The sequence below is a fragment of the Chionomys nivalis genome, chromosome 3, assembly GCF_950005125.1.
Source record: "Chionomys nivalis chromosome 3, mChiNiv1.1, whole genome shotgun sequence".
In the NCBI taxonomy this organism is placed as follows: Eukaryota; Metazoa; Chordata; class Mammalia; order Rodentia; family Cricetidae; genus Chionomys; species Chionomys nivalis.
In genome coordinates, this window is record NC_080088.1 from 51,674,286 (window position 1) to 51,818,464 (window position 144,179).

Genomic DNA, 144,179 nt, shown 5'->3' on the forward strand with positions numbered 1-144,179 from the left:
AGAATCCCTTGGAAGACTCACAAAAACTGAAACTGCTGGGCCCTCCCACACGTCTCTCTTAGGCGGTTGGGCACAGCATAGGAATGGCATTTCTTGCAAACTCTCAGGGCTGCTGTTGATGTAGGTGCCACCTTGGGGTACCACACTCTCAGGTCACATGGTGCATCCAGCTGGCTTCCTATACCGCCGTGGTGCAGGCAGCTGTGATGGCTGGAGAGAGGGGAACATTTCAACTACTGCAGGAGCACCTGGCATGTGGGGCCATCAAGCCTGTGTTTCACTCAATACAGATAAAAAAGGTTAAAGAGACATGGAGCCACCAACCTTTCTCTGAATCCCAGATATGTAGGGAATCCTCAGGAAATATGGACCTAGTTCATTCCACTTTGCTTTCACAGTGGCTTCCTGACAAACCTGTGTGTCCTGGCCCACAGCCACTGGCCCAGACTAAGAGAGGGGCTCAATCTATCGGTTGAGTTACCCAAGAGAACTCACAGGTGAGTGATCTTTGTGAGGTGCTGGGTTTTGATAGTTTTTGCACAAGGGAACACAGCGGGGTAGAAGGGACACATCCAGAAAGCCTTGATATAAACAGGAAAGGGCGTCCTCTCCTGACTTTCCTGGCTGCTGATGGTGAAACATTCAGCAGAAACTGGAGATAGGACTATCAGTCCAAGATGTCAGCTACAAAGAACACTTGTGGTGGGTTGCGTGCCTGCGATCCTCATGGGCTCATAAATTTAAATACTTGGCTCCAAGTTAGTGGAACTGTTTGGGAAAGAATAGGAGATGTGGACTTTATTGGAGGAGGTGTGCCGCTGGGGGCGGGCTTTGAGGTTTCAATAGCCTATGCCATCCCCAGTTAATCACAACTCACCTGCCTCCTCCAATTCTCAGATCAGATTTAAGCACCCAGTTACTGTTCCAGAGCAACGCCTACCTGCCTGCTATCATGGCCCTCACCATGATGGCCGTGGATTAACCCCCTGAAACTGTAAGCTCCTGACAAACTCCTGTTATAAGTTGCCTTGGTCACTGTCTTAGGGTTTCTATTGCTGTGAAGAGACACCATGACCACGGCAGCTCTTAGAAAGGGAAACTTTTGATTGTGGTGACTAGCTTACAGTTCAGAGGTTTAGTCCATTATCTTCATGGTGGAAGGCAAGGCAGCAGGCAGGCAGACATGGTGCTGGAGAAGGAGCTGAGAGTTCTCACATCTTGACTCACAGGCATGAGGAACTGACCTGTCTCACTGGCCGTTGCTTGAGCATACATGAGACCTCAAAGCCCACCTCCACAGTGACACACTTCCTCCAACAAGACTACACACCTCCTCCAACAAGGTCACAGACCCTAACAGTGCCACTGTCTTTGGGGACCATTTTCTTACAAACCACCACATGGCATCTCTTCTCAAAAATAGGAAAGTAAGACAGCATCCATGCTGCTTGCCCTGGAGAACTTGACCCTCAGCTGTCTTTAAAGTCAGTGTCTTTTATATCTTCACCTTAGAAGAGGAGCGTTAGGAAACTATAGTTGCCATGGTTTGGCTCATTTGAGGATGTTTGTATGTAAAAAGAAGGAAGCAGGGAATTTTATTCATCTGGGGATATCTCTGAAGAGCAGGACTGTGGTTGAACACTGCATGAGACATCTGCCAGGAAAGATGACATGTTTATTTATATTCTTGTGCTTCCTCAGCAGGTCAGCTGGGGTTCCCTCTTCTGTTTCATCCTCTCTCCAGACCCAGCCTGAGGGAGCAGCAATCCTCAGGGTCTTGCTGATCGCCGTGGGGGAGGCACATTGCATGCTAGGCACCCAAAGCTTCTGTTCGGAAATAACACATTTTGCTAGCTATGACTAGCTACTGTGCAAATTCCTGTACACCTAGAATCTTAAGACTATGGCTTTAATTTGGAAATGGGTCTTTTGCAGTTGTATATGGTTAAGGGTTTTGAGGTGATAGCGAACTTAGAGTGAATTTAAAACCAGGGAGGTTATGGAGACAAAGGGCATGCGCAGGCGGAGGCAGAGACCGGAGTGATGCAGTTTGAGTCAGGGAAAGCTATGGATGCCAGTATCCTCTGTCAGGGGCTAGGAAGACTCAAGGGAGGGTTTCTCTCCAGGACTCAGGAGGACGAGGGCCCAGTCAACACCTGACTCTGAATGTCTGGCCTCCAGAAGTGGACACAATGATCTTTGATTGTAAATCTCTCATCTATGGTAATTTATTTTGCCAGCCATAGGAACCAGCACCCTTGCCAAAGTGAATCTGTGTCACCGCCAGTTCCTAAAGAGTGGCTGTGGGGTTGGTCCTGCCGGACTGACTGATGGCTAACTTCAAGCCCTTTCTCTCTACCCCTCTAGCCTGTGCCCTGGGCCAACAAAGATAACCTTGATGAAATTCACCTGTATCAACAAACCCCTTTACTTCTGGGTTCTGTTTGAGACTTGCCAGTAATGGGAGCTGGGAACAGAGAAAGAGGTCAGAGTCTTTCTTACAACCCTTTCTCTGCAAAGCCAGGCTGGCTCTGTTTGCTGTGAAGGTCATGGCTCTAGCCCCGTATGCCTTACCCGCAGTTTCTACATTTTCCCAGGTGTCTGATGACTGCGTCCCTGCATGGCAAGGGTGCAGCAACTGGTGTCTACCGAGGTGGCTTGCCTGTCTCCTTGGTGTTCTGTAACTCCACCCACAGCCTTGTCAACAGTCCCGTTATTCATATCTTAGTAATTTCATTGAAGCATGCCATCTGTTTTCTGCTGGGACACAGAAAACACACGAATGATGTCCGTCAGAGGTGACTGCGCATCTCCAGTGGACAGTGACAACCTTGCTGAGAAGTGGCACCACTGAAGCAGAAGAGGTAAAAAAACAGAATGGCAGGTGGCTAGATCCCCTGGATTTCACTCCTCGACAGGACAGGATCTCAGCTCTGGGACAGGATTCAAAGGCTGGCTGTGCCACTTACTAGTTGTGATAGGAAACTCTCAGAACTTCACTTTCTGTTCATGAGCAGTAGGTATGATTATGCTCTTCTGGGAAGAATGTTGTGAGAATTAATATGGGACATATATGAAAAAGAACCTATCTATAATGAGCAGAATAATGTTCCCCCAAAGACTTCTAAACCCAAATCCCCAGGAGTATATGATTGTGTTATCTGGTAAAGGAAAAGAGACTGTGTGGATGAGACGGCGCTTACAGATCTTACAAAATGAGGATTATCCTAGATTACCAAGTAGGCTCCATCCAATCATTTGAGGACTTAAAAGGAAAAGGAAGAAAGTAGGCTTAGAAATTAAAGACACAGGAAGAAGAGGGGAGACAGAGACGATATGAGACCCCAAGGAATCAGTGTGCAGTGTGAGTTCTGAGATGTTTAGAGATGGGAGAACTCCAGACTGCAGTAGACAAGGCAGCAGCGACCCTGATCCTACACATGCTGAAGCCTGTCTGCCACCTAGGTGAAGTTGGAAACAGATTGTCCTTTGGAGCCTCCAGAAGGGACAGTAGCCCAGTCAGGGCCTTGATTTCAGCCTTGTGAGACTCAAGCAGTGAGACCAGCTGAGTCCCTTGGATTTCTGTTCCATGGAACTTCCAGATAATGTGCGATTTTAGACCTTCACATTCATTACTCTTTGCTACGGCAATAAGGGACAAATAAATATTCTTGCATACATCAACTACAGGTATGTTATCCACCCTCAAAGTGTAGAGTTAGATACCAAGGGGCTTCTAGACCCCAAACACTACCAGTTTCCAGACTTGTGTGCTCTTTGATTTTAAAGTCTATTGGAAGGGGACTCTCTTGGGTGCTTTTATGCTTCTACAACTATGGGTTCCCTGCATGAATAGCAGCAGCAGCAGCAGGATGAGCAGAGGCAGGGACAAGAATCACGATACTGCATGGCCGAGGGAAAATCAAGCATCTGCTAGTGTCTGTCAAACAGAGGGAAGTGCACAGCAGATCAGATCACCACCTCTGTGGCAGGAGAGACCTCTCTCAGTCCTCTGGCCCTGTGTCGAAGGAGTTTCTGCTCCTCCTCGTTCTGCTTTTGAGAAGTGACCGGCATGCGAGTCAATAGAGTGGGCATCAGCTGGAGACCAAAAACCAACAAAAAGGAAGAGAAAGGGCTTCTGTGTCTTTGGAACCAGGACACTTCACTTTCCCTGCACTTGGATATCAGAACTCCATATCCACTTGCCTTCAGACATTAGCAAGGACACCAGAAATCCACCAAGTTTTCAGATCATCAGCTTTGTACTGCGAATTACATCATTGACTTCCCTTTGGGACGAATCATGCTATGAGCTTCATGATTCTTAGCTTGCAGAAGGTCTATTATGGGGCTTCCCAGCATCTACAATCACACAGTCAAATCCCTCAAATAAATTCCCCCATCTATCTGACCACCTATCCGTCCATCATCCCAGACAGCTATTTTTCTATCTACTTATCTATGCACCTACCTACACACACACACTCACACACACACACACACATTAGACTCTATGTATTCACAGTTCTGCATTCACACATTCAAGCAACGTTGTGTGGAAAATATTCGTAAAAAAATATTGTGATTTTGCAAATAGGTACAGATATTTTTTTCTCATTACTTTTCTAACGAATACAGGATAACATGCAATTTATAGTATTTGCATGTTACATGTTAAATTATTTACGTGTTACATATATTGTATTAGAGCATCTAGAGATGATAGAATAAGTTAAATGCAAATACATCATTTGTGTTGAGAAACCTGTTGCTGAGCAGTCAAGGAAACTGGATGTCTCAGCAGCCCCCATGTGGCACTGAAAGCCTGGAGGATTCCAGGAGGGCTTCTGGCCTTTAATCCATGTCAGAAGGTCAAAGACATGGGGTTCTGATGCATTGAAGGAGGAAAGCAGTAATAACAGTAGATGCACCCACCAGCAAGGAGCAAAAGCAGTCAGGCAAAGCACCCTTGTTTTTCCTGTGACCTGTCTATAACTGGGCGGTAGTCCAAAGGTGCTACCCACTCTACAGGAGGGTCCTCCCTCCCTAGTTATTCCTTCTTAAATACCCTCACAGATCTGCTCAGAGGTGTGTTTTTAGCTGATTCCAGATCCAGTTCAGATGAATAATCCTAAATAGTATATTTTCATATAATTCATACACACTCTCCATTTGTGATGTGAGCAATTCTAATAAAACTCTTTTTGGAATATATTTATTTTGTTGGTCTGTTCCTTTAGAGAACCTTGACTAGTATATCATTTTATATAAAGGACCCGAGAATTAGTAGTTTCTGAAATCCTGTAACCAATCTTTCACAAACTCCAAGTGATAAGTATACGACAGCCTATCAGGTCTGCCTTTCTGCATCGCCCTAGCTCATACAGAGATACAAAGGTACCCAGGATAAACTCCTCTGAGGTAATGTGGTGGAAGAAGAGACACACTTAGAGAAATAAATATCCTTTGACAAGGTGAACCAGAAGTCAGGGGACAAGTAATTGAATCTGTAAAGAAACTGTGAGTTAGGCTAAAGACAGTATAGGGTTAAGAAAGACTTCTTGAAGGTAATGTTTAATCTCAGCCTTGAAGGTTGGTTTGGAATCCATTGGGTGAGGAGAAAGGAGAACATCAGAAGAACACATGAGTAGAGGGAGCAGCCTGAATGGTACACAGGAACGAGAAAGTACAAGAGTGATCCAGTGTTGCTAACATAAATAAATGCCTGATCAGAGAGAAGAAGAAAACTGGAATGACATTGGCCAGGGTGTTAAAAATATACTCCCCCTCTGCAAAGACCAGATGGGATGTGGAGAAAGCTCAGTCACTAAAGTGCTTGTGAACATGAGGACCCAAGGTCAATCCCCAGAATCATCATGTGATATCTAATGTTGGTTGTCAACTTGACTACATCTGGAATCACCTGAAACTCAAGCAGCTGGGAATGCCCTCGGGCATTTTCTTGACAGCTACTGGTGTTAGAACCCACTCTTTCAGGATTCCAATACAGATAGAAGACCAGCATCCCTCTAGGACACACCTGGGACTCCAGCACCATGCCGACACTGATGGCACATCCAATCTCCTGGTCTAAACAACTACTAGCAGTTTGGCCTTTCTATTGGGACATTGTCATTGTTGGAATGCATGGATCATAGCTTATAAGCCCCTTTAATAAGTCATAATACATACACACACAACACAGTCAACACACACAGACATGGGAGGGCTTTGCAAATGTCATAGCTGGCAATGGAACCATGTGTGTGAGGCAAGAAGAACGTCTGGTTCAGTAGGACTCAGTAGCCAGTGTTGGTTCAAACTTTGAGAGTCTGACACTGGGCAGTTTATTTTATACATATTTAATTGTGGTACAATCCTGAAAAAAAGTTTCCTGCTACACAGTTCCATATGCATAATGGGGCATAATTACATCAAAACTCTTTTCAAAGAACATGCCACTTCTTCCATAAAGATGGGTTCTATAGATAGGATACATGTGTTATCTTGAGGATTTGGGGGAAGATCTAGTGTGGTTTCAGCCATACAGATAACGCAGAGGTCACTTAGGCTATTAGTCACCTCCGGGCCCTACAGATAGCACACGGGAATAGTGATGTTTTATTTATATCTTAATAAATAAGGCTTGTCTGAAGATCAGAAGGTAAAAATAAGTCACTAGAGGCCAGGAAGTGCTGTCACACACTTTTAATCCCAGGATTTGGGAGACAGAGACAGATGGATCTCTGTGAGTTCAAAGTCACCCTGGGCTACACAAGACCAGTGCAGAAACAGATCCAGGTGGTGGTGGCCAAAACCTTTAATTCCAGTACTACAGAGTCACACCTTTAATACCAGCACTAAAGGGGAATATAAAACGGAAGGAGACAGAGGCTCTGGCCTCTGTTTGCTGTTGCCCAACTTTGGTAGAGGTAAGACTTTTCTAGTAGCTTGGCTGTTTTGCTTTTCTGTTCTTCAGCTTGAGCCCCAATATCTTTGGGTTTTTAATCATTTGTGCTGCACAGGGGTCACCTAGGCTACAGACTAACTCCATTCTCAGTCTTCTGGGTGGAAAACAGATTATAGATTCCTTTGGAGAGACAACCCTGCTTGTGTAACATTCCAGATTTTTCTAGCCATTATCTGTGAGCTCAAGGATCTTTCTATGGTATCTTCTAATCCTCGCACTGAGGAGAAAGAGATGATTCCTGGAGTTCACTGATCAGTCAGTCTGGCCAACATAGCAAATTTCAGGCCAGACATGTTAAAAAATATAGCAGTCTTCATTTGAAAAAATAATCAGAATGTCTGGGAAGATGTTTCATCTATAAACTGTTTCTTTCCTAAACAGTTTCTGAGAAATGACATCCCAGGCTGTTTTATGATCTCTACACAAAGGCACAAACATATGCACTTGAATCCATACATGTATGAACATGCATCACCCACACATACATAAATAAATAATCAGCAGCATCAAGAACACAGTCAAGAACTGCAAAAATCTGATAAAATGTCACTCACGAGCCAGATGCAGGAACTCAGTGATGCTAAGAAGGTCTGATGTCAGATAGGTTTCAAGCTTAGTGCAAGAATTGGTTCACAGATATTTATGAACACTGCTTTATATTTTCAATGACCGTTCCTTGAGCAGTAATTGTGTGTCGGGCAATGAGACTGGCAGTGTGAATGACCCAAAGGCTCTCTCATTTTGTCTAGGAATGAGTTTGCACTAATCAAAAAGACAGCCACATAAACAGATCATCTCAGTGGTAACAACATGGAAACTAAGCGATGGCCATTTGACTTAGATGGCCTTCTCTTGGGTTATGGTCTTCTGTGAGATTGTAGTAGGTCCATTTGGGAAGAAAACTGCATCTTGCCCTACCAAAAGCACAGACCATGTCTTGCTAGGCACTCAAGAGTGGTCAGCTGGCTTTCAGGGGAACCTGAGATATAGCTATGTGTCTCTCTTGCCACTGTGTGCCTCACCTAAATGTAGCAAGAAATTTGTTACATGAAAGGCAACAAAAAGTATATGAATGTATCAATTTAAGATTTTAGACAGGGCCGGGGCAGATGTAATGCTGGGAGAAAAAGGAAGGGAGATGTGAGGTTAAGACAGGTGAGAGAAGAGGAACTAGTCATGAATTGAGAAAGAAGGCTGTGACTTTCCCACTGGCCTTGGGGTAGCTGGATTTCTGATCATAGCCCCTTCTCTGAGCTTGTAACCATGCTCCACATTCCTCGTCTACAAGGTCAGAAGTGATCTGTTGTGCACACAAAGGGAAAAGCACATGTCTGGAATTTAAAAGAAAGTGCAGGAAAGGGCCCAGGTTGGCTCTACAGGGAGCATCGGCAAGTGTAACTACAGGACACCTACCCATTGTGCCTCTTTTCCTGTTTCCTCATCTAAACTGGAAATGGCAACACCCTTTCCATGGCTTCTGTGAAGACTCCTTTAGTTCGGATAGTCAATGTGGGTTACCCATGTTCAAAATTTCTAATGTATACCATTCTTCTGTCCCATGCAGAGTTCAGAGTCTGGACAAATGCTTGGATTCATTGAAAGAGAACTCTCAAGGACTTTAGGTTCTGGAGTTGGAGTTTAAAGCTATTTCAGAGAGAAGCTATCAAATCTGAGCAAGCTGCTGTGGATTTTTTTTTTTCTAGGATAGCCCCCACCCATCTCAGATGCCTGAGAGGACAGTTATCACCCAGATGGCTCTGATCCACCTGATTTGAGTTCATTCCAATTTCTGCACACACACACACACACACACACAAAGATTTAAGCACATGGCCCCAGTAGCTCCTCGCATAGCACCAGAACATCACCGGATCTCCACCTCTGCAGGTTGGGCACAGTCCTTCCCAGTCACTCTTCAGCTCTACCCAGTTAGTTGCTTCCAGGGACAGCTGACAGCCTTTTTTAGCCAAGCAGCTGCTCTCTGATACATAGTGTCCCTCATGCTCAAAGTCTGGTGGGTGAGGATTGTTTTGTATCCCTATCAGCAGTGGGTAGACTAGAATCAACGGGTTTATTTGATAGCCTCAGGCTGTCCAGGCTGCCATTCAAATCTTTAGCATCATAACTCTAGCCCTCAAGTCACATCAACACATTTATTATACACTTAGTATATAATTTCCATTGCCTAGATCAGTGGAAAGATGGGAAGAATTTCTAGTTTTATGGAATTGCTAATGTGGAGAAAATATCTCTCTCTCTCTCTCTCTCTCTCTCTCTCACACACACACACACACACACACATACACACACACGGAAAAGTTGTATATTAAAGGATGTTGAGTGGTATTCTTTGAGCATAACAGCCATCATCTTCTTCAGAACAGCTGTGACTACTTACGACTCTCGAGGTAGGGTCGGTCTACTGACAGTGGAAGTTCCCTCGTGGAAGGAGGATGTGAGGAGGGCCATTGAACTTCCTTTGAGATTCCAGCTACCACTCCTACACCTCTCAGCCAACTCTAAGTAGGTGCTAGAGTGCACAGCCTATCCGAAGGTAACAGAAGAATGAGGAAGGCATTCATGCTGCCCTAAAAATTTCGGGTGCGGTTGCTTTGAGATCTTCCGTGCTGCTGGACCGGAAGTAATCCCTTACTGAAAGCTCAACCAACCTTTTGGTTCAAGACCGAGTTTGGTAGAATCCTCCTTTGGTTTGCTGTTGGTACTCTATCCTAGGGTGTCTCCCTATGAAAATATCATGAAATAAGAACACACACACTGTCACAGCATCAAAGACAGTCGCATTTTTTTTAAAAAAAATCCTGAATTGTATTACTGTCACAGTGGATATTTAGAAGATGGCTCGGACAGAAGATTTGAAGAAATGCAATAGTGTGATAGCCAATATCACCAGGGAGTGGGCAGACTGTGCGCCTCTTATTACTTAGATGTCAAAGAACTTTTGCTTCAGGGTGAAGGGTGTGGCTTAGAGCTACATTTGTTTTTTATTTCATCGTTCAAGAATTGAACCCAAACAGGAAAGAGGTCTAAACAAATTTGCGACACACTCCAGGATCTCAGTACCGTTGGTAGCGTCATGGATCCGTCTACTCACACTAGAGCCGGTCTGCCAGAATCCCTGTGTCCGTGCCCCCACCTCCACCCCATCCGCTGTGTTTTGCTCGTCACATTTTAAACTACTCATCACGCATGGAACTTGTTTGGCTAAGCCTGAACGGGGGCTGGAAACATTAGCCAACAAAGTAAAAAGAACGGACAAGGACTGCTTCCAGAACAAGTCAGGCCAGAGAGAGCCTAGGGCCAGGAAAAGCCAGAAGGAAGGAGCTCCTCAGGAGCCGGGCCCTGGTCACAGCCCCCGCCCCGGGGCGCCAGGGCTGCAGAAGAGGAGGCGGTGCCTTGGGAGGGAACGTAGTAAAAGCAGAAGCAGCGCCCACACCCGGAGAGGAGGAGGACTGGGGCTGGGAGGGCTCGGAGGTCCGGGTGAGCTGGCCACCGAGAGGGGACAGCCCGGCTGCACAAGGGCGCGTGCCGTGAGTCCGGGAGAGCGCGTGTGCCCCACGCTCCGTCTTCCAGGCCGGCCCAGGACACGAAGCCGGAAGAGAGCTGCCGAGTGGGGAGACTGAGCAGGGAGGAAATCCAAACTCGCCCAGCCCGGGAGCAGGCTAGGTCTCCGCCGGAGCCTGCCCAGAGCCTGGGTGTGAGCCTGGCGTCACGTCAACAAGCAGAGGCGGCCAGGCGGGGTGGAGTGCGCGTGCGCGGCTCCCTCGCTCGCGGGGCGTGGGAGCGGGCTCCGGGCGGCGGACACGCGCGCGCGCGCACCCGGGCAGCCTGGGCGGCCGTTCCAGCCTGTCACTGCTGCGGCGCTGCTCGCTGGTCGTTCCCCTGAAGACAGCGGAGGCGGTGGCGGCTCCAGACACCTGCGGCGGCGACCCCCCGGCGACGGCGCGGAGATGTGGCCCTTGGTGGCGGCGCTGTTGCTGGGCTCCTGCTGCTGCGGTGAGTGGCTCGGGGATCCCGGCGGCTCTCGGACTGGTGCTCAGCACCCGGGCGCCCCCGCAAGAGTGTGGATTGCACCCCCGTCGGTCAGGCGGCGCCCCGGAGAAGAGCGGAGAGGAGAGGAGAGGGTGGCGGGATGCGCGGGCCCTGCGCACCCCGAGCGCCCCCGTGGGAGGGCCCCGTGGGGCATCGGCGTCCCTGTCTGTCCCCCTTCCTCCGCTCTCCTTCCGTGGTCCCCTTTTCCCCCCCGGGGAAAGCGAGCTGAAGCTTCTCACTCTCCAGTGCGCACACGTAGGAAAGACTAGGAACAACCGCAACTGTCCAAGCCTGAACTGCAAAGAAAGCGAGGGGGGCAGCTGCCAGGAACCCCCTCCTCTTGTACCCTTCTCCCTTCTCGGTGCTTCCACGCAGCATTTGGGGCTGAAGGTCTGGAGTGGGAGGGCCGGGGCCTCTTGTGATGAAGTGCGCATTTTGTTGAAGTCGATCAGAAAGGCTTTTGCCCTACCGCGTTAGCACTGGAGCAGAGGAGACGCGTTGAATCTAAGTTTCATTTCCCAACCAGCATTTTTCAAAGATTTTTTTTCTGGCTGCGTATTTTGGTGGCTGTTGTTTTGAATCCTAAAAACAAGCTTCCTGGAAACACTTTTCTCCTGACACCCCCGCCGCCACCACCCTCACCCCCCCCCCCGCCAGCACTTTAATGTATTCCTTATTATAGATTAAAGTTTTTTCCCCCCTCCTTTGGGGAAACGTTTTTTTCTTTTTTCTTTTCTTTTGAATTTACTCAGATGTTGCCAGTGTTCTAAGGATAGTAATAACAAATCAAAACACACATGCAGCAGACTGCAGACTGGTCCTTAGATGCCAAAGATGCATCCTCCTCCCCATCTTCTGTAAAGTATTTTTGCTGTTTTTAAACGTGTATCTCCCTTGTAAAAGCTGAGTGAAGAATAGGCTTTTTTTTTTTTTTTTGGACCATATACTATCCGTCGAGCTTCGTATCCGTAGATTCCTCTGCGAACTTTTTTTGTAAGATTCAGAACAGGCTTGAAGCAAGGAAAACAGCAAATGTTAAATTTGACTTAGGGTGATGATAAATTAATTCAGCGTTAAACTGATGGTTAACCTCGGTGTGCCATTCATAAAGGCCCATGTCTGGGAACTGGTTCAAGATACCCTTATTCCCTTCTCCTCACTTTCTCCTCCCCAAGTGTCTTGCATGTTGTAGCTGATAATAATAAATATCCATGTTATCTAAATTGCTAGTAGTAGGTGTTTTCCGATCTCAGTCATCTTTACTATGCTTGTGGCCATTGCTATCATTATAACACTGTTTTCAAATACCTGTTGTATAATCAGAGAGCTTTCATAGTGAGCCAGGTATAAATTTGCAACAAAATGTTACTGATTCAGATGATGGAAGGTGAAGCTTGTTTGTCTGAAAAGTAAAAATATAAGCCATATACTGTGTTTTTTTAAGCCCTATTTTCAAGTAGATTTAAAAAAAAACAAAACTGTTAGAACGGTAGTTTTGGCAATAGGAATTGTGTTAGGCTTATGTTAGCAACAGTTATGATCACATTAATTAACGTTCATTTTGTCCAATGTTAATACATCTGAATCTACAAGAAGTGGCAAAATTCACGACTTGCACTGTTTTTTATTGTATTTGCTATTAACTAGCAAACAAACAAAAACCAAAACAAAACAGAAATCCAAACCCAGAGTACAGGCATTAGGCTTTTGAGTTGTTAGACATATGTAAATCAAGAAATGAATGTTTGTCAATGATAAATTGGACTTTTGTGTGTATAGCGTATATAGGTTGAAAAGAACACATATGAAAACATGCTAACAGTCTGAGAACACAGGCAGTTATCAAGGGCCCAAGAGAGCAGATTTAGAATCTAGAGCGAGTATGAAAGTGATTTCTAACGCTCATTTGTGCTGGGGTGGATCTTATTTTCAGTTTCATTTATAATGAAACGGGCAGCCAGGGGCCATGCCATTGTAATCCTTGCAGTTTCAGTGACCTCTGTGGTTAAAAGGGGAGTGTGTGGGGCTTTCTAACACCCCTCTCAGCCAATTAAAACCAAGTGCAGCCCTCTGTGATGGCTTACAAGATTTGGAATGAATGTCCCTACTCCTCCCCTGCATGTCCAATCACATTTCCTTTAAGAGCATAACAGTTTCCGGGTAATCACTAACTAGTAAATACAACCTTAAGTAAATAATGTCAGCCGTATATATGAACCAATAATTTCTGTGATGGTTGAATGATTTTTCTTTGTTCCAAGTGACTTTTAAAAGTCAGGCTTGCACTTGATTGAGTTAAAAATGTTTTATTATCTAAATATAGCAGTCATGTAGCTGCTCAGGTAAAAAATGTTTTCTTTTCTCTTGAAGAACATATTATTTTGAAGAGCAAGTTGGCATTTTAAAGGAATAAGTGCCTCTGTACACTCCCTGGTGTGTGGGGCTGCAGCACCAGGCTAGAGCAGCAGGCTGTGCCTTGCCTGCACCGTCTACACTGGGACCCTTCTCCTGTCACCTGAGTTTTGGCAGATAGCTTAACTTCATCGGTAAAGCTCTAATAAAAGTTTGGAAGACCTTTTTCTAAAGGCAAAAAAGAGATACCTACCCCTCCATTGATACATGTTCCAAATACAAAAATCACCACAATTCATGTTTTTATTTCAGCAATGTTCTTTTTGTGCTACCATGTATAGAGGACCATTTTACCTGCCTTTGAGGTTTTTCGTTTCATAGCATTTTAGATAAAATACAAAATTCTACAGTTTTGCAGCTTGTGTCTCAGTCTAATCTAATGCCTACTCGATGATAAACTTGCTTTCACTTTGCATCTGAGTGCAGTCACTCGTTGGGAAAACCAAAAGGATAACATTGTAGATTCAATTTTGCTAAAGTCACTGCAGTGCAAATGTGGTTCTTACTTCCCTAGACCAGTAGTTCTCAACCTTCCTAGTGCTGCAACCCTTCATATTGCAGCTCTTCATACTGGGGTGACGACCCCCAAACATAAGATTATTTTCGTTGCCACTTCACAACTGTAATTTTGCTGCTGCTGAGTTGTGATGCAAACATCTGATATGCAGGATATCTGATCGGTGCCGCCCCACAGAGGTCGCGACCCACTGGTTGAGAACCGCTGTCTTAGACTCCAGGTGTGGAGTTTCCCTCTTTGTGGTTACATGGGATTGAAATTTCAATGAGAGGCACCACCCTTCTTTGGATATTTCATTCCACATCTGTGGAGCATTGCATAAGATTTAGAGTCTGTTCAGCTAGATTGGGGGAGGGGGTAGGTTAAGTGAATTCATGGGCAAAAAAAAAAAATTTTAGTTTTCTCAGTTTTAGCAAGTGTGAGTTCATGCTGCATTCCACTACATTCTCCACCAGAGTCTTAGAGGCGTAGAGACACACTTCAAACTTGAGCGCATCTTACTCACTGTGTGGTTTATGGAAAGGAGAAAATGCTTATCTTTCAGTAGTACTTGGTCCATTTCAGGTCATGATAAGGTCAGACTTCAGGATGCTACTGACTTCAAACTGCCCCAACCCCTGTAATTCTAGATCTACTGGTTCTGTCCTTCTAAGGACACTTAAAGCCAGCGAACGGGGCGGGGTTGCTTCGAGTCAGACTGAATTAAGCTGTGGACTCTGCACTGGACCCCTGCCCTTTATCTTAGCATCTACCAAGAAAAGCTTGGACTCTATCCTTCTCCTGCCCTGACTTAATTTTAGTCTCAGACCCAGGTTGTTCCATGCAGAGGCTGATTCTAAGGGCAGAGCTGTAGGGCTCCATTCTGCCCGCCCATGTCTTTCATGGATGCTTCAGTGGCCTCAGCAGCCATTGGGGCTTTCCAACCCATTCATGAGCATCACTCCAAGGTCACAATTCACTACTTACTCCTCTGTGAGAAGTGGCAGGACGGTGTTCACCTCCAACACTGCTACGCCCAGCTTCATAAACTGCCTTCTTGCCCCCTCTTTCACCTAGCTCCAGAAGAAGCCCCATTCACTTTCCCAAGGGGATGGCAGCCTCTCTACCTCTCTTTCATATCCACCACCTTGGAGACCCAGTCCCAGAACTTATTGCTCTGTCTTATAATGTAGATCTTGCCCTTCCCATTGACTTCTTCCTCTTAGCTTGCAGCTGTTATCAAGGTTTACCTCATAATTAAAAGAAAACCGAAGCCTGAAAAGATCTAGAAACTCCTTCCCCTTGTCCTCACCTCGACACTTGTTGGACTTCTCTGCTTTCTGACCGAGAGGTTTATTTAAAGGCTCAAGACTGCAGCGTCTCATCACCTCCCAAGGCAGCTCCCACGTGGTCCCGTCCATTGACATCCTTACATGGAAAGCCGCTACTTTTGAGTCCTTGGTTTGCTTCTCCAGTGTTTGACATCTGGTTTAGCATCTCCTTTGTCCATGTGAACTCTAGCCCTGCCTGTAGTCTGCCATATTGGTGTGGTGGCTTGTTTTGCTTGCTTCTCCCACTTCTCTCACTTCTTTCTCTCCCTTGACTTATTCTCTTTGATTATCGTCTCCACGAATATTGATGTGCCCAACTTTTGTTCTCTGCTGTTTGCTCTACAAGCACCCTGTGTGGCCAGTCTTTTTTATGCCGGCGATTTCATCTGCCAACGATATTCCTGCTGATTCCCGAGTCTTTATAGCTCCGACCTTTCCTCTGAAATCCAAAGTCATAGACTGTAGATCTACTGAACATGACCACTTCACGGTACCGCTGGTACTTTTAATGCTTAGTCCGAAACCCTGAAAGGATAACTCCCCTAAATCTTCAGCCTCTTTTCCATGTGATTAATCTACAACCAGCTAGTTCCACAGACTATTTTAGTTTCCAATTTTCATTTTTCCTTTTTTATCTCCCTCACCTCCCACATCTGACTTCTGTTGATTTTGCCGCTTTGATTTTTAATGCCATTTTTAAGACCCTTTTTTCTACTTGTCATTTACCTGGACTGTTTCAGTTGGTTCTTAATAGGTCTCTCTTCTCCCCTTCCTGCCATTAATCCCCCTTTCATGCTACTGTCAAAAGTTATCTTTCTTAAAGTTAAAATAAACCTGAGTTGAACCGTCTCTTGTCAAGTCTAAACTCTTCAACATGACATTCAAGGAAGCCTTTGCAGGTTTTCTCAGCCGTCTTCCCAATCGCCTTTCCTAGAGCTCACCTGAATAATTTCCGGCTTTCAGTTATTTTTTCTTTTCTTTACATACTGTCTAGGTGGTTTAAGGAACATGTCCTTTCTTTTCCAACACATCTCTGCTCAAGCTTCAGCTGCAGCTTTGATGTCTCCTTGCTAAGGCCTTTCTTAAGCATATGCATGCGACTTTTTTTTGAGGAATTTTTCTATCCATATATGCAGCTGACTTGAAATTTTTATGTTACAACAGACAGCTTTGCAAATCCACAGACAGACTGGTAGAAGCACTGGGAATTCTCCTGACATATGAAAAGTAGGAATTCCTTTCCTGTGTAACTTGCAAACTTTCTTTCCTTCCTTTATTTTTTTTTTAATATTTGCTTCAAAGTCTGCATTCATAAGGAAAGTACTGAGTCATTTCTGGTGCTTGCAAAGCCCGTTAGGATACCAATGAAGTCATCTTCCTACCTTCTGAGAATAATAGAAAGATACATAAAACAGGGAGCAAAGGCCAGTAAGAAAGGACAACAGCAGTTGAGTGGCAGTTGATAACGAGCAGGGGGACAGAAATTGTCATCTCCACGGTGCTGTGACAAGAAGAGTGAAGTGGACAGACTGTAGCCACAGCTTTATTACATGGTTGCTAAGTGTGTGAAAGGTAACAATGAGAGTTTCTTGTTCCTCTTCTCATTAAAGCTCGGCACAATCTCTGTGGAGTAGATACTGCTACTGTTCACGTGTTGAAGAGGACACTGAGGTCTAAAAGTTAAACGATTCCTTAAGGTGCTACAACTATGATGAGGGATCTGGCCCCAAAGTGGATGTGCTCTTAACCACAGCACACACTTTATGGCCAAAGAAGGGTGTGGCCCTCCCAATGCTAGGAATCAGTATGTCCTAAGCGCTATTTATAAGAACATATTTTGCCTATTTGTGGATTTGCAGGAAGGTCATTATGATGGGAGATTTCTCTGGAAATGACAGTACAAGATATGAGGCCGGAAAGGATCTCAGAGAACCTTGTTTGTTTTCCATGCTAATGCACTTAGAATTTGGCTTGAGAACGAGGGTGGTGGGGTGTCACTGGGCAAAGGAGTACACATTTGCATTTAGAACAGTTATTTTGAGGACTGTGGAAAATGCATCGGCATTGGCATGGAACAGTATGGAAGATAGAGGCAGGGAGCCAGTTTGGAGGTCTGGCAGTGCTTCAAGGGATAAGGGTGAGGGTATAATTCACTCAGTCAAAAGACTTTGGGTTTAGAAACTATTGAATAGGTTATCTTAACAAGATTTCTCTGTGGCTAAATAAACAGAGAGGACTCCAACTTGATTTATGGGTCAAACTCTGATTGACTAGTAAATAACTGTAAAATATTTTAGGGAGATGAAGATTTGGAAATATAGTTATATAATTTGGGAACATTATTAATTTTTAATGGATTGTAGTAACTCTCACTGGCATGCCTAACAGACCATTGATTAAAATCTACAGTTTAGAAGAAAGGCAGGGTCTGGCTGAATAAGACAATGTGCTGATTGTTAAAACTATTGGAGTAAGGGAGGGATATTTGGCAAGAGGTTGCTTTCCATGAAACCCTTATGTCTTAGTTGCTATTCTATTGCTATGATGAGACACCATGACTAAGGCAGGTTATTTTAAAAAAGTGTTTAGTTGGAGCTTGCTTACAATTACAGGGGATGAATGCATGGCTGCCATGATGGGGAACATGATGGCAGTGTGCAGACATGGCTCTGGAGCAGTAGCTGAGAGCTTGCATATTGACATCAGGAGGTGGAGAGAGAGACTCAACCAGAATGGTTTGGGATTTTGAAACTTTAAAGCCCATCCCCAGGGACACATCTTCAATAAGGCCACACCTTCTAATCCTTCCCAAACAGTTCCACCAACTAGGGACCAAGCTTTCAAACATAGGAACCTATGGATCCATTCTCATTAAAACCATCACACATTAGGAGCATGAATGTGCCAAAGGCTAGATTTTAAAAGGTAGGGCAGGGTGGAGGAAATTTCTAATCAAAAGGATTGCTAGGGGTGGAGGAACAAAGTTAGAAAAGAAAATGAGGAGCTGCTCTCTGGCGCGAGTGTTATAGAGAAGTCAAGACAAAGTGAACTGTGTGAACTGGATTGTTCATATGATGTCATTGGTGATTTGATCAAGAGCTGTAGCGATGGTAGAGTAATAGGACCTAGAGTGGAGTCCTGTTGACACAGAGTCTGGGAGTGCACTGAGGTCAAGAAATGCCCAGAGATCGTTATCTTAGGATGCTGGGAAATAGAGGCGAGTGTGTGGGACTTTTTAAATTTGATGCATATACAATTATTAAAAGATGACTTAAAAAACAAACACTCCATAATGGAATTAGAGGGTCTGGAGACTGGCGGCTTGAGTCCTTTAGATGATAGACTATGAGAGACTAGAGTCGGCAATTGAAACAAGCTGAGTGAAGGAATTCATTTCTGGAAGGGAGGAAAAGAAGCCTATGGATAATCAGGGCTGCCGGTAGTCTATGCGGGCAGGATCCGGAGCTTCTGCCTTCCCAGGAAGACTCAATTTGAATTAGGGAGGGAGAGACTGCTGGAGAGGACAGGCTGAGAAGAGGCGAACTGTTTAGGAGTCATTAAAAGGGAATAAATTTTACAAGGAATGTCTGAAAACATGAGGGGCCCTGATGAGCAGTGTCTGTAGGACAGTCTCCTGTTCTCCAGTAGCAATGTAAATTTTCTTAGAAACCTGCTACACAGTTGATTTTCTGGCCTCCACAGCACTTAGGTCATACCAAAAGAGCCCCACTTGTGACCTTGTGTTGTATCACCTGCTTACATGTCCCATAATGAGGATTCTCAGCGCCTCAAGATACACACCACTTTTCTATTCCGTTGTCCACCCTGCCAGTGTTTCGTCCAGGTTATTCTTAACTACAGCATGTTGTTACAGCGCATCTACTGTACCATATGGACCAGACCTCGGCACTCCACAGCTGTGCTCGGGACCGGGTTGGGAAGTTTCTGTTGGTGCTGTGTTCATCGAAGTTGTGACATCTACTATTTTTGGCGTTTGATAAAAGCTAACCCTACCAGCTTATTTGATAATTTGCCTGTAACTCTGGCATCGTCCTTGGTTAAGTTTCCCTACTCTGTGGAATAGACTGCTACAGCATATCTTATATATGTAAATTTTCTTATGTTCATTATTCATGGTCATTGACCCCCTCTGGGTTAGCTAGTTTTTCCTCACTTTGCTATTCCATCGAGAGGCAATGGGCAAAAGATAAAAGCCCATATCAGATTAATGTTTTTAATAGCATGTTTGTACATAAAGAATCTGCATTTAACATCTGGAGGGATGTTATGGGCTACTCTTATTTACTAGTTATTAGTGTGAAGGTTGCCTTGGTTATCCAGGTCAAATTTACTTTTCCCTTCTATTGATAGCATTTATTCTGCATAAATTGCTTCAGCTATGAAATGTTTTTACTGCAAGAAGTAACACAATACACTTAGCACTCCGTGTGTTCCTTGAAATATATATAACAACTTACAAACTTGTAGGCTGTTCCCCAGCCACCTCGTTCTTACCTGGGGTCTTCTGGGGGAAGAAAATCCCACAGGATGCTGAGCCATTCACTGTGTCTTCTAGAGAAGAATAATTTTGAAATGACTCATATGAATATAATTTTTAAACTTTGAAATGATTCATGCTGTTATAAAATGGACATACATCAGAGTTTTAATTTTAATCCTTAAAGAACAAATCAGAAAGTAGACAAAATTACATTTGAAGGCAAATTGGTAGAGCAGACACATAGGCAAGCAAGAACGCTGGAACAATTTATTGATGGATATAAAATTGGTCAGTATCTTCAGTTTTTTTTTTATTTTGTTTTTTTAAAGTGATGTTGTTTGGAACTCTCTTCCATGAGGTATAAGTTGTTTATAAAACAAAATTTCTCTTGAAACAAATCTTGTTCATAACCGTCAATTCCAATAACTTACCCAGTTGTAGATACCCACGTTGAAGTCTGCAGAAGCAGAGCCCATCTAGAATCTGATGATTGCAGAAGTTCCGCTAGATAGTCCCCAGCACCCACTGACAAGACAGTCTGGGAACTTTCTATCCATTTCAGAATCTTCACAGGTTTATTCTGACACTTGCCTTTTTATGTCGTTGGGACCTCACCCTCCGCCCCAGTCTCTCGTCATTCAATATGGTTCCTTGTCCTCAATGGCTCTTTCTCCAGGGAAATAATCAAAATTCCAAGGGTGGAGAAAGCATAATTGGACAATGAGGTTTTGCCTAGGGCTTCCTAATATTCGGTGGCTAAGAGTCTAGAGAACTGGGAAAGGTGAGCTGTGGATGCCCCAAGGCTGCTTCCAGTGGCACATTGCCAGGAACACTCAGAAGACCCAGCTCATTACAGGAGATGCCACAGTGTCCAGTTTTACGCTATTGCCCTGTGTTCGTAGGGCGGACTGTTGCTTAGGGAGCATTTCTTAGAAGCCACACGTCATTTGCTCTGATCCTCCTTATTAAACCATGCTATAGAAAAATGAATTACTTAAGACTGCACTCCAGAGTGTGCCAGGCAGTCAGCTTGTGCTTGAGTTTTCTTGAACACAGTCCAGATTGTATTCCAGTATATGTCTTTATATTTAACTCAATGGGTATTTATTAATAATCACACTGTTACAATAACATCTTAAACCCCTGACTTTATTTCTAGTGTACACAGAAGGAGGAAGTATTAAAGATTAACAAAGTTAATGTTTTATATTCATTGGTACTATGGGTTTTGAAAGAAAAGTCAACAAGCTCCTTGGATAAGAGCTTTGATAAATGTCCATGTTATGAAATACAGCAGGAGTATCTCTGCATCTTGTTGTTTAAGTTAAATGGTGACCCTTCCATTTACTCTAGTCACTCAGGCACCGTGGCAAGGCTGCTGCTGGTGCCTTATGCCAGATAAGTTGAGAAGACCCGATGAGTATACTCTACTTGTTAGCAGCATCTGCTCCTGGTTTCTTCTTTCTGGGATTTTTGAGTAGTTTATGGTTTGTTGGAGGAAGAAATACCTGTAATCTACATTTCAAAATTGTTCTGTAGATTCAATGAAATGTCGGGGTAGGAAAATGCCATTCAATTGTGTGTAATCCTTTCTGAGACTTGCATACAAAATGTCTATTGCTCTCTCTTTTGCAGTGGGAAATAGCCACTGAGAACATTTTTTTTTCTCGTTAGTATTCTAAGACTTTCCATCTTCTTGGAAAGATAAGATTTGATTCATTCGAGTTGCTTTGTATATTAAAGTATAATAGAACTGGCTACCTTTTTTTTGGTTATGCAGCCTGAGTGTAGAGATAAATTTCATATCACTTTAGCAAGTTCCATGTAGAAGAAGTATATAGAAGTTGAGCCCAAATATAATACTTGGCTTTTTGTTCAGAATGTTCCCATAGTAAGGTCAGTATTTTCCTACATATATCAGTAAGCAGATATGATGGTTTCAGAGCTCTCAAAGCTTGAAAAGCTAGTTGCATTTTCCAACACAATTGGTGAATTTATCCCCAAGATGCATAGTGATGTATACTTTGTATTATTAAGATTGAATAAAGAAAACTTACAGTCTGTTAGCTGGTATACAAATAATTGTTGCTATTTTCACCTTGTTCTTATACTGCTTGTTTACATGAACAATTGAAGTATTTTTCTTTACCTTAAGGGTTTGTAGTACACCTAAGATGATATACCATAGATTATATATGAATAATATAAAACCGATTATAATGAAATATTTTTGCATCTGTTTTCCAGGTTCAGCTCAACTACTGTTTCGTAAAATCAAATCTGTAGAGTACACCAAGTGCAATGAAACTGTCGTCATCCCTTGCATCGTCCTTAATGTGGAGGCACAAAGCACCGAAGAAATGTACGTGAAGTGGAAGTTAAACAAAACATACATTTTCATCTATGACGGAAGTAAAAACAACTCTACCGTAGAGACCAACTTCAGCAGTGCGAAAATCTCAGTCTCAGACTTACTGAAAGGTGATGCCTCTTTGAAAATGGGTAGGACTCAGGCGGTCGTGGGAAACTACACGTGTGAAGTCACAGAATTATCCAGAGAAGGCAAGACAGTTATAGAGCTGAAACACCGTATGGGTAAGTGATGCAGTTTGCTTGTACGGAAACTTGCGTTGAGATGTCGTGGCCACTGTGGGAGTGCTTTGAGGGGGAAGTCACTATGAGAGAAGATTAGGGCATTTCTCAGGTGGGTGGGTTTGCCATCCCCTGGGAAAGCAAGCATGGCAGTCTTGGTTTTTTTCTCTTTGGCGTATACACACTCACCATCCTGCCCTCCCACTGCCTTATGAGGCAGCACAAAGACCCTTACCAGAGGCTGGGCGGTGCCAATGCCGTGGGGTGGAGCTTCTCAGTCCCAGTACTAGGAAGCAAATTAAGCTTCTTATAGATCACCTATTCCCAGTTCTGTTACGGCAGAAGAAAAGAGACTGAGTAAAAAAGTAGGACCTATCAAAAGGCCTCCTGTGTCCTGATGAAACTGACCCTCTTAGAAAAAGAGAGCGGTGGTGACCAGATGGCTTGGCTCATATCTATTAGCCCCGTCACTCAGGAGTAAGACCAGCCTCAGCTTTATAACAAGTTTGAGGCCAGCCTGGGCAACAGGAGACCTCTCTTCAAAAGCAACAGAAAGTGGGGGAGGAAAGAAGAAAAGTGAAGTAGAAATTCCTTTGAACCAAAAGAGAGCTGACCATTAATAAATTCTGACATACTGATTGGTGGCTTCCAGGAGTTTTGTCTTGCTTACTTCTGTCTTGCCTACTTTTGCTTTTCCTTCTCTTGAATGTTGTGTGGCTCCCCTTCTTGGTCATAGGACTTTTCTATTGAGGTAATATAATAGGCGGTTCTGTTTGTTGTCATCAAATGTACTTCACCTGAGTGTAGTGGCCCAAGACTGATCTTAGCACTAGAGAGACTAAGGAGGATCGCTGGAAATTAGGCAAGTCTGGACTATATAGTGAGTTTCAGACAGCACAGAGCTCTAGGGCATGACCCCACATTATCAAACCAAAATAAACTTTTGCAAAAAAAAAATGTACTTTTTAATTATTCAATTAATTTGTGTAGTTCCTCCTGGTTATTTCATCTTTTTGTGGTCTTATAGACTCCAACTCTAGCTACGGAGCAGACTGTTCTAACCACACTACCCCGGCAGGGGACGAGAAGGAGAAAGGAGGTTGCACATTAGGTAATCATGCTGATTCCCGAGGGCTTCTGTGGCCAACCTTGCTCCACTTGCCAGCACACTGGGGAAATGGGGATCCACCCTACCCGCATTGAATTCAGGCTTGGTGACAGAGCCATGAAAAGAGTCTCTTTTCATGAATGAGTTGGTGAGTTGTGGACAGCACCGCTGTTATCTGAAGTAAACACTTTGTTTTCTAGTTTCTGCTCTGCTGGCTGACTTTTTTTTTAAAAAATACATACAGAGAATCCTAACAGTTTTTAAAGAGTGCATCTTGAGCTCTATTTAAAGCACCAGATGTATAGCTGATCTCAGGGTTGATGGCACTTTGAGAACCAGCTCTGAGTGGGCTCAGGACGGCTGAATTAGGTCAGCTACTTTCCATCTGTTCCCGCTTTTAAAATGACAAAATGTCTGATAGCAGATTGGGAGGGGGAAGGTGGCTTGATGAAATATTCTGACATAGGATTAGAGATTACTCTAATCAGGCAGTCTGAGTTACCTTCTTCAGGACTCACTGTTCACCTGTGTCTTCCTGGAAGGTACTTCACTGAGACCAAGCTGCATATCTCTAAAACGAGGATGGAAATCTTATTTCCTTGGGATGTTTTTTCTGTGTGTTTTCATCAAATTTCCCTAGAAGTTTGCTGAGAAAGGAAGGAATGGCTTAGGAGCAAGAAGAATTTAAAAAAGGTCTTTCTGTCAGAATCTCACATATACTGTTCCTTTGTGATTGATGTTAATTTGGGTTAAAGAGCTCTCTCTTTAAATATCTGTCTTTCAGGACAGTCTAGTCAGTCTGCAGTGTGCACAGGAAGAGCTCATCCAATACCTAGTCGGAGGTTTTCTGAGAAAGTGGATAGGTTCATGGGAGTAAAAGGGCCAGACAGACATAGGAACAGTGACTTGCAAGGTAATGTGGGTCACTGAGAAGAAAATTGATAAAACCTCTGAGTTTGAGAGTGAAAAGGCTGGAAATGGAATGGAGGTGAGTAGGAAGGGCATCCCAGAGTCTGGGATGGAGACAGATTATTTTGTATGTAATTGTCTTATCCTGTCTTCAAATACCCACACAGACTAAGAGACAGGCTTTGTTTTGTGTCATAAGGCGAGAAAATTTTGTTGTAGGGAATGGAAAATTTTTTACTAGAAGCTTGAAGTTTCTGACTTTTTCACCCATTTAAAAATATTTGTGTATATATATTTAATAACTATATAGCATATAATATATAATATATATTTAATAGCTAGCATTGCATGAATCAGAGACAGAATTCTGTGTATCCCCAATTCAGTCTTCCCCAGTGTTTGTATCCTATGTAGCTGTGCCGTAGTATCAGAACCAGGAAGTCCACAGTTGTCCTGTGTACAGGAGGTTCTCTGTCGTTTTATTACACTTGGCTAACCACTATTGTGATTGCCATTTGAAGCTGGTCTATCAGCACAGCATCCCAAGGCTAACCCTTCAGTCACTCACCAGACTTTCAGGTACTCCTGACTATCAGGTGCTAATGTGCCATCTGTATCTGTGACTTCATCAATTCAATAAGAAATCATCAATGAAACAGTTAACAGATGATCTGCTAAGGTGTACCCACTCGGCATGGTGCCCTTGAGACAGTGGGCTTCTTGTATTTGATTGCGTTTGTTTGTTTGCTTGTTTGACAAAGTAACACATGTCCATGACACATATTAACCCAGTGGGTTTTTCACTAAAGGTGTATTCTGTGGAATTCTCATAGTCTGCTTACTCATTCACCTCTGCAAGATTGTGACCCTTTTCAGTTTGGGATTACCCATCCAGTGTTTGAGGAAACCAGGAACAGGTTTCCAGAGTTGGTGTTCATTACACTGTTGCCAGCTGTATGAGGGGCCCAATTTCTCTGCGTCTTTGCTGTGATCTGCTGCCACTGTTTGTCAGCCTTTCCCCTTTTTAAGAATCGTGGGGTATCTTACTTTTCAAATTATCATACAAGGTATTAAATAGCATCATGGCATTTTCAAAGTATGTTTTAATAGTCTCTCTTACCCCCTTGTATCCCTGCCCCTAATCCCATCCTTGTAACTCCCCCCCCCCCGCCCCGTCTCTGCCTTTTTCATGTCCCCGTGCCCTTTTACCTACTCCCTGTCTTTTCTGATCACCTGTTTTCATCATTTATGTCTTGATCTCTTTTGTAGCATTTAAGGCTTTACCCATGTGTATACGGGTATACCCTACCACACACACAAACCAGGCTAGGGTCTGCCTTTGAAATAGAACATGCGTGTTTTGTCTCTCCAGAACTATCGATTTTCCTGCAAGCTTCATTGTTTTATATTTTACAGCTGAATAAAATCCTATTGTGTGTATGTACCATGTTTTCATTATCTATTCATTTCTCATTTAGGCTGGTTCCATTTCCTTGCTATTGTGTGTAGTGTGGTACGAACATGAATGTACACGTGTCTCTGTGGTAGGATATGCAATCATTTGGATATATAGCTAAGAGTTATAGTTGGGTCATACAGTACTTCTTTGTTCAGATATTTTGAGAAATTTCCATGTTTATTTCCATAGTGGTCGTACTTGTTTGACCTCCCACCAGGAATGAATAAGGTTTCTTCTTTCTCTGCATCCATGTGACTATCTTTTGTGAGGTTGCTTGGTGATAGTATTTCTGACTAGGATGAGATGGTATCACAGTAGCTTTAATTTGCAATTCCCCGATGACTAAGGACATTGAACACTTAAAAAAATACCTGTTGCCGTTTGTGTTTCCTTTTTTGAGAACTGTTCATTTAATAGCCTATTTATTGATTGACAGGGTTTTTTTTAATCCTTTAGTTTTCCCTCTGTAAATTCTGATATGAGCCCCCTATTTGAATGTAGCTGTTAAAGATCTTCTCCCATTCTGCAGGCTGTCTGTTTCCTTGGCTGAGCTTCCCTTTGCTGTGCAGAAACTTCAGTTTTATGTAGTTCCTTTGTTGATTCTTGGAGATGGTCCTTGCACTATTAGAGGTCTGTTCAGAGGTTCTTACCTAACCATTTATCTTAAAATGTATTCCCTAAATTTTCCTCTAGCAGTTCCAGTGTTTTAGCTTTTAAATTAAGGTCTTTGATCCACTTTTATCCAGAAGGTTCTACAGGGAGATATCCAGTCTAGCTGTCACCGCTCTTTTGAATAGGCTGTCTTTTTTTTCCAGCTGCGTATTTTGACACCTTTGTTGGTTTCTTTGTTCTGTTCCACTGGTCTCCCTGTCTGGTGTGTTTGCTGTATTTGTCTGTGTCTCTGTAGTGTGATCTTAAGTCATAACCACAATACCTCCAGTCATGCTTCCCTCCTTAGGCTTGCTGTGGCTCTTTGTGCTCTTCTGTAGTTCCATGTGGACACTCACCTTGTTTTTTTTCTCTGTCTACTTCTTTGAAGAATAACATCAGATTTTGATGTGAGTTGCATCGAATCTGTAAATTACTTTTGATAATAGAGACATTTTCATGATACTAACTTCATCACACCAGGATCAATGGATGATCTTTCCATTGTCTAGCATTTTCTTTGGTGTCTTTTGTCGATATTTTGAAGTTTTCATTGTTGATATTTGTCACCCTGTTCACTCCTAACCATATTGAATGACAAAGTAACATATTTTTCCTAATTTCTTTCTCTGTGAGTTCATTGTGGGTATTTGTTAAGGCTACTGATTTTCATATATTTATCTTATATCTTATAACTTCACTAAAAGTGTTTATTAAATCCAAGGATTTCATGATAGATTGTGTATGGTCTTTCAAATGTAGCCTCGTGCCATGTGCGAACAGGGCTAGTTTGTCTTTTTCCCTTCCTGGTTTTACTCCTTTCATTTCTTTCTCCTGTCTTGCTGTTAAAGACAGGACCACATTGAATCAGAACAGTGAAGTGGGTGTCACTGTCTCCTTCTTGATTTTAGAGAAAATGCTCTCTGCTGTTGCCTGTTTACTGTAATGTTGGTCCTAGGTTTGATTATTTGCCACACATATATATATTCTTAATGTCTCCAGGACTTTTACCATGAAGGCGTGCTGAAGTTAGTGAGATATCTGCATCTTTTGAGGTGATTATATAATCGCTGTCCTAAAGTTTACTTATATGTTATGGACTTAATGATTTGTGGATGTTGACCCACCCCCTGCATCCATTGGATGAAGCTCACTTGGTCATGATGTAAGATCTTCTTAATGTGTTCTTAAGTTTAAGAGATTTCAATTTCAGAAATTTGAAGTTTTGTATGTAAGTTCCTCAGGGAATTTTCTCTAATTTTTTTCTTTCTTTTTTCATGTCTTTGATACCAACATAATAATGACTTTGTGGGATCGGTTTGATGGTGTTCCTTCCCTTTCTATTCTGTGGAACAAAATAGACTGTTGGAATGGATCTTCCTTGAAAATTTGAGAGAATTCAGCAGTGACTCCAGGTTATCCTAGACTTTTCTTTGTATGGGGAATTTGATTACAGCTTCAATCTCATTACTTGTAATGGGACTATTTAAATTACCTATATCGTCTGTCTTTTAATTTTGACAGATAATATGTATTTAGAAATTTATCTCTTTCTTTTAGATTTTTCTAGCTTTTTAGAGTATGTATTCTCAAAGCATTCTTTAATTATGTTCTGGATTTCACTGGAGTCTGTTTTAATATCTTTTTCCTATAGTTTGATTAATATGGGTCTTCTACCTCTTCATTTTTGCCAGTTTAGCTAGAAGTTTATCAATCTCACTAACTGTTTCAAAGAACCAAGACTTTGATTGACATTGGATATTCTTTTAATCCCTGAATCATTATTTCTTCCAAGTCTTTATTATTTTCTGCCATCTTTGAGTTTGGGGTTGTCCTCTTGCTTGTCTGGAGCCTTGAGGTGCATTGTTGTGTTGTTTATTTGAGATGCTTTTTGCTTTTTACCATAAGTGCTTATCACTGTATATGGCGTGGTCTTAGGGCTGATTCCCTTGTCTGTATCTGAAGGGTCTAGTAAATTGTGTTTTCATTTTCATTTGACTGTAGCAATTTCTAAATTTTCTCCCTGGCTTAAAAATGCATTGTCTTGTCTGACTATTTCTGTGGTTTCTCCTCCTGTTGATTACTACTTTTATTTCCTGGTGTTCTGATAAGAGACAAGGAATTATCACAGTTGTTGTTTAAGTTTGATTATGCAATCAGTTTTGGAAATAATTCATGTGTTGCTGAGAATGTGTATTTCTTTTCTGCTGAATAGAATAGTCTCTGTATATCTGTTAAATCTGAAATTTCTTTGCTTAGGTTTAGTTTGGAAGACCTGTCTAACTATGACAGTATGTATTAAAGTCTCCCACTGTTATTATGCCAGGAATTACATGGCCTTTTATGCCTTTCTAGTGTTTGGTTTGTAAAGTTGTGGGTTCTAGTTTTCAATACATAAATGTTTATAGTTGTTAGAAGTTCTTGATGGATTGTTCTCTTTATTAATATGTGTTTTTTCTTTATCACTTACGATTAGTCTTTGTTTGGAGTCTTCTTTATCATGTATGAGGATAGCTATGCTTGCTTGTATGAGGATAACTTGCTAATGGATCCTGCCTGCCTGGTAGTTTGTTCGTTCTCCATACTCTAATAATCAGTTTCTGAAGTTTTTTTTTTTTTTTATAACTGTGTGTGTGTGTGTGTGTGTGTGTTTCCCTCTCCAGATACAACAGATAGTAGTTCTTGGTTTTTAATCCATTTTGTTAGTCTGCTTCTTTTTATTAGTGAGTTAAGGTCATTTACAGTTAAAGTCATTACTGAAAGGAGTTTTCTGTTTCCTAAGATTTCTGTTAGGTGGTTTTCTGTAGTGCTCTATTCTTGGTGCTTCTTTTCCTTCCCCGTATTAGTGTTGTGAGTTAGCTGTGTTGCATGGAGTTAATTCTTTCCTTCCTCATCCTGTTCTTTTCCTTTCATAGAGCATGCATTGTCAGTGTTCTTTTAAAGGGAGGCTGCCTTTCAATTTCTCCCTATGTAGTCTTCCTTTAAGAATATTTAGCAGTACTGACTTCTTTGTCAGTAATCATCTTAGTTAGTGTTTGTCTTGAAATCTCTTTATCCGTCAATTTAAAAGATAAGTTTGCTGGGTATATGATTCTTGGTTCATAGTTATTTCTACAACTTGAAATCTATCATAAAATTTGCAGTTTTGACTATTGGGGTTTCTGAGAAAAGGTCTGAGGTTATTCCAATATCCCCATCGTTGGATGCTGGGTGGTCTTTTTCTCGTACCACTTTTAGTATTGTTTCATCACTCATACTTTTGGCATCTTGACTATGATGTATCATGGAGAAGCTGTTCTGGTCACATCTGCTTGGAATTCTACATGCCTCTTGGGTTTGGATATCTATTTCATTCTCTAGGTTTCACAAGGTTTCATCTATAAAACTTTTTATGTTAACCAAGCGGTGGTGGCACACACCTTTAATCCCACCACTCAGGAGATAGAGGCAGGAGGATCTTTACCTTTAATTTTGTTCTTATTTGTCCCCTTATTGTTCTCCTCTGATCTCAACCTCCTCTTGCTGGTCCATTTCTTTTCCATAGTTGGTCTCCATTTCTGCTTTCACGTCACATATATTTTATCATAACCTCATTTTCCTGCCTCTCCCTCCCTTTAGACCTGTTTCTCCCTTTTCATAGTCTTCTGTTTTCATGTTTTATATATACATATTTATTGTTTTCAAATATATATGATTTGTATAAAACAAAAGAATATGGTTTTTTTCACTTAACATAATGATCCCCAGTTCTATCTAATTTCCTACAGATGTCATAATTTTATTCTTCCTTACAGCTGATTAAAACTCCATTTTGTGTGTACAAACAAACAGACACACACACACACACGTTTATATCCATTGATGAACATGCAGGCTACTTCCTCAGCTTGGTTATTGTGAGTACACAAATCCTTCAGGTTTACTTAGGACTGGTATAGACAGATCTTATAGTAGTTCTACTTTTAGTTTTTAGAGAGACATATGGTTTTCATTCTGCCTGTGACAGCATTGTACTCCCTCACCGTGTATAAAGGCTCCATTTCCCTAATATCCTTACCAGCTTTATTGTTTGTTTTCCTAATGGTAGCCATTCTGCTAGAATGAGAAGGAATCTCGAAGCCAAGGATATTTAACATTTCTTCGAATGTTCTTGAATTTCTTTGTTGTTCTCCCTCTGAAAACTGTTGGGGTCAGAAGCTCATTTGCTAAGTGGTTGGTTTGGATGATTTGTTGATTGGGTGACTTCTCTTTCTGAGAACTCTCTGTTCAGTTCACTAGCCCATTTCTTGACTAGATGAATTGGGAACTTTGTAATGTTTAATTTTTGGAATTATTTATAGGTTCTAGGCGATAATTCCCTGTCCAGTATATATTTGCAAAAGATATTCTCCCATCTTGTAAGTTGTTTCTTTGTTCTTGGAGATGTTTTTGAGTGCAGGAAGAAGTTAATAAAATAAACCTTGGCATATAATATTATTTGGGGGAGAATATATGTTTGTTATTACAATGATACTTATTTTGTGACTTGGAGATTTAGGTATTAGAAATCATTTTTACTGTGTTGTGCTTTTTTTTGGAAATGTAAGCATAAATGAGAAATAGAAATTGTCCAGGATGTAATTGAATTCCACTCAGTAGAACATAGGGAATGGTGACTATTTGTTGCTTTGGAGCAAGGGGCCTGACTATCTGTAAACACTGTATGACATTCATGTGTTTCTAGGCCAGTGCCTCAGGACTTGAGTTTAGAGAGAGCTTTTTGTTTTGATTTTTTTCTTATATGTTGTCATCCCCCCACCCCCCCAAAAAAGAGAATCAGCTTACCTGGTCCTCAATATCTAATTTATTTATGTGTGTGTATATATATATATATATATATATATATATATATATATATATATATATTTGGTTTTTCGAGACAGGGTTTCTCTGTGGCTTTGGAGCCTGTCCTGGAACTAGCTCTTGTAGACCAGGCTGGTCTCGAACTCACAGAGATCCGCCTGCCTCTGCCTCCCAAGTGCTGGGATTAAAGACGTGCGCCACCACCACCCGGCTTAAAATATATATTTAATATATATACTAAACACATACTATTTATATATATTGTAATAGTGGGTTTCATTATGATGTTTTCAGTCATGTATATTCACCCCTATTATCCTTCCTATCATCCCACTTCCACTGATCTCCATGCTCCGTCCCGAGTAGCCTCCCATCCACGTTCATGTCCTTTTTTAGTATGTGTCTGTGATCCAATGACTTTTATTAGGATTGCTTATAGAAATATTAGTGATGGGTTATTTACAAGAGCAGGAACGACCTGCCAGTGACTACACTGTGCGATGTAGTGCACACCTGAGTGATGAAGTCTTGAATGAAGATGTGCTGTTGACCTTGTCACGGCCATATCAAGGTCCATAGCCTCAGACCCATAGGACAATGGCAAAGTCTTCCTCAACCCCTCGGGGAGGGGAGTTTGAAACTCACAGTAATGGCAAAGCCTTCATCTGGCCATGTGTGGATGCTGAAAGTGTGTGCAGAAAATGTCCACCATAGCTTTCGGTTCTTCCCCTGGTATATTACAGCCTGAAGAGTGTTCCCCTATGGAAACTGCTCCTAAGCAGATTAGCTAAACCTACCCCTTGTTTATCTGTATGTAATAGCGCAGATTCCTTGTTTCGTTGTGTGTAATATGCTTGCCTCCTTGTTTAGTTGTAGATAATATCCTTGCCTTCTTATTCAACTGCATAAAGCAAACATTCTGAGCTTCCAGAGTCCTGAGGTTTCTCCACCAGAGAGCCCATTTCACCCAACCCCAGCGTCTTTCTCTGTCTGTCTGTCTCCGTGTGTTTGTGTTTTCTTCATTCTCCTGGCACCCCAGTCAGGTCAAGTCCCTGAGGTCATGCAAGGATGTGACACAATACCACAGAAGAGTCTCTCCCCCAACTCCAGCAGCCGTTAACTACCTGCACATTGTCTGACGCTCCAAATCTTGTGCCGATCTTGTGCATGGAATCATAGCTGCTGTGAGTTCAATAGAACAATGGCCCTGTCGTGCATAGAAGACAGCTTGCCACAATACCAGGCCCTGTCCTCAGACTTGTACATTCCCTTTGTTCCCTCTTCAGTGCTAGTTTCTGAGCTTTGGAGATGGTGATACAGTGTCCCATTTACGGCTGAGCATTCAGTCACACACACTCGGAATCTTTGGTTCTCAAATTTTTACCAGAAAAAAATGAGGGTGCCATCTCCATCACAGGAATGTCAGAGTTAGAAGGAAGGTTTCTCCTTCATGAAGATTTGTTGGGCACTGACTGTGGGTCGGGTGTTGAGGTGAGCAATGTGGATTCCATGATGAGAAAGATGCTGCTCCAAAGTTATAGGAAGTGCTTGCAGGACAGGCAGCTAGAGTGGAGTGACCTCCCGCTTATCTGAGTGCATCCCAGATGCAATATTAATGTCACGTGCTGCGCTTTTCTCAGAACTCTTGGACAGAGATGTAGGTGTTATCTCTTCTCAGTATGGAAAACAAATGAGAGTCAAGTAATGTGTCCAAGGTCAATCACACGTCCAGGATTTTAACCTAGATTTCCCTGGTTTGAAAAATAGCATAATCCATGATTTCTATGAAAATATTATATAAATATGTAAATGGTAATACTTAAAATTAGTTATTAAAACTTCTATTATCAGTGGTATAGAAAAGTTAGAATAATTAATTTATTCTAAGGACTTAAGCTATTCAGATTTTGTGTTTAAAGATCAGCTTAACACTGTTGTCAATTCTCTTGTCATCATCCTGCTATAAACTCAGTTCTCAGTGATGCCATGAAGGTTCTGCAGGGTTCTTTTGTTAGCTTTGTGGTGCTGGATGGCAAATTGTCATCGGCTCTCAAACTTCAAGCCATACACATTTATTAGTTCTGATCATAATGTGACTATTGCCCTATGCTCAGTTATGACTAAAAGAAGATATTGACCACAGTATGTTTTCATTGGGATTTTGTGGTCCTGTTGCAAGCTCACATAATTGATGCAGAATTCAGCTCCTTGATGTAGGGTGAGACTGAGGTCCTGATTTTGCTGGGTGTCTCCCAGGAGGGTCTTCTCTCCACTCCTGCAGGTTCACCTAATCTTTGCAATGTGGCCCTGCTCATGTACAAAGCCAGGGAAAGGGACTCCTATCTTATTGAATCCTAGTATATAGAACTTATTTTTCCAGGAAGTGTCCAGGACCTTTTAAAGAATCCTTCGATTGGACCAATTTCTGGCCTTCAAAGACAACCTCACATTGTTAATGTCAACTGACTGGCATCTTAATTATATCAGCAAACTTCCTTTTCTAGTTATAATTGTCATAGGAAATCTAAGTACTCAGTCTTATATGCAGAGAGAAAGAGAGAATTGCATGGGCTAGTAAGTTGGGGAGTTGAGTTTGGTCAAATGGCTGGTGAATTGTAGATACGCCAGAAAAGCCATAATAATCTTGAAGCATCAAGTCAAGACTTAGCTTGAATTTAATATCATAAATTATATTAGGATCTTTTGCCCAAACTCGTTTTTCTATGTTTTGGAGGTTTGAAAAAATATATATGTATATTTATATATAATATTTTTTATTTCTTGAAATTATATCATTTCCCCTTCCCTTTACTTCCTCCAGCTCCTGCCATGTGTGCACCCCCACTGTCTCAAATTTAAGGCCTTTTTTATTTAGTTGTTACTGTGTGCGTGCGCATGCACACAGACACACTCACACACGCACTTCTAAATACACAAACACAAACTGATCGATCCATATAGTGTTATTTGTGTGTATATGATCTCAGGGTTGACCGATGGTATTGGATGACCAGTTGAGGAGCTCTTCTCCGGGGAAGACTGCTTCTCTCATCCACTTTCAGCATTCTCTAGTTACCAGTTCTTCATCTGCAGTTGAGGTTCCATGAGCTTTTCTATGAACTTTAACTTTGGGGTTAGCATGTCCAATGGTGGTGTCATTGTTTAGGCGGCCATGCTGATGAGACTTCATGGGTGTAGTCTCTTTATAGTTTCTATGAAACTCAGTCTCATAGAGAACTTCCTGTTTCTCTGGCTTTTAGAAATCTTTCCATACCCACTTTAGCAGTAATACGAGGCTTACTTGCAGGAATTGTGTTGTAGATGCATCTGTTGGGGCTAGGCATCCATCACACGACCTCTTGTTTTCTGCGTTTTGACTAGCTGTGATTTTCGTGGTGATCTCTGTTGCAAAGAAAAGTTTCTTTATTTGTGCATATAGGATAAATATTAGAGTGTTTTCAGAGTTTACACTAGTTTAGTAAAGTGGATTGTAGATTTACCGCAAGATCCAGGTCTCCTCTAGCCCAGTGTAGTTGGCTAGGTTTCCAGTACAGGCAGCATTTCCTCTTTCTGAGCTACATTTAAAGAGCTTTCACTTACCACCAAGGTCTACATGCCCCTATTGTACACCTAGGATTATTTGCCATGCTGGTTGTAGTGGTTCATGGATATCAAGGATCAGTTGCTTCCCTCCTTTGGAAGCTCACATGGCACCTTCTAGTACCATGGTAGTTATCCACAGGGTGGAGACCTCCAGGCCAGATCCAGCCCTGTGTCTGAAGTTCATAATGTCTTCATCAATAGGGTTTCACCTTCCACTTCTGGGAGGAAACCTCATACAACAGCGATAGCCCATAATGTTTCGGGGAGTTTCTTAAACAACTTTTACCAACAACTCAAACAGGGGATCCTTATGCCTGGTGTTGGTGGTTTTGATACATAGCCTATGGTCTTTGTGGAGAGCATTATCAGGCCAGGAGGGAAATTTCACTTTAAGTATATGTGTATGTATGCTGCAAATGTATTTGAAGAAGAGGAGCGGTCCCTTCACCACTTTAGCCAGGTCCTTTTTGCAGAAGTGGCACCTTGGGTGTCAGTAACAGTTAGATTGGAAGCAAGGGTTAAACACTTACCACACCTTCCTTAGTATCATTTCTGTCTTTTTAGTAATAAGTTCATCTTCCTGGGTGTCATCTTCCTGATGAGGAATGGGAGCCTGCGAGCATGAGGGGCGAGTTGTCAGTCAGGGCTTGGGCGGAATCAAAGTGAATGCCCTTGGAGTATCTTTCCCAATACTGAGATACTGTTCTTAGATCATTTTATGCTTAATTAATTTCCTTAATGCCATAGAAAGTCAGAGCTGAAATGGATCTTAGAGAAGTGCCTAGTCTTTCATTCCCCTTGGGGAGGAAGAGTTAATGGCACCTGACACTCCCGTAAATCAGTAGCTTAATGGACATCTAAGTGGGTTTATATAAAACATTGGAGGTTTTTGCCTGGCATTCTTTTGACAGGCTCTCCCTATATAGTTCAGGCTGGCCTTGAACTCATGATTCTCCTACCTCAACCTATTGAAGTGTACCACCACTATATCTGGCTCAATTGAGTCAGCTCCATTGATTTTTAAATGTCCAATTCAGTGACTCAGCATTTCTTAAGCATCAGAGTTTAGAGAAAGATGACACCTTCATGTCAGAGACAGGAGCTGGACTCCAGCAGAAATCCAGCGACAATCATTTTAAACAGAGGGTAGTAGGCATCCTCCCCAACACCCCCCCCATCCTTACCACCAGGGAACATGCTAACATTTTGGTGTGGTAATGAGGGCAAAGTATGTGAGGTTTGCATCAACCCCCAGGAGATTCTTGCATGTTCCGACTGAGACTCTTAGACCGTTCTCTTTTTTGCTGTGTATTGCTTTATTTCTGTCATTGAACTGTCCTCTTTCATTTCTCATTATTTCTTCATAGAATCTTCTAGTCCTTGAGTAGTCATTGACTGTCACAGCAGCTCATTCCCGATTCCTCTTGTGCCAGGCGGCCTGCTTGTGACCATTCCAGCTTGCTACCTAACTGCTTGGTGCACAGAGACACCTTACTTCCCAGGGATCTGCTGAGGTCACAGTTCAGGTCTTCCTTCAGTCCAGCTAGGACATGCTGTGCTGGGATTTCTCCCTTGCTGAGAGGGCTGTCACTGTTCTCCCAACTTTTTGTCTGTGGCTGAGTTCACTCAGTCATAGCTGATGTTGCTAGATCTGGTCACCTTCCTTTGGTCAGTTCTCTGTTTCGACTTCAAATGTGACAAGTGAAACTGAACCCAGGCTAGTGCTTGTCGGTCACATGGTTTGCTCTTATGCATCATTGAGGCTATGAACCTCTGACAAGTCAGCTTCCCTGTGATCCTGTACTCCATCCTGCAGGACTGAGAGACATTTTAATTTAGTGTGGGGTATGGAGATGGCTCAGCAGGGAAAGACACTGCGAGATCTGACTACATGAACCCAATCCCTGGGACACATGGTAGAAGGAAAGAATCCAATTCCGCAATAGGTTATTTCACACACACATGCACGTGAGCAGGGAATTGATTAATTAATTAATTACATTTGTAAGAAAATCGGGTTATTTTCACTTGCTGATTTGGAATATGTGTTATCTTCAACAGCAAATATGTTGACTCTACTGTGAGTACGATAGAACATTAGATTCTGAAACACTGAGATCTCCAAGATAGAATTTACAATTTTGTTACATTATGGAGATTAATATAAGCATTTCATCAGTATTTAGTTTGTAAGCTTAATGCAAGAAGCACATAACTGTCATTTTGAATGAAAGCCCATGAACTCCCACATTGACACCAAGGGCAGAAGGCCTACATGGGGTTGACCTCAGAAGAGTGTCAGTGCTTGGTTAGGACAGAAGCCAGGAGCAAAGGAGCCCTTTAGCTAGCGCGCATCACTGTGCAGGCAACTTTGAAATTCTTCCAGTGCGTGTACTTGGATTTGCTGTGAGAAAAACACGCAGATCTCTTACATACAATTCCAGTATATGAGATTATCAATGGCAGTTAGACATAACACTTTAAAACTTTTGAACGGGTCTTATTTGTAGTCTTAGTATGCACCTGAACAGCTTCCTTCATAACCTGAGGTCCCTCCTGTTTATACACAACAGTCCTTTGAAGTCTCTGCCTTGTGAGTTAAGGCTTCTCTTCGAGAGTCAGTTTGAGAAAAGGCCAAGGACACCTGTGTTTTTCTAAGTCAGCAGAAGGGCCTAGTAGTCCCCAGAGCTCCTTTACCTGGTCCCCCAGTCAGGCTTTACAAGAACATTTACTGCTCCTCAATGGTGATTTTGGCACCATGCACACACAGATATTCAGCAAGCAAACATACGATAACTGCACTTCACAGTTACTGAGCACGTGCCTTAAGCTGTTTACATATTTAATTATCATTAGTAGTAGACATCATCCAACAAATAAAGCCCATGTCATTCAAGCACAGAGGTGTTCAGCCACTGTCTGCCATCACATAGATTTGAGTCAGAGTTGACTTTCCCACGTGGTAGTGTGGCCAGATCCTCTTCTCCACTGCCACCTGCCCTTCTGCAGAGCCCAGGACAGGCGAGTGCAGTGAGGTGTGTCTAAGTCCAGAGCTGGGGGCCTCCTAAATAACATGTTGTGTTCTATGGGACCGGGTGACTAGATCAGTGGGTAAAGGCTTTGCGTCACACGCGATCCCCAGCACCCACACAGAAGGCCAGAGCACAGCACTTGAGACATGGAGTCGGCTCTGCCCCTGGAGCTCAGTGTCCACGACCCAGTCTAATGAGTGATCTCCAAGTTTGGGAGAGACCCTGACTCAGAGGAGATGGAAAACTGTTGAAGAAGGCAGCAGACGTTAGCCTTGGCTGCACACAATTGCACATATGAACTGTATTTTTCCTCTGTGCGTGCGTGTGTGTGTGTGTGTGTGTGTAAACCATGGCCCACATGTTTAATTGTTTCCATCTTCTACTAGAGTAACAAGGATGTATTTGAGAGCATTAGCAGTAAGTATGGTAAACACTAATTATGGTTTTTGTTTTCTTTCTCCACAGCATCATGGTTTTCTCCAAATGAAAAGATCCTCATTGTTATTTTCCCAATTTTGGCTATACTCCTTTTCTGGGGAAAGTTCGGTATTTTAAGTAAGTATTCAAATGGATTTTTTTCATGTATGCTTTAGTGATACTATGGTTATTTCTACGGCATTGCCCGTGGAATAGTCTATCTGACTAGCTTGCATTGGGAAATGTGTTAGTATGTATAAGAATAACCAGTTTATGTACAGTTTTGTTAAAGCATATACTGTCCCTATATTTTGCTACAGCTCAGATTTAAGTTTAAGGTGTTTGGTTGTAAGTTTTGAGACCTCTGTGGGAGGGAAGTGTAAAAATGTTAGTTATAATACCTTACATCCCGTGACACGGTTCTTTGCAAATGTTTTATTTGGTAAAGAGATGGTCATAGGCTACTTAAGTGTGAAGACAGATTGCTCTGCTCTGGGGCTCTGGGATGCTCTGCCCCATTTCTCCGGTGTAAGCTTGACTTCTGTAGACAAAGGCCTGTTTATGTGCATTGTACAGCTCTGCAGCCCCTGATGGGTGTTGTCCTCTGTGATCTTGCTTTGACAGTCATGTAACCAAACCTCTGAAGGCCAAACCTGATGCTGTGTCTGATTTGCCTCGATATAGGATTATTATCACAGGGTAAACTGCTAATCTACACTCACTAGTATCCACATACTATAGACATTCCACTAGGAATGTGCCAATCTCTCCTCAGTATTTCCATACCAATGCAGTAAGAGAGATCAACTACATTTGTGAAGTTCTGAGGTGACAGACTAAACTTTCACACTTGTTTATGACATAAGATCTACTCACCCTCTGAGCTTCCTGACATAGCCACTGAAGACCAGGGAACACCTCTTCTGCTGAGGAGAAAACGCTGCTCATTAAATTTGCCGTGCAGCCTTTAGAGAGGCACAGGCTAGTGATGCACTCCAGAGGACGCCTGCTGGGTCGTTCATGAAGTTCTTTCTCAGGAAGGAAGTTCTTTCCCAGGAAGGGCGAGGCTGTGTGTGTCCTCTGAGATGTGAAAACAAATGTGACCTGACAACGTTCCGGGGCTGTGTGTAAATGGAAAAGAGGAGAACAAGGAGACACCCAAGCCCTTTCCTCCAAACAGTGAGGTGCTGTTGGAAGTTATCTTAGACTTCCAGAAAGCCTCTTATTGTAAGGAAAGAACTGATACAGCCTCAGACCCTGCCCATAATTACTGGCATTAAGGAGAGCTTTTAGCCACATTGGCAGAGCCAGGCAGGCAGGACTGAGTCACGTGACTCAGGTAGGAAACAGTATTTAAGGATCAGACAGTGTTTTCACAACAGTGCTGTTGAATTTGGGTTGACAGAAGTTTCCTGGTTGTGATGTCATCATTAGCAACACCATTTTCAGTGGAATGGATCAGAAATGATTCCCTTTATGATCACCCATATTTGTACAGAAGAAAACAAATGATTTTTTTCCTGACTATGGAATGCATTAATAAAGAAGCTATTGAGAAAATAAGCCATCTGTTGGCTCTATCTCTAGAAGGCTAGAAGGAAGGATTGTTTCGTTTTTTGTTTGTGTTTGATTCTAGTAACCTTCCAGCTTCCCTTTCTGTTTTTTTGTTGTTGTTGTTGTTGTTTCTTTGTTTTCCTTCTATTAAAGGAGGCTGTAAATGTGCTCAACCAGCTTGTGTATTTGTGCATCCCCATGTCTTGATGTCTTCAGAGGGTTGCCATGGCTGTTTGTGCTCCTCTGTTACGGCTGGGTTATGTCCTATTCAACTTTGTCTTAATGGGAATCAGGAGATACTGTGAACCGGATGGAAGTATATGAGCTCTTGGGCGGCAGTGATATTTTAAGCCTACAGATAAACTCCACCACCGCGTGTTTCAGATCCACCCCCTCAATTACTGCTCCCACTGACGAGAATGTCCCCGTTCATCTCAGGGTCCCGACAGTGTTATAGTACAGTTCTAGAAACCTTCGCTAATTTGATATGTGAAAGAAAAACAATTATCAGTGTTGTATTAGTGAGCTTGGACATTCTTTTCAATGTTTTTATTATGCCAGTTGCATTTCAAAGAGTATATGTATGAACTTACTTTTAAGGGAAATACTTGATTTTGGTTCATCTTAAAGGAGGAGCCTGGGGGAGAGTAAGAGTGGGCAGTGGGCATGCGGAAGACAAACCTCTGTATTTGACTCAGCCAGACAGGCCTCACACTTCTAGTTGAGTTGTTATAGTAGCGGCTGAATATTTGTGGAACTCTTGCTCTGAGGAGTGACCACTCACTGTTGTAGGAGCTGCAGGCCTCTTCCCACAGCCCAGTTCCCGCCCGCCTGGCTAGCTTATGCCCCAAAATAATGACACACAAACTGTATTCATATAAACACTGCCTGGCCCATTATATCTAGCCTCTTCTGGCTAGCTCTCATATCTTGCCTTAACCCATATCTAATAATCTGTGTAGCACCAGTCTTACTGGGAAAGATTCAGCATGTCTGACCTGGCGGCTTGTTCCATCGCGTCTGCCCTGGAGAGGAGAGCTATCGAGTCTGAGCTCACTTCCTCTTCCTCCCAGCATTCTGTTCTGTTTACTCCACCCACCTAAAGGCTGGCCTATTAAATGGGCCAAGGCAGTTTCGTTATTAGCCAATGACCTTCCTCCATCATTTCCCCCTTTTCCAAGTGCTCTCCACCATTCATTTCCCACAGGGCCTCTGTCAGTGCCCTGACTGTTGTTGTTCCTATTTCGAAGAAAAGAGACAGGCAGTTTGTCCACAGTCACGCAGTGGTTTCTGGGTAATCCTGGTTTTGGACAGTGCTGTTAGCCACTAGATTGTCTGCCTGTTTTGAGTTTGTATGCCGGAAGGATGGATGCGTATCTAGTGTACCACTTTGACTTGTGCTACTATTAGTGCTAGAGCAGAATGTTGGGCTCATGTTGATTTCCCCCTGCCCAGACCTGCTGGTGGGATGTCTGGTGACTGCAGAGCGCTGAGCTAAAGGTTTGAGGTGTGGAAGTGAGTGTCCATGCCTGCTGGCTCTGAGGCCACCGCATGCCAGCCAGTGCAATCAATATGGTTGCTTGTCTTGTACTTCACCTGAGTCAGTCAATCAGTCAATCAGTCCCTTCCACCCTGTAAAAGGCTCCTTGGTTCTCACCTGCCGTCCCACCTGTGAGGTCGTGAATTAATGGTAACACAGACCCAAGAGATCTCTGTTCTGGTTTTTTGGTTCCTCTTAACTTTCCACCCTGGTCCGTACTCTACCACAGGACATGTCTCCCAGTGGTCTCTCTGGCACTGCATGCAAATCTGTTCTGCTGCGAGAAGAAACCCAATCTCTGAAGACAGGGTGGGACCTGAGACTTCTAAGCTGCAATAAACCCTTGCCTTCACAAGTTGCTTTTGGCCACAGTAGTAGAAACCTCAAGGCGGATCCCAACCTAGTCAGTTGTGTTGTTCACAGGCTCCTGGCTGATTTTCAGGGTTCTTCATGTGCATGGAGGTAACAAAAGTTCCTTCATACATTTAGTTGGCTGGTGGGTGCCCTCAGGTGCTGCTGCACACGGTGCTGTGGTTCTGCCAGGCTTGAGGCCCAGCTGTCTATAAAGATCTGGCTGTTGTCCTGGGTTCTTTGTACAGATATATCTGTTCTTTGTTTTCCTTTCCTTTAACCCTTGTCCTAGACAGCTGATCTTTTGCTTTGCACTCAGCTGCGTGACCATGAACCTGACCATGGAAGCTGAGCTCTGCAAAACAGTCTTGATAATAGGAAGGAAAATTACTATCATGCAATGGCCTTCAAAATATGTTGTCAAAACAAGCTGGCTTGGCGGCGCAGTCCTGTGATCCCAGCACTGCAGAGCAAGTACAGGCAAAGCAGAGCTACATGGCAAGAACCTCTCTTTGAAAATATAAAACTTTCCTAGTTTTTGGAACATGGAAATAATAGTAAAGTTAGTAATTACTTCATGGCGAATCAGACTATTAAAAAGTCGGTATTTAAAGTGTCATAGTAAGGTTTGAGTGACGCTTGGGAATAGAACAAGCAAATCATCAGGCTCCCTTCTTAGTTCATGTCAGCCGGCAACATTTTAATTCGTACGTTCAGTGAAACATCTCTGAGTTCTGTGCTGTATTTTTTATTTGATGTTTTTGTTGTCATTTCTTGTTTATTTGTTTGCTTACCAGAGTCCCATCCTCAGGGCCATTCTCATTGTTACGTGGCCCTTACTTTTTCGTTCATGTCCTAGAGTTCACCTTCCCTGAGCTGCTGGGCTGTCTCTTGGGCAGCCTCCATTGTGATAGTGTCACCATCGCCACAGTGGCTCTTCTGGAACTCCACTATGATCTGGATTTCACAGCCAGCATTCACACTTGTCATTTCCTGGCTCCTCCACATCTCTTGACCAGTTTCCGTTTGTGGTAATGCGTTATAGAGTGGCCTGTGGGTTTATCACTGGGAGACAGGGAGCTAGAACTACACAGTTGGCTGTCTGGGCATGAACTGAAGAAGCAGCAGGCGGTGACTGTGAGCAACAATCTCCAGTAGTTGTGGCATGATGATTCATATATATATATATATATATATATATATATATATATATATATACATTGTGATTTTTGGATTATAGATATAGCAGGAAGCATATTTTGGTTTCTACTCACATGTTGCATTTTGGTAATGAAACTTCCACCTGTGTTTGGAGGACTTGAGGTATATAGGTAAACCATGGAATCCATGCATGTCAGAACTGTGTAAAGTGAGGGCTTCTGGGATTTATTTCTGTGTATTCTAAGCATCTTCATTTCCTTTTCTTTCTCATCTCCATTTAAGATTCCCTCAAGGATATTTTGATTATTACTTAGTGGCATTTGGGCAAATGTTGCTATGAAGGTCATAGTTGGGAAATTCATAGAAAACTGTTGTCATCCACAAGAACCTTGAGGTCTCACTGAGTCCCTGGAGCCTAGATTAATAAAAGCAACAAGGCCTTGGAAGCACATGGAAAAGAAGTGATGATGGTACAGGGATTTTTCTCAGTGAATAGGAAAAATAATTCTGAAGAAATGAGGACAAGCACTACGTTCTATTCAAGCAAGAAAACAAAATATCATTCCGATAAATATTATTGCAGAAAGTCAGCCTTGACCTGGTCGGTGGCCCTAATCACAAATGCTAAGTGTAATTGTATTCAATAGTGTTGCACTTGAGCCTTTTCCTGTAGTGCTCCTATGATTCCCACGCCATGTTGTTCAATGGCTTTACTTGAAGAGCAATCAGACCAAACTTTGGCACAGCGTTTTACTCTTACAGGGGTGGAGGCACCAGTTCCTTTCTGGTGTCAAACACCAGACATCACTGCTCTTGAATATACTCTGGAATTCTGGAGCCTTCCATTGTACCAGAGTAATTTGTCATCAGTAGATGCCTGCTGGGCATTCCCCTCTGTTGTGCCCTATGGAGAGGGAGTGTGCTCTTTGGTGGTATTCATCTTGGTAAACTTACTTCCTCAGAGAGCATGGCTAGGACGTGGACTCTATAACAGTTATCTTCCGCACTCATAGCCAGTAAAACACTTTATACTTGGCAGTTGATTTTTCTCCAGCACCATTTCCACAAGGCCTTCATCTGTGCATGTGTGTTTTAAAAATCAAATTTTGCTTTGATTTTTAAAAGTTATCATATGTACTTTATCAGATTATGTTGAAAATAATATTGGTTTAGAGCCTAACAGATGCCAAAGGATTCTAAATTACTTTGCCAGAGTTATCAGAATAAAAACACTATAAAAATTGAATTGATGGTTTTATCTCCCTTTATCATTTACTCTTAATCTGATATCAATTCTATCTCGATAGTCTACCTTCTGTCTCTTCACTGTAGTCTTGTGGCTAGGGACTGTCTGAATGTCACGTCTGAGTAACGTGGGGTTTTTCTAGGTAGCATACAGTCTGTGTGGGCTTTTGTGGGTGTTCTGTATCTCATTTTTAGAGGATCATAAACGTTTAACATGATAGATTTTATGTTTCAGACCAAATTGGCCTGATTATTTTACGAGGTTTCATGAGCCACAACTCAGATGCCATCTTAATATGAGCTCTGTGTCAGTGGCAGAGACCAGAAAAACTGTGTCTGCTCATAACATTAGCTCCTCGTTCAGGACTCTGGAAGAGCATGCAGAGTCTCTGCTCACTGGAAGGTTTAGTACACAGGAAACTAAGACTAGGCTAGACCTCTACCTTCCATGGGTTGCTTGGGTTGGAGTCACTCAACTCTTGTCAAATAAAGCTATCCGCTATTTATTCCTTGATTTGGACTCTTAAAAGGGTATGTTGCAGAGTACACACATGGCAAAAATGTGTGAATAAGCCCATCTAACACTTGATAACCTGATAGAGGCAATAGTTTTATATTACGTATCACGTGAAATTATACAATATATATTTGAATTAGAAGAATACCTAATGTCATGCTTAATACTGTCACGTTGTACCAGACACTGTGGTGCACTCCTGCAATGCCAGCACTTGAGAAGCAGGGGCAGGAGGGATGTGGATTCAAGGCCATTGTAGGCTACATAGTGAGACTGCATCACAAAACAAAATCCTGCCATATGGTTTCCCCCATGCTTGGTTTTCCTGTATCCAGCAACAGTAAAGTTAGAAAGTTTTTGGTAAAACTGTAAATTCTGGGTGGTGCATGGCAGCACACACTACTCCCAGACCGGTCTGCAAAGGGAGTTCCAGACTATCCAGGCCTATATGGTGAGACTCTGTCTCCAAGAACAAAACAAAAGAATGTGTTTTATTTCTTATGTATTGTAAGTATTGCTTTCAGTATTTTAGCTGAGGGGAGTCTTTTAAAGCATTCTTGTTATTAAAATCATGTGGATTATTTTGCTAAGCTATAAAATTATACTACGAAGTTTGATAAAAATCCTGTTTTTAAAAATATATTAAATTAACCTGGGTGTAGTGGTGCAGTCCTTTAATCTTAGTACTCAGGAGGCAGAGACAGGTGGATCTTAGTGAATATAAGGCCAACTTGGTCTACGTAGAGAATTCCAGGACAGCCAGGGCTAAATAGTGAGACTCTGTCTCAAGAAAGGAAGGAAGGAAGGAAGGAAGGAAGGAAGGAAGGAAGGAAGGAAGGAAGGAAGGAAGGAAGGAAGGAAGGAAGGACGAATATCCTAAAATTATTTATTTTCATCCTAAGTGTTCTGGAAATTACTTGCATCCATGTTGTCTTTGTTGTGTTTAATGACTTGATAAATTGGGAAATTAAGGGTAAATCCACTTATTAAGGAACAAGAAGAAATCACCAGCAAAACAACCCTTGAAATTGTTGAGTTCTGTGGAATCTCATTGTCTCTGAGAACACTGATAACTGGGCCACCCAGATACCTTCTCTCCCTGCTGTGGGGCCTGGCTGAATGCAGCCATTGTGAGCAAAGAATGTGAGCCAGAAGAGATTCCCTCTGCATGTCTGCTCAGGAACACACAGATGTTCTTCCATTGCCTGGGATTACTTAAGACCCATTAATCTATTTGCTACAGTAGCTGTTTAAGAACAAAACAGGTAGCCTGGAAAATAGTAGCTCAACCAGCCACCAAGAACTGAGGCTACCTCCAACACGTAGATTGCTTTCGAGACCTTTTGATATAATATTTTGTGGTGTTTTATTTTTGTTGCTATTGTTGACTTTATTTCCCTTTCGGCAGCTCTGCCTGCTCAGCCTGAACAGGATGGAGTTTATGTGTTGTTCAAACTCTTATTTTTACTTTTAATGACTCTCTCTCTCTCGTGTTTTTTTTTTATTATTAAACCTGGAAATGTCTCTAATGAATGCTTGATTGATTGTGTGATACATTTGAAGCAGCTTTTATGTTCCGACTTTTGCAGACTTTTCATGCTCTATTTAGAGAGCAGCATATATGGGATTAAGTGGAAAATGAACCATATGCCTAGAGAAATATGTGTTTCTCCCTTTCTGAAATAAGTCTTTGTCTTTTGTGACCCAAACACTCGATTTCTTCCTAGCTGATAGTCGAGATTTGAAAGTAGGGAAGCGGTAAAAACTCCTCCTACTGAGGAGGCCAGGGTGGGACTGAACAGTCATTAGGTGAGCTCTAAGGCTGGATAGAGGTAACTAACCAAACCAAAGCCCGAGATCTTGCTACATGACACACTCTGCGTCCTAGGAGTGTCTGCTACTCAGCTTTGTGGTTCATCATTGTTTAGACCGCTGTCTCGTCCCGAAGTGACTAGAACTGAGGTTGTCATCAAAAGAGTGGGTAGGAGGTTGTCCTCGTTAACTTTAACTGTCAGCTGGACACACAGCCTAGAGACATCTGAGAAGGGACACTTGAAGGGTTGCCCAGATCAGATTGGCCTGTGGTGAATTGTCTTGACTGATAATTCATTCAGGAAGGCCCAGCCCACTCCGGGCAGCCCTATTCCCTGTACAGATAGGTGTTCCTGGGCTTTGGAAGAAATCTAGCCAAGCATGAGCCGGCAAGCAGTGTTTCTCCGTGGTTCCTGCTTGAGTTCCTGCCCTGAGGTTCCCCAGTGAAAGGCTGCTATCAGTAAGGTAAAATAAGCCCTTCCCTCTCCTAAGCCGTGTTTTTGGAAAGAGTGTTTTATCACCCCAGAAAATAAGCTAGAACATGAGAGCAATAAAAGTCTTCAGGTGTCTTCATGATAGATTTTTATTATGGTCATTAAGTACTTTTCCAATTTCGCTATGTTTAATCTGTTCATCATCTCAGTAGAAGAAAATTAAAAGCAAATACAACATTTAAAAATAATTCCCCACTGTATTAGCTACTCTTCTGTTGCTGTGATAAAATATCAAGACCAAAAGCAATTTAAAGAAGAGATGTTTATCTTGGCTTATGGTTCTAAAGGGAAAGTCCGCAATGGCAGAAATACATGGCAGCCATGAAGCAGAGAGATCCTATCTTCAGTGTCCAACGCAAGGCAGAGAGAGAGAGAACTGGAAATAGGGAGATAAATGCCCAAAGCCTGCTTTTAATGACCTGTTTCCTCCAACAAGGCTCCATGCCCTAAAAGTTCCATTACCTCCCGCAAACAGCACCACTAAGTGTTCAGATGTATGCGCTTACGGGAGGCATTTCTCATTCAAACCAGCACAAACCGCAGGATGCCAGCAAGCAGGACACCAGTGTGTAGATGGCAGCAGCACTGTGCCAGTCTCACCTCTTGGGGCTCTCTTCTCTTCAGCCTGATATCAGGTGGCCTTGAATGATCTCTCGATCTCTCTCTTTCTCTGTCTCTGTCTCTCTCTCTCTCCTCTCTCTCTCTCTCTCTCTCTCTCTCGTATCTATCTCTCTGGTGCAAAAATAATTTCAACATTAACCAAACAAAAAGGCCAAAAGAGATCAAAAGAAAATGTTGTGATGCTCTATCACAGCCTGTGGTCTCAGAGATGAACCTGCATCAGGACCAGTGATGTCTGCCATGAATCCTCTTGACCCTGGCATTTGTTTTTTCTTTCAGTATCTTAGTTGAAAATTTTAGGGATTTAATTCCATAGGGGTTTTACAAGGATGTGATTTGCTTAATGTTCTTTTATCTCCATTTTCAAGTTAAATGACCCCAACTTCTAGATGTCCTACTAAGTTTTAAAAATGTGTATTCATTTTCTCAGTGCTGCTCTTTAAGTTGTTATGTCTTATCAGCCTTGTGTGTCCTCTTCTGTGTTATTTGGATGATTTTGCTCCTCTGGGGACACTGAAAATATCTGAAAACACGTTTATGGATAACTAGGGAAGTGGGGAACCTTTACTGGCATCTAGTATGTGGGGTGCAGGGATTCTGCAATTTTCTTTGCACAGATCCAGTGCTAAGGGGAAAATGTGAAAAAGACTTAATGATGCTCCAATTTAGAAAGCCTATTATATGTAGTTTTATTGCATCAAGCACAGGGAATAAAATGTCACCTACACCTTCAGAATGCACATTTACATGGCCATAGCTTACAGAAACGCAGAGGGTAGGAGGTGACTTGATGAAGAGTTATGCTTCTGAGGCTACTCACATATGCGGAGTTTGGCAGTTTCCCTCACTCATGTATTACCAAAATGGCATCACTTGTGACTGACTTATGCAATTCTTTGTTATTCTTTCAAGCGCTTAAATATAAATCCACTCGAACGAATAAGAGAATCATTCTGCTGCTCGTCGCCGGGACGGTGCTCACTGTCATCGTCATTGTTGGAGCCATTCTTCTCATACCAGGTAGGCTGCGTGGGTACCGTGATCGGGGCTGTGGGACTGATGGGAGAGGCATCCCCAGGGGTCGTGTATTGGTTTACAGGGTCCTTGTGACCAATCATGGCAAATGATGTGGTCTCAAGCAATAGAAATTCTCTGGAGGACTTGAAGTCTCTCTCAAGGGCTGTAGTTCCCTCTGGAGAAGAACCCTTGCCATACCTCTTCTAGCTTTCCTGTTCACAGGCAGTGCTTGGAACTGCCCAGCTTGTAGAGCAGCCCCATAACTCCCTCTTCCTGCCTTGTGTCCACTGTGTCTGTGCGAGGTCCCTCTCCCTTCTCCTCTCTGCCCTGACACTCCTTGGGAAGTAGGTATTCAGGCACTCACTCAGTTCGGGTAAGGTCTTTCTTCGACATCCTTGACTTAGTAGCATATTGTTTTTACCATTCAGTATTTATTCTGCCACATGGGGTAGCACTCATAGTTTCTAGGACCAGAAAGGTGGAATACTTAACTAGGGCACCCATTAAATCCACTGGCTGTGGAAACGGGCATACACATAGGAGCCATGTCTTTCTGAAGTGGTCATTGCCACTGAGAGGTGGAAATACGAATGGGAAATTGTGGCAGGGGGCAGATGGGAAGAAAAGCAAAGGCTGGAATTCACCACGGCAGACCGCAGAACACCACTTCGTCTTTAGGGAGACTGAGGTACAGGCAGATCTTTAGAACACAGATCTGGCAGCCAGGTTTGCATCCAGGGCTGGTGAGGGCCTGAGGGGCTGATGAACTCAGAAGATGATGTGAAAGAGCAGGTGATTTGGCTTGGGGACAGGATGAATACTGAGAATGAATGGACGGTGGACGGCGCGGGCAAGTTCATCATCTGGAAGATTCACGGCAGCTAAAGAGTTAAAACCAAATAAAGGATTCAGCATGTTGAGATACAAATCCTTTAGCTTGGCCTTCAATTCAATTCAATTCAAAATAAGAATTACTTATTTTGTGCGAACTTGGAGAAAACATCGTTAATCCTTTTGCAGTGTATAAGGTAGCATTAAGATTAAAACATTTAGTAGAATAAGTATATAACTTCACACAGAAGTATATAAGAAAATATTTTAAATGTATTTATTTATAACAGGAGAAAACCCTGTAAAAAGTGCTTCTGGACTTGGCCTCATTGTCATCTCTATAGGAATATTAATACCGCTTCAGTACAATGTGTTTATGACAGGTGAGTATTTATTCTTACAGTCTTATTTTTGCCATTTCCCTTAAAAAGAAACCCAGTACTTCAGTGAAAATACTCTTGTGTGGTTTTAAAAGTTCAATAGAAATTGGTTTATTAGATTGTCCATTGTATGCTTAGTGACATTTCCTATACAGATTGATTTTCAGGTTGCTAGGTCTTCTCAACAATTATTTTATGAAAAGAAATTTTCTTGCATATTTGATGGAATTGTTGTCATCTTAAAGTGCGCTGTATAATTTTTAATGGTTATTTGCATATTCTAATTTTAGCTCTTTGTAGCTATAAGTCAGTATTCGAAGCATTCTTTTTCTTCTTTTACTAACCCTTTGCAATAAGAAGACAGGTTCTACCAGATGGGGCTATAAGTCACAGATTTTAGAAACACAGTTTCTTATTGTTGGTGACCCTGAAAGGTATGGCTATTCCAACTGTAATCAGTACAGCTTTTGTGCATTTTGGTTATATTTTTGTTATTGTTAAGAGCACTGAGTCTTAGGTCCTTAGGCTATATTTAAAGGTTAGTTAAGAAAGCACGATCTTACACACACACACACACACACGTTATCCCCAAAAGAGTTGTGTGCATGTGGATAAGCCATGCATAACAAGTCATTCAGACTCTACAGTTTATAAATGTAACAGCAACATTGTTTTGAGAATTTGGTAAAAACTGCCAGACCCTCTCAGATGACCGACAATATAAACTTGCAGAATTTGTGATTCTGGAGCTGGCACTCCTGTGGAAAGGTTAGCTGGAAAACGTGACATCCGATGAGGAACGGCAGTCCATCTTTGAGTGTGTCAAATGCCAGTAGGAGTAATTGCTTCTTCTGTGTTCTCGACACGTTCCTATTGTGTCCTTTTCCTCCCTCAGCGTTTGGAATGGCCTCTTTCACCATTGCCATATTGATCACTCAAGTGCTGGGCTACATCCTTGCTCTGGTTGGACTGTGTCTCTGCATCATGGGTGAGTCATATTCTTTTGTGTGTCTGGTTTCGTTTCAGTCAGGTTAGAGCTCTTCCTTTCTCTTTCCTTTTGTCATCGTCTTCGTCTTCTTTTTGAAACTGTATGGCCTTTTCTTATAACAATCGTGGATTCATAGAAAAGCCTAGGGAAAAGTACAGAGACTTAGCATATACCCCACCCTTTTCTATTCCCATCCACCCACAGCTTCCCTTAGCATTTCACACCCATACAGTGGGTGAACCAACATGGCATCCTTACCAACCCAAATTAACAGCTTGCATCATGGTTGGTTACTGGTGCTGCACAGGACGTTCTGTGGCTGTGACGGATGTGCAGTGACGCCTATGCCCATTGTGGTATCACATGGAATAATCCCCGTGTTCTGCTTGTTCATCTATCCCTCTCTCTAACCCCTGTCATCCCTGACCTTTTAACTTTCCACACAGCTTCTCATTTTTCAAAATGCCTTGGAGCTAGAGTTATACTGTGCGAAAAGCACAGATCGTGTCCACACACAGCCCAGAGATTACATTGTGCCTTCTCATGCAGGCTTCCTTCCTTTTTAACTATGTCTTAAGTTTCATCCATGTCTTTTTTTATAGCTTGATAGCTCATTAGTGCTGAAAAAAATACTGTTGCCATAATGTGTTTAGTATTTTGCATTCACCTACTGAGGGGCCATCCTGGTTCTTTTCCTCTTTTTGTGACAGACGCATAGAGCTACTGTAAACATCAATAAGCATGTGTTTGTGTGGATATAAATTTTCAGCTCTAGTTGGCTAAATACCAAGGGCTGGAATTTTTGCATTGTGTGATTAAGGTACAGCTAATTTTTGTAGCAAACTGGCAAACTCTGGTAACACCGTCAGGGAGCGGTGATTTTGTGACTTGGCCCATTTTTCAGCGTTTGGAGTTGTGAGCCATTCTTTTTCAACATCCCTCCCTCACACACACACACACACACACACACAAATATGCTCACACACCAGTGTAAATAGCGTTTCCCTTTTGCTAAAAGAACGTTGCCTGTATATGGCTTGTGGCATGACTGTTCTAATAGTCCAACTATAGTGCCCGTATCTGTGGGAGAACTTGTCAAGTAACCAGGTGTACTTGAGTGACACCTTGGCCTTTACACGCTGTTTTTCACTAATCTCGATATAACAGCACACTGTGTAAAAACGTTTTTTTAATAATGAAGCTATTTTACTGAGTTATTCATAAAGACATTCTTATACTGTATGCATGTAGGTAATGTTTTTACTAATCATTAGCACAGGAAATGCTATCTTTAAAGCTGGCATAGGCTGGGATATAGCTTAGTGGTAGCACTATTTGCCTAGTGTATAAAATCTACAGAGTCGGGAACCTAGATCCACCAAATCACCAAATACACACAAAAAAAAACCCTTTATATTATTAGTTATTATTGATTCTTTGAAGTTAAAATCTGTTTTCTTTATATGCATTTCTAACAAAATTTCATTTGTTTTACAGCTTGTGAGCCAGTGCACGGCCCCCTTTTGATTTCAGGTCTGGGTATCATAGCTCTAGCAGAACTGCTTGGCCTAGTTTATATGAAATTTGTTGGTGAGTTGATCTTACTTCTTGAGCCTCTGCAAAGATTTTCAGATATGTAACTTAGAAAGGTAGTTTAGTCGGTTCCTCCAGCTGAGAGTAGAAATCTACTGGTGTTTCCAAAAACGAGAAAACAGAATTGGAGAGACGGCAGTTAAAGAGGGAGAAGGCATGTGAGCTCACGCAGTTTGGATTGCAAATTGAGGAAAAGAATGGCTTTGTGTATTAGAAAGTATAGGCTTTATTTTTCTAAGCAGAAGACAGCTTTGAAGGTTTCATTTTAAATTGCTATAAAAGGTTCATTCCTTGTTCTAGGGTCCTCTTGTGGAGCTCTTTGTCCCTCCGCTCTTTGTGTAAGCTGCTTGTACGTACAGACAGCCCTAAGGAGACAGAAACTGAAAATTAAACGTGTCACCTCTGTAATTGAATGTGCAGTGACTTCCAGTGCACTACCCTAAGACACTTCTAGTGCAAAACTAGTATAGTAAAAGAGATCTCTAAATTCGAGATGTTTCGGCCTTTAAAATCATTTTTTTCGTTGGTTTTTTGTACTTGCTCTTGCCATTTGGTGTTTAACCTGCCAGTCTCAACTCTGTGGTTTCTGCATTTTTATTGTGGACGTGTGTACACAGAGACAGGTGTTTTTCATGGTGTCTGAACTAGAATGTGCCTTACCTAAGCCACACCTGTCCCAGGCCACCTGATCTATGATCTATGCTTCCTTAAAGGAAGCAGTTCAAACTCCTCACTGCATAACAAGAAAATCCAAAGTTAAAACTCATCAAAACAAATCAGTATTTTCAATGTGGTATCAGGTGGACATTTTCTGGAAATTAATACAAAAGTTAGTTATTATAGTCAATAAATTTTTCATACTATTTACCTAAGACTCAAAGAAATTTTGCCTTTAATTTTGAACTTCATTGCTTAACCTCTGATCATGAAAATTGATCTATTACATATATATATTCTTTTCTCTTTAGTTAGTGTTTTAATGTAGACAACTAAAATACTCTAAAGTCTACTTGCTTTTAGTTTTTATGTTGAGAAGTATTAGTTGTTGCTTACTGAATTTTCCTGACACTATGCCACATAAACCCATAAAACACAACTAAGACATTTGTAGCAGGCTGGCGCTCCGGAGCTGACTCTGACGCCTTGAATTCTGATGCATAGTCTATTTTTGTTAGTCTTCCAATCAGCCTGTGTCTGGACTTGAAGGCTGACAGTGCTGATTTGGTTGCTCCTGTGAATGCTAAGAACAGTATGTGACCTGCAGGATTCACTTACGGATGCAGTGGAATAGGTTTCTCTGCTGATGGTCAGCTCTCCGCTCTTCTTTCTCCCTCTCTATCTGGACCGCATCCTTGTTCCCAGGCTTCCATAACTGGTCATGAGTGATGCTCAGTATAGCTGCCCTGAGATTCGTGCCGCTGCTCCCACCTTTTCCCCATGGCCCATGTCCTCCTGGAGCCTGTAAAGCCACTCTAGTTGCTTATTGTTGTGGTAAAAATGAAATCAGAGCACCCAAAGATTCCTTCTTTGTGATGATTTACTAAATAAATACACTGTATGTAAGTTAGGAATTTCTTCCAGTTTTATTGACACTTTGAGACTATCCTAAATTAACTTTTTACATCAACTTGTTTGACCCCAGAGTGGAGAGAGACACCTTCGGTCAGTTGAAGGGCAAGAAGAAAAGGTACAGGATGGCCGCTTTCTAGATCCTGTGGTAGACTAGGACAATGAATGTTTTGCTTATGTGTTCTTGCTGCATAAATCTGAACATATGTAGCATTAAGGTTGCAAATTTGAGCATTTCTACCAGGATGTGAAAGTTGTGTTTCCAAAATAATTTCTGCTCATTGCAACACCATTGTAGAAATGGGTGACTTTTGATTTTAATGCAGTAAAATCCTTACTTTTTAAAAAAAAGCTCTCTTTCTAAAGGGAGTTAATATCCCTGTGAGAATGATAACATTTATATTTTTCATTATTTCTGAGTTTAAATTTGTAACCTTAATTGCAGTTTTAAGGGATGTGATTTTAACTTTTGCTTTCTATGGCAAATATAATTTTTGGATTATATTATATTTTTTTCTTATGAGAAGTATTTTAATTTTATGAAGTCAAAAAATTATAATAGCTTAATATGAGCACATAAGAAAGATGAAAAGGAACTAACTATACCCCCTACAGCAGAGCCTGGTTTTGTGTAGGGCGCCTGATGTCATTATTTTATGTGGCACAAGAGTTGTTTTTAAAGTCATTACCTTTTAGTGCAGTGTTTGAGCAGATACAAGCATTCTGGTTCAAATCAACTTGGTAGTGGTCAGAACCAGGCCAGGCACAACCTCTCGGGATTCTGAAATGATACAGAAACACACATATATTGTATGTATATTTATTAAGATACATTTTCTTGTTCATTGTGTACGAACTATATAAAAATCGCTAAAAAAAAATCGTTCCTGGGGAGTTGAAAGCCTGAAAATATATCAGTGGCATGTAGTCAGGTATTTCAGAGTGAGCAACATAGCAAGAATCATTGCAAGTATGGATTTTGATTTAAAAAAAAAAAGATGACTACCATTGCCCAGGCTCATGACACACGACAGCAACTGACCAGTCATCCCCATTCTCCTTCACATGGCTTATATCCCCACTGGAGAGAATTAAGTCAGGAAAAATTAACTCCCGTGCAGCTAATCCTATAAAGCCTGAGGACGTGACTGGCTAGTGTCCTTCATAGTGTATGGTGGTCTTGTAGTTCTGTTTCAGAATGAGCTGGGCAAGTCAGATTGGGCAGTGAGAACTTAGTAGCCATGTTGTGCTGCAAAGGACGGTGGAAGCACAGAAAAACTCTTCTTGGTATTACTTTTGGTGAACATATTTATGAGCTTGACTGTAACTTCAAAATAGTTTGCAGTATTCTTGGGGAGATGAAAAATCTCCTCTTTCCAATTAGAAAAATGTGACAGGTCAAAACATGAATAACCCCAAAATTCAATTTGGTGAACCAGTGAGTTTATTGGGGTTACTTTCAGGAGCAGGAATGAATGTCTCGAAACCAAAAAACCCCCCCAGCATGGGTGACAAACAGCCCATGAAAACTGAAACCCTACTCAGCCTCAGGCAGCATGGTGGGTTGGAGAGTCCTATGAGAGAGCTCAGTGGGTCTGAGCTGCTTCTTCCAGACGATGCTTCCTCCTGGTAGCTCGTCTGCTCTCAGCTTCTCTGAGAGTGACTCACTGCAGTCTTTACTGCTCATATAAGCATGCAGAGGGAGGCGCCTCATGAATCTGGCCAGTTTCATAAACTTCCAGAAGCAGTTTTGATTCTTTACTCCTCAGGATGGTGGAGGTTTTCATCTCAGAAAACTGCTAAGCAACAATCCTTCATATTACCAACCAGAAATGTAGATAGCACCTTTGCTTTATAAAGCGTAAATATAGGGGTTGGTACTTGTGCGTTGTAGATTCAGTGTCTTGATGGCCCTTCACAACGTTCTAACTCAGCTTAGTTTGCTGGGGCGGCTGCTTCCCTCTCTACCACTTAGAAATGAGGTTACCTTTTTGCTTGAATGTGAGGAATAAGCATTCCCCGAGGACCACCACAATGAGGGTCTTTCATTTAAAGCCACCCATGGCTCTCACAGAGACACAGGGCTCATGAGGGCAGGTGCATAGATGCTTTCATGGAGTAGGCTAGAATCTGGCTTCAGTATTGGCAGGACACAGCGCAGTTGCCCCATCCCATTGCTCTCAGCAGATAGCAGTGGGGGCTGCTCCTTTGTCCTTTACAGTCACTGGCACCCTGCCCTGCATTCTTCATTGTTAGCAGCTATCTTATCTTCACCATTTAAGGTCCCTGTTTTATTTTTCAAAATTTGATTTATGTTTCACTTTTAGTAGTCAGGCATGTGCATTACACAAAACTTAGAACTCAGCAGTAATTTATGGTATCCATTGCTCATGGTGAGTGAATTAAGTTGGAGCAGCTTGGGAAGAATCTCTACCGAGATATTTATATGGTTACCAGAGTTAAACACTGCGTGTGTGTGTGTGTGTGTGTGTGTGTGTGGAGTGTGTATGTAGTATGTGTGTGTGTGTGCGTGTGTGTGTGTAGCTTCTCTTCCTTTTTCTAAATAGTGAGCTTTAATTCAATGGTCCTTCTTAAATCAACAAACAAATTTCTTCTTGAGAATTGACAGTTACTCCAAAATCTTGCAGGTGCCAGTGACTTCTTTTTAAGAAACGGAAGTTTTAATTGATTTCATTCTCAAAGATATTTACTTACTGGTAGGAAAGATTCATTGCTATTTAGTCATCCTCAGGTCCGAATATTTTAGCATTATCATCTTAGCAGTACACACCAGCAAAAGCCAGGGAGTTATCTTTAGGATGCAGCCCGTTCCTCTCTGTCTTTAAGTAGTACTCTTTTATTTTATATGAGTACTATATTCACATCATTCCTGCCCTACCTCTCCTCCCTCCAGCTCTTCTGGTGCCCCTTCTCAAATTCATAGCCTTATATTCTTTAATTATTATTGTCACACACACACACATTCATGTAAATATAAATTTATAAACACAACCTACTGAATTCATTAAGTGTTGCTCATACATCTATGTGTTTATGACTGACTCCTTGGGATTCGATCATCTACCACAAGCCTTATCCCCAGAGAAGATTGATCTGCCTTCTCTCAGCAGTCATGGGTTCCCTTACTGCTCTTAATTTAGGAGCAGAGCCTTGTGAGATTTTCCTCTTCTATCTTGTCATGTCAACTGATAGCTGTCATTCTGCAGGTCTTGTTTAGGCAGCCATATTGTTGAGATTTCATGGTTTGCTACTTCCCTATCATGTGAAAGACACTCTAAGTGTCATTATACAAAATATTGCAGCAAACATCCTAGTCACTTGGCTTTCACAGTCTTTCTGCCCCCCTCTTCTTTGACGTTTGCTGAACTGTATACTAAGCTGTAGACATAGGGTTTTTGAGCACCCAATGCTCTCTGCTAAGATGTAGGTATAGGGATTATGATATAGATATAGAGAGTAAGCTAAATTGTTCTCTGCTAAACTGTAGGCAGAGAGATCATGTTGTAGATGAGGTAGTTGAGGTTGAGTAGTTGAGTCAATGGTTAGTTGTTCTCTGCATATTGACCAGATATTTCTGTAATCACCCTCATTTGCTTCAGAAAGGTTTTTTTAAGGAGGGTGGGAGCCTCATTTATCTTTGAGCATAAGGATGATCATTTAGAACACTGTTTTGCTTTAGGGAAAGTGGCAATAGTCAATTCACTTCTGGGTCCTCCACCTCCCCAGCCACAAGTCGTTGATTAGGTTTAACAATGTAAAGTATGAATTCCCTCCTATTAAGTGGGCCTGAAGGTCAATGTGATAAAGTTGCTGGTTATCCCCAGTAATTAAGTACCAGCATCACACCTATGGCTACATCTTGCTGTTATGGTCATTGTTGTGGTTCATAAGAAAGAGGCTTCTAGGTTGGTCAAGCTTAGTTCCTCCAAGTCCTCTATCCAAAGTGTGTCTGTCTTCAACTATAGCATCTTAATTTCAATTTTGAGGACGTAACCTCAACAGCCTATAATGTTTTGGGAGTCCTTGAACTCCCCAGATGAGCAACTTGGAAGGAGGTTTCCCATGCCTGGTAGTGGTGTTTTGAGTACATAGTATGGCTTTGGGGGAACACTGTCACCTCAAGTGGCATGGCTTCATTTAAACTATATGTGTGCATACATACACACACATAATTGTAATAAACATAAAACAATAATTCCCTATAACTTTCCCAAAAATCTTTATGATTATTGATCCCTATATATTCTTTAAAATTTTCGTATATGTATTCAATGTATGTTGATCATATAAGCCCCCTCCTACCGTCCCTGGGACCTATTAATTTATTTTCTTCCTGTCTCCATGTCCTTTTTAAAAATAATTAAAAATATTATTATTATTATTGTTATTATTATTATTGATAGTCTCCCAAGTCCAGTTAGTGCTGACCACATGCATGGGCAATATTTTTGCCAATAATAATAATGATGATGATGATAGTCTCCTGAGTCCAATTAGTGGAGCCATGTCCCCAGAGAAAACTGGTTTCCCTGTCCCTCAGTGACCATACTTTCCAGTAACTCTTCATCTAGGGGTGGAGGTCCTTTGAGCTCCTGCCCAGCCATGCTGGAATTCTGGTTGGCCTGAGCTTTGCGCAGTTCTTGTGTAAGCAACTGCTTGTGCTGTGAGTCCGTGTGTCTGTCAGTGACGTCATATCCAGAAGGCAGCATTTCACAACCCTCCTCCCCGTCCTCCAGCTCTTAAATTCTTCCTAGTCTCTCTTCCAGTCTGTTCATCAGAGAGGCTGATGTAGGGATCCATCTGTGGCTGGACATTCGCAGTTCCTGATCCTCAGTGCCCTGACTAGTTATGAGTCTGTGCGAACCAAACAACTGCAGAAAGAATCTCCTCTGACCAAGGCTCAGAGTGGCACAAATCTGCCTTCCACACGTACTCTCTGTTAACATCCTTTTTCTATTGTTTTTTAATATGTGTGTACACTAGAGTGCTATCTCAATCTCCTTTACATTTTATTATTAAATGTGTCCTTTGACATTTCCACACACGCACACACGAGTGCACACACATTCTCATTCCTATCACCCGCCCCCATCTGGCCACTCACCCCCCTGAAAGTCTCTTTGCCATATTCATGAGTTACTGTTTTGTTGGAAGACCCAGTGAGTTTAACCAGGGCCCTCTGTCTGACCATGATTTTGGAACTCTCTGTTGGAGCCTGGTGGGTTCATGTGTATTTAATAAACTGAGGAAGTAATTCTCCAGTTCTCAGAATCTAATATTGGTCATTGGTTTGATGGTAGGGACTTAGGCCCCTTGGATCCCACCACCACCCATGCCTGGCTTTTGACAGGCTCATTCTTGTTTAAGTACATTGCAGGCAAGTGTAGTTGTATTGAGTTCCTGATCAAAATGTGTATATCATGTCCAGAAGACAGCATTCTGTAGCTCTGCCTCCTGTCTTCCAGCTCCTATATTCTGTCTGCCTCTCTTCCAAGGGTCCCCTGAGCCTCGGTGGAGGGTGTGTAAATACCTTTTATAGCTGAACACTTACTTATGCCTGTGGCTGAGTTCAATTTATATAATTTAAGAATGATTATGTTTTGCTCCCATTCCCTGCTTAACTGTGTGATGCATTCCATAGCTACTCTCTTCCTGTAGGTACTTTTCCTACCTGTAGCTCTGTATTCCAAGCTCTTCTTTGTTTACTTGGTTTTTTTACCTCTCCTTCCCATCACCAAGTTTCTAGTTGGTCTTATTTATCCTTCTCTAATTCTAGTGGTAATGTGATACTTAGTGGCCTGTCAGCTGCAGTTTCTCTGTTTGAGAAAGCCTGGTCCTAGTCAGCTTTAGGAGCTTACTTAATTTGCATGGGCAGGGGCGGGGATCTTGGCTGTCCTGGGCCAGCCTTTGTCTGCTACCCAATAGGATTTCAGTAGAACCTTACAAGCTCTAACCCTGTTTTCCAGCAGGCCACATGACTTGGAAATGATTCTGCTTCACCCTTATCTTAAAACTGCATTTTTCATTCTGCTGTTGCTCTTGAATGTTTGTACTGTATTTTTTTTTTTTTTTTTGGTTTTTCGAGACAGGGTTTCTCTGTGGTTTTGGAGCCTGTCCTGGAACTAGCTCTTGTAGACCAGGCTGGTCTCGAACTCACAGAGATCCGCCTGCCTCTGCCTCCCAAGTGTTGGGATTAAAGGCGTGCGCCACCACCGCCCGGCTGAATGTTTGTACTGTAAAAATTATCTTGAGAAGTTTGGATTTCTTGAACTGACATAGAGAGGTGTGGTAGGAAATTATGGCTAGGAAAAGAATATTGAGTCATTGAAAGACTGATGCTGGTCATATCCTGTCTTGGGGACATAGGCATGAGTGACAGGATAGCTGTAGTTGTTCTAGGGTTTCCTTGCCTGATTTTATAAGGAAGTTTTCTTTCCCACCAATCCAGAGTTGTTCTTTTCCCTCCTGTCTTGCCCCCTAGTCTTGCACCTTCTTTAGCTAATCTGGTCAGAAGCAGCCAAGGGAGCAACTCAGAATGCCAAGGAGGAATACACAGAAGAGGACCTGGTTGGTCTGATGCTAACTGTCTGGGATAGCTCTAAGCTTGGCAGGATCATCATGTTTTCTTTTGTCGTTAGTTAGCTTTCTAGAGCTTTGAAGACTGGAAAGGAGAGAAAGGAAGAGAAGGCCCCTAGACTAGGAACAAGAAAAGTGTGCTATGGGAGATAGTCTCCAGGGGAAGTTACGCATTGCCATGTTCTGTCCATCCCGGCTGAGTAGTAGGCAAAGATGGGACCCTGGTAGGAGAGAGTAGTTGACAAGATCTTTCACCGTGATGTGTAATGGGTAACTGACAAGAGAGAGAACATGCACATGAGCGAGTCTGTGTTTATTAGTTGCTGTAGGAGTCTTATTTGCTTCCTTTTCTCCAGTTAATGTATATAATCAAGAGTCCTCTAGTTTTCAAACAGACCACCAAAGCTAGGACTCCTTCACTGGAGCATCTAGCACCTTCTAGTTTTAGCCCTGATTTTGCTATCTTAAAATTAAGTATTGCATTGCTCCATTTATTTTATTTATTGAATTTATATTTTTATTTATACCAGCTTCCAACCAGAGGACTATACAGCCTCCTAGGGTAAGTTCAAGTTTATTAAATGAATTAAGAATGATTGCTTGATGAATTCAAATGAGAGGTTGATAATTGGAATATTGAACTGTTTTGCTTTTCATTTAATGTGACATCCAATTAAGACAATGGTGAAGTCATTTCAGGGCCTGTTCATGAGTGAGTGGGGCTGATTCTATTGTAAGACTTCTCTTGGGACCTTTATATACCTGTGAGGTAGGAGAAATGACCCTGTAAGACTGCACTTAGTTTATACATCTAAAATTGGACAGTCTCTGAGAAGGAATGTGGTCATAGCTTCCATCAGAAGGAAGCTGATTGCAATATGTCTCCCCAACTGTTGGCGTTGCTTGACGTGAGTTCATAGGCAACAGTTTCAAGCATAATCTTAAGGAAGAGAAGTTGTGCTAAGCTGACTTCATTTAAAGATATAAAGTATATGCTGTTGGAAAAGAAATCTGTTCCAAATAACGACTCTCCATTTTATCAGCACTCTTCTCCCCCAAAGTGTGCTAGAGGCCTCATTGTGTTTTCCTGCTTTCATAAGCTCTTTGTGGGGGAGGGAGGTTCTAAGAAAAAAGAGCAAAATCAGGAGAAGATTACTAGGGGGAGAGGAAACACAAACTACTATATTGAGTCAGCATGGTGGCAGGCCTGAGAGTTCTTACAAGTTGTACTCAGCTTCCTGTAAATAACGGCTGACAGATAAATCTGGCCTCCTCACAGGACACACCCAAAGGGCAGTCAGGGATGGAATGTGTTAATTTACCTCAGAGCTTTACTCTGATGAGAGTAGTGTCCTAGCTATGTTCCTCACAAGCAGCCCACAGCTTTCCTAGTGCCTCATGGAGATAACCTGATCAATGGACCATTGAATCCTAACAATTTCTTGCTGCTACTAAGTTCAATTTGCATGATGTGAAGATGATTCTGCTTCGCTGACATCTCTTATTTAACTGTATTTTCTATCTCTTGCTGCAATTTGCATGTTTGTACATTAATACTTTCATGAGATTTCATGAACTGAGAATGATGGGTGGAGTGGGAAATTTTACACAGAAAAAAAATACTAGGAGAATAATATGGTTGTTATTAAACTATTAACTAGCCTTGGGAAGCCTTGTTTCATTATTAGCTTTTGCTGTCTTATTTTGCTTTTAGATCCTAAGAGTCTCCACGTATAATACAGGTTCAATGATAGTGTAAGTTTTAACATAAAAACCGTAAAATAACATGTATTTTGTATAAATATATTTTAAATATTTTCCAGAAAGCTGTAGAGGAACCCCTTAACGGTATGTGATTATTATAAATTTAGTAGTCTTGGTCCATTAGCAGATCATAATTTGAACTGATTATTAAAGGCATTAGAATACCCATTCATGCCTTGGGAAGAATCTGGTTTGGGAGTATTGTTTGTTTGCTTGTTTTTCGGTTCGTATGCTCTCTTGCCTTAATCTCTTGATTCTTCCTTGATTATTCGTCAGGAATTGGTAGTGTTGCTTTTTTGTAATGTTCTCACTGTCCTGTGCTATAGTAGTTGCTTACTTTTGCAAAGTGACATTGGGCAAGGGGACCCTCAGTAGAGAAAAATCTCGGTGGCTTCCAATTTCTAATTTTGTCAATTTTAGAAACATACAGGTTGCCACCTGGCATAAATCCAAAATGTTTTACTTACTTCCTGTGTAAATCTAGACCTGGATTCTCCAGTAAGTCTGTTTGCTTTTTGTGGATGCTGTGGGTGTGAGCCCGAGAAATGTATCCCAAAGAATGATAGTCTCAAATGAGTCTAGCTGTCTAGCCGGGGGATAGTTGTGTTCTTGCGTATTTGTTTATCTTAAGATTATTTCCATGAAGTCATACTAACTTTTTACTAATTGCTTGCTTGTTACTAATCCTTAGCATTTAAAGAATCAAAAGGAATGATGAATGATGGTAAGTATGAAATTCACTTGTCATTGTATGCTGATTCATGGACATTAAAAAGAAAGCAGAGAGCTCCTTGAAATGACAACTTCTTTAGAAAATAAAAGGGGCACTGTCTGTCATGAGTGCCCATATTTCTTGATGTTTCAAACTTAGATCTAGTTTTAGATTCTTTTCTTCTGCCTACCATGGTGTCATTTTTCTGTAGGTGGGTAAGAACAAAACCCTGTGGGGTCTCACAAATTGGAACCCATGGTTCCTCGCAGAGCAGTTGCCACCTTTCATAAGCGCGTTTCAGGCCATGCGTCCCTTTGTTGGACTTTTAGCATGTTTTTATGAGGTGTGCCGATAGACACCATGGCGGGCTTTCTCCTATATTCATGGAGATGTTTTTGTTGCATGTGACACTGGGGGTGATATATCTGCTTTCCTAAGCAAGAACTTAACTCTAACCTTGTGGGAAAGGACCAAAGAGAAAAAGAGAGACTTCCTTACCACCCCCCAGTCTTTCCCTTTTCTCTGAATATCAGTTCAATAGCAACATGTTTCCTGAATATGACCAACACATGTACTTGTTAATTCTAACCAAAGAAGTCTGACTCTTGCCCCTAATGTATACATTTTTATCCTTCATATGCTGTGGTTCTCTAGCTCCATGGGTATTTGGGAACTACATTTGTATTTATCCTATTTTTAAAAATGTCTTCACACCATTGGTCCTTGAAATCATTCCGTGCTCCAGACGTTGCTGTTGTAAAGCCTGTGACCTTCCAGTTCACCTTCATAACAAAGAGGTGCCAGTAACACAGGAGGCCATCTTCCCCAGAGCACAATTAACTTCTGAATAAGATTTTAAAAAAAAAACACTTCCATCGTGTTGGGTGAGCTAAATTTAAAACGGTGCTCAGGCGTGTGTTTAACGGGAAGTCCAGAATGGTCCCATAGTTACAGGCTTTTGTCATAGCTTTTAAATGTGTGTTTTGCTACACAAGCCACTGCTACCTAAATATGGTGTTTTTAGTGGGAGTAAGTGTAAAGAATGTCAAGCCTGGTTTTTATCATGTTTACCCTCTGTGCCTTGTTTTCAAATATTCTGATCTGGCTTTTACCTACCATGGTGTCATTTTTCTATAAGTGGACTAAAAAGTTAAGAAATAAACCTTTCTCCATTTGCAGAGAAACAGTATAAAATCCTCCAGGGCCTCTTAGTTAATTTTCTTTAAAATGTGGCTTTTATTTTAAGTCACTGTATCAGGAGATAGCTTAAAGAACCATTGTTTTGATTTTTTTGTTTGTTTGTGACAACCTTGGAAATGCCCTGAATTTTGACCATGTTGAGCTGATCACAATTTGTTTTTCAAATGTCTGTTGATTTCTAACGTCCTCTCTGGGTGCCTTGTCACACTGGATGAGGTTCGAGGTGCCATCCCTTTACCTACGCCAGATCACAAGTCTGTTTCACTTCTGTTAACTGAATGGTGTAAATCGAAAGTGAATTAGATAGAATATTATTCTTGGATCAATAACTTCTGCTTTGAAAAACCAACATCCCTCGCTCGCCTTTTGTGGAGCCAACCCAGCAAGCCGAGATGATCAGTCTGTGTTCACTGTATTTTCATTTGTCATTGGCATTTTGCTTAGCAAACTGAAAAGAGGGGTGATTTGCCTGATTTCTCCGTGACCTTTACAGATCTGTTCTCATTATTTTTGATATAATATATCTGAAACAGTTTCATGTTTAGAAACAGAACATGTCTTAATGCATAGGAAGTAGACATGAGTGGTGACAACATATCAATGTTTCTATTTTCCAGAATAAGTGAGGGGCAGTGATGGACTGTGTCCGGAGAGTCAGACGCAAAGGAACACAGTGTGTCTAAGCACCCTGGCCCTGCTGACTCTGAGAAGAAAAATAAACAGCAGTAACTGACTTTCATCTATGGAAGATGTGTTGGCCCATAGATGATGATCAACGCAGCTGTAATTTACTGAATAAATGAATCATGATTGTGTTGTGTAACCAATTGAAATCCATTTTTCTATTGTTTCTACTCAATGAGGGGCAAAAGAATCAGGGGCAACTTCCAAGAATGATGCTGGCTAGATCCTCGAGTCTCTGGACACTGGGTTTAAATCAGTTCTGTGTCAGACTTGCCTAGCATTAACCTGATGGTTACCCAGAGATACCCATGACAAACAGTGGTATCCAGCAAGCCTTAGTAAACTCAGGTTCCCAGCAGCTTTGTCATTCGTGCTGCTAGCTGTCTAATGTGACTGCCACTTCCAGATCATAGGGACAGAGACTAAAGTAGAATAATGAATTTGGCGGCGCAAATCCTGTATGCCCGCTACATGTGCTATGATATCAATAGCACTACTGTCTTCATTCTTGGGGCTTGCCTCCATCCACAATCCCCACCCCCTTGACATATTGCACACCCAGATTTTGGATTCTTTTTTTTCTTTATAAATGTCGATTTCTTTGCACCCTGTCCTGTCCTGCTACTTGCGTTTGCGGTACAAGATGCAGTACCTTTTCTCCTTTTCAGACACAGTCCTGTGACACAGTAGTGTCAGTCGCAGAAAGGAGCCAGACTTATTCTCAAAGCACTGTGCTCACTCACACTCTTCAGCAAAAAATAGCTATGGCTGTAACATATGTATTCAAGACCTCTGGTTTGAAGACAAAAAAATCTACAGTGTTTCTTGCCGTGTTTTCTGATCAGAGGCATGACCAAGCAAGACTGAGATCTGAACTATGCGTCTCCTGCATGGCAACATGTGTCTCCATCAGACCCTAGCAAAGCCAGGGGGAGGAGGTTTTACGCCTGTTGTCTCTTTGTTGCATGATGAACACTCATCACCTTCCTCCTGTATCCCGCCTCTGCCTCCTCCTCTTCCCCTAAGTTTGAAAAGTAAAACAAAACCATCACATTCCCTACCCGGTTTAGAAGAAACCAACGTCCTGACAGTTGTGATCGCATGGAGTACTTTTAGATTATTAGCACTTGTTTTTTATCCCGTTTGTGGGCGTGTTTGTATGTGCACATGTATAAGGTAGGCACATGCATCTTCTGTACCAACAAAAGGGAGGCATCTACAGAAGAGCAAATGCTAACTTTGTGCTTTTAGTAAATACATTTAAAAACAAAGGTCCTTATTCGGTGCAATTATATTTGATGCAAATGTTTGATCACTTTAAAACTAGGTAATGTGCCAAGCTTTTTTGACTGCTGACCAATGCCCTCCAAAAAAAAAAAAAAACAGTAATTTTTCCTGTTTGTGTAAGAAGGCATTTGTATTTTGTGTTTGCATTACTAATGATTATTTCTTCTTAGTCCACTGAACGTTTCCATGTGCCTCTTGTATGCCAAACTTCCTGTCATCTTTCATGTGGGGACCAAGTGGTTTGTCCATAGCAAACCTAAACCTATGACCTGCTGAGGCCTCTCAGAAAACTGACCACGCTGCCAAGATAGTGCTTCTAAAGAAAAGTAGGCTTCCTCTCTGATCCTGTAGCTGTTCAAAATAGTCCTGTATAAAGAGGGAGCGAGATGCCTTTATACAAAACTGATGGCTCCTGATGTTTTTCTGTTTCCTTCTGAAAATATTTATACCTTGCTCATTTTGTTGGTTACTTTGAAATCAGTTTTGATGAAGAGAGCAACAAGCAGATGGACTTGGAACTGATCCAGATTTTCCTGTTCTCTATTAAGAGAGTCAGGTGTGAAACTCTTTATAGTCAATTTTTTTATGAACTAAAGTTGTACCTTTTAGTAAGTGGTCAATGCCCCTCTGCTCGGGGTTCAGTCTTAACCAGCCGTCATGCTCTTTTGCTGCCTGCCATTTGAGGCATTGCGTACCCTAGACAGTGCCACTGGTGATGGCCAGGGAAACACAAGACGAACTCAACTCTTGTTCTTAGTTATCCGCTTCTCTGTATAAGGGACCACAGCAGCAAAGAGTCCTCCTGCCCGGGCATTATTGGGCCAGTTCACCCTGTTTAAATCGAACCCACCATGACGCCTGGCTCTCATTGTAGCAGATTTAAATTGCTAACAGCATCGTGGGCAGCATGCATCTGTTTTGCCCCACAGAGTGCTCTCTTCTTCCTGATCCCAATTTCCGCTGTCATATCCTCTCTTCGTCTTTTATTTATTGTCTGCTCTCCATTTATACAATAGTACGGAGAGATGCCATTTGTCACTTTCCGCCACACTTTCCCAGCCTTTATGGCTGAGTCCCATTTTTCTTCTCTTTCAAATGGTTGTGCTTCAACTCATCCGTCACTGACTGTACTTTGCAGTCTGTCCCCGACTGTCTGGGGCCCCTTTCATCTCTCCCTTGTCCTTTCTGGTGCTTCATGTGTCTCCGCTTAGCTCTGTTGGCTTTTCTGTCTTATTCTTCTCACTGGACTTCTTTAAAAAATTCCTCCCACAGCAAGCGTGTGGCTTCCCTTTCTCCTGTTCCTCCCGCAGAGTTCTGCGTGCGTTAGTAGACACTCAATATAGAATTTTGATGGCAAGAGTTGCCTGCACTTAGATTTCTCTTCTTAATAGGGTGAGCTAGAGAGTTTTCTTTTTCTTCTTCTTTTCTTTTACTTTTTTTTTTTTTTTGACAGATTTTACAAACATCCTTTGAAAATTATAAGAGGTGGTGATTCACCTGAAAATTCCAGATCTGGTCTGTTTAAACCATTGAGAGTATCAGACTAAAAGTCATGGGGCTGTATCATCCATAATAAGCTTTCTTTCAGGATGTTGTGGTCAATGTAGTGGCCAAATTGTATCCGAGTTAATAAAGCTCCAAAAGTGAAGCATTCATTCTGCTGTCATCTCACTGTCCAGGTTTATCTTGTCTTACAATGGGTATTCAAAAATGACCGTCAGAGGATATGTAAGTATAAGGCCTGCACTTGCCTCGTGTTGGGAACTAGAGAAAAGAAAGTGTCTGGCAACGCTTTGTCTTTTCACTGTATTTAACGGAGGGTTTATTTAGAGATGAGCATTTTTAAAATCTCTTAATCGCCATGCCCGCCAGGGGTCTTGTTAAGTCATTTTCTGTGGCTAAAATGATGTGCGTTAACTTTGAAGAGATGAGCCGTACCCAGACAGTCATCCTACCGGTGGCTTTGATTGCCCTGAATTCTGACTGTTGAATACTGAGTTTCCCATGAATCTTGGAGGAAAAGAACGGGCCTTTTTAGGAAGCATCTCTGTAAGATGGTGTCAGTGGAGTCTTCAGAGAGTTGTTGTTATGATGGATGACGGAGGAAAACACGTCTGATTTTTATTAAACGGAGCATTATTTACAGAAAGCCATTGTTGAGAATTAGTTCCCACATCATATAAATATCCATTAACTATTCTAAATTGTAAGAGGACTCCAGCATTGCTGTGCGCAAGGCACTCCCCTGGGGCCTTTCTGCATAGCAATTAAAGGTGTGCTCTTTGTCAGTAGCCATTTTTTTGCAGTAATTTAAAGACCAAAGTTCTTTTACAGCTGTGTTACCCTTAAAGGTTTTTTTTTATATGTATTAAATCAATTTATCACTGTTTGAAGCTTTGAATACCTGCAATCTTTGCCAAGATACTTTTTTATTTAAAAAAAATAACTGTGTAAATATTACCCTGTAATATTATATATACTTAATAAAACATTTTAAGCTATTTTGTTGGGCTATTTATGTTGCTGCGACGGCAGACCACAAGCACATTTCTGAGACATTTTCTTTTTAATACATTTTTCTAGTTTTCAAAATTCTATGTAGTGAAAAGGATGATTTTTTAAAATGAACTTTTACTTAACAGTTTAAGTATAATCAATATAGGAATCTTCTGAGTTTTAATTAGAAGTTTGAGACATATGCAATGTGTGTTATAGGTAACTTTCCCACAATGGGGTGCAGACATCAGGAGAAAACAAGTCCTGGGTTCTAGTACTGTTAGGACTGCTTCCTAGCAAAAGACCCCGGCAAGCACTTAGCCTGTACCTCTGAAGGGTGCGGCTAGCCCCTGCCCAAACTGAAATGTATGATTTTCCATTTTAATTTTTCCTCGGCTAAGTTATTTTATTGCAATTAAAGGAAACTCAAAATCTTTAGTGGGAGGTGCAGATCTTTTGGCCAATGTAATGTGACAATTCAGCTATGACAGCTGGAGTCTGGGCCTCTGAGACAGTCAAGGAACTGGGATCCTGCCATCTTTCAGCTTTTCCCTTTGTGAACTCCGTCTGCCCCATTCCACGTGACATTAAAGGACCTAACAGCCAGTAGAAAAGGATGGACGTATCAGTTGCGTGTCTCGTCACCATGATGAAATACTTTGACAGACTCACTTGAAGGAAGAGAGGGTTGTCCTTGACTCATGGTTCAAGGTTGACAGTCCATCAGGTGGGAAAGTCTCAGCATCCAGGTCTTGAGGAAGCTGGCAGCTTACCTCTGTAGTCAGGAAACAGAGTTGTGGATGAATGCTATTGCTCTAATTCCTTTCTCCCCATTCTTCACTCAGTAGTTAGGGTGGGTCTTCCCATCGCAGCCTAATCAAGATAATCCCTCACAGAACAGATGTGCCAGGTCTGAGTGCAGTTAGATCCTGTCACACTGGTGTTATTAACCTGCCGCAGCGTACGTCTCTGAGTCACCGAAGCCAAGCATTTCTTGCTCTGATTCGGCCAGACCTATGTCCACATCCAGCCTGGAACAGAGGTTGTAGGCTGTGTCCACAGTGCATTAGCCCAGCTGGGAGTTGGAGAACAGAGGGTAAATTCTCTTGAAGCAGAAGTGGGTAGTTACCAGACAATCGAAGTCATTAGATTTGAGGCACAGGTCCCCAGTCAGTGCCACATCCCTTCAGGTCCTTCTTACAAGTCTACATTACATGTGTGATTGTCGGCCATTTAAATGGAAAATAATATTTGGCAGCAAAGTACCGTCTTGTTCCCTACATCATAGGCAATTTAATTTTTATGTACTTAGGAGGACGTTTTCATTCTCAGCAGGAGTAACTAATGGAATTCAGAAAGCATTTAATGGCCTACCTCCTGCACTGAAAGCTGCCCCACGAAGTACAGAACTGTGCTCAACCTGATTAGAACTCCCACTGAGGTGGAGGCTTCAAGTGGAACTGGGTTTCACTTTTGTGTGGCACCTTCCCACCCAAAACCTCAAGTTTGACAACTTTACCTAACAAGGGGCTAGGGTAATAGCTGAGGTTGCCCACTTGGTGGTGTTTACTTTCAAATACCACACACACACACACACACACACACACACACACACCACTTTGTTCTTTGAAACAGATTCACCATCAAACTTGCTGTTTAACCCAGGCTTAGCTCAACCCTGTTTCAGCCTCCCATGTGCTAGAATTGAGTGGCCATGCCACGCTGATTACTATAGAATGCTTTCAAGTTGTCTCAGGTCCCTGAGAATCCTCCAGGTTGAAGGGACAAGCCAGACACTGGCGGGCTTTCTTAGTAAAGGGTAGGAGAACTCAGTCTTGCTAAGAGCAACTGGTCAGTCCCCAAACTTTTGACCTCCACACCTCTCTGTAGGAATACCTTCCAGATCATCTTAGGTGAGAGTCCTGTGTGGACTAACCTTGAACCCTACTTCCTAGACAACCCTTTCTAGGAAGGCTTCTCATGCTCTCCCGGGACTTCCACCCCCAGCTCACTTAGGAGATTTTAGAAGGTGATGTTAATAATCATCCCATTTGCAAGTTAGCAGAGGCGTAGATTTGATACCTGAAGAAACCTTTTCTCACCCCAGTGTTACTGTGTTCCTCTCTTGAAGTACCAATGTCCTTCCTTCATCTGCTGCTTGATGGAAGTGATTCTAATAGCAACTATTGCTTACGTCACAGCTGTAGATGCCAATCCAGTATATTTCTCGCCTACCTGTGCAAAGTCCTAGGTTCAATTTAAAAGCCTCCTGGTTCCTAAGTAAGAAAATACTTCAAGCAATCAAAGATAATACTTTTGCATAGCTTCACGTTTCTGCTCAAAGAAAGCTGACCAACAAACTATAGAAGTTTTATGTTTTAAGTCAATTGACAGTGGGACATTTAATTGCCTAAAAAAAAATTGTATCTTAAAATTATACAGTTTTTCCACATACTTGTTTTTTAAAGCCGGACTTAGTAAAATTGAATGTTCTTGCATTTATGTGCCTTGGGAAAAATGTTAAATATGTATTTACATTCTTCAAAAGAAACATCTGACTAAAGGATTTGACTGGAATAATTGACCACATTCAATCCTTGGGCTTCTGGACACATTATTTTTTGTTGTTGTATGGATAGTGTCTTAGGGTTACTATTGCTGTGATAAAAACACAATGACAAAAACACCTTGGGGAGGAAAGGTTTTATTCAACTTAGCTTCCATAGCACAGTTCATCATCAAAGGACAGGGACCTGGAAACAGGAGCTGATTCAGAAGCCAAGGAGGGGTGCTGCTTACTGCCTTGCTCCCCATGGCTTGCTTAGCTTGCTTTATATAGAAGCCAGGACCTCCAGCCTAGGGATGACCCACCCACAATGGGCCCTCGCCCATCAATCACAGATTAAGAAAATGTCTTCAGCCACATCTTATGGAAGCATTTTCTCAGTTGAGGCTCCCTCCTTTTCCAGTGACTCGGCTTGTGTCAAGTTGACATAAAACTAGCCAGCACTACTAAACTTAGAGCCTAGAAAGAGCATCTAGGTTCCTCATAAGCACTCAGTCCCACAAAGCAGGACTTAGAAGAGAATCTTCTTCGACTGGTGAGTCTCCAGGGAGGACACTCATCTGCCTTTGTATGTCTTAATGAGGCCCATGTTGCCACTCCTGGTTTCCTCATATGACTCCGTCTTGTTCCTCAAAGGACTGGAAAGTGACTTCCCATGATCACAGCCACACTTGATATGGATAGGTGACTATAGAGAGAACAGAATAGTGCCAGGCTAACACCCCTATGTACAGTCTTCTCCAGCTATGCTCCATGCGACTGAGATACAGAGGTTGAGAAATTCATTTGTAATGAACAGTTTGTTTTTTGTGTTTCCCCTAAAAGACAAAACCAGCACAGTTTCACTAAGTATAGAAAAGAAACTTGTTTTGTAATGAAATGAAGACAGAATTCCTGGATTCACACTTTCTAGGACCATAGATGCTGTCTAGATCAATCCACCTTATTCCTCAGGGGCATTTTAAATCTTCCATCTGGAGATTAAAAAGAAGGGATGGTCTCTCTTGGCAAAAAGGGAGAAAGCAGCATGTGTTTTTCAAAAGCCTCAGTAAGATAACAGATTTCTTAAAAAAGCTATTGCTGGGACTAACTTCCTGATAATTTCAAAGGACCTTTTTTAAATGAAATCTTTGTAGGCAATAGTAAGGAAATGTAGAACTCCCTGTGGTGATGTTTAGAGTTCTGTCAAGGATTTAAATCTAATTATTAGCCTGGAAGTAAAGAAGAGAAAGACCTGGCCAAGTGTCAAATAGAAAACAGTAATAGCCATGGTGGTGCGCAGAAGCCCAGTTATTAGTGCCATAAAGGATGGTTCATCGCATACGTTACTGCCCTTGGAAGAAGGCCACAGCAGCTTCAGTGTCTTCAATAATAGTTGCTTTAATTGTGGAAGACGGACACTTCCTATGTACCCATCTCCTGAGCATCTCATGGGAGTCCTTGCTGTGTGGGTGTGACATGCACACAGTGAGGGTTCCAGGGCCCTGTATCTCCCCAGCTGTGTCACCTTGTATTGTTATCTTCTCTGTGCCTCTCCATTTACGAGTGAAGATTAAATATGAGGTTCGGTGAGAAGCAGTGTAGTTGACACACTACCAGGCTCCATATAAACCCCCCAAAAGTAGAAGCGATTTTCTTTCTTCCTCTTCTTGTTCATCAGCCATGGCCCAATCTAGCAATGAGCATGCATACACTGAAGACTGTATGGCCCTTTGCTGTTGTTGGCGAAGAACCAAACAGAACAGGAATGACCGTCGGAATAAACCAACCGTCATGGCTTAACTTCAACACCAGCTCCAACCACAGTATGCTGGCTAGTGAAACCAGAAGGCAGGAAGGGACATTAGGCAGCAGGTAATTCTTCTTATACTTGAATGCAAAGAACTGAGGAAGGAGGGGCCCATCCCTGTGGCACAGGGAGGGTACTTGGGGCTCCACTCCCGCCAGCAGCACTCAATCTAATTTATTCCTTCACACCAGTGACTGATTCTCAAGACTTCTGAAAAATATGTGAAGAGCGGATCCTCCAATCATGCTAGACAGAATGTGATTAAGAACACGGAGCTGTCTTAGCCTAATAACCAGCAGAAACCAAATCAAAGTATATGGGAGTGGAGCTACATATTGAAGAAATTGAAGCCTCATTATACTACTTCACAAATGGAAGCATTTATGGCTGGAAGTTTTGCTGAGGCTTCAGTTACACAGAAATCAGCCTGCTCCCTTCTCTGAAAATGACTGACGTCTTTGCTCCATCCACCCTCTCGGGTGCAACGGAGAGCGAGGAAAAGCACCTAGTGAGCTGCTGTGGGCCAGAAGTGGCTTCTGTTTACTTTTCCTCTGCCCCCTCCTATGGCCAGGGGTGGTGCGCAGGTCAAGTAGGTCTAAGGCATCATGTCGGCCAAGTGGCAGAGTCCTTCAGCACGGCATAGAACTTGCTTTAGAAGAGTGCCTAACTCAGAGGCCCACATTCTGCGCGCAGCATGGTTTTCTGTTGTGCTCTTGAGGCTTACAGCACTGTGTACCGCCCGTTGAGAAGAGGCTGAACTACCCTACGTCGGTGTTTGGCCCCTAGCTCCCGGTTTGGACAGGCTCTCAGGAAGAGTTTGTAGCTCATGGTACGCTAAAAGATGCTTCATAGAACAGAGAGTGCTGCAGAGAGTCAATCACAGAACCAGAGTCATACCAAAGGGTGGCCTCTTGTGTCCTCCGTTGGGAACATGGCAGTTCTAACGTTCCAAATGGAGTGTTACACACATTTCCCTCTCGTGTCTTCCTCCAAACCTATCACTCATTCCTTTCCTCCCAGAAACAGAAGTGGACTCTGATAAAGTGGCTTTATCAGTGAATTCACAGCGAGAGGGAAGTGCCCTTCAGCAAGAATATAAAAGCATTGGTTCCAAGTGGAATTAATGACGGAACCATCTAGAAAAACACAGAACTAACTGCATTCAAGCAACATTAACAAGAATGTTCTACAGGAAGATAGAAGTCAACGGCATTAATGGAAATTAAGAAATATCTCACCAGAATTAGTAAATAAATATCTATATGCATAATTAAAAGTGAGTCTGAATTATGTCATACTCCTGAACTGTTTAAATCAAGGGAGTTTAATGTGAAATGAGAAAAAAATCAACTCAGGACTTCTTATCTTCTGCATTTAATCAAGAATTCGTCATCTTGGGCTCTTAAACCAGGTGGTAGTGCGGCTGGAATCTCCTGCAGACATCCTCTGCCTATCAGTGCTCAGGCCTGTTGATCTCCGTTCTGAATACAGTGTCCAGAGCTGTGACTGTGCCACTGTTTCCAGAGTGAAGAGGTAGCTCAGTGGGGAAAGTGCTTGCTGTGCCACCACAGGGACCAGCACCCACTTAACATCCGGGTACGACAGGAGGTGCCTGTAACCCTAGCACACGGAGTGGAGGGGACACAGAGACCGGCTGATCCTTGGAGTTCACTGAGAAGCCAGTCTTGTCAACTTGTGGATTCCGGGTCTCTCAAAGCCAGAGGATGACACGGATTTGGCTTCCAGCCTCTATACATATTCTGATATACACGCGCAGACACACGTACATCTATCTTCATACGAACACAGCAAAAGAAAAAAATGTAAGCTATTTCCTCTGTACCCTTCAGTCTGGGGCTCTGGTAAAGAAAAGCACCCTTTTGAGCTACAACTGCAGCTAAAATGATTAGCCTGGTGTTTCTCTGCCAGTAGGCACACCATGGGAATGCCCAGCAAAGAGTTCACTTGATATCTTTGCTTTTGTTTAGAGTTTTGTGATAATCTCAGTGCTGCAGTGTGCATTTATTCGGCGTCAGACTCCAGAGTTTCCCCCCAGCTGCCTTGTCTGCTTGCCTTACCGTGATTCATTTTCTAGGCTGCTTCCTTTCCGTCTCCTTCATGAACTTAAACACCAAGGGTGATACCTGTGTTGACCTTTGCTGAATGGCAGAAAGGTGAGTAGGTGGCAGGGCGAGGTGGGGAGACGTAGCCCTCCCTCTCCTTTCCATCCTGGAAGGCTCAGAGCAGGAGACAAACAAGAACAGGGGCTGGAGGGGATACTGCTTAGCCCTAGGAGTCCACGTTCGGCCCTCACCAAATCGTTCCACATGTGTTTCTCCTTTTCAGGGCTATTTTCCCGCACTGGGGATAGAGAGGAGACATGGCCTGTCGAATACGGTAAAATCCCAGCAAGATGAGGCGAGCCAAAAAAATCAGTGTCACTTTATATGTGGCTGTTAATTGCATCAACTTCATTCCTGTCTCCTTTATCCCACACATTCTCCTCATCCATTTTTGTAAAGATCCCATTTTAGCGACTTATTCTCCCTGAAAATGACATTATCAGCAATCGTGCCCTGTGTTGGATAGAATAAAAGAGACTGAAAATACAGGCAAAATTGGGGTTCCTCCAAGACAGAATGTAAAAATTTAGCGGGTTTTCATATCTTCTGTGTACACTGAACCCCATTTTTTAACATATAAAAACATAAATAAAGGGATAACATTCCTTTTCCTTTTGTAGCCATGCTTTGAATTTTGTATGGCGCCGTTATGGCAAAAACAAAATGTAAACAAGGACTAGAAAATTCTTGAGCAATCACAACTAGGCCTCAAACGTAACTTCGCTCTTGGTTAAACTGCAAAGAGAAGCAACTCTTCATTTGGGCAATTGTTAGTCATTGCTTCAAAATGTCAGCTGGAAATAAAACTCAGCCACTCCCATGCATGGCAGCCAACGTCAGATGATGTGGCCAGGGAATTTCTGACAGGCAAGGCACAAAGGGAATTTTGGATACAGCCAATCGAATGATATCTTTGTTCTGCTTCTAATTTTCCTTGTAAATTCTTGCCTCTGCTAATCTAGCAGAACAGTAAGCCTCTCTCTCTCTCACTCTGGCATTCCCCAGTTCATAAACTGCTTCCTATTCAAATGAACTCTACAGTTTTATTGTACTTCAGGTAATTTGTTTACATATAAAAGTGTCTAATGAGAGGTAATAAGGAACTCAACAAATTGTACTCATTTCCCCTACCACTCGCAAAGAGGAAGAGAAGGAAAACCAACATTCACACCTTCTCCCATTTCTTAATGTTTTTATACTTACTTTTATTTTATGTGTATGTGTTTTCACCTGCATGTACGTGTGTGTGCCAAGTGCCTGCCTGGCGCCCTCAGAGGTCAAAAGAGGGCATTAGCTCTCCTGAAACTGAAGTTCTGGATGCTTGTGAGCCCACGCTGTGGATCTTGAGAACCAAACCCAGGTCTCAAACAAGAATAACAAAAGCTCTTAAATGCTGAGCCATCTCTGTAGCCCCTCCCATTTCTTAATTATTTTACAGGTCATGTTGGATATAAATAGAACTTTTGGATATTAGAAAAAGGAAGGATGACTTATTTAGCTTCAAACAACTGTTCATTAGTCCAGAGATCTCAGAACCAAGATGAGTTCAGGGGCAGCTTTCTTGGGTAAAGGCTTCACCAACAGTGAGCAATGGGCCCATCCGAATCCCAGAAACCCAAAAGCCTCCAGGCTCTGAGAAGGAGAAGAAGGCCTTGGGAAGTGGAACCCACAACCTGGATTCCTGTCAATGACCTTGCTGCCAATGACAGCCACTCCGCAAACAGGAAGACATGCATGGTCATGCCCAGGCCAGGTCCTCAGGTCTTATAGGCACCATGGGTACATGTTGCTCACCACAAACAAAGTCAGGAACAGAACGTTTTTTGGCTAGATGGAGAAGGAACCAATTCTCTCAAAATCTGTCTAAACCCTCACCGCCACACCCCAGTCACCCCAGATCTTCAAGGCCTTAGTGCAGTTCCGCCGACTTCAACTCTGAAGTTGAGTCGTTTACTCTGTTTGAATCATGACTGAACTTCAGGGAAGGCTGGCAGACCCTGAATATCCATGGTGTCCACAGGCGCCACGCAATGTACCTGCCAGTGTCTCGTTCCATCACTAGTTGATGAGATGCAGGCCTGTAACAGGCACAGGGCTTCCTGCATCCCAGCCTGTTTCTGTGTCACAGAGGGGCGGGATCAGTCGCCCCACTGCCTCATCCATCCCTGCTCATCAGTCACCTCTGCTGTGTGCTCAGTACTCCAGGACTGCACGCCTTTACTTCTCTTGACCCCAGGTGGAGGTCAGGAGTGGTCAGGAGTGGTTTAGGAAGAAACCAGGGTCCCAGCCCTACCTCAGTTGATACAAAGACAGGAGGAGGGAAATCCTGGTGGGTAAAGCAGATATCCCTTCTACCCAGGCTGCTTCATCCCAGAGGAAATCAGGCTTAATCAAGCGCAAAGGCATGCCTTTCTGATCATTCAGGGCCAGTTTGAAGAGGCCAGAATAGCTTCAGAAAAACTCAGCAAAGACTCTTCGGCATTTAGAGGACTGTGTACAAGATGGCATGCAAATGGGCTACAGGAAGGCAAGGTGTGTTTGAATTAATATATATGTATATATATATATATATAGATGTATATACATATATACATCTATATACATATATACATACATATGTATATACTTGAATATTAAAAGAAGTGAACTTGAAAAACAAGTAGCAAAAAGAGAAGATCCTGCATTTTAAAAACAATTCCTAATTTCCAACTTCTATAAAAAAAAAAAAATACAAGACTTGGCTATACTGGGCCTGCATGACCCTCCCCCCAGTGCTCAGCGGTAGTTGCATAGCCTTGGCCGGTTGGTAGAAGTGATGATCTCCATGAATCCTTCCACACAGCTGCAATTTGAGCACATATTTCAGTGTTGTGCTTATCGTAAGTACAGAAGTATTACTCTGTGCCTCTGAATCTACAAAATTTGAGAAAACAAAGCATATACCCACAGGGGCTCTCCCAGCCAGTATCATTTTGGAAGCAAGAATAATGCTAATGCTTACTGAACAAACCCCTAGCACTCTAGGCTCATTTACATTACCTACGCTGGCTTCTACTGGTTTTGTTTGTTGCTTCTCTCTGGGAAAGTTGGAGAGTAGAAATCGGCAGACAGTCTGCAACTGTTCTTCCAAAGCCTTCCTCCTCCGTGGGTCATGGTGGGATTACATTGGCATCAGTGTGGCAGGAGTTCTAGAATCCTCAGCCCTTGCTTGCTTCATCGCCAACCTCACCCGTCAGTGCTCAAAGGGGTGGGATTTGGGAAGCTAACCTTTAGCTTGTTTGCTTGGAACGATAAGAGCATGTGTTGCTATTTCTGTCTATTCCATCGTTCACAGACAGAAGGAAATACAGGCTCAGACAGGCAAACAATTTGCCCAAAGGGTGGAAATGGAACACCTGCTGGTCTTGATATGAACTTGTCCTTGCTTCCTTTCCTGGGAAGGACAAGGAGATTCCCTAGTGGTCCCCTTCCCTCTTTTCCCAGTCTGCCTGCAGTATGTGCACATATTAACCCACCAGCTAGCTCCTCCCAGACCCTTCTCTGTCACCCCATCTAGTGGGTGGAGCAAGGCACAGAGAGAAGCCAGGTGGCTGCAGCTTGATGAGATGGCCACCTCCAGCACAGCCTGACCGTACAAGCCAGGTCTGAAAGTCCTGAGGAGAACACCAGCTGCCAGGGAACAGGGACAACTAGGAGCCACCTCCCCTTTCTGCTTATGGCTCCACTGTTCTGCCTGAATCCCAGCAGGAAGGCCTGGAGACGGAAATGAATACACATTTTGGAGCTGCCGTGTGACTTAGACCAATTTACTAAATTAGCAATATCACAGCACGTAGAGGGTGTATAGTAACCCCTGTCCACTCTCATCTATGGTCTCAGTTTCCATGGTTTCAGTTACCCGTGGGCAACTCTAGTCTGAAACCGCTAGGTGGGAACCTTTGGGAATAAGAAAAATTCAAAGGCTTGAAATTGCTCCCTGTCCTGAGTAGCGTAATGACATCTTGCAACATCCTGCTCACAACTGAATGACCCCTTTGTCCAGGGTTTCCAAGCTATACACATTACCTCCCTGTTGCTTAGTAACCACCTGAGTTGCCTGACTAAGTGCTCTGGTACTGCAGTGTTTTGTTCAACTAATCTTTCTGTGGGTAGCCGTGTTCACGTATTACACTATCCCTGTCTCGTCCTCTCACGTAAGCACACAAGGTTTGACTGCTGTGTTGCTCTGTTATTATTTATTAGTCTCTTACTATGACTTCTTTATAAACTTTATCCTAGGTGGGTTTCAGTGAGAAGAAATTCCATACGTGATTTAGTCCTACCTGTGATTTAGCACATCCCCTGGGGATAAGACGCTAATAGTGTGCACACATCCTCAGAATAAAGAAAACCCACACGATTGTTAGTAGTAGTGATGAAGTACAGGGCAAGCTGAGAACTCTGGGATTTTTCTCACTAGTCACCGTCACTTGGTCTATTTGACGAGTGCATACTATGTGTTAGGTTCTTAGACAAACACAGCATCCTTATTGCCTCTGTCTATGGCTATTCAGGCCATGGATGTTTCTTTGCTCTCTCTCTCTCTCTCTCTCTCTCTCTCTCTCTCTCTCTCTCTCTCTCTCTCTCTCTCTCTGTGTGTGTGTTTGTTTGATCCTATCAGGAAAAAGATCTGAGGATGTCTCAAGGCTTCTGTGCCTGCAACCCTAAGTCAGGGTGGAAACCACCTACTATCAACTGATTGCGTTCCTCCTCCAAAGTCAGATTGAAACCAAAGCCCTCACTATGATGACACCAGGCCTGTGGTCTCAGAGATGCGGAGTTAGACTGGGTCGTAAGGGCGGGGCCTTTCTGACAGCTGTCTACAAATCAGGAAGGAGGAATAATGAGACACAAGAACTATTGCACCAGTGTCTTCCCAGAGTCCTGAAAGTGAGAAATAAATGTGTGTGCTTCGAGCTCCATAGTCCACAGAACACTGATTCAGCAGCCCGGGTTAAGATACAGCCCATAGGAATTCTTTGGGTATGAATTCACCTAGCGATAGCCCAATAGAATGACCAGTAGTAGAAAGTGCCCTTTAGAAATCCAAGACAAAACTTCTACCCAGTGTGTAGGCTGATGCAAGCTCACTCCTGGCTCCAGGAAGTTGTTTGTAATAGCTCCTTAAGCTTCTACCGGATCCTAACATTCTGTTAAGTACTTGGAATTTGTATCATTCCTTTACAGCTCACAACACACTCTAAGATTCTTTCAGACACATTTTATCCATGAGTCACACAGGATTTGGAGAGGGAAAAATGTTCTCCAAGGTCACCCTGTTGATAGCAGACACTAGCAGACTTCAAGCCAGTTCCTCTGACTCAGAGCCCCACTCGGCTCCCCGCAGTGCCAAGGAAGGCTGCCTGGATTTCAGACCACTCCGTCTCCCTTGGCTTCTGGGAAGCAGTTTACACCAGCTGCAAGCGAGCCTTCCATAGCTGTCTGCTTGGAGAGCACACCGGAGTGACTTCCTGCAGCCGCATCGTCGGGAGGACAGATGGACAGACCTGGCAGTAAGAGCAGATTGACCCATTTGGACTTGACGGCTACATTCTGACACGTTGAAAAATGAATACATAAACAGTGAAATTTACTATAGAGTCAAAGGGGAACAAAAAGAGCCACTATTCTCTCTTGACCCTAAGATACATAGTATGGATAAACTAAATCCGAGATATATCTTAAAAGTCAGTGTATAATTTTAATGTGGTGGTTTATTTTATTTATTTATTTATTTATTTATTTATTTATTTATTTATTTTCCCTTCTCCCTATCTCTTTTTCTGCATGAAGAGTTATTGAGTTTCAGGTCAGGAAAATTAAAAAATTGCAATTAAAATAATTGTACATCTCAAAGATCAATGGCATCTTAGGAAGAGAAACTGAAGCAATGTCTGAGCAGAACATCAATACCTAGCATGCAATATGATCTCAAAATATGTTTGTTAGAAGAACAAATACCCCAGCAAAATAGACACCCAAGTTTTTCATTAGGAAAACTGTCAAACAGGTTCGAAGAATTGGATGTATGCTTTGTGTAGCTCCCGTATTCTCAATGCATGGGCTGGCTCTCCTCCTCTGTCCCAATCCACATCCGCTCTGCTCCAGATAAAATTTGAAGCAAATCCCAGCTGTCAGGGCCTCTAATTAATAAATGTTTGGGGCTTTATCTGTAAAAAGAAAAGTAATTTAAAAAAATGCTGTTGCAACATTAACATATAAGCATAACATCATCACAGGTCCCTAAAATGAATATTAATAAATCCTTCTATAACACTGCAATATTGCCCTTATTCGCCTATTTCTAACTCTATCATTTTTCCTCTTTGAAGTTATTTTTTTTCTTGAGATCCAAATAAGTCCCATACCCATTTCCCTGTGTGTTGTTATTAAAGAAACCAGGTCTCATGGTGAGGCGAGAGTTCCACATTGTAGCTTCTTCACTTCATGGGATCTGTGCAACATTATCAAATACACGTCCTTTCCCCCAAAGTTCCTGTATGTGAGTACTGGCTGCTATAAGGATATGCATGGCTAACTTGTGTGTGTGTGTGTGTGTGTATGTGTGTCCACATCTGTGTGTGCATACCGTGCATCTGTCAGGAAGTCTGCCATGCCTGGTTGTCTAGTTGTTGTTAGGTATTGACGATTTCTCAGCTTTCCTCATAATCAGAACTTTTGATATGGCTGCCCGAATTCTCAAACTACACCCAAATATCCCTTACAATGGTGAGGTCAAGATGCTAGCTATGCCTCCTGGTCAGCAGTTGATGCTTTCAATTACAAGGGAGAATGATACCTTCTGTTCACACCTCAGCATGTTCTGCGGTGACAAGCATAGGGGTTTACAGAACCATATCTAAGCCAAACAACATCATGCGAACCTTTGTTTTAGGTAACCAGAAACAAAGAGGTGGCAGAGACTGCAAGAATTCCTGTAACAAAACCCTTGCTTGCAGTTCTGAGTGTATAAGACGAACGAACACCTGAACACGTAAAACAAAGATACAGTGAGTGACTGCGAGTAGCCCCCGTTCAGCAGTGATGCGCGAGGCTGTCAGTAGCGTAGCACATCTCGTAGGGTTCCATTATTTTTAGCACAACAAAGGAGTTGTGGTGTTGAAGCACCAGGCTCCTCCTTCTCCCCCACACAATCTCCTTCTGTGTTCATCTTGAGAGAGCCTGTACACACCCCCTAGTTTACATCCCATTTGGCGTGTGAAAAGTCATACATGTCATGTATATGTATAGTAAAAAGTGTGAGATGCTTGTCCGAGGCATTTAGGGAGAGAGCCGTGTCTGTGAGCAGATATAGAAACCTCTGCAGAATCAGAGGCAGTTGTAGAGGCCTTGCCTGTGTCTCTGAACGTCCCCATCTTTCTGTCTGTACCCACGATTCCCCCTATTTATATGACTAATTTCATCACATTTGGTCTGCACAGTTCTGCAGGAGATACGGAAGGGCTCCACAAATAGAGCAGGGACTTTCTAACTCTTGGTTCATCACAAGTTAGTTTTCATTATGTAAATGCGACCTATAAGTGCGTAAGCAAATGTATAGAAGGTGGCATAGACAGAGAAGAGCACACATTTTCTTTGAAACTAAGGTTTAAACACTATCATTGCTGCTAGGTGCGACATATCTGACACTGTCTTTTCTGTTCTACTTCTTTGTACAAAATAAAATAAAATAAAAACGCTGGTTGTGACCCACTAAATGTATTTTAAAGCGCTCAGGTGGGTCATAACTTTCATCTTGAAAGGAGCATCCTACAGTGAAGGTAGAGACTGAAGACATCAAAGCAAAGTCTTTGGGTACCAGAGGGATTCCAGCTGCAAGAAGTAAGCCAGGAAAGAAACGAGCATCGTGCGCTGTGGGTCGGGGCCAGAAACTGGAACACCACTATATTTGCCACATGACAGGACACTCCTGCATGACCCCGGTGATCATAGAAGCCCTTTGTGTATAACTTGTGATCAGGTGAATCTGGAAAGTAGATCAAGACCCTGCAGACAACCGCCGGGGAGAGAGGTGCCCACTGGTCCATTGCTAACTGTCTGCACCCTGCCTTTGCCTTTCGGTCCTTGATGGATCTGCACCTCCACACAATAACTGTTCATCACCCCAATCCAGTTCTATTTCTCCAGCTCCAGCTCAGGAGAGCTCACTGTGCTCTCTGAAGTCGCAAAGGGGAGGAAATCATCCCCGCAACACTCCTGCATGATGGATTTTGCCACCTCTACATAAAAGCCTCTGCACGGGGCGTGGCTTTTTGGCTGCTGGAGTCCGCACTGTGACTAAGGGCCGTGTTGAAGACCGATAATATTCCTGCTGCAACCAACTCAGGATGCCCCCCATTTTTCACCTCTTTATAAAGAGCACCCAGCTCTGGGGAAAGGGAGAAAAAAAGATAAGAGGAAGGAAAATCCACATACTATCAGCAAGTTTACCCTTGGGATCAAGTCTCTTTCTCAGATGGTGTTTTCACAGCATAAATTTTTATGCATTTTTGCTCAGATTTTAAGTTGTTTGTGCAGAAATAAAAACTTCTCTCTGGATTTTATTCAGCACCCACAGCATAGCTTCCATCCAACACATGCACACACACACACACACACACACCCCTCCCAGCCCCCACATGCACATACACGCACACACTCCACACAAAGGGGCATTAATATAACTAAAACACGATTTCTCTTACAGAATTAGTTTCCCATACCAAGAACAGAGAGATGTTTAGGACTATCTGGCCAACCTTAAGGTGTTTGTATATGAGTTTGCTAATATTTTGGGTAACTAAAAAGGAAGTAATAACCCATGAGTCATGAAAAAAAGTGAGAAGATTATTCTGCTGTTTGTTTATCTTGAGTTAAATTTGCAGGGAAATAAAGTCACTCTGGCAACTAAAACTGCATACACTCACATTCTTTTGTATGAATTAATTATACTTAACTACTCTGTAAGGTCCTGATTAATTATTTCCTGTTTCAGTCAGTTGATTGTGCATTTTGATATGAAATCCGCATCATGATGAGGATCATGGACCTATTTCTCATCTTGCTTCAGGCACCCCATAGAGCTGAATCCAACAAGTAGCTTCAAAAGAAGCCCACAACTTCATCAGCACTCCAGAGGGGCTGTGTCAGACACAGGTGGGCCACCCTGAACTCGTGGTCCAGGGCATGGAGTCACGCCTTACCTACAGGCAACAGCGAGATGGCGGTTTAACGCTGCTGTACCATTCATAAGAAATAAGACTCTGTCCTGAACATAAACTGAGGATTTGCCTCCCACCAAACTGACCTCTAGTGGGTATAGTGATCAAAGACCTGGACAGTAGAGTGGACAGTGCCACGTGAGTCTGAGAGACGAGAGATGTTACCAGTATCCATTTCCTCCAGTGGTTGTAACAACCCCAGACGTGGCATGAAGAAATACAAACGTATTGTCTGGCAGTTCTGTCTTAGCTGTTCCAAAACCAAAATGTCAACAGGGTTGCGTTTCTTCCATAGACTCCAGGACTGAATCTGTTTTCCTGCCTCTTCTGGCTTCTAAACGCTGTCACGCTCCCAGGAGCATGATCCTTTTATGCATCTTCCAAGCCAGCAAAACAGCATCTTTAAATCTTTGACCTGAGCTTTTAAACCCTCAGCTCTTCCTATTATTGCCTCCTTTCCTTATAGAGACCACTGTGATTCCACTTGGTCCAGATAACCCACAACCTTCTCCCCTACTCAACACGTCTTAGCTTAATCCCAAGGGCAAGGCCCCTTTATAAGGTAAGATTACATTTGCAGATTGTAGGATTCGGGTGTGTATGGTTGGGGGTCATGTGGTGGCTTGCACTTCTCCTCCAGATCTCATCATCTTGAAATGCAATGGCCAAGGTGACATTGAGGCCTTAGGAGGTATTAGTTGGTGATTCAAGGGTAGTCATTGGTCACTTTTCTTGTTGCTATAATAAGAACCCTGACATACACAACTTAAGAAGAGAAGGGTTGATTGGGCTCACAGTTGAGAGTCCACCATGGCAGAAAAGGCTTGCCAACAGGAGCATGGGGCCTTAACCACACTGAATCCACAGTTGGGAAGCAGGAAATGTCGGACCCTGATGTCTGTCCAGATCAGCTGAGAACAACCCTGGAATGGTTGTGCTCACATGCAGAATGGGTCCTCCTACCTCAGTTAAGCTAACCTAGAAACTCTCACAAACATGCCCACGTATGTCTCCGGCTTGATTCTCCATCCTGCCAAGTCAGGAATCAATATGGACTGTCCCAGGGACTGTGTGTTCTCCTCCACGGACGCTTTGTGCCACTTTAGGATGCAGCACCAGATATGGCCACTGACTCTTGGACTTCCCAGCATTGAGAACCATAAAATGAACAGACTCGAGGTGTTCATAAATTATCTAGTCTGTGGTTTGTTATAGCAACTCAAAACAGAATAAGAGAAAGGCCTTATTCATCCTATCACACAAGTCTGTAGTTGAGCACGGCTGAGTTCACAGAAGGCCAGAGGCTGGGGTGGGTGGTGTGTACCAGGCCTGCACTGGTCCTAGCAGGAGGTCTGAAGGTCTGAGTTCTTATCTCTACAAAAATGGCTTAATTGATATCCCAAGGTGACTCTTGCCTTTCCCCTGGTTGTGGGTGGCTTCCCACACAATCCCTGTGGCTACTGACCATCCAGCAGCTTAGTCTGTTTTGCAGTGTTCTCACAGAAAGTCTGAGGATGGGTGATTTATGAAGAAGAGAGGGACTAGCAGCTTAGGGTAGGGGCCCACGCCTATAGAGGATTGCGACACACCGTGACAGAGCACAGAAGGATGAGACATCTTGTATTTATGAAGGCAGACGGAGCACAGACTCGTTGCTACCCATTCTGGCAATGACTACCCAACTCCTGCTAGAACAGCATTGATTCCTTTTCTGAGGGTCAAACCCTCATGGCTCAGTCACCTTCATTTAGGTCTCATCTCTCAACACTGTTACGTTGAAGACTAAACGCATGAGCTTTGGGGAATGAAACGCTAAGGTTTCAAATGAGCGTCTAGATATGGGGAAGCCTAAGGACAGCAGGAAAGCCACACACAAACGTGACCAATAGGACTAAACCGCTAAGTCAACACACTATTGATTTTATAAAATTATGTAGTAAGTACATTAAGCCCAGGAAGAGGCGTGTAGGAATCAGGAGGGTTAATGAACTCGGCAACACAGTGCCCCCACTTTGCTGCTTTTCTTGACAAGCCCACTGAGCCTGTCCCCACGAGAGACGAGCGCATCTGACAGAGAGGCTGAGGCCCATAAATCTGCAGGTCAGGTAACTGTGTGTTCTTGATTCTGATTCCAGCCTCACCACAAAGCGCTAGGATAATTAAGCATCCTGGGGAGCCCTCCATACAGAAAGAGGGCAGACTGTCAATCTCAGGTCTGCTTGACAGACAGGCTCTGGTTCTCATCGAAAATTAGCAAATCGGCATGCTGGCTTGCATATATTTATGCCTTGGGGATTTACTTAGCATGAGTCAGCACCTCTAGGTTGTCAATCTTTGGTTTTCGTGACTGATACTCTAATTCCACAAGAAAATTAACAAACAGATAAGTGGGTTTATGATTATTAATGTCTCCTAAGCTATGTTAGAATGAGGGGAAATCATTTCTGACCGCCTCACAGATTCCTGCAAGACCTGACTACAATGCACACTGAACCTCTGGGTTCTCCAGGTTTCCCATTGCACAGCTAAAAATCCTGCCCTTCCCTTTCATGCCTGCCACCCTTATCTGTCATTTACCTGCCCCACTGTATAGGGATCATGGTTGCTGTATTCATTCTTGCCTATCTAGCCCTAACACAGTGCCTGGCTCAAAAATGGTTGAGAAACATCTGCTGAACAAATAAATGTGTGTTGTCCTGACCTTCTTCCTGCTCCAAGAGGGCAGAAAATGGATACTACCGTAATGAAAGATTCCTGAGTAGATATTATAAATTAAGAAAAGGTCACATTCAAGATAAGACAGAGGAAGCTTTTGTAGAGTTAACAGGAAGCTGTCTCCCTGAGAGACAGCCTGTTAGGCCAGCCTGTGACAGGACAAACCCGCAGCAGTGACAGGGCAGCCACGAGGCGTCTCTAACAAACAGCTGGGCATTTCTATTTGAATTTCATGACATTAAGGCAGGTCAACATGTCCCAAAACAAGCTCATCTTGAAAAAAAAAAAAAAAAAAAAAAAAAAAAAGGCTGTACTTTTAAATGTCTCCCAGGCGCTTCAGTTTGGAGTGATCTGAGGTTTCTCTTCCTTTAAAGTTCACATCCGTTAATAAATCAACAACCCACAGGGGTTTCTAACAGCATTGGCACCTCAGCTCTGAGTCCTGGCCTGCCTAATACCTGGGTACTGCAGGGGCGGCTTCTCTCATCTCTCTCTCCTCTCTCTCTCCTCCCTCCCTCCCTCCCTCCCTCCCTCCCTCCCTCCCTTCCTCCTTCCCTCCCTCTGTCTCTTGCTTTTGTTTTGGTTTTTTTTCACATTTTTTTTCCCCCGAAACAGAGTTTTTCTGTGTAGTTGGCCGCCCTATATGTCCTAGAACTGACTCCGTAGACCAGGTTGGCCTTGAACTCACAAGAGATCTGCCTGCCTCTACCTCCCAAGTGTTGGGATTAAAGGCGTGCACCACTACTGCCCGGTGGCTTCCTCTTTTTCCATAGTGTTTTCCACCATCTCCCTAAAAGCAAAACAGTTTATGTTTTGTTATGGTTGGGGTCAAATCCAGGACCTTGTGTAGGTCAAACAAGTGCTCTACTCCTCCCTGTCCTAAAAAAGGGAAAAAATAAAGATAATTTAAAAGTTCAGCTCTGACTTCTCCCACCTCTTTAGGAACTCCTCCAGGCTCTGCCTCACACTGGCTGCCCCTGTTCTTTCGTTCTCAAGGACAATTCTTTCCTTTCTATGCAGGGGAGCCCTATCCCTCTTCATCTAGATGCCAGTCTCCTCTGCCCCCTAGTTTGTCAAGCTAGTGGATTCCCCCTACTCCCACCCCACCCTGCTCCCCCACCCCATCTCTGCTGAAGGTCCTTCTCACTGTAGAGTTCCGTGGAGGCCCACAGCATGCAGGAAACTTTTCTTTGTGAATTCAGCCTATACACATGTAGAGACGAAGCTGGTGCTGAAAACTTTGAGACATCAAAAAACAATCTGACTTCACTGTCCCGGAAACTGAACCCCAAAGAACCTCACCTTTCTCCCTCCCTAAAGCCCATACTTTAGTGCTTATCATAAGTAATCAAGGCTTTCCTATCCTGAGGGTTGGCCCAGAAGGAGCAGGAAACCTACTACCTGCCTCCTCTGGCAACCGCAGCACCTCAGATGAGAGACTTAAAGGATTTCAGAAATTTTACACTGAAAGGAGCTCAGAGAAAGTGAGTCATGCAGGCATAAGGAAGCGAAAAAGACGAGAATGTGTTTAGCCCTGGGTATTCCCAGTCATTTCCCAGACAAGGAGACTGACTAGCTCTCAGTGACTCACCCTAATAACCATCAGGTGATCCAGACTGACATGAATTCTCCCGAACTGATAACAGAAATACCCTGTCATCGAAAAGTATCCTGGGATCAGAAGTACTCTGTGCTAGAAACATGGGCCCAGCTGTGTCTCTACGGAATATCAGAATTTATTGGATAACAATAAGTTCATGTTGGTTTCACTAGTTACAATGTACCAGCTAATCAAAATTTCCCTTGACACTGTGGCTATCCATAATCACACTTTCTTCCCTTAGTGCTTCCTGGGTAATGCCCATTTCTACTCAAACACATCTGGGAACACATATGGGACCTATGAGCAATGGGTCAATCCAGGCTGCACCAATTTTGGATGCATATCAATAAGGAAAAGCAAACTATGTCCTCTGAGTAACCCTTTGGAGAGAACCCCTATTTATGATTAGGTATGCATACGATTGAAACCAGATGCCTCATTGTTAGCTGCTGAGAGAGGTAGAGATAGATGTAGTGGAAAGTTGACCACTCTCCATTTGAAAGCTATACATCTAAGAGTATTTGAGCAGCATAAATTGATCTTGAAGGATTAAAACCGTATAATACTAGTTTGGGTGGGTAAGGAAGGGGGCATCTGGAAAGAGTTGGGAAACAAGGAATAAATATCGTCAAACACATCGCATGAACTCTCAAAGAGCTAATAAAAAATATGTAACACAAAATCTATGTCCCCAAAGGAAAAACCGAAACAATCAGATGCATTGTGGGAAGTCCCATGCACGTACACCAAGGGTTACATAATCCAAACATATCAACCAAAACAGAGGACCAAGTGTTCTATTATCACACCCCTTAAAAACCAAACTCAGACCCTGTGCTGGTATGAATAAAAATGAGTCTCACAGACTTACGTATTTGAATACTTGGTCACCAGGTTGGTGATGCTGTTTGGGAAGAATTAGGATGTGTGAACTTATTGGACAAGATGTGTCACCGGGGGCGAGCTTTGATGTTTGAAAAGCCATGCACCACGACAATTGCAGTCTCTGCCTCCTCTTTGTGATTGGAGATGTGAGATGTGTCAGCTGCTCTTCAGACAGCAGCCACCTGCTGCGTCTACTCCACCATCATGCATGGACAATTACCATGTGGAACTGTAAGTTCAGAATAAACATTTCATTTTATAAGTTGCCTTGGTACTGGTATTTCATTGTAGCAATAGCAAAGCAACTAGTATACATTCAATTAAAGGAATCTCCAAACAATAATTGGGTCTTAGAATAGTTTCACTCATGTGGTCTTCTATTACTCTGTGACAACAGATTTCTTTCTGAAATCCTCTATCTGTACACTTTTCTTTGAGTAAAGTTTCCTTGCTACTTTGCAATCTTTATGAGCCTTTATTTCAACTCTTTGGATATAAAGCCAGGAACATCAAACTCAGGTTCTAACCACAGGTAACACCCTTGAGGTAAGATTATTCTGAATTCACCAGAGGTCCCTAAGTCCAATGACAAGGGAACTTGTGAGGACAGAAAGGACATAAAAGAAATGAAGCAACAATTAACATCATGTGGCCACCAGCCGAGGAACCCCTGGAGTCACCAGAGGCTGAACGAAACAAAGAAGGGTGCTCCCTTAGAGCTGTCAGCAGAAGATCCCTGTCGAAACCATGATTTTGAACTTCAGATCTCCATAACAGTTCTGAAATTCACTTCAGTGGTCACACTTTGCTATGCCAGCTATAGAAAACTAATATAGACACCAAAGGCCCCCTTGAAATAAAGTCTGGAAGATACATCTGTCCCAAAAATACTGGTGGAGTGTTATCAGGCCAAAGCAGGTCACTGTAACCTGCTAAAGCTCGGTATTGTGAGCGGCGCTGTGTTGCTGAATGTGCCCGGAGAAACACTTTACCAATCAGTAATGGAGTCAGGAAGGGTGCAGGCTGACACTCGGGAAACAAAGTAGGAACAAGAAATGAAGGAAAGAAGGAAGACTTCTGGAAGAAGATCCTGACCTGAGCCTCGAGGAATGAGGAGTTATTTAGGTGAGGAAGAAAGGGGTGACGTGCTAGGAGCCGATTGAGTGGCTGCCATTACAAGATGGCGCTTGGCCCCCGGCCTCGCTTGCTGGACAGCTCCATATTAGGCAATGCAGTGGAACCGTGCCTCTCGTATGTGCAGTGACGATGATGTGCTTAGGGCCAATCCTGTGGCCAGGAGCATCGGCAGGCGCGCATCGGCCAATCCAGGCACGACTCGTTCCCTTACCCCCTATATAAGCAGCTGCCGTTTGGCGCTCGGGGCCCCTCGCTTCCGCTCTCCCTTCAACCAAGAGGCTCCAATAAAGCGTGATTTGGGAAGAATCCTCGTCTGGTGATCGTCTTTTCCTGCTGGTCAGGGAGTTCGCCGCAGTGATGCTAGGGTGCAGAAGAGCACAGCATCTCACTGTGGACAGTAATCAAATGTGCACTAGGGCACAGCGTGAGAAATCCAGGGGCCAGGGGTTAGAGGGTGATGGAGTCCAATAAATGCTCTGATTTTTCTCTTAGAGGAAATTACCAACTGGATAGTGATAGAAGTAAGGGGTAGATGGATCCTTTAAATAAAACAGATGGAAAGGGCCCCTGCTAGTCATGATAACTTATCTGTGCTGTGAGCAGATGATCAGGAACATTTGGCTCTCTAGACCTAAACATGGAAACTTCAACTTTGGGGCCTTTATAAGAACCATGGGTCGGGCGGTGGTGGCACGTGCCTTTAATCCCAGCATTCGGGAGGCAGAGGCAGGTGGATCTCTGGGAGTTCGAGGCCAGGCTGGTCTACAAGAGCTAGTTCCAGGACAGCCACCAAAGCTACAGAGAAACCCTGTCTCAAAAAACCAAAAAAAAAAAAAAAAAAAAAACCAAAAAAAAAAAAAAAAAAGAACCATGGGATATAAGGTGTTTTACTCTGCACTCCAGGCCTTAAAACAACAAAAGACCCTCTTCTTTCTCCAGGTTCCCCCACAAACACCATAACATCAAGAGATGGGGAGGAATGGAGCGCCCTGTGAATCTCATGAAGAACCTTTCCTAGTCTGGTAAGCTTTCTCTCAATTGCTCCTTACTTTCACCTAAATTGTGTTTATACAAACCAATCAGGCCTATTCCCTCATGTAGGCACTAGACCAGTACTTCTCAGCCTGTGGGGTCGTGACCCTTTAGGGAGTAAAACAACCATTTCACGGGGGTTGTATATCAGATATCCTGCATATCAGATATTTACATTATATTTCAGTAGCAAAATTACAGTTATGAGGCAGCAATGAAAATAATTTTATGGTTGGGGATTACCACAACATGGGGAGCTGTATAAAAGGGTCATGGTCTTAGGAAGGTTGAGAACCACAGCGCTAGACACATACAGTCTCTTTGCCAACTATCTTGCTGATAAAATCCTTCGTGCTCCTCTTTCATGTGTCCCATGTCCTTGTGATTGAGAAGCAAGAACCTGATGCAAGGAAAAAGTATACCAAAGTGTATTTGGAATGTGTCTATATGCATTGGTTATCAGCATGATGGGGGAGTGGGCGGGGCTTAATGTTGTACAGTGTGATAGACATGCCAGAAACGTGACCCTCCTGGTACTTCAGAGGACCCCATCCTCTTGAGGGAAAGTGCTGAGTGTGACTGGGAAGTGGCAGAGCAGTAACTGCAAAGAGAGCTGACCTAAGTAGATGGGATTCAGAAAAAAAAATAAGCAAAACAAACAGGCGTCATGACATCTAGAATGTGAGGAAGACCAAGTACCTTTCCCGGTAATAACAGCATAATGACATCGGCAGAGGAGGGTGAGGAAGGAGGGGGAAAGTGGAGTGGAACATGGGTCAAAGTCATTCTAACAGTATTTAGGTCAAAACGGCAACTTCTACCTTTGAACAGGGAGTGAGGAACAGGTCTCAGATTTCTAACTCAGAGGAGTCATTCCGAAGTGCTGGGAATAAGAGGAAGGATCATTTTCCACCTGGCACTGTTGATACAGAGCTCTCTGCCCAGAGCTAAGCAGAACCGACCACTAGGCCACCAGAACCCCTCGTTGGAGATGTTGCAAACATCCTAAGCCCTAGAGAGAACATTTCCAAAGAAACTCACCAGATGATGGAAGCTTCCTTAAGTGCACAATCTGGAGCCTAGAAAACTCTACCCTTGGTGAGTGAGATGCTTATAAATGTGTGTCGAATCCCAAGACTGTGGTTGTTTTAACAAGTCAGAAAAGGAAACTCTGGTACTTCAGCGAAGAACTTTGTTTACCTTCATGTCAGTTAACAAAGGAAGACCAAGGCTCAGATGCTCCGTACAACCGTCTTCCTCACAGAGCACCAGCCTGTGCCTCACAGAAAAATCAGTTTCAGGGGAAGGGAGTAGCACTAAGCTAAAGTGAAAACATACATTGAGTCTCATCCTTCAAAAGACTCCCCATGTGAGAGACAGGGTCATGCCTGTAAGCAGTGACTGCTTGGTCATTTCCCAAGTTACTCAGACCTGAATAATCACACAGAAACTATCTTAATTATAACACTATTTGACCAATGACTCAGGCGTATTTCTAGCTAACTCTTACATCTTGAATTAACCCATTTCTATTAATCTATGTGTCACCACAAGGCTGTGGCCTCACCAGTAAAGTTCTGGCATTCTCGACTTCCTCTTCAGCAGCTACATGGTTTCTCCTTGACTCCCTCTCTCTGCTATGATTTCCCACCCGGCTTTACTTTGTTAAGCCATTGGCCCAAACATCTCTATTCATCTACCAATAAAAGCAACACACATACAGAAGGCCATCCCACATCATCTCCCCTTTTCTGTTTAAATAAAAAGGAAGGTTTTAACTTTGACATAGTAAAATTACATATACAAAACAGTTATCAAGCAAGAATTATAGTTACAATATTTAGTCTGTTTGTATTTGGCAAAATAAGGAAAATGCTCCATCATCTATCCTATCTTTGTGAGTCTAAAGTCTTATATCTAGTTTATCCTTTATCATAACTAAGAAAAACTATAACTATCTGTCCTCAACCCTTCAAAGACCCCAGAAGGTCTTTTATTATCTAAGTAAACAGGAAGTGCATTGTAAGCAACTTCCAAAACTTTAGAATTGACAGAGACATCGTGATGCCTGGACAGTCACCCAAAGTTCCTCTCCAACATTAGGGCATCCATCTTCAGCCTACAGACCTGTAGTATCTGGCAGACTTTTTCATGAAGCAGGAAATTTGGAAGAGTATTTTGCCTATATTGGCAGTTTTTCAGTCACTTTCTTGTTTCCTGCAGAATGTCTGGCACACTCTTTCATGAAGTAGGAATCCTGAAGGACCATTCCATCTTTTGAAAAATTCAGCAGTCATTTTTCTCTGTGTCCATTTCATATAGCATGCCATCAAGCAGTCTAGGGAAGAGCAGTATCTTGCCCAACTGTCTAGCCTTGTTACATTGAAGGCAAATTCCATAACGAAATTCTTCAATGCCCATCAACTTCTCTGAAGTAATTGGTGCTGCCAGAGCAGACATGTCTCACTGTTGAGAAAAGACTAAGTTCTTAAAACATTTTTAAATGCAATATTTCATAGATCTTTAAAGTAATGAAGATTATCTATCTAACTGAAATATAACTGTTTATCTAGAAAATCTAACTAACATGACTACAAGTTTGACTATTATAAATGACTATCAATCTTTAATTTTTAATTATATATTACATTTTTAAAAGAATTATATAAACACACTACCTTAAACAAGAGTGTATACACACACAGACAGACATACAGTGTAACAAAATTGACCTTAAATTTGTATCAATAGACCAAGATCCATACCAATGCAAAGTATTCATCTTACCTCACATGCCATTTTGTAAACCTCCATTTTGGTCAAAATGTGATTCTTGCCCTCCCCACCCTCATAGCTGATTAGAGACACTCTGACTGTGTTGATGTACTATGGACTGTTAGCAATCCTATTGCATAGAAGCCCCCTTTCCCTGACACTTATAAGGAAGGATGCCACACTGCCCAGAGTCCTCACTGTTCTACGGTCTGCTTGTCTATTACACAGATAACTCTTTGAATAAATCTCTTAATAAGTCAACTTCAGTATCCCTCTTGAGCCCCAAACCCAAAACCTATCATAAAGAATGGGGTATTTTCTTTTCTTTTTTAAATTAGGAGTGTGAGATATTTCGTTCAGTTTTTGTTTGACTGTAGAAATTCCATCACTGTTTCACTTCAGTTTAGAGAGGGAGGAATCCCCAGATCTCTTTTTATTTTTTAAGAGGAACTTGCAGCTTGTGAGAGAGCCCATAAATCTGAGGAGCTTGTTCCCAATTTTCAGTTGTGTAGTTTTATACAGAATTCATGAAGACAGGGAGCAAATCGCTTGGGTGACCATTGAATCATTAGTAGTCAGCACACTACATACAGTAGGCACTCAGGAAGCATTTGATCTTTAAACAGTAGCAGCTCTCATTCCAGGGATGGAGGGAGATGGGCATTAGCTATCTAACTGCAGCCGTCACTCCCCAGTGCTCTTTGGAGAAGTCGGCCAATGAGAAGAACTGGTAGCCTGAGAGAGGCTAGCTGTCGAGATTAGTCTGTTCTGGGGCACAGAAGAAAAGCTGAAAGATCCCTTTGATCTGAGCACTGAAGGCTGAGTAGCTTTTCAAACAGGAAGCAGGAAGAGCAGAGGCAATGGTGATTAAGTGTCCTGATGTGTGATAAGAAGGATGTAAGCAGGAGGTTGGGAAAGAAGCATTAGACTTTGAACTTGGCCAACACCAAATTCCTTGATGGCGGAGGGTTTGCACTCCGAGGTCTGAGGGCTGTGGTGCTCCATGCTGCCTTCCTAATCTTTCTTGAGGTTAAAACAGTCAAAGAAAGTTTCATGAAGGCCACAGTGGGTTAAGAGAAAGGAGAACATCTGCGTGACGGGGGAGACTGTAAACAAAAATCCCGAGAGCTGAAAAGGAGCTCTTGCTGAGAGAAAGAGCTCAGACTGCCTATTCAACAGAGGCTCAGAAACTCGGTGACAAAGGAGGGGGCAGTTTATGGTAGAAAGCCTTAAATCAAATCATTTTCTGAGCCAGGAGTTCGTGATGTCTCGTTCCATCCCACAAAACTCTGTGACTTTAGGACCTCACAACTAGTGTACCAATTTTATAACTGAGAAAAGTGGAGGCCCACAGAGACAAAGAAACATGCATGCCTGAGACAGCACAGGAAGGGATAGACCAGGTCACAGTGTGGGTAAGGCGACCTCCCAGCCTATACCAGGAGGGCAAGAGATGGGCATGAGAGTAGCGAGAGGCCTGCCTTACTGTCAGTAGCTGGGTGGGTCTTTTCCTCATGTAGAGTAGCCAGTAGACACAGAGAGTTCTGAGGTGAAAACAAAATTTATTATAGCCCACCCCTTGGGAAAAGCACCTCCAGTTCAGGTATGTACATCATCACTCTCCGTGGGCAAAGGTTTTCCCACACTAATGCAATTCAGTCTGATGAGGGTCAGTTCTAGGCTAGATGCATGACCATCTTGGTGGTCCCCGTTTTTCCTTGACTTCTTTGCAGGTCACTGCTGCAGCTGACTTCGGGTTCCCTAACCCATCACAATAGTCCCAACAGGTGCCTTCTAACTTGATGTGGGTTTTTATATCTTACCTCTCTACTGCCGTTTGGTGGATAACCTCTAAAACTCATGCTAACATTTAAACACCATAATGATGACCCTTTAAGAAATGATTAGGTGATAAGCTAATCATTGAAACTGTTATTGCAGAAGTGGCTGTTTTACTATGGGCATGGGCTCCATGGAAGAAGGTAAGCCCATATTTTATGGTGGGATAACGCAGCATGGGGGGGCCTAACCAGATGCTCTTGGACTTCTGATGCACTGAACCAAAGAGACTTAGTTTCTCTGTAAGTCACTTAGTCTCAGATATAGTGTTACAGTCAGAGGAAGGAGCTAATCCCCATAACTTTCCAAGCCTTTTGGAGTATGAGGAGTCTATTATATTTCACCTTTCTTTTGAAAGATGATTTTCCTTTTCTTGTGTACCAGTATTATACACACACACACACACACACACACACACACACACATATACATATGCTATGCACATCGCATGATGCCCATAAAGATCAGAAGAGAGTGTCAAATTCGCTGGAACTTGTGTCATGGATAGCGGTGAACCACCAAGTGGGTGCCAGGAATCACACCCACTTCATCCGAAAGAGCAGCAAGTGCTCACTTTAAACATGGTGGCACCTCTCTAGCCCCCTCTATTGTCTTTCTTACTATTCTTTGTGGGTCTAGAGCCTGGACGAGGGCTCATCTCTATCCTGTTTTAATAAGAGTTTAGTCGCCGGGCGGTGGTGGCGCACGCCTTTAATCCCAGCACTCGGGAGGCAGAGGCAGGCAGATCTCTGTGAGTTCGAGACCAGCCTGGTCTACAGAGCTAGTTCCAGGACAGGCTCCAAAGCCACAGACAAACCCTGTCTCGAAAAACCGAAAAAAAAAAAAAATAAGAGTTTAGTCTATTACACAAGCGTGCCTGCATTTCATACACACCCAGCACCTCTCTGCCATGTGCTCCTGCCAGCCTGGCCAGTGGTGGATTGATGAGTCGAGGTCAGCCTATGACTTTGAGATTAATCATTTCTCGTATTCATTTAGCAAAAAGCAATCCCTATTGGATGCTATCTATTTGAGTTTTTTCAAGCTCTGTCTTGTGAGGGGGCTGAGCATGAATTATTGAGACACAATCACCAGTAGGACAGTGACATTCAGAAGAGCAGTAGGCAGATGATGAGGCAGAAAAGGGCACAGGAAAGTCAGTGAGTATAGAATGGAGATGTTGAAACAGGAAACAGCTGGATTGCAACAGTACATTTTAGAACCAAAAACATATGGCAGGCTTCATGGGCTCTGAGCTCAAACCAGCTCCATCCTGGCTGATATTTATCTTGGAATTCTTTAAGATCTATTTGTTTTATGTGCATTGGAGTTTTCACTGCATGTATGTCTGTGTGAGGGTGCCAGGTCCCTGGAACTGGAGTTGCAGACAGTTGTGAACTGCCAGGGAATTGAACCAAGGACCTCTGGAAGAACAGCCAGTGTTCTTAACCCCTGAGCCATCTCTCAAGCCCTCTATATTGGAATTCTTAAGAAAGCCTGGATTTCCATTTTGTTCTGGGCCCTCTGAATTAGAAAGACCAAAGTGACCACTATGACAATGACTGCTACTTAAAAAAGAAATACCAAAGTCGCATCTTTGAAGGGATGGAGAGGTTTTAGTATTGCAAGCCTCAGGGCTCCAGAGCCTCCAATCACAGCCAGCACAGGGTCCTGTTAACAGCAGTGATGGAGGAGGGTAGAAATACCAAAGTCGCATCTTTGAAGGGATGGAGAGGTTTTAGTATTGCAAGCCTCAGGGCTCCAGAGCCTCCAATCACAGCCAGCACAGGGTCCTGTTAACAGCAGTGATGGAGGAGGGTCATCTTTCTATCTGTTGTTCTCATTGGTTAATTAATAAAGAAATGGCTTGGCCTCATAGATTAGAACATAGGTGGGTGGAGTAAACAGAACAGAATGCTGGGAAGAAGGCAGTGAAGGCAGTCGCCATGATTCTCTCACTCCAGACAGACGCAGGTTAAGATCTTTCCTGGTAAGCCAGCTTGTGGTCTTACACAGAATATTAGAAATGGGTTAGATCAATATGTAAGAGCTAGCCAATAAGAGGCTGGAACTAATGGGCCAAGCAGTGTTTAAAAGAATACAGTTTCCGTGTGATTATTTTGGGTAAAGCTAGCTGGATGGCGGTACGTGGCCCGCCGCTCTTATTACAACACAGCAGTCTCAGTAGAACACAAACTTCATTATTTTCATTTAAAACTTCCAGTGGCTCCCATTGTCCTTAGGCCAAGGCCCTGTACAGTCACCAACTCACCTTTTCAATGTACAACTTCTTCTCTCAGAGATGAGCAACAGACTTGGGTCAGTTCCAGTAGAGAATGTTCTAGAGTGGTTCTCAACCTGCCTAATGATAAGATCCTTTTATACAGTTCCTCATGTTGTAGTGACCTTCAACCCGAAAATTATTTTCTTGGTACTTTATAACTGTAATTGTACTACCATTATTAGTCATAATGTAAATATTTGATATGCAGAATACCTGATATGTGACCCCCTTGGGAGTGGGAGTCACAGGTTGAGAAACACTGTTGGAGGAGAAAATCTAAATGTAGTTTGGTACCAAATGGTTACAAAGAAGCAGCTCTTCTCGCACCACCAGCGTTTGAAAGCTTAAGGCACTTGGAAGTGGGTGGAGGGTCAGCCCCTTGGGATGTGATAACAGGAAAGGGTAAGAAATGAGGAAGGGGAGGAGATATGGAGCAGCTGATCCTCTCTACCATAGAGCCTCGGCCTTGATGGGTTAACACAATGTTTGAGATCAGAGCTAAGCCAGAACTGTGGGACAGATGGGTATGACCTCCTTCTGCCCTTTTACCTGGCAGATCTCAGCCTCCTGTTTAAACAAATGCTGGATAAATATTTAAACGATAGCATTCGAAAGTTTGCCGAGCTGTTGGGCTGCAGGGCTAAACAGCATTTGAGTCTGGACTTAGCTCTGTCACTTCTTTTGCCTTCTCTCCACACCCCAGTCTTGTGAGGTCTGAGGCATGATTGCAACAGGCACCTTTGCCTAGAAAATGTTTTCTTTCCTCAGTATTTGCTGGCCAGTCAACTGCAGCTGCCAGATCAGAGGGACAAGGGAGGATTATCGGACCAGCTGGTCAAAGCACACCACAGGCTGCTCTCCAGTTCCAAAAGGGAGGTTCTGTGACTTGAGGAAGGATGAAACCATCAAAGTGTGAGTTCCTCCTGCCACGGACTCTGCTGGCTCAAGCTTCTCCAAGATGAGGACTGTCTATCCACTCCACTCTCCCTCCAGGCCCACCTCCTGACCTGCATTGCCCAGCGCAGGGGAAGCAGCTGTCCGGCTTAGTTTTTGAATTTGCCGTTTAAGGACTAGGAGCCCCTTCGGTGTGTTTGTTTGTACACGCTTTAAATCGATTGCTATGTCTGGTAAATCTAGAACAAGAGCAGAATGCTAGCAAGGGCAGAGGTGACGGGATTGAGTGAGACAATTTAATACCCAGCACCACACTTGCATTACACGTTTTAATTATTAACATGGTAGGTATCTGATGCTTGGCATTATTTTGAGCTGCTCGTACGTTAAATGCTTCATAGGTGTTCCTTACATTGAGCTTTAAATCCCTGCTGAGCGTCTTCACCTCTCTGTAACCTCACCCCCTCCTTGCCAGGACTTCCTGTATGCAACCAAGATAAAAATGAGAAGAGCCTTTCAAATTCCCCATCTCAGAGGCCATCAAATATTTTGCATTGCAAACAGAAGCAGAATGCCTTATGATAGAATATTCTATTGTATTTTCACTGAAAGACTACTCTAAAATATTCATCTATTCTACTTAGTAAAAAGCGACCAGTTCGTAAAGCAGGGGAGTGAGCCTATGAAGCTCTCTCTGGAGCCACAGAAGAATGTCAGTCTGTGGAACTTTATTGCATGAAGTTCATGAGGCCCCAGGATTGTGATGATGGCGGTTAAATATTAGCGAGCACCGTGTGGAAAGCCAAGCTAATGCCTGTAGGAATGAGTGAGCCCCTGTGCTGTCTTTCTGTTCTTTTCAGAAAGATCATAGCATATTAATGGGGGCTGCCTCTGATTCTTCCTTGGTGGCTGCCAACAGAGTTTGAATACACCGTCCTTCACTCCCCGACTCTGGTCTATTTGGTTGGAGTGCAGTGAATTTTAACAGGCTCGTTCCTCCTTCTTCCCCTCCCTCTCCCCCTAATTTTCTCCTTTTATTTTTTAACTCACTCAGGAATGTTTGTGTTCATCCACTACAGACCAGGCTACTTACCCATGGGAATGTTCTAAGGAGTAAGGACACTGATGTTGGTAAATTAGAAGTTGCCATAGGAGTAAGAAGAGATCAGCCCCTGCCTGCTCTGTGTGAGGTGGTCTCCTGGAAGAAGCAATCTTCCCCTAAGAGGCAAGAGATGACCACTCCACCCTTCAGGAACTGGACTAGGAGACCGGTATGGAATTATCAAGAGCTGTGTCAGGGGTGTGTGAAGTTCTTCTGAGCTAGAGGCCAACAGAGGACCCCAGAAACTACATTTCAGCTACCTGCAGCCCTCTGGCAAGCCATTTCGACTGCATCCGTGCTGAAGATGACCTTGCTTGTGGGTAATATTACACCTGCCAACTCCTGTCATGCTTGGAGGGGACCTTGTGTTGTATGTACCCTGGCCTTGGTCATAACTAAACACTTTCAGTTTGCATGGGGAGATGTCTCAACACTGAGAAGCAGAGCACTTTGACCCAGAGTCAGTGCTCTGAATGATGGGGTTAGAATCAAACCTGGGGATTTTCATTTCTGAAATACATGCTCTTCGTGTGATACCAAGGAAGCACTCCGAGGATGGCCTTTGGTAAATCTTCTGATCTGAAAATGGGACCATCACACAGTTGCCAGAAATTCCTCGAGTGGGCAAAGGTTGTAACTTAGTAAACAGTGTGACTGTTTAATGCTGTGGAATAATGCCTTTGTACACTGTAAAGATTTTTTTCACTCATATTGGTTTAATAAACTACCAAGCAGGAAGTTTAGGCAGGGTGACCAGACTCAGAGAATACTGGGAAGAGGAATGGCAAAGACGTATTCACAAGTCAGACTCAGAGAAAGCAACTGAGAAAAGGTACCAAGCTACGTGGTTAAACATAGATAAGAATTATGGGTTAATTTAAGTTGTAAGAGCTAGTTAGTAATAAGCCTGAGCAATAAGCCAAACAGTTTATAATTAATATAAGCCTCTATGTGTTTATTTGGGACTGAACAGCTGTGGGACCTGGCAGGACAGAAACTTCCATCTACAGTTTTCCCATGTCTCCACTATAAAAACAGAAATTGAGCAAGGTCTGGAATGATGAAAATGCTCAAGACAAAAAGGGGATGGGGTGGGGAGAGCCAGCAACTTCATAAAGTTGTTTTTACTGTTTACATTATAAATACTCCCCTATCTCAAATTCTTCTGTTTCTTAAACAAATACAGAGTAAAGAAATACTTTTCTTTCTTTCTTTCTTTCTTTCTTTCTTTCTTTCTTTCTTTCTTTCTTTCTTTCGTAAAACAAATACTCCTTGGAAGGGACAGCCTTACTTTGTCAACAACAAGGGTGTTTGCTGGGATAGTTTATTAAAATATTTACTTTTCTTTTTAATTATTTGTATGTGTAAGTGTCTATGTAGGGATTTGTGCATACAATGCAGATGCACACGGAGGCCAAAAATGTTGACTCCAGCAGAGCTGGTGTTTTAGGGGGCTGTGAACTGCCAGATGTGTGAGCCAGCAATCCCACTCTGGTCTTTTAGAATAGCAGTTTGTGTTCTGCCCACTGTCTCTCCAGTCATAGTGGGAGACATTTGTTCTGACAAGAGAAAGAAACTAAGGAAGTGGGAAAAGTCTGAATGTCCACACAGGTTAGAGATGGAGAGGCAGGCATGGAGGTTGGAAGTTGATGACAATTCTTCAGGCTTCCACAGTATAGTTTGCTGAGCCACAAGTCTGTCTGCATTCTCCGAGCCTACCTCACATTTCTACTGGACATTTGTCCAAGGAGGTGTATGGTTTTCTCCACTGTGAAATATCTTCATAAGTCGGTTTCACGTTTTTCAAGTGACCTTTGCAATTCCCTTCATCAGAAATCATCCCCGTCTCTTCTAATCACTCACATCAATCTTGTTCTTCAGTTAATTAGGCTTCCATCTCTTCCCCCTTCAAAAATAAAATCCCAAAATTCCAAGAATCATTGCTCAATATGGTGTCTTTCCTGAGGGACCAGGTCTAGAGCTGTGTAGATACTAGGAAATTAATAAATGTATAAAAGATTAGAAATGAAAATGTGTTCTTCTCTGACTTAAGTAAATCTTAGTGGGAATTTGTCCATAAATAGTGACTACAAGGAGTTTTTCAGGCCTTTGAAGGACTGCTGTGGGCTTGATGAGGGTTCTTTGACAGGAAAAGAAGTGCGACCCAAATAGTCTCTCCTGCGCTAAGAGGCATCATTTCAAGTGAGTGAGCCGTTCACAGGCAAACATTTGAAATTCTGTACTATGTGCTAAGCCAATTAGAAGCAATTGGATTTATGAATTTTTTATTTTTTCTGATTGATTTTCTATTTAGTTTTCCTGAATAAGTACTTAAATATCTTCCTATAACATTCACCCGTTTTCTTGATTTCTCGTCCTGGAGAACCAACCCTTTTAGCAATTATATGAGCCCTTCACACATTTTTTTTCCACTTCTTTTAAAGGAGTTTATTGAAATCCTCTTCAGATAAAAAAACCTTGAAATCATTAGGCAGATCGCTGTTCAGAATCACATTAATTCTTCTATTTTTCTTCTTCACAGAGATGGCTGGTGGACACCTTAGAATAGCAATGAGGTATGGTATTTATCTATAATACCTCGTTCATGATGAATAGATAATTTATTCAGAAATCCCATTCCTGAAGCATTTCAATCACGGTGGAATGAGGTCTGATCTCTTCCTCCTTCCCCAGAAGAAGGTGTCCTCCTTCAGAATGGAGGTGTCCAGCTGGTGATGTTTCCCGAGTGTGAGCCTTGCAGAGTGAGAAGTGTGAGCCATCACTTCTCAGTTCCTGGTCTCAAACAGCCTGCTCAGGTCTTGGCCATTGTTACTTTTTAGCCAGGGATTTCAGCACCTGTCTCAACTTCCTCTTCCCTGTCTTAAATATCGCCACAGCTATTCCAGGTAGCTTCACCTGGCCTTGGTTTATGGCTTTGCTGTTCAAAGTGTAGACCTTAGACCAGAAGCTTGTTAGAGATACAAACTCAGACTCAGCTCCAGAACTACTGGATAAAGTTTTAGTTTTAGTATATCTATAGTTTGGCTGTTGTTTGAGTATGCCCACCTTGGGTTCCCGTGTTCTGAGTTTAGCACGGATGCCATACCACTGGGAGGTAGTGGAGTCCAATAGGGGGAAATTAGGTGACCAAGATGGATGGCTATAAAAGGAAGGGAAGGAAATAACACCTCTCTATGAACACTGGGTTAGCTCTGAGAAGAGTTGACATAACAAAGCAATCCTGGTCCCTCCCTGCCCTCTGGCTTCCTCTCCTAGGAGAGATCCCTGCTGTTACTATCACTATGATACAATGGTAGCCAGGAGGGCCCTCCCAAGAACTGGTACAATACTCTTTGAACTACCAGCCTCCCACAGTGTGACTTACAGCAACATCTCTTCCTAACTTATTTAAGTTATTGAGTCTCAAGTATTTTGTTCTCAAAACAGGACTAAGTAGAGCAGTCACACACACACACACACACACACACACACAAGACAGTTGTGAAACACTGCTCCATACTGTAGAGAGGGAGAGACTGTTTCGGCTCCCTCAGATGAGGCAACGAGGAAAAGAAAAAAAAAAAAGACAGTCTAGGGAAACTTGGATAGAGATCCAAAGAAAAGTGATTAAGAGTGATGCTGAGAATGTCAGAAGGGAAGAAAAACTTCGTACACTGCATTTTTTTGCCAAAAAAGATGGCTCTGGGCACCAGCCTTTCTACTTGAAGCCAAGAGAAACATCATCCAACTGTGTAATTTGAAATAGGAACCACAGTGTTTTTTCCAGCTCTTCTGGGGGCAGGGGGTGAGATCAGGAAGGCTGGCCCAGCAGGGCAGGACCTCAACTTCCCCATTCCTGACAGATTGCAGCCCCATAAACTCCCTTTTCTATTTAACGACTGGCTTGAGGAAGAAAAAAGCCATTTTTCACTGCTGCTTTCTCCTTGAATAAAACCAGTGTTCTAACGGTAGCAGTCAAGACGGTGTGTGTGTATGTGTGTGTGTGTGTGTTAACTTTAATAGGGCATTGAGTTGGGTTTTGGTTTGTTTGTTTGTTGGGGTTGCTGCTGTTTTCTGTTTAATCCCCCTGACCTAAGACTAGAGGCATCTGAAGGTCTGCTGAAGGGGAGTTGGTAAGTACCAGGCTCACCAAGAGACTATTATTTCATTTCTCAGAAGATGTATCGCTGTCAGCTACTACAACATCTGAAAATGAGACCTGTCTCTTTTCTGGATTGACTCGACTCTTAACATGGCTTGGCATGGGTGCTACTGATGGATTGTTCACCACAGAAGCTCCAGACAACGGCTTTGCAGGAGCAGCGGCGGGACATACACAGGCGTGACTCTGCCGTGACTCTTCTGACCCACACTTTGTCCCCAGAGGCCATTAGGCAAGTGCAGACACACAGTTGCACACACATCCCTTGCTCATACTCTGCTCTGGGAAAATGCCAGTGCCCAGAGAATATATCTTGGTGATCCAGGAAATCCAAGGCCCACAGCCAGACATTGTGCTGAGATGAAGGGCCTTTTGCTTGGCCAAACAACTGCAAATGACAATACAGAATTAGAAAGGGAGTCAGGGCACAGCAGATCACTGGCCACTCCCACAGCTCTAGAGTCTGGCTGCTATTAATCACTCTGCCTGCATCCGTGAGGCTTCTCTCATTTGGTCACAGCTCATGGTCAGAGCGGCACAGCCGGAGTCTCCTGATAAATCAGATACAAGAGTTCTACAATGACGATGATCGAGGTGAATGGGGGATAAACATATACCATCCTAGCTATGAGTCCCTGCTCGCAAAAATGGAGGAAAGCAATGTCTGCTGATTTCCAACCCAATTGACGAGCTTCAATTAGGCACATGTAGTTTCTCTAAATCCTCTTTTTCCTCATCTCTCTCCATGTTTTTTGTCTAAATACATTAATAATATTTCTCATCTCAAACCAAGAAACTAAAACTCAGAGATGTTAGAAAATGTGCCTCAGACTCTACAGGTATTAGTGAGGTCCGCGTATGGAGGTCTGGGAGTTGAGGCAGAAAGAACTGAGGGAGATAGATGACAGGGAACTGAGCTCAGAAGGGAGCAGGGATGAGAAAAGAAAACAGAAAGGGGTGTGGTGATTTCCTTTTGTCAACTTGACATAAGTTAGAGTCACCTGGGAAAAGAGAACATCCAGTTGAGGAATCGTCCCTGTGAAAGGCCTGTGGGTATTCTCTTCATTGTTAATTCATGTGGAAGGTCCCAGATCACTTTGGGAGGTGCCAGCCCTAGGAAGGCTGACCTGTACTGCGTATTAAAAGTACCTATGCAAGCTAGCCAGCAGCTTTCCTCCAGGATTTCTGCATCAGTTCCAGCCTCTAAGCTCCTGCCTTGGAATTCCTCAACGATGGGCTGTAACCTGGAAGACAAAATAACCAAGCTGGTTTTGGTCAATGCTTATCACCACAATGGAAAGAAAGTGGGCCAAACAGGAAGCAAGACTACAAGGAATAGTCCAAGTATAGGAAGCCAGTTAGCTTTACAGCCAAGATTCCTAGGTTACAGCTTTGCTACGTCCAGGCTGGCTACCCGGTACCAATCATCTAACCGCGGATTCTCAGTTTGCGAACTGAAGGTCGTGGTCTCCAGTCAACTGCTCCACGCTTTTCAATCCCCAAAGCTGGAGATGTACAAATGGGAGCTATTGCTTGGAGTTTGGGGTACCTTTGCCGAGTGGCCGTTGTGTGGGTAAAGATACAACGTCAGATCATCGTATTTAGTTGCCGGAGCGGGACCCGGCCAGTTCCTAAATGAGTCACTAAGTGGGATAAAAGTCTGAACAGTGAGATCCTGTGAGGCTTGTGCAACTGACCCCCAAAAGAGAGGTAACCAGGTGTTTCTGGGGGTGGACACAGGAAGCCATCTTTGCTCTGAAATTCCGGAGAGCGGAAATCCCGTCTCCTACATCTTTCATGAAAGAGTAACCTCCGCTCTTCTCCCCTGAGTAGGAAGATGTCATCGACTTCAGTACGGTGCCCTAATGACACACTGGTGGCAGTCTGGGAAGGAGTGAAAAATGACAGCGCGGTGCACGGTGCTGGGCTGAGCCGGAGGAACCAGAGAGTAAACAGTGAAGTCATTCAGAGCCAGGTGAGGGAATGACGGGAAATCGCTGTTGTGAAATAACGTCCAGAAAGAGGGAAGCAGCATGGAATGTGGTGTTTGTGTACTGCAAGCCAAGAAGGTCTTCCGAGCAGTTTCTGTGAGGGGTGGGGACAGCGCAGGAGTGACTCACGCTGCCGATCTGGAAGTTTCTTGATGACTGAGTGGCTGGAAATGAGGTTGGATTGAGCTTAATTTTGTATAGCTGAGCAGGAAAACAATGTTGCATTTATAAACACCAGACTTTCAAATGGGTGCCTAAAGAGAGTTGATTTTCTTTCCCTGGTGGTGTTATGCTCAAATCCGAGAAGTCCCCCCAAGACAAACAAGGAGACCAAGTCCCGTATGTAAAAACAAAGAACCTTTACTTTATGCAAGTTTGCAAACTCGGTTTTTCTGCATGTCCAACATATTGGAATAAACGGAGAGCCCCAGCTCAGTTAGAGTTGGGTTTTTTTAGTAGTAAAGGTGGGGGTGAGGGGTTTCTGAGGTTCAGGGCCCTTGACTGGCTGACTTTTGTCTAGAGGTGTCCTGGTGAGTGTGTGCTGGCAGGTGATCCTATCTACAGCGTTGGTCCTTAGGCATTTCCTTTGGATGGTCTGTTCTTGTGCTCTGAGTAATCTTAGTTTATGGTATTTCCTGCAACCAGTTATTGCCTCAGGGTAAACTACTGACACTCAGGCCTCTATTAAACTTGTCTATGGCTGAGTCCTACTCTGGCAGGTGATAATGGATGGAAGTTAAGGACTTCCTTTGGGTGATCTGCTCACATTTAGCTCATCATGGCTGGCTCCTACAGTGGTACTGTACAGAAATAACTGAGCAAAATAGAAAGAGAAAAAAGTAGATAGGCCCATATCTCAGACTAATCCAGGGAGGAGGAAGCAGCCAGCCTTTCTTCCTAGGTTCCCCAGGAATGAAGAGTGGGCTAAATGGCATCCCAAAAGCTATAACCACAAACAAATCTTAGGACCTTGTGAAAAGGGTCTTTGGAAGTGGAATTAAGTTAAAGATCTTGAGAAGAGATTATCCTGGATCATCCAGGTAAGGCCAGAAATCACCAGAAGTAGCCGTACCAGAGAGACACACAGGAGATTAGACACATAGAAGAGACAACGTGCAGGGGAAGGGAGAACCCACAGCCATGCCTGGAGTCACCACGAAGGCAGAAGATCGTCCTCCAGAGCGACTGCTGAGACCTACATTTCAGGCTCCTATCCCCCAGAATCAGAAGAGCAGGTATTTCTGTTTGGGAAGTTACCAAGCAGAGGCTTGTTCCTTACTGCAGACGCTGTCAACTGATGATAAACAGGTGATAGTGACAGCATTGCTTGGTAGCAGAAATCACAAGAAGTCTCCTGCTTTCTCTCTTAGACCGGGTGCATTCCGAAGAACCAAAGAGGCAGTACTGTTGATTGTATCTACTCTGCGAAGGAGGGTAGAGTTTCAGAACCCAATGAGACCCTACAGGGCTTCTTCTTGAAAAAAGAACCTATTGAAAATAAGAACCGGTACTGATGGTTTCAGAGAGGGGACAGTCACAGTCTTCAGTTTCGTACCCACTGATGAGCCCACCAAGTTCCAGTGGATACTTCCAAACTGTTCCATGGTCACACAGATGGCCTTGGTTAAGTTCAGTGGGTCACAAAACAAAGCAAAAAGACATGGATATGGATGGGAAAGGGACATGTTAGGACAAGTGGGGACTGGCAGGAGCAAGAGAAGAGAGATATGGGGTGACAATAACCAGAATGCACTGTCTATATTATATATATTTATAGTATATACTATATACAATGGAGGGAAGGAGGAAACAGGAGTCAAAAGAAGAACAAGTGAATGCACATTCCTGGGGTCTAAACATTAAACTGTAGCTGGCCACCCATGATCACAGTGAAAACCCAAGAGCCCTGGGAGTTAAAAACTGAAACTCAAAAGAGTAAGATATGATAGCAGTCAATCAGCCTTGGATTTGGACGCCAGCCCCACCAATCAGTTGCTCTGTCCCTTGTCCAACCTAGTCTTTGTCTTTTTTTAAATATTTATTTATTTATTTTTCTTCCCGACTATAGACTACTGTTTCCTCTCCCTCCTCTCCCCAAGTCCCTCCCTTCAACTCTCCTTTGACACCCTCCCCCTTCGACTCCTCCATTTCTATTTATTTCTATTCAGAAAAGGTCAGGTCTCCCATGGGTAATAACAAAGCTGGGCATATTAAGTTGAAGTAAGACTAAGCAACTCCCCTTGTACTACCGCTAGGCAAGGCCACCCAGTATGAAGAATGGGGTCCCAAAATCAGCAAAAGAGTCAGAGACAATTCCTATTCCCACTGTTCGGAGTCCCATAAGAAGATTAAACTACACAACTGTCACATATATACGGAGGATCTAGTTCAGTCCCTTAAAAGCTTCCTGATTGTCAGTTCAGTCTCTGTTAGTTCCTATGAGTCCAGATTAGTTGATTCTGTGGATTTTCTTTCTTTTTTCTTATTTATTTATTTATTTATTAAAGATTTCTGCCTTCTCCCCACCACCACCTCCCATTTCCCTTCCCCTCCCCCAATCAAGTCCCCCTCCCTCGTCAGCCCTAAGAGCAATCAGGGTTCCCTGTCCTGTGGGAAGTCCAAGGACCACCCACCTCCATCCCAGTCTAGTAAGGTGAGTATCCAAACTGCCTAGGCTCCCACAAAGCCAGTATGTGCAGTAGGATCAAAAACCCACTGCCATTGTTCTTGAGTTCTAAGTAGTCCTCATTGTCCGCTATGTTCAGCGAGTCCGGTTTTATCCCATGCTTTTTCAGACCCAGGCCAGCTGGACTTGGTGAGTTCCCGATAGAACATCCCCATTGTCTCACTGTGTGGGTGCCCCCCTCGCTGTCCTGAGTTTCTTGCTCGTGCTCTCTCTCCTTCTGCTCCTGATTTGGACCTTGAGATTTCAGTCCGGTGCTCCAATGTGGGTCTCTGTCTCTATCTCCTTTCATTGCCTGATGAAGGTTAATATTCAGGAGGATGCCTATATGTTTTTCTTTGGGTTCACCTTCTTATTTAGCTTCTCTAGGATCACAAATTATAGGCTCAATGTCCTTTATTTATGGCTAGAAACCAAATATTAGTGAGTACATTCCATGTTACTCTTTTTGGGTATGGCTTACCTCACTCAGGAGAGTGTTTTCTATTTCTGTCCATTTGCATGCAAAATTCAAGAAGTCATTGGTTTTTACTGCTGAGTAGTACTCTAATATGTATATATTCCATACTTTCTTCATCCATTCTTCCATTGAAGGGCATCTAGGTTGTTTCCAGGTTCTGGCTATTACAAACAATGCTGCTATGAACATAGTTGAACATATACTTTTGTTGTATGATAAGGCGTCTCTTGGGTATATTCCCAAGAGTGGTATTGCTGGGTCCGGAGGTAGGTTGATCCCGAATTTCCCGAGAAACCGCCACACTGCTTTCCAAAGTGGTTGCACAAGTTTGCATTCCCACCAGCAATGGATGAGTGTACCCTTTTCTCCATAACCTCTCCAGCAAAAGCTATCATTGGTGTTTTTTTATTTTAGCCATTTTGACAGGTGTAAGATGTTATCTTAAAGTTGTCTTGATTTGCATTTCCCTGATCACTAAGGAAGTTGAGCATGACCTTAAGTCCAACCTAATCTTTAAAACACAAATATTAACCTTCCCTGGCCGGCTGGCTGGTATAAGCTTTAAAGCATGTCACAGAGCACATGTGTCTTCCTGGAGGAGCTAGGGAAATAGCTTCTGCTGTGGTTGCCCAAGGACACTGGGATCACAAGATGTGCCTGTGTGATATGGGAGCCATGATCCTTGAAGAGCAGAGCCTGCCTCATCTATAAAAAGCAACCACTCTACCTGTTGCATTGGATTGGGTTCCTGCAGAAAACTGGCCTGCCGTGTGCAGCAGCTACCTTTCTGTGCTCTCTGGAATCACAAGGGCTAGAAACATGCAAATTTTGTCTCTCAGACTCCTCTGCCAGTGGGTTCAAGCATTTTTGGTCATCACAGCAATGGTAAACCATAACTAGGCAAGTCCTAACTGTACCAGTTTACTTAGTTTTTAACATAGTAGTAAAATACACTTGAAATGAAATATATATTGTCAACAACCAGATACTATCCTGTTTATTGAGACCATCCCTTACTCATCTGAAACTCATGGATTAGGCTAGGCTGTCTAATTGTGAAGCTCCGTCTCTCTCCACCTCCCATGTGTCCATGACCACTCTGCCTTTTTTTCCTGAAGGTCAAACTCATGTCCTCATGCATGACAACAACTACTTTGCTATCTCCCACTTCACTGCCACTTTAGCCATTTTTAAGAGGATGGTTCGGTGGCACATTCACATTGTTGTACCGTCATCACGGCCCACTTTCAGACATCTCCCCTTAGTCTTTAGATAAATCCTCACCATGTAGCCCACCGGCGTCAAGTGCATAATTCTCCTGTCTTAATTTTCCTGGAGCTGGGATCACCACGTCCAACCGCAGAACTTTTTCTATTTCCCCAAACTGAAACGGTCTTCCAATTATACAATAACTAATTACTCGTGTCCTCCTATTCCTAGCCCTTGGCAGCCTCCATCTTACTTCCCGTCTCTCTGAATCTGTACAGTTTAAGAACCTAGGCAATAGAACTGTGATGTGCTTTTTCTTTGGGGTCAAACATAGTTCCATCTGCAATAATGTTTATCCAAGTTGCAGTATGTGTCAGAATTCATTTAAAGCTGAGTTTGTGAAATGGATATACCACGTTTTACTTACCCATTCATCTCTTCGTGCACTTTTAGGTCGCTTCCACTTTGCACTGCTGTGAACAATGCTGCTGGAACCCTAGTGTAAGAATATCCACTCAGATTTGCTCTGCTTTCAATTCCTATGGGGGGGGGTTCTGCTCAGAATTGCTGAGTCCCAGGGTGATTCTAGGTTTAATTTTGGGGAACTATCACTCTGTTTTCTATAACAACAGAATTCTTTTATTTTCCAACCTGCAATTCACAAGCGCTCGGATTTCTCCATATCCTACCTACACTTGCTGTTGTCTGCTGTTTCAATAAGAGCTATCCTAGTGGGTGGGAATTGATATCTTGTCGTGATTTTTATTTATATTTTCCTAATAATCAATGATGTTGAACATCCTGTCAAGTATTTACAGGTTATTTATGTATCTTCTCTGGAGAATGTAGCTTGGCTTTGAACATGAATGAAAAGGAGAATAAAGACACTCATGTAACTGAGGAAAATGAAAGTGTTTCAGGAAAGGAAACTGTCTCTCCTAAAGAAGGTATGCGATCTCATGTCCTACACATACTGAGTACAAATGAACGCGGAATGGTGGTGTTCTTCCCCATCAACTAAACCGCATCCAGACACAGACTCCAAAACAAACTCAAACAAGTCGCCAGATAAAACGCATATGGCGCTCAATTTCTACTAACGCCTGCCCTACGAGGATAGCCTTTTCCTTACCCTTCAAGTTGTGCGTAGCTTCAGGTGATGGGTGCACTTGCAGATTCCAGGGCAAGGAGGCGAAACAAATATGAACGGGAGAGTAAATGAATGAACAGAATAGAGAGCTGCCTACCGCTCCTCCCTCCCACACCATACTGATGTGCTCACAGGGAAACTCGGAAGTGTGTAGGAAAGAAGACTCTGGCGGGCAGGAGGGAGGCCAATCACCTGCTCATGTTTAGGAAAGGCATTTGTCTGAAATGGGAGCTCTGGAAAGAGCCTATATTGAAACCCAGACACTAGAGAGATCATCTCAGTTTTCATAATTTCTTTCCCTCTTCCTTTCTCTTGTTTTGAGTCTCAAGTGTGTGCAAATTATTCAAGCATCTGGGACCCGACTCATCACCACCACTCTCTACAGCTTTCATTGTGCTTTGTGCCAGTCACAAAAGAATAGCAATGAAGTTAATTAATGGTCATGTTATCTAGAATCTATATTGAATGTCGTTGCTAGCTTGGTGTTTTTAGCAAAAAAAAAAAAAAAAAAAAAACGGAAAAGACAAAAATTGTGCTAATGGTAAGTGTAAACAGAGTGACTGCCGCATCACAGATGCCCAACACGTATGAGTGAAGGGATGGAAAATCTGTGTGCCCACATTGTTCCTCTGAGTCATATAACTGCTCCAGAGTTGATGTTCTTACAGCCCTTCCGCTTGTCAGCCTTTGGGTCATATAACTAAGAGTGACCTTCAGCTAGTCCCTGCTCCCTCTCCATCCACCATTCGGAACTGTCATAGTACCTTCCAATGGAGTCCACAGCATTTCTACTCAAAGTTCTATTCACAGCTTAGCTTGGACCTTGTCACCTGTCTCCTGACTCTCCTCTTTCCTAGACTCTTCCTATACTCTCAAATATCCACTAAAATTCCAACACAGTGATTTTTCTTCCTTATCACACTGAATAACACCAGGAATATTATTTCTAGAAGCCTGGGTAACAGAGGCAACAAACATATCCATGAAAAATGTAAGCACAGGACTGGTCATTATATTATCATTTTCCAAAAAAAAAAAAAATCCCTGACAATACAGAAATGACAAATGCATTGACTGTCTAGGAAATGGAACGTGATGAAACCATGGCAGAGAATTAGCTAGGCTACAGGAACTGACATGGCAATGAGTCTGTAATTGGGTGTTATCTTTTAAAAGTTGCAGACAGAGCACAATGCCACGGCATGAAATAAATTGGAGAAATGTACAGGAAAGAATCGATACAGAAGGCTCTGCTGCTATACCCTGGAAGGTCCACATCCCAGGTCCACGTTACTGACATCACGGCTTATACATTAGGATAACGTCAGAGAACTTAAAATTGAGGAGCATCCTTCCCACCAGATAGAATGGCACATTATGCCTGCTTCTATGAATAAAATGTGAGTTTTTATGGTGACCATCTGCTTTCCCTCTGGGAGTCTAAAATTTTGATATGTACCAGTCAGAGCAAGACTACCCACGATATCAACCCCCCATTCGAATACTGAATAACAAGTCTCTAAAATGCTTCCCCAGTAGATGGCATTCCCCGTACCATCTTAGAGAATTAAGGTGGGGCACTTCCACCAGAACTTGGTTCTTAGTTTCTTCCAGACTGTGTCTCATGAGCCTTTTGCCTTGGTTGATCTTGTTCTATCTGTTCATTGTAATAAATCTTAACTGGGGAATAAAACTATATACTGAAGTCCTTCTAGAAAATTGTGGACCCGTCGGGGTGCACACATAAGCTACATTTATACATGCACCGGAAAAGTCTACAACCACTGAAGACGTTTAATTCTTAGAAGCAAGTTAAAATTACCACTTCTTCCTTTCTTATAGTATTATGGGAATATGACTGAGTTTTAATTGTGTGTCTCTTCGGTGACTTGTCACAGGAAATGGTTTCTTACATGAATGACACCATATTACAAATAGTCCCTAAAGGGATATTCTGCTTATTTTCCTAAACATCTTCAGCGACAGATTAGCATTAGGCCTAGCACAGCATAGGTGACAGAAGTGATGGCACTCTTTGAATTTGAAAGCAAACAGATACGCATAGAAGTGACTCAAAAATAACCCCCAAAGACCTTGTTTCCATGTAGACTCCCCTTCCGAGTTTCAGTGCCTTTCATCTCCCAGTTGATTTTCATTTTTTTCAATTTTCAGCCCCCATTTGGAAGAGAGAGAGAGGAGAAAGCAAAAACAAAGAGTAAAAAAAGAGGTGAGAGGCAGATGCCAATAGATAAATGGCTACAGTTTAATTTCGTCTCTTGGCTCAGCCAGGGGCAAGCAGCTGGCCCTTTCATTTGACATGGTTTATCCTGAAGAGTATAGTATGCCTTCCTTCTCAAAGATATCTCCGCTGGAAGCCTGGCTGCTGTATCGAAGAACATCCTGAGTGTGTGCTAGTGAGGGCATGAAGCAAAGGTGGAGACTCTTAACATTCTCTTTCTTTTGAATATGCAGCTCTGAGAAAGAGGGCGAGGATTTGGTCAACAGTAGGACACGCATCTGTAGAGATAAGCACAGGTTTGTTCCTCGCCTCGGACTTTGATAATATAGAGCTGTGAGTTCTTAAAAGTCAGCCAGCTCATAAAACTGGATATATTTAAATTCCCGCAGCAAATTCTGGGGGTTGAGAGAATGTGGAGCTTGAAGGAATCCAGGTAATTAAGAAAATACGCAGGAACACTCAACCAATGGGTCAAGAGCGCGAGAGGAGGTTGAGAGCCTCTGAGTAGTAAACCCTGCCTTAGCCTCTGGTCTATCATTCAAGCGGGCACCAAGACAGCATTCTTAAATGTCTTCTTGCTTAATCCTAGCTAAGCATATACTATAGAAACAGATAGAAACGGAGAGGGCACCAAAACGCATGCTTTGCGTATGCATACAAATTTTGTTTCTCCCCGTCGCAGGCAATCTGTGAAATGTTCCCACTAGAAAAACAAGTACATTCAACTGGTCAGGCTGGCCCTGCTCAGGCTCTAAGAATAATTTAGAGACATCTAGAGCTGTAATTTAAATAGCAGCATAGCTCCTTTCTGGGCTACTGCTATGTGGGCTTCCAGCCACTGTCTTAAATAGGCTTTAATCCCGGGGAAAGAGCAGAGCCTGCTCATTTTGAGTGCTGCGGCCTGGCAAAAAAAGGTGAATCTATCGACTCCCGTTACAGAATGTCAGTGTCTGCTTGACATTTTCATTACTAATAGTCGTTTTTCAAAGCAAATTCACACTTCAGTTGCTTCTTAGTGGTCATAAATGGTTGTCAAACCTTGCCCCGGTTCATCTAGATATTCCTTTGAGATATTCTTATTAGCAAGTGAGCATGTTTCTTCCACTCACTATAATCTATAACCCGCCTGAGCCAAATACAAAAGGGGAACTGCCTGTGACGATTTCTTCTGGGGTCCTTGCCAGTGATCTTTCACATGGCTTCAGTTGATAAATGAGAAAGCAAGGACTTAAAGTTATAAATCTGAATTTGGAACTCAATGCAAAACAGTTGAGCAATTATTCAAGTTAATAGTTTGGGAAACACTGCTGACAGAGGATTCCAGACGCCCTGTGGCTGAAGAAGAGTTAACTGGAGAAAGCAGGAGAGGCATTCAAAGCGTTACCCCAGCAGCCAGATATGATTTCATTCCGGGTGACTTGAAAAGCCGGTGGTAGGAAGGTACTGAGCAGTGGAGTGGTGTGATCTGATTCAGCTTTGATCAAAATCAACAAAAGTAAGACAAAAGAGAAGTGTTGGTGTTGGCAGAAAAGAAGAAGATGTTTTGGACCATGGGGGAAGAGTTGAGATGGTGAGATATGGTCTTATTTCCAACAGACTCTGAAGGCTGAACCCTCAGGATTAGGTGCCTTGCGGGAGGTGAGGGAGGAAGGCAGGCGAGATGACAAGGGTCACACCAAGGCTGAGACGGTAAGAAAACTGCAAATACACAGCTGGTATACTCAGTCTCCTTTAGCTAAACACTTCCAGCATGCTTTTCTTCCATTGGTGCTGCTGTAGGCTTGGGGACACTGAAGGCTGACAGCTTTTTTAGCCAAGGTCAATTCGAAGGCTGTATCCAGAGCATACTTCCACTGAAGTCACCTGCCACTTGGGCCCAATAAACCGAGTCATTTCCGAAGCAAAGGAACGGTCAGAAGATGGGTCACGTTAGTCACCAGTGAACTTCAGGGTGAACACGTGCAAGGTCTGGTTTGTCCTTAGCTCAGGTCTCCACTGACCTCTGACTCCCAGAGAGACAGACATGAAGAACATCAGGAAGAGAGAGATTCTATTCAAATCATTCTGAGAACATTGTGGGAGAGGAGGAGACAAGAGTCAAAAGCTGCACGGTATGGACGAGAGCTGTAAAATGCTGTCTTCTGGCCTTGATAGAGCCAGTGAAATCTACAATCACAGAAGTTCAGGTTCCCTGCACTGGACCTCACAAGACTGGTCCTGCCAGAGATCATTTACAGACAGGAAGAAGCTCACCCATGGCTCTGTCCTCCAGCCCCACCTCTGCTGAACTACTGATACAGAAAGATTCTGGAGAGGGGAAAAACTGTCATGAGCTATGTACCCATTGGTAGAGCCCACTGAACTCCTATGGATAGTTACATGCCCAGGATCATACAACTCATGTTGGTTAAACACAATGGGTCTGAGAAATCAGCACAATGACATCCAAAGGGGCTGTACCAGCTTGCACTCCCACCAGCAATGTAGGAGTGTTTCCTTTACCCCGCAACCTCTCCAGCATAAGTTGTCATCAGTGTTTTTGACCTTGGCCATTCTTACAGGTGTAAGATGAAATCTCAGAGTTGTTTTGATTTGCATTTCTCTGATGACTAAGGATGTTGACCATTTCCTTAACTGTCTTTCAGCCATTTTAGATTCCTCTGTTGAGAGTTCTCTGTTTAGATCTATACCCCATTTTTTATTGGACTATTTGGTTTTTTTTTTTTTTTTGATGACCAATTTCTTGAATTCTTTGTAGATTTTGGAGATAAGACCTCTGTCTGATGTGAGGTTAGTGAAGATCTTTTCCCATTCTGTAGGCTGTCGTTTTGTCTTGTTGACCGTGTCCTTTGCTTTATAGAAGCTTTTCCATTTCAAAAGGTCCCATTTATTAATTGTTTCTCTCAGTGTCTGTGCTTCTGGGGTTACATTTAGGAAGTGGTCTCCTGTGCCAATGTGTTCAAGTATACTTCCTACTTTCTTTTCTATGAGGTTCATTGTGGCTAGCTTTATGTTGAGGTCTTTGATCCATTTGAACTTGAGTTTTGTGCATGGTGATAGATACGGGTCTTGAGTTTTGTGCATGGTGATAGATACGGGTCATTTTTCTACATGTTGGTATCCAGTTATGCCAGCACCGCTTGTTAAATATGCTTTCTTTTTTCCATTTTTTTTTTTGCTTCTTTGTCAAAAATCAGGTGTTCAAAGGTGTGTGGATTAATATCCGGGTCTTTGATTCAGTTCCAATGGTCCTCCTGTCTGTTTTTATGCCAATACCAGACTGTTTTCAGCACTGTGGCTCTGTAGTAGAGTTTAAAGTCAGGGACTGTGATGTCTCCAGGAGTTCTTTTATTGTACAGGATTATTTTGGCTATCCTGGGTTTTTTGCTTTTCCATATGAAGTTGAGTATCGTTATTTTGAGGTCTGTGAAGAATTTTGCTGGGATTTTTGATGGAGGAGTTACTTTCATTTAATAAAGAAACTGCCTTGGCCCATTTATAGGCCAGCCCTTAGGTGGGTGGAGTAAACAGACAAAATGCTGGGAGAAAGAAGCCGAGTCAGGGAGTCGCCATGATTCTCCCACTCCAGACAGACGCAGGTTAAGATCTTTCCTGGTAAGCCAACTCGTTGTGCTACACAAAATATTAGAAATGGGTTAGATCAATATGTAAGAGCTAGCCAATAAGAGACTGGAACTAATGGGCCAGGCAGTGATTAAAAGAATACAGTTTCCATGTAATTATTTCGGGTAAAGCTAGCCGGGTGGCAGTGGGAAGCAGCCCCGCCGCTCATATTACAACAGATTTTGATGGGCATTGCATTGAATCTGTAGATTGCTTTTGGTAAGATTGCCATTTTCACTATGTTAATTTTACTTACCCAAGAGCATGGGAGATCTTTCCACTTTCTGGTGTCTTCTTCAATTTCTTTCTTCAAGGATTTAAAGTTCTTGTCATATAAGTCTTCCACTTGTTTGGTTAGAGTTACTCATAGATATTTTATGCTATCTGTGGTTATTGTGAAGGGTGATGTTTCTCTGATTTCTTTCTTGGCCCATTTATCATCTGTGTAAAGAAGGGCTACTGATTTTTTTTTTTTTTTGAGTTAATCTTGTATCCTGCTACATTACGGAAAGTGTTTATGAGTTGTAGAAGCTCCTTGGTAAAATTTTTGGGGTTGCTTATGTAAACTATCATATCATCAGCAAATAGTGAGAGTTTGACTTTTTCTTTTCCGATTTGTATCCCCTTGATCTCTTTTATCTTATTGCTTTAGCTAGGACCTCAAGAACTATATTGAATCACTATAGAAAGAGTAGACAAACTTGTCTTGTTCCAGATTTCAGTGGGATTGCTGTGAGTTTCTCTCCATTTAGTTTGACGTTGGCTGCCGGCTTGCTGTATATTGCCTTAATTATGTTTAGGTATGTTCCTTGAATCCCTGCTCTCTTCAAGACCTTTATCATGAAGGGATGTTGTATTTTGTTGAAAGCTTTTTTGGCATCTGATTAGATGATTACAACCTTCCTTAAGACCCAGCAATAGCACTTTTGGATATATATCCAAAGGATGCTCAATGGTGCCACAGGAACATGTGCTCAGTTAGGTTCATAGCAGCATTGTTTTTCATAGCCAGAACCTGGAAACAACCTAAATGCCCTTCAGCCTAATAATGGAAAAGGAAAATGTGGTACATATACACAATGGAGTACTACACAGCAGAAAAAAATAACATCTTGAAATCTGCAGGAAAATGGATGGAGCTGGAGAACATCATATTGAGTGAGGCAACCCAGACCCAGAAAAGCAATTATCACTTGTACTCACTCATAAGTGGTTTTTAAACATAAAGAAAAAAAAAACAGCCTACAAATCAAAATCCCAGAGAACCTAGACAACAATGAGGACCCTAAGAGAGACTTACATGGATCTTATCTAAGTGGGAAGTAGAAAAAGACAAAATCTCCTGAGTAAATTGGGAGCATGGGGACCATGGGAGAAGGTTGAAGGGGAGGGGAGAGGCAGGGAGGGTAGTAGAGAAAAATGTAGAGCTCAATAAAATCAATAAAATAATAACTATCTTAAACTCAATGGGTCATGAAACAAAAAGACATGAACATGGGGAATGGATTTGTAAGGCTGATGGGGTGTTGACAGGGGTCAAGATGAGAGTAATTTCGATGCATTTTATACATGTGTGAAAACATCAAAGGACAGATCTAAAGATTTATTTTGAGTATTTTTAAATTATGTGTATGTGTGCATTTGCATGAACATATGGGCACATAAGTTCATGTGCCAATGGGGCCAGAGGCTTCAGATCCCTGTGTAACTGGAGGTTGTTAGCCACCCCCACGCCCATATGGGTGTTATGAACCAAGCAGGGCCACTGCAAGAACAGTATGTTCTCTTAACTGCTGAGCTATCTTGCCAGGCCCAAATGAATACATTAAATTAATAATTTAAATAACTTTGTAGGTTTTCTTCCCTGAACAGTACCCAGCTCTGACACCTCCTTGCCCAGTGCTCAGGGAGAAGAAAAGAGTTAGAGATTTTCAAAACTAACGAAAGCCTTGGCTAGAGCTTCTTCCACACTGGATGCAGGACATGCCTCAAGCTCCTGGAAATTCATGAGGATAGGAACTGCATGCCTGCACCCAGGGACTAACAGCCAAGGAAGCATAGACAGTGTGAGCCCTTCAGAAAATGTAGGTTTTCAGGTAGAGACAGGTTGCATGCTCCAAGGAAAACTGCGAAGAACCAAACTTGCACACTCAGGGACCCAAACACAGCAGGATAGCCCCCAGGTAGGGCTGGAATAACAAGTGGCAGGGACAATTTGGGATAAGAGGAATAGTGTAGATCTCCACTATGCAGAGGAATCTTGAAAAGGCTAAAATGCTGAGATAGGAACACTTTTTATTTAAAAAAATTTAACTGTAATTTTTTTCCTTTGAGTGAGGATTAAGTTGCAAAATGAGAGCAGCTATGCTAATCAGGGTGAGTCACGCAGGGAGTCAGTGTTTTGCCCTGGGTCCCAGCGTGCACGCGCATACACACACACACACACACACAGTCTCTACTGTAATCCTACCAGCCCCAAGACACCCTTTAGGATTTATGACCTTGGTGTCAGGCACAAATGCAGCTCCAGCAATGAAGCAGCAGGGCCCTGGTTTCTGATAACCTCCAAACTGCTTCCACCAACCTCCAGAGACCTAAAATGCTTCTCATGGTGTGCAGTGGCTTCCCTTCTACAAATAGTAAAGGGGAATTTAAAACGCTGCCAAATGCACCAGTATGAGATTATAAATAAAGAACGGCTTCCCACCCGTGTTAGATGGATAGAAAAAGGGTTAGGCATAGCAGGAACTCACAAGCTGGAGCTAACCAGCTCCTACTTCACCTCTTGATTCCCGAAGATCTCAGGCACGTTATTCAAACCCATGGCTTATACTGTTCCTTTCATGCATCAAGAGACACTTAAGTAGTTGACAACACCCGGGGTTCAACCAAGTCTGGTCAAATCAAGTTCAGTGAGGGTGGGATGAGGGCGTCAACCTTACCCTTTTCCATGAGGTTGAAATGAAAGGCCAGAAAGGATTCCATTTCTGTGCTGGACCCTTTTGGAGGCTGCAGAAGAGCTGAAAGCTGACCTCCACCTCAGCCCTGCCCCAGTCACCACCCCCGAAGGGACCCCAGGACCGTGTGAGGCCGTGCTTCCAGCATGCAGAGAGCTTACCACCACCGAGCCCCAGGTCCTCTGCCACATTGTACTTCCTGCAGTCTCACGGCTTGGCTCTTGCGCCCAGGCAGTGTGTTCCCTGCCATCAGATCTGGCTCAGAGCTAGGGGTGCAGATCTTAGATGGGCTGCTGCCACGCCATAAGCAGCAGGCGAGGGCCTATTGTTCCTCTTGTCCCTTTTTCCTCCCAACATTTAAGTTCCGTCCCATTTTTTTCAGTCTCAAACACAATAAACAAAGAGACAACCATCAGACAACAAACAAAAGCTACAGGAAGAAAACAATAAGGCCTCAAAAACTCAGAGGTCTGTAACTGTGGCTACTTCCCCGGGCTTGGGGTGCATCCATGATTCCAAAAACCGTACGAGACCCTGACTCTCTGCAGAGGCTCCAGGTTACTGAGAACTTAATATCCTCCAGACAGAGCTCCAAGACCTCCAAAAGAGGAACTTGGTCAGAACCTGCTTCTCTACTCTGCCCAGACTCCAGGCTCCTTGCTGGGACTCTGGACAATGAGGAGGATGCAATTTCCTGTAGATAGGGGCCTGCTTCCCCAGTGGGCTCCAGAACGTCTTCTTGGATGCCCATGACCCCAGACCTACTGACACGTCTGTCAACTGTCCCATACATCAACCATTACCAACCACCTCAAAGGCTTAGACACGGCATGCCACTACAGACACTGACATGGGCTGCTTTGAAAGGAAAAAGAATTTTCAGCCCACAAAGCAAGGGGAACCCCAGGAACTGCCTTCTATCAGGCTATCAGATTCACACAGAACAGAAGTCAGACAGAAAGCTACAAATACCTGACAACATCACTCACCGGTGGTCCTGAAACCTTCGGGGTAAGGGTCCGGGGTTTTGGGGATCCTGTACAAGACCCCCAAATGTTGTGCCTGAGTCCTAGGATCCCCATGAAGACCACCACGGAGCCACACTTCTGAATGCAAAAACAAGATTTTATTTATTAAGTACAGGCTAGCATGGGTCTTCTGCCTCATAGTCTGAAACAGCAGAGGGAGGAAGAAGGACCCCATCTATTTTTGTAAGGGGTTTATAAAGAAAAAACCACAAAGCAGACACAAGGTTATAGTCTCAAAATACAAAATTACTAATTCTATATCACAGTTAGCTAAGGGTGAGGTAAAGCTCAGCTGTTAGTTCCTGATAGGCTGTTAGTAACTAAGGAGGATAGCATAGCCCCCTGGAGATGTCCTCCAGACATCTGTTGAGCCTGTGCTAACGGCAGGGACTGCTTGAAATATTGTCCAGCTTATACCACCCAGCTGATAGGGGAAGTTGGGTAGGGGAATGGGCTGCAGTCAGCAACTTCATGTAACTTAGGTTTCTCCATTACCTAATACGTCCCCTAAAGAGGGGTCCTATGGCCTTCAGTTTATCCTGGGGGCTGGGGTATAGTTCAAGGTCCCAAAAGGGCCCAGCACAGAAATGGAATCTTTGGCCTTTCAACGGCAGCTCCCCTTAGGAACCCTGGGTTGTTAGGCTCTGTAGCTGGGCAGCTAAAAGTCAGGAGATTATAATATGCAGCAACAGCTGACATACACAGCATCTCATTAGTAAGAAGATGACCAGGCCTGACTTGGGGAGCTGTCAGAATTAAATGAAATAATACATGAAGCTCTGGGTTTCACACATTAGTAAACGTTTAATAAGTGGGGGTTTTCTTTTTCCTTTTAAATTACCATCATTGTTGCTATTGTACGATGCCATAAGGAGAGGCGAGATTGCAGGGAGGAAGGAGTGAGAAGCATTACAGGGGGGGTGACATTTAAGTCCACCAATTTTTCATTCTTCTGAATGTGGCTTCTGGAAGACTTGAGAACCCTGGGTCAACATCACAATCTTCTGGGCTAACAAATGACATTCTTTGCAAAACTCTTTTCCACTTAGCTCTGAAAAGGAAATCAAAGAAGGGCGTGGCCTTTCTGGGTGTGGTTCTCCGAAGCAAAAAGAGAAATTTGGAAGAAACAGCCAACTAGACAACTCCTTACTCAGCTTTGCAAATGTGCTTCTGCTGTGGCTGCTGCCGGCCCTGCACTGGAATTTAATCAGAGGAGACAGTTGTTCGTTTATAAAAAGGCTGGGGTACCTGTACCGGGCAGGTTCTACACAGTCCTACACAGTGGCTGCTGGATGGGAGATACAAAAGCACAAGAGATCCTGGGTCTGTGGGGACCCCTGTCCTTCACTGGGGAAAGGCAGGGGCAGCAGCCATGGACTTGACCTTCTTGTCTCTCTCATTGGCATGCTGTTTTACAAAATGAGTCTCCTCTGAAATAGGACAGAGCTACCACCTACCAGCTACTATCTGCTTGGACGACACCACACAGCACCGTGCTGACCCTCGGGGAGCTCTTTTGCAAAAACGGGACTGATATTGAGCCCTTTGAAGTCTGCATCTTGAGCAAGGGCCTCATTCTATGACTGGATTAAAGTCAATGAAATGAGGCCAATGTCCTGTAAGCCCCACCCCTGTCCCCTTGCTGTGGTGGAAATTCCAAAAACACTAGCCTCCTACTGGGGCCCGACTTCCAGTCTCTGTTTCAGTGTCACTGGGGACAATAGCACAGGTGACTTGGTTAGACAAAGTCATTAATGAAGTGTTTGTTCTGTATTGGTGGGGCTACTTAGTGTGCATGTTCATGTGTGGAAGTGTACACTCACATGTACACATGTCTGTGCAGAGGCCAGAGACCAACCTTGGTGGTTGTTCCTTTAGTGCCAACCACTTGGACTACTTATTTACTTATTTATTATTCATGTGTGTGTGTGTGTGTGTGTGTGTGTGTGTGTGTACACTTGTGCATTTGCCTGTGTAGGCCAGAAATTGATTTCAAAATTTCTTTTTTACTCATTCTGCACCTTCATTTCTGAGACAGGGTGCCATCAGCCTTCACCGACCTTAGAACTCACTGAATGACTGGGCTGACCAGAGGGACCTGCCGAGCGCCACATCCCCTCCCTTGGGGTTGCAGCTGCCAGGAGTTTCCAATTCAAGTTTAGTTTTTCCTGTGAGCTCTGGAGAACTGAACTCAGCCCCTCGTGCCTGCAATGACAAGTGTTTTATCAGCTGAGCCACTACTCCAGCATCTCCTCTCCTGGCTTTTTCTGATAGGGGATCTCACTGACTTGGACCACTCTTATTAGGCTAGGCTGGCTGCCTAGCTAGGTCCAGGAATCCTGTCTTCAAATCTTCAGGGCTGGGATTACAAGCGTATGACACCATTGCCAGCTGTTATCTAGAGAGAATTTGTGACTGAGAGACAAACATTTTCTTCCTTTCTTTCTTTCTTTTTCTTTCTTTCTTTCTTTCTTTCTTTTTTTTTTGTTAAAAAAAAACTAGTGGTTGCTTTTTTTTAAAGATTTATTTATTTATTAAGCATAAAATGTACTGCTGGCATGGAAGACAGAAGATCTCATTACAGATGGTTGTGAGCCACCATGTGGTTGCTGGGAATTGAACTTGGGGCCTCTGGAAGAGCAGCCAGTGCTCTTACCCTCTGAGCCATCTCTCCAGCCCTCAAACACTTTCTTGACAGTTTTACTCCCAGCCTAGGAATCCTCAGTTCTCCAAGGACATGGGTTCAGATAACACAAGGGAAGCTGTCTTAGTTACTTTTTTACTGTGGAGATGAAACTCCATAACCAAGGCCCCTTAAAAGAAACACAGCTTTATTGGGGGCTTACAGTCTCTGAGTGTGAATCCATGACCTCCGTGATAAGGATCATGGCGGCACGGGAGCTACTGGTCAGCGCTCGCATCCTGAAAGGTCATCCCTCACAAGGCAGAGAGAGGGCCAACTGGGAATAGTATAGGCTTTTGAAACCTCTGCCCCTAGTGACACACTTCCTCTGACAAGGCCATTCCTCCCAATCCTTCACAAACAGTTCCACTAACTGGGGACCAAACATTCAAACTCATGAGTGTATGGAGGCCATTTTCATTCAAACCACCCTATAGATGCCAAAGCTGCTGTTATTTGAGAGGCCCATCAGATTCCGTCAACCCAGCCCTGAGCACACAGGAAGCGCTTCCGGTAATGACTGCTCACTGGGTGATGACTAGGAACTAATTCAATAGAGAAGATAACCAATAGATGGCCCACTGAGCGTGGTCCATTAAAGCGGAGCTACTCTTCTCTTCAGGTGTGATACATAGTGTGTTTAAAAGGCATTCAATACCATAATAAAGGTTGTAATTAAGAGAGACAACTTGGCATCGTAATAACCACATGCTTGAAAAGATTTAAACTTCAGACGGAGACACAGGATGACACTCATAATCCCTCGAATGGGCTTCCTTTCTAGAAGAGAGAAAATAGTGTTGGCGGGCTCTTCTCCTGAGAAGCCGACAGAGCGGATCTGGTCCCAGATCTTTATGAAGTTCAAAGGAGGAGGTGACTTTGAGAGCTGTCACGGTGTCTTTTGTTCTCCGTGTTCCCTGTTATCTTAATTAGTACTATATTCCTAGTGGAGGGAGAAGGCAGAAGCAAAAACTAGAAAAAGAGGCCTGGGGAATGCTGGGCAGGGACCTGACTGCCCCTGTAAGTATGCAAATGACTTAGCAATATACAAAGGGCTGTGAGAGCAAAAATACAGCGGGGATTCCCAGATCAAATCTCCATTCTGCTACTCATCATTAGAAATAGAAGGGAATTTTACTATCATTTGTGATTCTTCCCTCCCCTCTTTTGTGGAATTTACACATACTCTCTCTTGCTCTTAAAAATCTAATGTCTTTGTTCCCTGTAGATTTTTGAGTAAATGCTTTTTATTTCTAAGTGACCTTCAAATACCTGTTATGATTACCAATCTTCTGTTCAGCAATTTATAAAAGAGACATATTCTGTTCATTTTTATTCCTTCCTGGTGATGTAGATAAATGGCCAGGCATTTGAAAATGGATGTTGACACGGCCAAGTATGCCCCTAAGACTTGGCTCGGTGCGTCTAATACTGAGCAAAGGGAAGAAACTGCGTTCATTAGCATACGTCTTTGCGAGCTCACTGGCTTTGATCGTAATTTGTGGATAGTGTTTATAAAAAAATATTAGCCAGATAGTTTAGTCCTAGGAAGCATGTAAGCCCCAGAGGCATAAAGGGAGTCTGTCAAAAAAAAAAACAGCTGAAGTCTGTCTCTGCCACAGGCAATCGCACTGCTAGAAGTCACCTCCGACTGTGGCTATTCCTAGTTTTGTGTGTTCTCAGAGCTCTCCGGTGGAGATCACAGACTTCAGGATGAAAGAGAACACAGTGGAAATCATAAGGGATGTTTCTAAGCTTAAAACTGTCGTTCAAGTTTAGCTTCATGGTAGGTGAAATACCTTGGTTCCCACGCTGGTGAGAAGATACATATGTTCAAGCCTGGCTCGCTCCTGTCAGATACAGTGCTGAGTGTGCAAGAAGCACTGGAGCCTCTTACGGAACTTCTTCCAACTTCTTCCCACCCCTGAGTTGATCCATGAAGAAGCAGGAAGGGTGGCTGGGTCTGCTACTCCAGGCAGAGCCAAACAGAGCAAGTCCTTCACTTTATATAAATGCTCAGGTTCTCCATTTTCATATAAATGTATTGAGTATCCTGCATATATAGGCCAAGCTCTTCAGCGCTAAAGAAGAGAAGAGGAGGGCCAGGAAACCAGTTCAGTGGGTGAAGGTGCCTGATGCCAAGCCTGAGGGTGCACGTTTGATTCCTGGAATCCACATGGCAGAAGGAGGGAACAGACTCCTGTGTATACACACACATGCACACACTTACACACACATGCAATAAATGCAAAAAAACAAAAATATCAAAAGAAGAGAGGAGTCGAAAATCCAGGGCTGGAAAAGGGAAGAAAAACAGAAGCAAAGAGAAAAAAAAAAAAGTCAGGCATGGTGACACACACCTGTAACTCCAACACTGGGGAAGCCAGGAGAGCGTAAGTTAGAAATCAGTCTGGGCTACAGAGCAAGACTTTGTCTCAAAAAAAAAAAAAAAAATGGACTGTCTCATATCAGACAAGGGGAGATTAAAGGGAAACAAAGAAAGGCCACTTCTGCATTTATTCAAAGTCTTATACATTGCTCTCCTGGTATAGTTTGGTTTGACCAAACTCCTCAAAATTGCCTTTCCTCTAGGTAAACTCCAGAGCAGGGGGATGGAGACATGGTTTAGTGGGTAAGGACACTTGCTGCTTTTGCAGGGTTCCTGGGCTTGGTTCTCAGCATCCTCATGGAGGCTTGCAATCACTTGTAACTTCAGTGCCAGGCTATCTGAGACTTGATAGGTGCCAGGCACACATACCCACAGGCAGGCACTCACACATACAGGTAAAATGAACATAAAATACATTTTTAAAAAGAACAAAGACCAAACATTTCGCACCGGGAAGGGTTCACCCTGGTAAGGAGAATATGATACGGTTCCAGGCACCACGAGCAGTCATCCGGATGTCTTTGCAGTGGCTTAGACTTGCTGAAGCCGCATTAGGAAAGGTCCAAGGCCATACCCCTCTGAATGCACCTTAATCTCCTGTGGTCTCAAAAGCTAGGCAGGGTCAGGCCTGCTTAGCCCACGGATGGGAGAGTTGTAAAGAACTCAGAGCTGGAGGTTGAGGGGTGGGTTGCCTACTCACCCCCGTGAGGGGCAAGTAGAGAATCATCTAACCTGTGGACAGAGCTCCAGAGACACTGACATGACTGGACCACCCGAAGATCCTGTGGATAGAGCCCAGGGTGAGAAAAACATCAGTCCTGTCTGCATGTGGGTTAGTGTTTAGCAAGGGAGATGGGCCTTAATTAAATACTGATGTAAGCGATAGTTGCCCTTACTTGAATGACTGGACTAAGTGCAATGCAATCATCCTCCAAGAGTTTGGGCAGGCGCAGGGTTCTTGGCAACCCTTCCTTTTAGAATTCACACTTAGTTTGAAGATGAAAGTGTATGCATGGAGTCAGAGGGAGGTGAAAGACCATCTGGTCCCCCTTCCCTTAGCTCACAGATGAGTGCCCTGACACAAAGCCAGGGGGCAACTTGCCACGATCACAAGGCTTATGAGCCCACAGATACAACTTGAGGGTGTCTACCAGACCACATACAAGATGCAAATGTGTACCCTAGCACACTGTGATTATACAGCACGCATAAGTTTATTAGTGGAAATGAGGAAATGGAACGTCTCAAGGCTCAGTGACAGCATTTGTGAGTTTGGAAGGCTTTTCAGACTTGCATATGAACTTGAGCAACCCTGGGAATCCCCTTTAAACAAAATGATGAAGCTGCATAATAATGACCTGACTCACAAGCGGCCAGGAAGTCATATAATATTTACCCAGTGGCCCTTGTGCAATTCTTCTGTGAAGCCTGTGCCTTCCCAGGAAAACAGATTTCTAGGTCTCCGAATGATAGAGCTTTGCTTTGGCCCAGCTCTTTCTTGGATACACAGAGCTCTCAGTCAGGCAAGAGATGCAGGGGAAGGTGTTTTGCTTCATTCAAGCTGGAATCAAAATGATTTAGAGGAAACGGGTACTAGTGACTAGCCAGAGATTGACCAAAAACTACCTGACATACTTTGAGAAAACCCCACGTCCATCTAAGAGGGCTGATATTCCCCAGAAGACCAGGATCCTCTTGATGGCTTGGTGGTTGTTCCTGACCAGAAATGTCATCATGCTTTAGCTGAGACTTTCCGGATGCTGCTATCTGTATCCACACTGTCTGCCGAGCATTCAGGGCCTTGATTTGAATATTCTACCGAAACTGGCTAAAGTTGGCTGATGAATTACACGCAGTGAAACCGATACTGACAGGGACTATTTGATTAGTCTGAATGTCGAAATTGTAAACGTGAGTGAAATAAAGTTGAGTTTGGAGCACATGCGAGGTCCTGGTTTTGATACCAACACTACCAACACCAAAACCAACACCCAAATCTTGTGACCTCAGCTGCCTTGTGTTTCATCCCCCTGGCTCCGCCAAGTGTCTCCTCCCGACCTCAGAATTCACAGCATGGAAACAGATCCCCATCCTGCTGGGAAAGGCAGCTGGAGGAAGAAGCTGTAAACTGTTGGGCGCCCTTTGGATTTCTGCCTCCAGTGTTCTCTGGAACCCTTGGCTGTCACTCAGGAAGCTGACCCAGGAAAGGCAACCTTCTCCTAGTTCCTTTCTTCATCTTTGCCTGAACCAACTAGCTTATGATCTGCAGCTAATCAAAATACATTTGGGCCGGGCGGTGGTGGCGCACGCCTTTAATCCCAGCACTTGGGAGGCAGAGGCAGGCAGATCTCTGTGAGTTCGAGACCAGCCTGGTCTACAAGAGCTAGTTCCAGGACAGGCTCCAAAACCACAGAGAAACCCTGTCTCGAAAAAACCAAAAAAAAAAAAAAAAAAAAAAAAAAATTGGTACAGGTGGCTTCTTCATTGCATACTTGTAGAAATAACACCGACAACAAAAAATCGAAGGCAAAAGTACATGTGTTAATAATCATCTTGACTGTAGGGAGCCTGACCCCAGTGAGTTGTGATGTCTTATAAAAGCATTTTAAGGTTAATTCTTAATTGCCCATTATAGTACCCAACTCCAAATGACCAACCTCAAAACAAAACAAAATATAAAAAAAAAAGAAGGAAAAGAAACAAAGAATCAAGTAGTAGCAAAATTTATTCACAGTGAGATACCAGCTTACCCATCTAAATATGGACTGCACACAAATGACACAAGACCAAAGAATAGTTTTCTTAACTATTGTAAAAGAATTACTATTCCCAGACAGGGGTGGGGACAACTCGTGTGTGTGTGTGTGTGTGTGTGTGTGTGTGCGTGTGTGCGTGTGTGTGTGTGTGTGTGTGCCTTTTTGTCTCTGTCTTCCTATCTTTGTGTGAGTCTGTCTTTCTCTGTCTTTCTGGCTCTATTTCTCTGTCTCTAATGGCAGTGTGTTCTCTTTCCGTATCTTTTCTGGTATGGCAAATACATTTGCCCTCATGCCTCTAGCTTATCGCCATCATTCCTGTAATGACAACACTGTTTATTCTGTTGCAAAAACCAGCATTGCTCAATGGCACCCAGCTACATTGAAGAGAGCTATGCAGCTAAGCAGGGATACACAAACTTCAAATCTGAAAATTTTTTAAATGAGAAAAAACATAACTTACTAAGTGTCCTGTCTAGAGTTATCCCTGTATTTTATTATCTTCAAGCCATTTTACAAATCTATCACTTCTAAAAACTGATCATAATGCAAGGTTCTCTTGTGCATAAAAAGGAAATCAAATTATAAAATGAAATTGAATATTGCCCTGTGGGTATTCATCTATTCATTTCAACACTCATGATTGCTTATATATATATGCTTGCTTTGAATTCTCATTTGAACCCAGTAGAGCATCTCACTGACTTTCTCATTAATTAATGCGTTAAATAAAAATCTTTGACATTTGTTCATTTGATATTTGCCTGAGTATAATGATTTAAGCTATATAAAAATACGAGACTTTAAACTAAAAGCAAGCCATGTCTCAGACAATACAACTATGGAAGTATTTTAAACATGAATCGCAATGATCAGAAAAGTAGAAGGTTATAACAAGCTGACTTCTATAAACTGCCTAAGTTGATGGCAGAGAAGCCCATTAACTAAAATGACATCACTGGAAGGGTCTGTGAAATCCTAGATTCTAACACAAAGGGGCTAGTGAAGTAGTCTTGTCAGCAACTGGGACGCCCACCTATTTGGTACTTCCGTTACCACTGCTTGTGTCTTGACAGCGCATACTCAGATCAGTAGTTAGAGGACTGAACCAAACACTCCAGCCTGAGGCACGTTATCATAGCCTCCCATCCCGGGATTACAGAACTGTTGCCTCTTGCCTGCCCAGCCAAGGAAGTCCAAATATCACTTCCTTATGGAAAATAAATTTTAACTTCTCGTTTTTGATTTGAATGTTCGAAACCAATGCTGACATTCATTACACAAAAGCAAAAGAAACGTCAAATGGTAACTAACATCCTTTTTTATTTTTAAGATAAGAGTTTATTAAATTGTCTTAGCGGGTCTAAAAGTCCAGGGTTCAAGCAATCCTTTTTCCTTCAGCCTCCCAGGTAGTGTGCAACAATAAGCCTGACTTTTGATCCTATTTAATTGTTGGATTTGATTTCATTTGGTACATGCCAAAAATTAGATGTCTTTGGTGAGTTGTGGGTTACTTTTAATAAACTTTATTATTCGTAAACCATTTGCTTATTATTCCATAATAAAATTTAATAATATTGATAACATGAGGGAAAAATCCTCTAAAAGAGACAATTTGAATTTAGTCTAAAAGTCTGTTGGGCTACCTCGGTGATGGACTTTCTTTTCTTTCATCTTTTTGTTTCATATATTTTTAAAAAAGGCAAGGAGATATCTCAACGAGTGATTTCTATTCATTGCTGTGGCTCTGGACCCAGAGTTTCTGAGACCTGGGAAGGGGTCCCATGATCATGAGAATTAGCCTAGAGAAACAGCAAATCTCTCAGGATCTGTGTCCCAAGAGAAGGACTGACACTGTGGCTCAGACCTTAAAATCCACCCACAGTCTTTTCCAACCATTCTTTTCAGACAGTGTTGAGCCTTAAAGTCGCTCTCTTCTGGCCACTGAAGGCAGAGAAATCAAAACTCTTGCATATTGCCAGATGGCAAGTTTCAGCACTCAGAGATAGAGACTGGGGGTTCTTTTTCAATTAATGAAAAAATTACTAAGATTAAAGCAATGGCTGTTTTGACACAGACTGATATCTGAATTAAACATAAGGATTAGCAAAAGATAGAGAATCAGGCTGATTCTTCTACAAAAATAGAAGGAAAAAGATAATTTTTTTAAAGAGAAAGGGACTGGATTTAAACAATACTTTTATGATAAATGGCCTGTAACAGAGGATCCAGTGAGAGCAGATGTTGGAAACTCTTAGGATGCTAAGACGACAAACCATTAAGCAGTCGTTCACACAGAGACCAAGGAGCCTCAAGGGCAAGGAAAAGGGACTGTGAATTCCGAGGACCAACATTGAACCCTGGCTCTCTCTGACCTCAGAGGCAAACAAGGTTTCCTTTTATACACCTCTGCTCCCCCTAGATTCTGGCAGTTTACACACTAGAGCAATCAATGTCTTCTCCAATTACGAGCAAAACAACTGAGGCAAGAGATAACTTCCTTAAGCATAGAAGCTCAATAGTAGATGCCAGGTTAGCCTGATTGGACCCGGTTCCATAAACAAAGAGGGGAAGGGCTGTGGAACAGCACAAGTAATAGTCACAACAGGAATAAGGGACACAAAGCCACCCACAGGTACAAAATATCACTGCCCTGAAACTGGCAGCCTACCTTGAGGCGGAATTGCCGTCTCTCATGCCAGAGGTAGATGTTCAGTATGGAGAGAAGAAATTGATCACTGGTTAAAAGATAAGGAGTATTTCCAGTGAGATGGGTAGAAGATGGATCCACACACGCTCCTGAGACTCGCTGTACATGAAGGACTTCATGCTTTGGCCAGTGGGATGGTACACTAGAGCCGTCTTTGGCAGTAGCATGGTGTACTACCTCTCCACAAGTGCTATGTCACAGTAGGTTTGCCCTGAATTCCCAGGCACTAGAGATGGTTAGGGATGCAGGAGCTATCTGGGACCAAGCCAACTACTCAAGTAGTTTCTCCTCTTGCACTGGAGATGGTTAGCGATGCAGGAGCTATCTGGGACCAAGCCAAGTACTCAAGTAGTTTCTCCTCTTTGACTTCTCTAAGGAAAGCTGAATTGTGGTGTGGCTTGGCCAAGCATCCTTTCAACCAGTCCTATGAGGACTCGCTTGACTTACGATGCTCTTATGTTGTGATAAACCCATTATAAAATAAAATGTAAAAGCTGTAAGTCAAAAATTCATCTAATCTACTTACGCTATCAAGCATGTTTTAGGCACACGCCACTGCAGAGTGCCAGTTGGCCGTTTCCCTTCATCATTAAGAAGCTGCCTGGGGCTGTAGCAACCCATTTTCCCTACATACAGGACATTTTCTTCCTGGGTATCAGTGGACTAGAAAAAGATAAATAATCAAAGTACAGCCTCTCCAGAATGAAGTTCACTTCGGAACAATCCATAAAGGAAAAACATATTAGAGAAAGCTAGCATAAGTCATAAACTGTCTGCAGTTGGTCGTCAGCCCTTAATATATCGTTAGACACCTTTACAACGGTCTCCCTATGGAGACATAGCCTAAAATTCAGTATGTAGACAAGGCTGACCAAGAACTTGCAGCAATCCTCCTGCCTCCAGTTCCTGAGGGCTGGGGTTACAGGTGGGGCCCACATCATCTGGTTCTGCTATCCACTTCTATACAAAAATGATGGCAAGATAAAGGAATATCATTTCTAGGGAGGAAAGGTTGCCAATATAAAACTCATGAATATTGAATACAATTTTACTTCTTGCCCAGTAGTTTCAGACTTACAAACCCAACCTTGAGGGAAATAATATTGAATGCAGCATCTAGGCAAAAGCTTCCCAGCATATGACTTATAAAGGTAAAAAAGTGTCTATCAGTCTACATGCACTCTGTCAGGTGCTTGAAACAGTAAAAATCTACAGTATGCTTGCAGTGGAACTATTAACGTTATAAGTGTAAAAGGGATTTTGTGTTATTGGGATATACCTGTCTATAATTTTTAAGAAAAAAAAAGCAAGCTAGTAAATTTTAGTGTTCAACAGAAATTCTCAACTCTAAAGCTGTGTATATTATGCATGGAAATGGGAAACCAATGAAAAATTATCTCTGTGTGATAAGATTATGGTTGCGTTTTTATCCCATTTCCTTTGCTTTTTAATATTGCAATTTATTGAGGTTCCTATAATGAGCAAGTAATTGATCTATAATCTAAAAATCAAATCTCACATGTGCATTATTTATTTTCATAAACACTGATCCATACATTCCTGCCTTCTTGATGCAGCTCAGGTTCTGAGTAACAGATGTCTTCATGTGTGACAAGCTTACTATTCTGTGTGGGTGGGTTCGTGGCGTGCATGTTCACATGCATGCAGATGTGCCTATGGAGGCCAGGAGCTCATATCTTCCAGTGTTGCTTTCCATTTAATTTTTTAAGGCAAGTCTCTCATTGAACCTCACCAATTCCGCAAGACCAGCTGGTCAATGAGCTCCAGGGATGCTCTTGCCTCTGCCTCCCCAGCACGAGGATTGTAGGTTTGCACCCACCACACCCAGAGTTGATTTTGTTTTTCATGTTTTATTAAGCTTATGATTGTATTTATTGTTTATTATCTTATCATTTCTTTTTTTTATTTTTTACCTTTGCTCATTTCATTTCACATGGTTGCTGGGGATCCAAATTACATGCTCAATAGACTTGCGGCTTTTCTTTTCTGGCTTGAAGAATATTCATAATGTATTTGTTCTAATCTTTGTATTTCCTTTCTTTGTTTTTAAGAAAGTACACACACACACACACACACACACACATCTCTACATACAGTGGCCTGAGACCTTTTCAGTTTCTCCTTTTCTCTCTTTCATTTTTTATCATCCTCACTATCAGTTTCCACTGGGGATTGGACGTCTACACCATGAAGAGAGAAACGAATAGGATCGAGGTGGCAGAGGTGACAGAGAGGTGGGCAGATTTCTTGGCAGGAGCTGAGCAGTGAGCTGAGCTGCTGAGGGGTTCAGGGGAGCTGGAAAACAGCCTGGGCGGCAGGTTGAAATCGCATGGATAAGAGGCGACAGGCCATTTGGAGCCCCAGTCGGCTGCCCAGCAGGGGAAGCCAACATTCCAAAGAAGGCGGCCTGGAAGGAAGGCCCAGGGCCAAGGCACAGGGGGACAGCCTGCTAGCCTGTCTCTTCACGCCAGCTCACAGGAGCAGCACCGAGTTGTTCTTCTTCTTTGGCTTCAGGTTGAGGGAGCCATTTCCTCTCCTATATCCTGACTTTGGATAACACTGCCGACACTAATTCCAGTGCCTCAGGATTCTGCTCTTATGTAAGGCAGGCAGGTTGTGTGATGAGATTCTGGGTGACAGGCACTGCAGAGGGCTGGGGACCATGGCTGGCTGACGTGGCTGATACACTGGCATGCCAGCACTTTTGCCCGGCAGGTGTGAGGCTAAGGGTGGCAACTCTTCCAGTTTTTCCAAAGAAACTGAAAATCTGGAGGCGTCTTGATTTCCGAGGAGAGAAAAGGAGTCAAAGAAGGAAGTCTAGAGAAAGAGGGAGGTTTTAGCTTTTAAAGCATTTGCTTGATTAAAAAAAATGCTAAACTAAAACTCAGTGTATGCCGAATGTAGTGTGCCTGCTGGCTGGATTTAATTTGTGGACCAATGGCTTGAGATGATATGAAATAAAACCATATAAGACTGTTTCCTCTTAAGTCTGCTTATGGCTATACCAAATTCAGCATCCCCTGGAGAGACACACATTTAGTATCTGTTTTGTATACAACATTCCTGGAGACACCATAAGGAATCTATGATAAATATTAAGTTATTTTCAGCCTTCTATGTATTTAGAATATGGCTGAAGCAGTTCACTTTCACTCAGGAAAGTTAGGTAACCAAACAATGCATACTTTGTTACCAAAACAGTGGATCTGATCATATATGTGGAAGACGCCTTGTAAAGAAAGAGGCAGGTAGATGGGAAGATGGTTCAGTCAGCAAAGTGGCTGCCACACGGTCACGGGGGTGTGTGGTCCGATGCCCCACATCCACATAAAAAGCACAGCATAGCAGCTTGTGTCTGTAAGCCCAGCACAGGGAGTGGAGTCAAGAGGACTCCTGGAACTCATTTGTCTGGCTAGCCTAGTTGAACTAATGAACTGCAGTTCAGTCAGCAATCCTTTCTCAAAGAAGGTAGAGAGTGGTTGAGAAAGACACTTGGTGTCACCTTGAACCTCTACAAGCACATGTATACATGTAAACATGTCTATACACATCGTACACATACACTAAGACTAGACACAACATATATTCAACACAAAATAAAAATAATCAAAATGTGGAATCCTGTAATCTATGCAAAAGTGAGGGGAGGGAGAATATGCCTGTAGCCTCTCTGCTGGGGAGACAGAAAGAGATGGAATGCTGACCAACCCAGTCCAGCCTCGCCCCCAGGTTTGGGAAAGACCCTGCCTCAAAACACAAAGTAAAGAGCAATAGGGGAAGACACCCAGTGTTGATTTCTATTGTGTAATATCAGCATGTGGGTAAGTGCACCTGTACGTGTGCACTTCATGCATGCACACACATATGCATGCAAACACACACAGACCAACAAAAATCTATAGGCTTTTAGGCCTATAACAAAACTCAAGTGTAATAAAATATGTGGTAGTGAAAACACCACGGGTGCTCTTCCCCCTTATATCCTCAATACTTGGCACCTAGACATGGTGCTCAAGAAGTATTTCTTGAATAAAAGGATAAAATTAATGAGTCTGGGAAGGGAAGAAGCCAGTCTTGTGGACTGAGACAGTGAGGAATTAGGCAAATGTTTTCATTATCGACATGATGATATTCAACAGAGAGACAGTGAGTTCAAGGTTCTGAGCATTTGGTCACTAGGTCCCTATTGTTGCTAGGGAATGGGGATGTGCAACCAGTTCTCGCTGTAACCCATATTACAGTTGACAAGCGATTTGCCATCTCTGCTGAACCTCCTAATGACCAATTAAGCTTCCTTGACATTTTGATGCAGGAGAAAAGGGACCCGGACGTTATGTTCATGTAACAGCCTATCTCTATCTCATAATGAGCATGCTGATTCCCTCATCAGTGTTGTGGTTGTTTGGAGATTGGCCCACTGTCTCCCTGGGCCAGGTGCCACTCTTTGAGTTCCTGTCTGCGCACGTGCAGCCAACCTCCGTGGGTTCTGATCCATTGACTTTTACTCCTGCAGCTATCACCATAGACTAAGAAAGGATCCTGGCAGGTAGGACACACAGCTGAAGAACCCAGAAGAGGGCAATCCTGTTTGGTGTGTCCAGTAGGCCTCAGACAATAAAGGAATCCAAGCTAGAAATGTTTGTACATGCATAACATCCCAGCACTTGGGAGACAAAGGCAGGGGGATAGCCAGCCTTAAATCAGTCTGGGCTAAGAAAAGAAAACCCTGTCACAAAAGGACAAGGACACAAGGTGTAACTCGGTGGAGACTGCCTAGTGGATGCAAGGCTTCTCAGAATGACTCTGTGTATTGTGTGTGTGTGCGTGTGTGTGTGCATGTGTGTGCACGTGTGTGCGTGTGTGCGTGTGTGCACGTGTGTGTGTGCGCGCATGTTGTGTATTGTGGAGGCTGTATATGTGCATATGCAGACATACACACTCGTGCATCTGAGAGAAAGAGAGAGCGGTGATAACGAGAGGCTAGTGATAAAATCTCTTTCCTCTGTCACAAAGTTTATTTATTTTTTTTTTGAACTTTTCTTTTTCTTTTTTTTTTTTATTATTGCTATAAATGAATTTATTGCCTATTGAAAACATGTCATCTCTGGTTGAATTTCTAGAATAGTAACTATTTTTTTTTCCAGCGTTATTTTTATTTTTTTTTTATTAATTAATTAATTTAATTATTAAAGATTTCTGCCTCTTCCCCGCCACAGAACACCAAACAGACTGGATCAAAAAAAAACGTCCCCTCGCCATATAATAATCAAAACACAAAATATACACAAAGTTTATTTTGAATGGAAGTTAAAGTTTGTTGGGTGAAACTAGAGGCCAGACTGAAGAATTTAGACTTTATCTGATATCTGATGGGGAGAAACACAAACTCTCTCCGGACTTAGATCATTCGATATGAAGAGGAAGGACTTCGTTGCAATCTCATTACTGTTCAGAATTAACAAATCAATACTGAAGGACTTTGTGGGAGACAAACAGGAGACTCCCCCAAAGATGTGAATTGACTACAAATGTCCTATGCTGGATCTCTAGGAGACAGTTGTACAATTCAAAAGCACAATGGCCCCCAATTAGCAGAATAAGGTCAAACATGAAGACCACATTATGAGAAATGTCTTGGTGAAATAAGATCTCATCATTATTAATAGCCATCTCTGCTGACCCTAGTAACCAAAGGCATAGTGTTCTGTTGTCATGGACGTTTCTAACATAGGCATTTACAATCCCCAAGAAGCCCCGGCATGCTAAGTTACATCTACGTGATGATCCAAAATTAAAAAATAAGAGACAACTCCCAATTACAACCCCTGAGCCTTGTGGTCACAGTTTAAAGAAGTCTGGATGATGAGCACAGACAGGCAGGTGTTCATAGGGCCCGTGGGACCGGCTAGGGGAACTTGCAGACATTAGGGATGCCTTGACCTTGAGTTTCCAATGTGCAGTGAGCCCAAATCCAGTCTTCAAAAGAAGATGTGTCTACAGTTCTAATTCACGAAGTGGACAAAAGTGTAGAGGCTCTGTCTTATGGATGAGAGAGTTTCTTCTCACATTCTTGTGGAGAAAGAGAAAAAGTTTAGTTTAATAAAGAACTCAAGGTTTAGTGATTTCAGTTTTGCCTATATTGTTTTTATTACAAAGGGGGAAAGAATGACTTTACAATAAACAACCTGGTACATACCCCCTTGATTAGCCAATAGCAGCAGTACATCAGTTGTACTGAAAGACTGGGGCATCACAACCTTGGGCAAATGGTAGAGAATCGATGTTCCCAGACAAATCCATATCTCTAACCTAATTATGAGGAATCATTATACACATCCCCTAAACTGAAGGATTTTATTAAGTAATTAGCTATAGGGTTTTTTAAAAAATAATTTCTTATTTTTTTTTGTTATATTTATATCATTTTCCTCTCCCTTCCCTCCCTCTAAAACTTCCCGTATACCCCTCCTTGCTCTCTTTCAAATTCACGGCCTCTTATTTTTGTTAATTGTTGTTACAGACAAATATGTGTGGAAGTTAAAGAAGACAGAAAGAGAAAGTGAAATACTATTTATTGTAGCAGAAACTGAAGACACATGGAAACTAACTGCAATGTATCATGTATCTAAAATGTGTCTCTATTGGGGGAAATGTCAACAAAGGGCATCAGCTGTAAGAATTAATAAAACAGAGAACAAGGACGATGGTTTATCCAGGTTTGAAAACAATAGAGTAAGAGCTAAATGTACTGCAGAGATTTTTATGAGATATGTTTGAGGGGATTGTGAAATAAAGAAACAAAATCTAATAAAGCCTAACAGGGAACTGACAAGCCCATCAAAGTCTGAAATACTTATGATCCCATCCATGTTAGTGAGTTCTGGATTAAGCCACTAGAAAAGTCACAGTGTATTTTGTTTTAGCTCTTAGATTCACAAAAGATAGGCTTTTGTCTCCACTTTCTATAGCTAATATACCTCCATCTCTGGGAAGCTGCCGTCTCTGCCAAGCCCCAAGCTCTTCAGAGCAGTGTAAAGAAAGATGGGCTAGTTTGCACATCTGCAGAAGGAACTCTTAGTAAAGCCATGATCCCTAGAAATTATAGCAGTTGTTTTTACCGAGACAGGCTTCCATGCACCCCAGGCTGATCTTGGTCTGGCTATGTAGTTAAGGAATTGAATATTTTGTGCTATCACCACTGCGTCTCAAGTGCTAGCATTGCGACTGCAAACTACGTTTCCAGTTAATTCCATGCTAGAAACTAGAACCCAAGATTTCCTGCGTGCTGGCTGCATTCCCAGCTCCCGCCGCCATGAGAGCAGTGATGACACTCTCAGGTGATTCTTGTGCTACTTACTACACGCCAAAATCTAAGCACTTTTTCCTGTACTAATTCATTGAATTCCCTCTTTGCTCTTATGAGGTTGGGGACTGCTCTTGTCCTCATTTTGCACACAAGAAAGCCAAGGCCAGAGGAAATCCAACATCCTGCCTAAGTGAGTCAGGAGCAAAGCCAGACTTTGATCCCAGAAAGATTGATCTAGGAACCATCCCCCAAACAGCTCTGTCCAATTAGTTCCACCTCATCACCCTGGTGAGTTATTAACCATGCAGGATTTGTACACACATATCTAATCTGAGTTTGCTTCCCCATCCATAAAAGGAGAGGAACAGGCAGAGGAACCATTCTGGACTCAGGAGGGCCTGGAACCAAGGCTAGGTTTCTTCCCCACCCCTCTTTGCAACACTGCAAAACAAATGACTCCCCTAATAGCATCAGAGGAACCTGACGTCCCTGCTCTGTGTTTCACAGGAGGAGGGATGGCAGCATTGAAACCACGGCTATAAATATCAGAGTTAATGAGGGAGGACTCGTGGAGACTGAAATGTATCCATTTTACGGGTTTGTAATACATCAGGTTAATATGATTCTGACAAATAATTATATTGAAAGTCGGACAGGGACCTCGAATGTTGCTGTTCCTTTTGATTGCTACAGAGGAGTCTTCTGGCTAATTAAAGGGTGATGATATTGACTCTGAAACGCAGAGCAAAACTATAGCAATTTGTGACATTTAGACAAAGGAGCACATGCACACCCCCACCTTGGCATAGACTATGTGACTGTCATTGTCTAATTTCCTGAACAAGCAGAGAAACTCCTTCATAAAGATGGTTGAGCAGTTAGATCTGGTGTGGACACCAAGGAGAGGAGATAGAGGTGGAGGAATTCTTTTGTGTCTTGTCCCCCTGCTTTTAAAAATAGCAATGACTATTCCTCTCTCTCTCTCTCTCTCTCTCTCTCTCTCTCTCTCTCTCTCTCTCTCTCTCTGGATTCTTCGGTTGCCTGTAATTCTTTATATAGGAATGAGGCCTCGTGGGCTTTCTCCTGTCCACCTTGACATGTCTGTTGGTGATGTCCTTGTTCAGTTCATGTTCAGGCAGTCATGGGTGTAGTATTGCACCAATTGATTAGAAGGTCAGCCTTGTAAGCATACATACAAGTGACATTGTTCAGAATGAGCAGGTTATATTTATAAATATATATGTAGAGACATATATGCCTGTAGCAACTATTATTTGAGAAAAGGCCATGGATTTAAAGAGAGTAAGGAGGGGGATAGAGGAGGGTTTGAAAGGAAGAAAAGGAAGGGAGAAACAATGCAATTGTGCTAAACTCTCAGAAATAGAAGAAAACATTTTTAAAGTAGGATTGACTTTAAGGGTCTCCATGTGCAAGGACAAAAAGATTGGGTGAATCCCCGAAACAGGTTTTCAATAAGAGTATGTCAAGCCAAGATGGTTGCTCCTTCTCTGACTTTAAAGATGACTTATTCTCTCTCGGGTTAATTACAGTGGCCTCTGAGAGGAAATGATGTCTTACTGATGGGGAAAAAATGACACTGTGAAGCTGTGACATTTGCCTTCCTGTAATTGGGTTGCCCTGAAATCCGGGAGCTGTGTTGCAGGCTGGAGAGCAGACACTTCCAGGAAAAGCCTACCTAGAAGGTGACATTCCATTTCATAGGCCCCCCTTCATCCCCAAGGACTGCTCCCCAGCAGTACTGGTGGGTCACCACACAAGGGCATCACACAGAGGGGACACAAAGGGTCTAAAATTCAGCCCTGCCTCACCGGGAAAGTCAGGTTTGTTTATTTGAGTTAGCAATTCTCAGCTCATCCACATGGTCAGACCCATGTAGGAGCCTGGGATCCCAGAGCAACATAAAGGTATAGCCTTCCTATGCCTTCCTGTAGCAAGCATCAGCTAACTTCTTCCATATTCTCTTATGCAGTCATGCCACATCATCTCTCGGGCAGCATAAAGGTGAAGAGGGAGACACAATTCCCCCTGCCCTTCTTCTTTTCATCGGTAACATCAGTTCCTCGCTATCCTTGCCCTCTCTTACCAACACCCCTCACTAGAGTTCTGGCCATTAGCTACAGTAGAATGCTCCTTTAAATGTCCACACCACATCGGGGTTGTTGCAACTCACTTCAGTCTAGACCTTGTGCAAAGAGAATCTTAATGTCCTTTCTCAGACGCTGTTTGCTCACCAATCATCAATCAACCATCCCTTAAACTGAAATTCCTGCTGCCAATAAGGGCTGTTTCTTCTCTTTTCATGGTGTGTGTGTGTGTGTGTGTGTGTGTGTGTGTGTGTGTATGGGGGAAACTAGAGATCAATATCAAGTATCTCCCTCAATTGCTTTCCCTCTTATTTTTTGAGACAGAATCTCACACTAAACCTGAGCTCATCAAATAAACCAGATTAGCTGAGCTCCAAAAGCCTCATCTCTATGATCCAAGTGCTAGAGTTACAGATGTTCATAACTGGATTCAGCTTCCGTATTCAATTAATTCTATTTATTTATTTATTATGTATACAACATTCTGCCTGCATGTATGCCCACACGCCAGAAGAGGGTGCCAGATCTCATTACCGTTGGTTGTGAGCCACCATGTGGTTGCTGGAAATTGAACTCAGGACTACTGGAAAAGCAGCCGGTGCTCTTAACCACTGAGGCGTCTCTCCAGCCCCCGATTAATTCTTTGAGAATTTTATGCAGTTTGCTTTCATCTTCACTCTTCCCCGATTTCTTCCCGATCCACCCCACAACTTTATGTCATTTTTTTTTAATGACCAAATTTCTGCTGCCCACACAATCTTGGGTGTGGGGTTACCACTGAAGCATGGCAGATCTACCAGGGGCCACATCATTAAAGGAAACTGATCCTCCCCCAAAATTGTTTATCCGTTTGTAGCTCTTCAGTCAGAAATAGGGGCTCATGAGTCTGTTCCCACTCCATGCTAAAATGTTGACAAGCGTGATCATGGGCAGGTCTTGTGGACCATAAATGTTGTGAGCTGAGGAGTACAGCAGCCTTGGCATGGCCAGAAGACACCTTCTCTCTGGCCCTCCCCAACCCTGACTCTTAAAGTCTTTCTGCCTCTCCCCCTTGAGAGTCAAAGGAGGGGTTGATACAGACGTTCCATTTGCGGGCGAGCACTCTGCTGACAGGTTCTATGCTCCGATCATCTATGAGTGTCTGTGCTAACCGACATCCATGGCACAAAGAAATGTCTCTGCTTAGGCCTGACAGCTGCATTTGCACAGGGGTCTAGAGAAACAAATTTAGAGACCAGTCCGCTGCTATGTTCATTCAGCGAAAGCATAGTAACAGGTTCGCTTCTGATCTTGGACAGCTTTATAATACCAGGCATTTGACTCCTTCTATAGAGTGGGCCTTTAAAACAACCAGGAAAGCAGTTGGTTAGACCCATACCGTTCATGCCACTATGTCACCCATGGGCTTATCTTGCCATGCCAGTCATTACTATCACTCACAGTGTCCACAGCTGGGTAAGAGTGTCTATGATTTCTCCCCCTTGCAGCCTACACATAGCAACTTCTGGTACTGTGAAAGCCAGGCAGCTCGGAGGAAACTTTCTGGTCAGCACCAGTTTGATTTCTCCAGGTTTGCTGACCTACATGTGAGGTATCTCCAACCACAGGGTCTTAACATCAAGTTGTGGTGGGTGGGGCCCAGTCTTTCATTTGACTTTTGGGTTTCCAAACACAGGTCCTCATGACTTGTATTATTGATATTGTCAACTAAGCCACTGCCCATTAGTTCCAGCCTCTTATTGGCTAGCTCTTACATATTGATCTAACCCATTTCTAATATTCTGTGTAGCACCATGAGCTGGCTTACCAGGAAAGATCTTAACCTGCGTCTGTCTGGAGTGGGAGAATCATGGCGACTCACTGACTCGGCTTCTTTCTCCCAGCATTCTGTTCTGTTTGCTCCACCCACCTAAGGGTTGGCC

The 144,179-nt window shown here is 42.9% G+C and overlaps 1 protein-coding gene across 4 annotated transcripts; it reads left to right on the forward strand.

Moving 5' to 3' along the window:
* The first annotated feature begins 10,424 nt into the window (after positions 1-10,424).
* Cd47 (CD47 molecule) lies at positions 10,425-68,789 on the forward strand. Of its 4 annotated transcripts, XM_057763676.1 has the most exons (12): positions 10,425-10,984; positions 22,008-22,355; positions 23,380-23,463; positions 38,419-38,508; positions 48,578-48,685; positions 49,804-49,896; positions 50,789-50,881; positions 52,379-52,471; positions 61,171-61,202; positions 62,464-62,488; positions 63,096-63,128; positions 64,934-68,789. In XM_057763676.1, exons 1-12 carry the CDS (start codon positions 10,939-10,941, stop codon positions 64,936-64,938), a joined length of 1,050 nt encoding a protein of 349 aa, XP_057619659.1. In that variant the 5' UTR covers positions 10,425-10,938; the 3' UTR covers positions 64,939-68,789. The 4 variants fall into 4 exon arrangements, with proteins under 4 accessions (XP_057619659.1, XP_057619660.1, XP_057619661.1 ...); XM_057763677.1 differs by lacking the exon at positions 63,096-63,128 and having other exon boundaries at positions 10,426-10,984; XM_057763679.1 differs by lacking the exon at positions 23,380-23,463 and having other exon boundaries at positions 10,428-10,984.
* The last annotated feature ends 75,390 nt before the right edge of the window (positions 68,790-144,179 follow it).

Coding starts and splice junctions, on each gene's coding strand:
- Cd47 (XM_057763676.1), top strand. CDS start 10,939: ATGTGGCCCTTGGTGGCGGCGCTGTTGCTGGGCTCCTGCTGCTGCG. Junction 49,897..50,788: donor GTACAATGTGTTTATGACAG/GTGAGTATTTAT, acceptor TTCCTCCCTCAG/CGTTTGGAATGGCCTCTTTC. Junction 62,489..63,095: donor TGTAGAGGAACCCCTTAACG/GTATGTGATTAT, acceptor ACTAATCCTTAG/CATTTAAAGAATCAAAAGGA.